Source organism: Cupressus sempervirens, chromosome 4 (genome assembly GCF_028749045.1).
Source record: "Cupressus sempervirens isolate cs-2001-9-10 chromosome 4, ASM2874904v1, whole genome shotgun sequence".
Classification (NCBI taxonomy): Eukaryota; Viridiplantae; Streptophyta; class Pinopsida; order Cupressales; family Cupressaceae; genus Cupressus; species Cupressus sempervirens.
Genome location: NC_143121.1, coordinates 624215889 through 624360067, shown reverse-complemented (window position 1 = coordinate 624360067; position 144179 = coordinate 624215889). Strand labels below are relative to the sequence as shown.

At 34.8% G+C, this 144179-nt stretch overlaps 1 protein-coding gene and 1 long non-coding RNA gene across 5 annotated transcripts; both read right to left on the bottom strand.

Moving 5' to 3' along the window:
* Positions 1–47153: 47153 nt before the first annotated feature.
* Positions 47154–95317, bottom strand: LOC149562774 (uncharacterized). 4 transcript variants are annotated; one of them, XM_089826189.1, is made up of 7 exons: positions 94140–94677; positions 93905–94007; positions 82391–82470; positions 80303–82258; positions 49277–49653; positions 48709–48769; positions 47185–48521 (listed from the first exon to the last, which is right to left on the bottom strand). In XM_089826189.1, exons 4-7 carry the CDS (start codon positions 82007–82009, stop codon positions 47649–47651), a joined length of 3018 nt encoding a protein of 1005 aa, XP_089682315.1. In that variant the 5' UTR covers positions 82010–82258; positions 82391–82470; positions 93905–94007; positions 94140–94677; the 3' UTR covers positions 47185–47648. The 4 variants fall into 4 exon arrangements, with proteins under 4 accessions (XP_089682313.1, XP_089682315.1, XP_089682314.1 ...); XM_089826187.1 differs by lacking the exons at positions 93905–94007; positions 94140–94677 and adding an exon at positions 94885–95317 and having other exon boundaries at positions 47154–48521; XM_089826188.1 differs by lacking the exon at positions 94140–94677 and having other exon boundaries at positions 93905–94042.
* Positions 93969–94870, bottom strand: LOC149562775 (uncharacterized). The gene is made up of 2 exons (XR_016363982.1): positions 94749–94870; positions 93969–94405 (listed from the first exon to the last, which is right to left on the bottom strand). It is a non-coding gene; the product is annotated as an uncharacterized LOC149562775 (long non-coding RNA).
* Positions 95318–144179: the final 48862 nt, after the last annotated feature.

Genomic DNA, 144179 nt, shown 5'->3' with positions numbered 1-144179 from the left:
TCCTACCAAACCTGTTTAGTAGCCGAGTACTAACAAGTTGACCTTACAAGTCAGTACACCAAGCTCAAGTTCTACTAGGGTAGCTAGGACCATTCATTATGGCATTCTTGAGCTTGATGAAGAAATACAAATACCCTATTATGATTCAAGCACTTTAACTGAAGAAAAGATGAATGAAATGCAGAGTGCATTAGATATGAGAAGGAGGCTGACGTAGGTAGGATGGGGAATAACTAGGGCCAAAGGCTCACCCAGCCATCCAAACCATCCTGCAAGAGTTAAGACAATAGAAACAAACACAAAGAATAGAAACCAAAGGAGGAAGAAGAGTGAAACACTTTTATTTATTCATCAAGATATCTTCATACATGTCCAACTGTAAGGCCTTCTTGGTTACGACCAATTACAATACATTCAGCTACAAAGATCCAACAACAAATTCACACTTTCAGTTTTGCTCTCTGATCTTCTTTTCAAAAGCTTCTCTCCAAACTTCTCCAAAACTTGCCTAAATCTAAGCTTAAATACTGTATTTATACTTGCCAAAATGGCTTACAGATCATTCTAGAATCATTACATAAGAGGAAGGCCGACCCAACAATGGTCTGGACTCATCCCAAGGAAAGATCTTAACATAAATGTCACAAATGAAATAAATCCCACAAGTTGGCTTGCAGGAAGAATAAAACATATAGACAACTCGACACACACTGAATAACTCAGTGCACACTGGAAAATTGGTACTCGATAAGAACTAGAAACTAGAACTTGGTAAGAATTGGAAACTAGACCTCGATAAGAACTGGAAACTAGAACTCGATAAGAACTGGAAACTGGAACTCGCTAAGAACTAGAAATTGGAACTCTATAAGAACTAGAAACTGGAACTCGGTAAGAACTAGAAACTGGTACTCGGTAAGAACTGGAAACTGGAACTCAGTAAGAACTGGAAATTGGAACTCGATAAGAACTAGAAATTGGAACTCGGTAAGAACTGAAAATTGGAACTCGGTAAGAACTAGAAACTGTTACTCGGTAAGAACTGGAAATTGGAACTTGGTAAGAACTGGAAATTGGAACTCGATAAGAACTAGAAACTAGAACTCGATAAGAACTAAAAATTGGAACTCAGTAAGAACTAGAAACTGGAACTCGGTAATAACTAGCAGAAAGAATAAAAGTGAGCAGGATAACAAGGCAACCCAGGATGCTCCTACATCAGACAACCAGGGTTGAAAGAAATGATTCCCTTGAATCATTGAGATATCCCAACCTGAGCTGAATCCAACTCAAATTGAGAAATCCATGAAGCATCTTCAATAGGTTCGTTCTTCCACTTCACCAAATATTCATAGTAATATTTTCCTCTTGTACTCTTACCAACTCTCTTATCCAATATCTGTTTGACTTCCTCAATCTGTTTCTTAGGATAATCATCTGGTATAATGACTTCATCCTCTAGCTCATGATACTTATACAAATCAGCAATATTAAATATAGGAGATATATCCATGTCATCAGGTAACTCAACTTCATAAGCATTACCACTGTCAAACTTCTTCAGGATCTACAAGGTCCAAATTTCTTCATCTTCAGCTTGCTATATGTTCCAACTGGGAATCTTCTTTTCTTTAGATGAACCATCACCTCATCACCAACTTGAAAATCATGGTGTCTTCTAGACTGATCATCATTCTCCTTATACTTCTAATTGCTTTGTTCCAACCTCAAATTCACTTCCTTATGCAAAGACTCCATAAAATCAGCAAATTCTTCTCCTGTAGTGCTTTTCTTTTCTTCACCAGCAATATCTCTCAAATATGATATACCTCTAGGATGCATTTTGGTAACAAACACAAAAGGTGTCTTCCCTATACTCCTATTCACATAATTGTTATATGAAAATTCAGCTTGTGCCAATACCATCTCCGAATTACTTGGCTTATTCCTAACTAAACATCTCAGCAAATTACCCAAGCTTCTATTCACAACCTTTGTCTGTCCATCTGTTTGTGGATAGAATGTAGAACTAAACTTCAATTCAATACCCATCTTCTTACACAAAGTCTTCCAAAAATAACCAACAAACTTATTGTCTCTGTCTAAAATAATGTTTCTTGGTAATCCATGCAATCTCACAATCTCTTTAAAGAAAAGTTTAATAACATGCTTAGCATCTGATGTCTTCTTACATGGTATAAAATGAGCCATCTTAGAAAATCTATCCACTACAACAAATATGGAATCATACCCTTTCACTATTTTAGGCAATCCAAGAACAAAATCCATACTAATGTCAGTCCAAGGTTTCTCAGGAACATTAATAGGTGTATATAAACCATTATTTTGACTCACTCCCTTTGCAACTTGAAAAAATCCACAACTCTTTACAAATTTTTGAACATCCTTATACATTTGTGGCCAATAATACTTCTCTTTCAGCAAACTCAATGTCTTATCAATTCCAAAATGTCTAGCTAATCCTCCACTATGCTTTTCCTTAATCAAATTGAACCTCATAGGACTTCTAGGAATACACAATTGGATACCTTTGAACAACATACCTTCTTGAATGAAATACTCATCACACTTACTTATGTGATCTGTCAGATTTGGTGCTCTGCACTCTCTCCACACCTCAAAAAAATTCGGATCAGCATCATATAACTCTTTCATCTCATCAAAACCAAGAACTTCAACCTTCATTTTAGTCAACAAAGAACATCTTCTACTCAATGCATCAGCAACTTTGTTAGTAACTCCACTCTTATGCTTGATCACAAATGTAAAACTCTGCAAATATTCAACCCACTTCATATGTCTTTGATTCAATTTATGTTGAATTCTCAAGTATTGTAAATCTTTATGATCAGTATAGAACACAAACTCCTTAGGCATCAAATAATGTCTCCATTTCTTCAATGCTTGAACAATGGCATAAAATTCTTGATCATACACAGAATACTTCCTTTTAGCATCATTCAACTTTTCACTAAAGAAAGCAACAGGCTTACCTTCTTGACTTAATACAGCTCCTATTGCATTACCACTTGCATCACATTCAACTTAAAATACTTTGTTGAAATCAGGTAAAGCCAATACAGGTAATTCAACAACCTTTTGTTTCAAAGTCTCAAAATTCTTATCAACTCCATGTGTCCACTTGAATTCCTTTTTATCTCCCCTCATTGTTTTAGTCATAGCATTACAAACAACACTGAAATTCTTTATAAACTTTCTGTAAAAACTAGCCAAACCATGAAATGATCTTACCTCACTCACATTTTGGGGTGTAGGCCATTCTAAAATTGCTTTAACCTTCTCAGGATCCATCCTCAATCCATTAGCTCAAATCACAAATCTCAAATACACAATCTCCTCTTGCATAAAAGAATGCTTTTTCATATTAATCAGCAACTTTTCCTCTTTCAACCTCTGCAATACTTATCTAATATGCTCAAGATGTTCTTCCTTAGTCTTGTTGAATATTAGAATATCATCCAAATAAACAATCACAAATTTACCCAATAATCTTTTCAGAACTTCATTCATCAACCTCAGGAAAGTACTAGGTGCATTAGTCAAACCAAAAGGCATAACCAACCATTCATACAAACCATCTTTTGTCTTGAAAGCAGTCTTCCATTCATCACCTTCTCTAATTCTGATCTGATGATATCCACTCTTCAAATCAATCTTGGTAAAATAATTTGCTCCACTCAAACAATCTATTATGTCATCCATCCTCGGCATAGGAAACCTATATTTAAGTGTTATTTTGTTAATGGCTCTAGAATTAGTACAGATTCTCCATTCTCCATTCTTTTTAGGTTCTAATATAGTAGGTACAGCACATGGACTCAAGCTTTCTCTGATCAAACCTTTCTACAACAACTCATGCACTTGTCTGTTAAGTTCTTCATTCTCTACAGGTGTCAATCTATATGGTGCTTTGTTTGGAAAACTAGCTCCAAGGATCAGATCCATACAATGACTTATACTTCTTACTAGAGGTAAACCATTAGGAATATCATCAACAGTAATTTCTTTATACTCATTCAGTAACTCTGCAATTTCTTCTGGCACTCAGTCAATACTACCATCTGTCAATCGGTCACCACTGACTAGCATTCAGTTAACACTATTTTCTTGCATAGGCAGGAGGGGGAATAACTAGGGCCAAAGGCTCACCCAGCTATCCAAACCATCCTGCAAGAGTTAACACAACGGAAACGAACACAAAGAACAACAACCAAAGGAGGAAGAAGAGTGAAACACTTTTATTGATTCATCAAGATATCTTCATACATGCCCAGCTATAAGACCTTGTAAGTTACGGCCAATTACAATACATTCAGTTACAAAGATCCAACAGAAAATTCACACTTTCAGTTTTGATCTCTAATCTTCTTTTCAAAAGCTTCTCTCCAAACTTCTCCAAAAATTGCCTAAATCTAAGCCTAAATACTCTATTTATACTTGCCAAAATGGCTTATAAATCATTCTAGAATCATTACATAAGAGGAAGGCTAACCCAACAACGGTCTGGACTCATCCCAAGGAAAGATCTTAACATAAATGTCACAGATGAAATAAATCTCACGAGTCAGCTTGCAGGAAGAATAAAAAATATAGACAACTCGACACACACTGGATAACTCGGTGCACACTGGAAAATTGGTACTCGATAAGAACTAGAAACTGAAACTCGGTAAGAACTGGAAATTGGAACTCGATAAGAACTAGAAACTGGAACTCGATAAGAACCGATAAGAACTAGAAATTAGAACTCAGTAAGAACTGGAAACTAGAACTCTGTAAGAACTCAAAATTGGAACTCAGTAAGAACTGGAAACTAGAACTTCGTAATAACTGGCAAAAAGAATAAAAGTGAGTAGGATAAAAAGGCAACCCAGGATGCTCCTGCATCAGAGGCAAGAGGCATTGAGGAAAGACTACAAATATAAGCAGGCAATGAATGAGATCAAAGATATATTCATGGAAGCCTACAACCTCCAAATTCAAGCAGGCCAATCCTTGAGCAACTATCTAATACAGTTGATCAAGTGAATAATGAAGCCCATGATACAAATGTAAAACTCATGGAATGGTCAGAAAAGAAGTTTGTAGGCAAGGTCAACCAAAAGATAGCCAATAACATAATTTTAGGACAGGTTGACCTAGGTAAGAAATTGGATAGTGTAAAGATTGTGTTAGGGGACATCTTTTCCCTTTATAGCAAATTGTGTGATTTTTCTAAGTTCACACAAGAAATAAATCTAAAAATTTTGAACCTTGAGAGAAAATTAAAGCTCTCCAACATGCAACTACCCTCAAATCCTGCACACAATGAGAAGCATTTTTCTCAAATGCTTCACACTCAAAGGGAATTAGCTGCATTATCAGTAGAAGAGGCCACTATTAAAGAAAAGTTGATGCAAATACAAGCCTCTATCACTCCCCATTTGGAGATATTACATAAGGAGCAAATGTATGCAGAAACAGTCCTGAAGAAGGATCCAAATATTTCTACACATGAAGGACTTGTTGATCTAGCAGCAAAGCTTGCAATCCAACACAAGTCATTAGATATTGCATGGAATAGCTAGGATGCAGCTCTCAAAATACTCCTTGAGGTAAATAAAACATTTTTGGCCAAGCATGGCATTACCATTTAGGACCCTTTGACATAAGTGTCAAAAAGGGGGAGATAATATTCTAAGGGAGAGATATATTAAAGTAGGGGAAGATATATTAAAGAAGGAGAAATGCATATAGTAAAATAAGGAGATAATAGGATCAAAAGACAAGAACAGGTCAGAAACAGGTCAAAGAATAAATGGCACAAGACATCAAAATTTATAATAGGGGAGTCGTAAGGTATATTATTCACAATATCTTTTTTGAAATTTTGCAAGAAAAGAATGTACATATAATGGTTGGATCATGAATAATCAGTTTAGTGTTTTTGACACTCATGTCAAAGGGGGAGATTGTTGATCAAATAAATAAGATTGACAAATGAGTGTCAACACACTTAACCATTTTCACTATACATGCCGAGTTAAATGTAAATCCTTTAACAAGGTGACATTCTAAGTTGAATGTTCTTAAGCCCTCTAACAAGGCACACTGCTAACAAGGTGTAGAAATCCTTTAACAAGGTCACATTTAACAGTGTGTTGTAGTCTTTAATAGGGAAAACCATCAGAAGTGGTTGAAATCAATTGCTGTAGTAATTTTGTGGGTATCATCCCCACCCCAATTTTACCTTCTTATTCTTGGAGAGTTTCTAGGTCACCAAAATCTCAAGTGTTATGTGGTGATGCATGTTTATTTCTTATGATTGTTTAATGTTTATATGCATGCATGTTAATTTTAGTTATATTTTATTAAGGGTATAAAAGTGGTTAATGGCCAATACTTCTGATTCACCCCCCACCCCACCCCTCTTAGAATCACTATTCCCATTAAGACATTCCAACACATTGATGTATCCCCATATCCAACATTTTCATGGTGCACAAAGGAAAATTAAATAGTTTCGTGATTCAAAAAATTGTTTTCTACTTGGTTGTATTCTTTTAGCTATAGATTACTCTGAGAACTATACATTTTCACCTCAAATAGAGCTTCAAGGTCAATATTATCATTCTGAACAAGTTGTAATATTTGTGCAAGTGACCTATAGACATGCATAATTTGATGTGGATGAGATAGAAATTTTGGACCAAAATGAGCACATTATCATCAAGGAGGTTCATTTCTAAGATTTCATGTAGGAGCTATGTGGCCCATTATTTTGCAATGTTTTTTGAAGATCTTAGAAATCGTGGAATAAATGTTTCAGAACATTGGATTTGGGTTGTGCAGGTTAGTGTACACATACATATATGTATATGTATATGTATATGTATATGTATATATATGTATATATACACATATATATACATATAGATATATGTATATCTATATGTGTATATATGTGTATATTACATATACATATACATACATACATATATATAATTTTTTTTCTTTTTTTCTTTTTTAAACTTAAATATGTATGTGTATACGTATTTAAATTATTTCAATTTTATAAATAAATGTTTTTAAGATGATTTTGTGTTCACAAGACAATTTAAATCTACAAAAGCATTTAACTAGTTAGTCACGCAACATGCTAGAAACAATGTTAGGATTTTGTGGAACTTCTTTGAAAGTGGACATGCAAAAGGGGAGCATGATAGAGCATGAGCATGTATAAAGCATGCACTTCAACAACATGAACTTGCAGGTACATATGCATTTAGTCTATTTAATACTTGTACATATATCTTCTCTCTAGATCTAGGACATTTTCAAGTTAAATTTAAAATTATGACCTAGAACTTTCATATATATATATATATATATCTGTGTGTGTGTGTGTGTGTGTGTGTGTGTTACACATATAGGTAATAGGATAGAGAGTGTGAATAAAATTGTTGAATGGTGCAAAGTTAATTTTTCTAGTCAAGACACTAAACACAATAAGCGTTATTTTTGGGAAGTGAAAGGTAATTATATATATATAATGTATTAGACAAATTCAATTTTTTAATTATATTTAAATTTAATTGTGACAATTATTTTTCATATTTGTAACAAATATAGATCAATCTAATCCTTACAATTTTCAAATGATTCATGGTATTAGAAGTTTACATCAAGTGATGACTACAAGACACCACAAATGTCCAGTGATTAAAGTAAGAGAGACATCATGTTTTTGTGATGACTGCATTAAGGACAATCCGATGTGTGAATGTGAGAATATTGTAAATGGATGTGTTTCACATTGGAATTTGATGTCGATAGTCAGACATCCTCCTTTAGAAGATGCTGGTATTGACATTGACATTCACAATCTTGTATATTTAGTCAATTATGAGCATATTTTTTATTTAGTTACTTTAGGTCTATGCATATATATGTATATATGTATATGTTCATTAAAAGATCAATTTGTATAATTAATTTTGAACAGTGAAAAAAATGTAAGTTTTTATTTTTATGTACATGTACATGATATATTTTTCTTGTTCAAGCCTTAGTAGATAATGCAAAAAATGTAGACTATCATCTTCTAAGATGTACAGAAGAAAAACACAAGTTGCTAGAAGAAAATGTAGATGTTGATGGAAAATCATATCCAATTGGTTCAGTTGTCATTGAAGACATATATTATCAACAAATAAAGGCAACTGAAAGCGGTATCGAATTTGTTGAATACATGCATGGAAATAAAATTTTACATTATAGTAACCATGTTATAGTGACAAAGTTTCAATTTGAGGCAATACGAAGAAGAGGACAATGAGACATATATCTACCACATCGACTAGATGACATCTCCTACAACTGTGTAGCAATTGTGGTAATGCCAGCATAAAAATGAGTCCTAAATGTATCATCAAGAGCACTCAAACCTACAACAATCATCTTTGGACCTCTTGGCATAACCAAAAGGTTCAGACCCACTATTGCCCTCTTATTAGTGAGCGCAAGGGTGTCTATAGGTCTAAAGCTCTATGATAATCTACCTAGGGCCTTCCTAACATGACCTAGAGAATATGTATAATCTACATCATACTGTAAATAAAATTTTGCAAACAATTGTTTGCATAAATAGAGAGGAATCTCATCCTTTTTTGGCTATCTATGAAGTGTAACTAGCCAACGAGGATACATCAATGGTGCAACAAGATGATATGTGCACTTTGTAGTTGAGTAACCTCTAACTCGAGGCCTGTCTATATAAAATAGAAACATGGTCTTCACCATAGCAGTAGAGACCCTTGTATCAATCCGTCTATACTTCATAGTGTCAGCAACACTGGGAGAAAGAGAAGAATAAAAAGTCTCAATACTTATAATGCCATATGGGTTGTATGACTGAACTATCTGAATCATACAATACAACTCATCTCTCATAGAAATAACCTTATCCCTATTAGGGAAGGTGGTAGAATTCAAAAGTGTAGAATCTAGGACCTCGATAGCCTAGCAATAGTATCTCTAAATAATTGTTGTCTCTCCTCAGATGATGATGTCTCTCTACATCCTCTACCAAACTCAGCACTATCACCACCTCCCTGAACACTAACCTCCCCAGAGGATGTAGGTGCACCCCCAATATCAGATGTCATAGTGTATGATGTACAAAGATGTGTATATGTCTATAAATTGAGAGCCTGAGATACAAGTATATGGTAAAGATCTAGGTCTACACATATATGAACATTTTGTGTAAATAAATATAATCTTGATTTTTTAAAAATTTAAAACATATATGTACAATGTCACATTTCATGCACCATTTAATTGTATCTGAGTTTAAAAACTCAAAAATATTGATCATTTTAAACATGTATATATCGACAATGTATATAGCTCATCTATTTGAACAAAAAATATGCACGTATGTGTGATTAAAAAACTCAATTTCAGTTAATGTGAAACTAAGTGTACATATATTTAAGTTATTTACTAAATTTGAATGTAACTAATTTAACCATAGGTTTGAACAAGTTTTCTATAAAATTTTGGTTAACTAAGTTTAATATATATTAACTATGTTAAATATGTAAATTTGAATTTAATCTATGTTAACTAAGTTTAATATATGACAATAATTAACTAATATTAAATCTAACTATAGTTATCTATATTTAACATTTAACTATAGTTATCTACATAAATAACATTTAACTTTTAACTAATAAACTAAAAATCTAACTAATAAAATACTTTTTTTTTTTTAAAACTAAGTAATACTAACAGATACTAACTAAAAAAAGCTTTACAAAACAAAAAAGAAATCACCTACCTCTTACAGCTGAAACACCCTAACTTGCTCCAAGAAACCCTAAAACCACTACAATAAAAATGAGCTACTAGAAGTGATTGTGGCATATATATATTATATTGTATGGTTTCAGTCGAAAGCATTATGGTTAAATGGGTTTCAGTAGTAACCCTAGTGGTGACATCAACACCACCTGATACCATGTATGTACAGTCGTAAGTGTTACTGTCAAAACCATTTTGGTCATTATAACCCCTTAGGATATTCTAAAGGGTGACACATGCTTGTGCTTTTACCCACTAAAATTTATTTGAAGAGTGGATATCATCAAATTAAAATCAAAGAAGAAGAAGAATGGAAGACTAATGAGGGTTTTTCTAAGTGGTTGGTTATGCCTTTTGGTTTAACACATATTACTTTTATGAGATTGATGGCGAGTGAAGTTTTGAAGAAATTCTTGGGTAAATTTGTGATTCTATATCTAAATGACATACTAATCTACAATAAGACTAAAGAAGAACACCTAATGCATATCAAACAAGTGTTGTAGAGGATAAGGAGGAAAAGTTGTTAATAAATTTAAAGAATGTTCTTTTATAAAGGAGGAGATTGTATACCTTGGTTTTGTGATTCAATTGAAGATGGATCTTGAGAAGGGAAAACCTATTCTCGAGTGGCCTACACCTGAGAGTGTTGGAGAAGTTAGATCATTTCATGGATTGACAAGTTTCTATAAAAAGTTTATTAGAAATTTTAGTTCAATATGTAATGCTATGACATAGACAATAAGAGGTGATAAAAAGGAATTCATATGGAAACATGGAGAAAATAAAAGCTTTAAAATATTGAAAAAAAAGGTAGAAGAATTGTATGTGCTTGCTTTACCTTATTTTACTAAAGTTTTTTAAGTTGACTTTGATGCTAGTGGGAATCCAATTGGAGCTATTTTGAGTCATGAAGGTAATCCTATGGATTTCTATAGTGAAAAATTGAATTATGTTTAGATAAAATATTCATTATATGATCAAGAGTTATATGCAATCATTCAAGCCTTGAAGAAATGGAGATTCTACTTGATGCCTAAGTAAATTATCTTGTATAATGATCATAAAGTTTTACACTATTTGGAAGTTGGAATAAGTTGAATTAGAGATATGTGAAGTAGGTTGTGTATATGTAGAGCTCTTCTTTTGTGTTCAAACATAGAAGTGGATAGCTAACTAAGGTAGTAGATGCTTTGAGTAGAAGAAGAAGTTTTGACAGAGATGAGAGTAAAAGTGCTTGGGTTTGATGATTTGAAGAACTTGTATGAAATTTATCATGATTTTGCATAAATTTGGAAAGATTGTAAGAATCACATAACAGATGAGCAAGATAAGTGGGTTGACTATTTCATTCAAAAAGATATCGTGTTTGAAATAATTCAATTGTGTCTACCTAGAGGATCTATGAGAGAAATATTTTTTAAGGAGAAACATTGTGGAGGACTTGGAGGACATTTTGGGATTGCTAAGATAGTAAAGTTAATTTTCCTAAATGATTCTTTTGACCATAGATGTCTAAGGATGTTCTGAAGATGGTGAAGAGTTGAAAATTTTATCAAGTTGCTAAAGCAACTAGTTAGAATGTGAGAATGTATACACCATTTCCTATTCCTTTTAAACCCTAGGAAAATATTAGTATGGAGTTTGTTTTTGGATTACCTAGAACTCAGAGAGGTAATGATTCTATCTTTGTAGTAGTTGACAAATTTTCTAAGATAACACATTTCATACCTTGTAAGAAGGATTTAGATGCAGTACACAACAACAACAAAAATCAGAGAAATTGTGAGATTAAATGGATTTCCTAAGACTACTATAGTTTCAAAAAGAGGTACTAAGTTTATTGGTTACTTTTGAAGAACACTTTGGAAGAATTTGAATACTGAGCTTTAGTTCTACATTTCATCCGTAAATAGATGGACAAATTGAAGTTGTAAACAAAATTTTGGGTAACTTGTTGAGATACTTGATTGGAGACAACCCTACTAATTGGGACTTGATTTTGGCACATGTCAAGTTTGCATCTAAAATTTTAGTGCATAGAAGTACTAAGAAGACTCCTTTTGAGGTTGTAAATGGAATGCATCCTATAGGTACTATAGAATTAAGGAACTTAGATACTAAGTTGAAATATAGCACTAAAGATGAGGAATTTGTGGAATTTGTGAAGGATTTTCATGAAGAGGTGAGGAATAATCTAAGTAACAGTAATCATGAATATAAAGAAAGAGATATAAGAGACGAAGATATAAAAAAATTCATTTTAGAGATGAAGTGGTGATACATTTGAAGAAGAATAGATTTCTCATTGGGACATATAGCAAGATGAAGATGAAGAAATTAGGGCATTGTAAAATTTTGAGAAAGTGTGATAGTGGAACTACTTTTGAAGTTGAATTTCCCAAAGACATAGACATTTCACCTAATTTCAATATTTCAGACACTTATGAATACTTTAAATCTTATGAAGAAGTATCTTGTAATCCTGATTATTCTGAGAAGAAGACAACATGGATTGGATACCAAAGTCAATAAGAGTACCAAAGGAAAAAATTACAAATAATGTATAGTTCAACATAAGAATAAACTAGTTGAATATAGTTTTTGGATATCTCAAGCTGAGTTGGATCTTTATGGTTCTTCTCAAAACATTAGGGGTTTCTAGTGTAGAAACCAGTCTTTATTTACCCCAGGTGCTTGATGTCAAAGTATCTTGGGTTCTTGGGCAATCTTGAATCAACCAAAAAATGTTTCCAATTTGTTGGTCTTGTCTATTTTTTGAGGAATGACCATTGTTATTCATGGTATTTATTTCTACGTACCTAATTTCATAATGAGGACCTATTGTGGATCACCCTCCTATGTTCACAGAACTTGATTTGATCTTGTTGAGGAGTTATCCTCTCTTTTCTCATAGCATGTTCATTTCTTGGCATGTTGACTAACATGTGGTTATTTTCTTCTGAGAGGTTTTTTTGATATCAAGGCTTTTTGCGGCCTTGGGGATTTCTTCTTGGATTGTGTGTGGACCTATCTTGGATCTTGTAGGTGTTAATTTTCTTAATTGTGTGGTCATTGATTTCCCCTTTTGAACATGACTTATATTTTGCAATAATTGTACATGCCAAGTTGACTTTTGGTCCTAATGGCTATATATTTAATATCTAGGATTAGAATAAGTAGTGATCAAGTAAGCAGAAGATAGATAGTGAGAATTTGGCTCTATAAGCTTGAGACTTTAAACGTGCTGGTGTAATTTGAATGTATATGTGATGCAGGAGCATCCAAAGGTATAAGGGAAATCTTGTGTCACCCAAAAAAATGTACTTAGAATTAGTTTATGTTTCATGTGTTTTCATTTCTCGATACCCATTTGGGTCAAATAAAGGTTCCAACTCTCACAGTTCCACTATTAGTGTTCTAGGATAGAGTATTTGAACACCTTGGGATACGTGTAAATGTTGAAAAAATAGGAGTATGTAATTGAGCCATTATTTTGATGAACTAGGAGGTGTAAATTGGCCAGATGAATGTAATTGTAATTTAGAGCATTCCAGAAAAAGAATCAGGTCAAAAGGCCCCATAGTTTGAAAGTTATCGCAGTTTTTTGAGTTTTGGAGACCTCCTAAGAATACTTCAAAGTCAGGTTAGGGGCATTAAATGACCTCAAAAAGGGCTTAAAAATGGGGAACAAGTGAAGCCTATCCATAGGGCTATAGAGTGCTTCGAGAGCTTTACGAAAATGTAAACGGTTCGTCAATCAAAGTTACAGTTCAAAAGTTATGCCTCCCAAAAGTTCGGTTACCGTTTTTAGATTCTTCTAGATTTGCATCAACTTCTAACGCGGCTTCTGGAGCCTTCTACTTGGTCAGTGGATGCCTACTAGCACTTTCTAGAATGTATTCCTAGTCCTTAACCCTTCAGGGTGTATTTAAGGACATTTTTGGCATTGTAAAAGGCAGTTCAGAGTGGAAATTGAGAGGAGGTACCAAAGGGAGAAATTATCTCTAGTTTTGTGCTATTGTAAGCCCTTAGGGCATGTTATGAAGTCTATTTTCTCTGTACTGAATGTACTAGCTTATTTTCACAGTTAATACAATTTCCCTTTTCCCGTTGTGTCCATTCTGTGCTTGGGTTGTGTCTCCATCAAGTGGTATCAGAGCAGGTTTTCTTGAGTGTGTAGACAGAGCGCCGATTGTGAGGTAGTTTGCACTAGGACTGTGTGGTTGTGGGTTTGAGTTAAGAAGATGCCTCCACGAAGAGAGCATGGTGGAAGGGCCAGAGTTGTTAATCCTGAGGAGGTTAGAGCCCTCCAAAGGTAGGTACAAGCATTGCAGGAGGAGCTCCGTAGAGGAACAAATGTTGTCGCAGGTGACGACAGTGAGGATGACAATGAAGAAGAAGAAATTGGACCAGAAGGGGAATTTGACTGAGAAGTTCTGAATTAGGCAGAGGAAAGGCTTTTTAGGGCCATTACTAAATTTGGGAAAAGACCTACAATTGATGTGGGTGTATTTTTAGGAAATCTGAAACCATACGAGTTGATCGACTGGATCAATGAACTGGAAGAATACTTTGAGTATGAGGATATCAGGGACCCAGATAGGGTTAAGTTTGCAAAGGCCAAACTGAAAGGCCATGCCAAAATTTGGTGGCAAGAGGTTCAATTGGAAAGAAACAGAAGAGGAAAGGAGAAGATCACAAGGTGGGATCGCATGGTGGACAAATTGAAGAAGCAGTTCATTCCTGTGGACTACGAGCTTGATTTGTTGAAGAAGATGCATGGGCTAAAGCAAGCAGGAAGATCAGTCCAAGAATATACAGAGGATTTTTATCAAATTTTGATTAGATCAGGGCATGCAAAAGAAAATAAGGAGAAGGTTGCTCGTTATATCAATGGGTTGCGACCTAGCATCTAGGAGGAATTAAGTCTGGTAAGAATGACTAGCGTTGAAGAGGCATACCAATTTGCCCTACGAGTTGAAGAGAAGTTGAATAAGAGGTTTGAAGGGAGACAAAGAGGGCATGGTCAAGTAGGAAGGGGAAGCGGTAGGTCATCTGGAGGTCGAAATGAAACCCAAAAGAAAAATGAAGATGTGGGTACTAGCCAGAACCAGAGGAATGAGGGTTTCAACTGCTCCCATGATCAAGACTTTGGAAATCAGAGAGAAAGAGGTAGAGGAAGTGGACAATGAAGAGGAGGCTTCCATGGTACTTGTTTCCATTACAATGAAGAAGGTCATCATGCCTTTGAATGCCCTCAACGACAAGGAAGGATAGATAGGAGAGCTGAGGGCCAAGCTAGGGTTGCTCATGTGGATGAGGATGCACAATCATCGCATTCAAAGGATGCAAAAAGAGGAGAGACCTTGGTGAATGAAAGAGTCCTACTAAGTGGTGAGATTGAACTAGGACAAAGGAGGAGTTTGTTCCATACTAGATGCAAGTGTGAGGATAAATGTTGTGACGTGATCATTGATGGTGGTAGTACTGATAACTTGGTATCAGAAGAGATGGTCTCTAAGTTGAAGCTCAAGAGGGAGAGACATCCCCAGCCCTATCGAATTGCTTGGGTAAAAGATGATCATAAGGTCCTAGTAAGTGAACAATGTCTCATGAAATTCAAAATTGGGAGTTACCATGATGAAGTTCTCTGTGATGTTATTCCAATGGATGTTTTCCATCTATTGTTGGGTAGACCATGGCAGTTTGATAGACATGCAGTACATGATGATCATGCAAACACATACTCTCTAACAAAGGATGGAGTTTGCCACAAATTGAAGCCCATGAAAAGGGAAGGTGAAAAGGTATGTAGCAGTGCTAAGATTTGTCTTGTTGATGGAAGAAAGTTTTTAGATGGAATGAAACATCAGGGTATGTGCTATTCTTTGATTCCTAGGAAAGAAAAAGAAGGTAGTAGTGAAATACCACTTGAAGTCTTAGATTTACTAGGTGACTTTGGAGATATTATCTCTAATAATGTTCCAGAAGGATTGCCACCAGTAAGGCAAGTCAGTCATCAGATAGATCTAATTCCAGGAGCTAGTTTTCCTAACAAGGTTGCTCACAGGATGACTCCTACTGAAACAGAGGAGCTAAATAGATAGGTTCAGGAGCTATTAAGGAAGGGTTTGATTCGGGAGAGCCTGAGTCCATGTGCAGTACCTGCAGTATTGGCACTAAAGAAGGATGGAGAGTGGAGGATGTGTACAGACTCTCGAGCTATAAATAGGATAACCATCAAATATCAATTTCCTTTGCCAAGAATGGATGATCTTATGGGCTGCTTGAGTGGAGCTTACTACATCACAAAGATAGATCTCAAGAGTGGTTATCACCAGATACAGATTCAAGAAGGAGATGAGTGGAAAATAGCCTTCAAAACCAAGGAGGGTCTTTATGAGTGGTTAGTCATGCCCTTTGGATTGACAAATGCCCCAAGCACCTTCATGCGGCTTATGAATGAGGTACTTAAGAAGTTCTTGGGAAAATTTGTTATTGTCTATTTGGATGATATTTTAATTTTCAGCAAGACTTTGGAAGAACATTTATTGCATAGTCGTAGTGTCCTTGAAAGGTTAAAGGAAGAAAAACTGTTAATTAATTTGAAGAAGTGTATCTTTGCAAAAAGGGAGTTAGTCTATTTGGGGTTTGTTATATCACCTGAAGGTCTCAAAATGGATCCAAAGAAGGTAAAAGCCATCTTGGAATAGCCTACTCCAAGGTCTGCTACTGAGGTAAGATCATTTCATGGTCTGGTTAGTTTTTACAAGAAGTTTATTAAGAATTTTAGTGGCATATGTGCACCCCTAACTGACACAATAAGAGGGGATAGAAAAGACTTCAAATGGATTACAGCAGCTGTGAGAAGTTTTGAATTGCTGAAGAAGAAGGTGACAGAACAACCTGTGTTGGCACTTCCAAATTTTAGAAAGGTGTTCCAGGTGGATTGTGATGCTAGTGGCAGTGCTATTAGGGCTGTATTGAGCCAAGAAGGTAAGCCTATTGCATATTTTAGTGAAAAATTGAATGATGCAAAGAAGAAGTATTATGTTTATGATCAAGAGTTCTATGCAATAGTTCAAGCCTTAAAGAAATGGAGGCATTATTTATTGCCAAAGGAATTTGTTGTGTATACGGATCACCAGGCATTACAATACCTAAATAGCCAAGGTAAATTGAATCAAAGGCATATGAAGTGGGTAGAGTTCTTGTAGAGTTATACATTTCTGTTGAAGCATAGAAGTGGAAAATCTAACAGGGTTGCAAATGCACTAAGTAGGAGATAGTTGTTGCTTACAATAATGCAGGTTGAAGTAGTTGGGTTTGATGAACTCAAGAATTTGTACCCTGAAGATCCTGATTTTGCTAAAGCATGGAAAGCTTGTAAAGAGCCTGTTGCTATAGATAGAACTAGGTGGTTAGACTATCTGATTCAGAATGGTATGTTATTCAAGGGCAGCCAATTGTGAATTCCAAGGAGTTCCATGAGGGAAAATTTGATTAAAGAGAAACACAGTGGAGGGATGGCAAGATATTTTGGTCGAGATAAGACCATTGCCATTCTTAGAGAACATTATTTTTGGCCTCAGATTTCAGAAGATGTGAAGAAGTTTGTACAGAGTTGCCAGGTTTGTCAAGTTGCCAAGGGATTTAGCCACAATACTGGACTATATCAGCCATTGCCTGTTCCATCAAAGCCATGGGAGGACATAAGTATGGATTTTGTTCTTGGATTGTCGAGGACACCAAGGGGTATTTGTGGTGGTTGATAGGTTCTCGAAAATGGCACATTTCATTCCATGCCACAAAACTCATGATGTTGTCCATATTGCAGACTTGTTTTTCAGAGAAGTGGTAAGACTACATGGTCTTCCAAAAAGTATAGTTTCTGACAAAGACACTAAATTTTTGGGGTATTTCTAGAGAACATTGTGGAAAAAGTTGAGAATAGACTTGAAATTTAGTTCCACACATCACCCACAGACTGACGGCCAAACAGAAGTCTGGGCAATTTGCTGAGATGTTTAGTTGGGGATAAGCCCAAGGGGTGGATTTGATTCTACCACAAGCCGAGTTCGCTTACAATAACTCTATAAATAGGAGTACTGGTAGATTGCCATTCCACATTGTATATGGAAGTAGCCCAAGGACTGCGCCAGAATTGAGGAAGATAGAGCAAGCGGAAAGAACAAGTGTTGAAGCTGAAGAATTTGCTAAACATATCAAGCGTATACATGAGGAAGTTCAAGCACACATTACCAAGATGAATCAAGAGTATAAAGCTAGGGCTGATCAAAGGAGAAGACATAAGGAATTCCAAGTAGGGGATCTAGTCATGGTACACTTACAAAAAGAAATATTTCCAGTCGGTACTTACAACAAGCTGAAAATGAAGAAATTTGGCCCTTGCAAAATTCTGAAGAAACATGACTCAGGAAATGCATATGAGGTGGAGTTGCCAGATGGCATTCACATTTCTCCTATTTTCAACATTGCAGACTTAACAAAGTATCATGATGATGGTGCAGATGAGGAACTGATTTTAGAGCCATGTCCAATTCCTACTTCTAAGAAGGAGGAGATCGAAGACATTCTAGATCATCGTGTGGGTAGGAGCACTAGAAATAGGCAGTATGAAGAGTATTTGGTCAAGTGGAAAGGATGGCCGATAGAGGACTCAACCTGGATTTCAGCAGCTGAGGTTTCCCATTTGGGATTTCCTCTACCATTCATAAAGTGACAGGGTCACTTTTCAATCTACCCTGGGTGTCTGATGTAGGAGCATCCAAAGGTATAAGGGCAATCCTGTGTCACCCAAAAAAATGTACTTATACTTAGTTTCTGTTTCATGTGTTTTCATTTCTGGATACCCATTTGGGTCAAATAAAGGTTCCAACTCTCACAGTTCCACTATCAGTGTTCTAGGATAGAGTATTTGAACACCTTGGGATACGTGTAAATGCCAAAAATAGGAGTATTTAATTGAGCCATCATTTTGGTGAACTAGGAGGTGTAAACTGGCCAAATGAATGTAGTTTCAATTTAGAGCATTCCAAAAAAAGAATTAGGTCAAAAGGCCCCACGGTTTGAAAGTTATCATAGTTTTTCGAGTTTTTGAGACCTCCTAAGAATGCTTCAAAGTCAGGTTAGGGGCATTAAATGACCTTGAAAAGGGTCAAAAAAATGGGGGACAAGCAAAGCCTTTCCATAGGGCTATAGAGCACTTCGAGAGCTTTTCAAAAATGTAAACGGTTCCTCAATCAGAGCTACAGTTCAAAAGTTATGCCTCCCAAAAGTTCGGTTACCATTTTTAGATTCTTCTAGATTTGCACCAACTTCTAACACAGCTTCTGGAGCCTTCTACTTGGTCAGTGGATGCCTACTAGAACTTTCTAGAATGTATTCCTAGTCCTTAACCCTCTGGGGTATATTTAAGGACATTTCTAGCATTGTAAAAGGCAGTTTGGAGTGGATATTGAGAGGAGGTACCAAAGGGAGAAATCATCTCCAGTTTTGTGCTATTGTAAGCCCTTAGGGCATGTTTTGAAATCTATTTTCTCTGTACTAAATGCACTAGCTTATTTTCATAGTTAATACAATTTCCCTTTTCCTGTTGTGTCCATTCTGTGCTTGGGTTGTGTCTCCATCAATATGGCTACAACAACGTAGACCCAATGGCTGACACATGTATAGAAGATTGTCTCAATAAATATGCATTACATTCAATATAAATTTGTGTCTCTTTCATATTTTGGTTGGCTTCTGCATGTAACTCTAGTAAGGGTAGTTGGTGAGTGTTCCTTGAATATTTCCTTTAGTCTCACACCCTCCCTCCTTGTATCATATCAATTGTATCCACCGACATTGACATGTATTCAAACTAGGTTGGGTGAATATATATTTCAACCCTTGATGGTGTGATCTCAACTCAAAAGTTGTTCCCATCAAGTAATCTCATTATTTTTGCAAGGCATGCACTATAGTGACTAACTCTAGATTTTTGGGTGCATATTTCACCTCATAGTTTTTGAGATTCTGATATTCATATGTAATTACATGTTCATCATGCTTAAATACCTCCCCTAATCCTTGTCTAGATACATTAGTTACTACAAGATATTGTCTTCCTTGATCTAGCACCTTCAAGATTAGGGTTGAGGTCAATTTATCCTTAAGGAATTCAAAGGCTTGCTAGAACTTATTGTTCCATTAAAACCTCTTCCCCTTACATTGTAAGTAAGTAATAGGATAGTTGATACATGAAAAGATAAGAATAAACTTCTTGTAATACCCTACTAATCCCATAAAAATTCTAACCTCTTGAATGCTCTAGTGCACATGTCATTCTTCTCTAGCCTTAATTTTTTATGAATCCATTACTACTATGTTCTCAGAAATCATGTCCTAAGTATTGAATCTCCTTTTGAAACAAAGCACACTTACACAATTTCCCAAATGAATCGTTTTCTTGAAGTCCTTGAAGGAAACAATAGGGATTTTATTGATGCTCTTCCTCAACTTTAGGATAGATTAATATATCATAGAGAAACACAAGGACAAAATTATATAAATAATCATAGAAGACATTATTCATTAAATCATGAAAGTGGTATGATCATTGGTTAATCCAAATGGAAGAACTATGAACTCGTAATGACCATAATGAGTATAAAATATTGTCTAATGGGTATTTTCATCCTTTAACTTTAGTTGGTGATACCCTAACCAAAAATTAATTTTGGAGAAGACTATTGCCCCACACATTTAATCAAAGAGATCATCTATGTGGGATAAAGAGTATCTATTCCAAATATTTATTTTATTTGGTGTCCTATAATAGATTCAAAGCCTAATAGGTTCATCCTTTTTCTTTACAAAAATTGTTGATTCCCCCTAATGTGAAACACTTTGTCCAATCAAGACTTTATCCTAAAGTTCTTGTAATTGAGCCTTTAATTCAACTAGCTCTACATTAGTCAATCTATAAGGTCTTTGGAGATAGGCTCAACTATGGGTACTAGGTCTATAGAAAAACTGAACACTCATTTAGGAGGAATATGTGACAACTCCTCAAGAAATACATATTTGAAATCCTTTAAGTAGTTGTTCTTATCTTCAAATGATTCATTTGTTTCCTAATTTTATTGGTTTTTTAATAACAAATAGTCATCATGATATATAACTTATGCCAGTTCTTTACTTTCCTCCATGTTGAGTACAAAAATATGACACCCCTTCTTTTTGTTGTGCATAAGTTGTGGTGGAGGATGTTACCACTATTAGAATGGGGTTTTCATTGCACCAAAAGATTGATCTATCAATATTTGATACAACCACTCAAATTATAGTACACAGGAGGCGGTTAAGCCCTTGTCACAAATCCCAAGAGGAGCCCTAAAAAATTTCTAACAATCTCCCCATCATCGTTACTTGAGGGTCTTAGGATTCAAACCTATGACCAATATCTAATACCACTTGTTAGAATGGGGTTGTCAGTGCACCAAAAGATTGATCTTTCAATGCCTGATACAACCACTCAACTTATAGTACATAGGAGGTAGTTAAGCCCTTGTCATGAATTCTGAGGGGAGCACTGAACAAATTTCTAACAACCACAAGTTGGCATCTTGCATAATTCCTTGAGTACACACAACATTATCTAGTTTATCTGGACATTCAACTTGGTGAACATTGATAAATGTATCTTTTATTATTTTTTAAATCAACTCATAGACATCTTTTTGTATGATAAATATATATAATTAATGATACCGATATATAATTTTATTTAGATTAGTGATGCTTTAGTTGCTTTTGGACTTATGCATTAATGTTAACATTCGGGTAACATAATGCATGTTTTTCTTGACATTTATAGATGGAATTTTGCAAATCTGTGTCATTATTATCTATAATTTGTGTCTTATCACTTATAAGTGATAACATATTTGAGAGTGATGAATTTTTCATGTTGAGATTTATGGAACTTTGAAAGTTTAGTTAACTGATGCATAGTAGTCAAAATCGGAGTAGCATTTTCAACCAAATGGAGGTTAACCGCATACTTTTTGGATTATCAGTTAATCATCAAGACACATTGATGTGTGTTTTAACAAATGTCACCATATCCCATCCACCTATCTCAGACTTCTTAGTTGTAATATCAAAACTTTTAGTTATGTTTCTTTTAAAGTTTTTTGATCTCTGGACTTTGATTTGAAGATTGAATAATAAAAAGTTGTTGGTTAATTTGTGTTTATGTTCGATGGAATTCACATTTGGAAATGCTTTACAATAATTTACTTGATCATAAAGAGGTAGTTTTGATGGAAATTGTTCTTGAAATTTATGGTTCGCAAACAAATGTTAAAGGAATAATTCTCATATTTATAAATGGTAACTAGATTAAAGTAGGAGTTATCATTATTCGAACTATTCTCAAAGTAACTTTAGTTACCATTTCTAGTCTTAAGAACTAGATCGAAAATCATGAAGATAAGTTATTTAGTTTAGTGATATCAAAAGTGACAGATTAGATTTATTATTTTTAGTCTATGTAAGATAGATTACTTCTTTTAGAACCAAAACTAACTTAGGTTTCCTTCAATCTTGTAGTGTTACCTAGGTAGTTGATTTATGAACAAATTAGACTTAGAATCTTCTTATCTTAAATTATTGAAACCAAAGAGAAAAGTGTTTACAGTTCATTCTAGATTCAAATTTTGAAATCATTGATTCCCTTAAATTAGGTTGTTCTAGGTAGAGAACGAGAAGGACAAGATAGTTTCAGATAGCTCCAAAAAATACTAGATTTTAAGTTAACCACTATTTTACAATGCAAAATCCCCAAAAATGGCGATTCTCATCAAGGATCCTTATATAACATCGCCTTGTACACACCCCGGTAAAAATTTTCTATGAATTAAATGATGCAATTAGACAAAGCAATGACATTAAACATCATTTTTGGCACCATTTTCATGGACACAAGTAGTTAAAGAAGCTTAGTTCCAAAAAAATTAAGTGTTTATAAGGATCTTGTGTTTTAACATTGATGAGATGAAACAAATAACCTAGAGATTAATTTGGACGATACTTTCCCATTGCACATCAAAAATTGCACGAACAATATCAAGAAGATGATAATCTTGATAATCAGATTGAAGTACAAATTTATTTGTTGAGTGTTGAGACTCATGTGGACTCGATAACTTTAGCGAATATGTAATAGTTGAAAATGAAAATGAAAACTTGAACACCTATAATAAAAATTGAACTCTTATGTTCTTAAAACCTATTGAATTATGAAAGTTACTTTTATATATATTGTATGAAATGTGTGGTTCACTATTATGGGTTTTGGGATTGACTTAGCTTTGAATCAAATCAAGATGTTTTTGATAAGATAAACAAGATTTGAAGGGACCCTGAAACCCTTTACAATTCAAGAATTTTCAATGAATCCCAAACCAAACAAAACTATAGTCCTAAGGAAGAACGGGTGATGAAATAGTAGTGACTAGAGTGGCATCGCAAATAACACAGTACTCATCAACTACACTACCAAGTTTTGAAGGGTGCATGAAACCCTATATGAGTCAACAATGGTGAAACATGTCACCAAATAAAAGGTGACCAAAATGGCAAAACATAAAACAAGACAAAAATAGCCACAAAAATAGGTTTTTTCTAGGCTCGTGAAATCCCATAATGAAACACACTACCAAGAACAAAAGGCCAAAAGAGCCAGGGGACAACTGGCCAAAAGCTAGGAGAGTCAGAATTTCCCTTTTGAACCCTTCTTGTAAGACCTCAGTGCCATATCAAAAGAGGGAGTGGATGGCTTTACCTTTTTTCCTTTTACTATAGTCCATCCATCCTCCACCAAACCAACAACCTTCTACCACTAAAAATTAGCACCATCACAGCTAGAACCTGAAACCCCGAAAGTGAGGGAAAAGGTCGTAGAAGAGGATGTGACAGCAGAGACCTGAGACGAAACAGTGGCACCCAAAAAAGGTACCACAGGAGGAACTACCTTGGAAATACCAAAAGATAGATCAACAACCACAACAGAAGGAGCCAAAAGTGGATCTATCAACAAGAAGTCAGGAGTGGGCAGACTAACAGAGACAAGAGCAGAGTCCAAACCAGAAACTGGGAAATCCAGAGACAGACCTATTGTCACCACTGAAGGAGCTAGAGGAGGGGACATAATAACTGAGATAGAAGTAGAATCCACCCCAGAAATAGGGACAGTAGTAGGAAAACTAGGAATAGGTACAGAATCCAGAGATGGACCTGCAATCACCACGGAAGGGGTCAATGGAAGAACCTTCTTTAAGATGTCAAGAGAAGAGAGATTCTAAGAAGAGACATTCTCAGCAACCTTCTCATATGTGTAGTGGTCATCTAAGACCCCCTTCCACCAAGAAGGGGACATTTTTGGTCTAGATTTACTAGAAGAGCACCTGGCAGCCAAGTGACCTGTCAAGTGGAAATTCCTATAGCGGAAGGGGATACCCTCATAGTCTAGAAGAATATTCTAAGAGCCAAGAGGAGAATCCACCGAAATAATATCAAGGAGTCCCTTAGAAATGTCAATCTCAACAAGCATGCGAGAAAATGTTGTCCGATACAAGTTGGAAGTAGTCGAATTAGATTTCATGAAGTCTCCAAGAACATTCCCCACCTCCTCCAAGAAAGGTTCCGGCCAAAGATGAAGGGGAAGATTTGGCAGCCTTACCCACAGAGGGATCTTATTAAATTAAGATGTTTACTAGAGGCTTGGGGGTTTTGTTCTGAGATGTTGTGATGGTTATAATCTTTTACCTGACCATGGTGATGTGTCATGTGTGTTCTATGATGAGTTTGATCAAATGTTTTGTTGTGCTTTCCAATTTCTTATGTTGAACTAAGGTGAATGATATGACTTTTCTAGTATAATTGTAGTGCCTGCCCCTAGTTCGCATTTCTGTTATCATTGTCAAATTCTTTTAGGCTGATTTTATGCTTTGATTAGTTTTAGAGATACTAGATTTGTAATATTATGATATTATTTCATGATTTTGATTACAAATGTATCAGTTATTATTGCTTAGTTGATTTCATTCATGTGTTGTTAATGATATTTTGATGATCCTAGTTAGTAAATGTGGTTTCTTTCATAAAAATGTTAACATGATGTCTTTAATGATGATTATGTTGTATTGATAGAGATGCATTATTATATGTATGCATTTGATGTTAGACTCGTGATTTTTACGATACTTACCCCATACTTGCATGTGTATGGTGTGCGTGTTTATTTTATCTTTCTGTCTGACGTGTTTGATGTGGTTAAGGGAGGGAGTCATAGTCACCTGCTAGTCAAGATCTACACGATGAACCACTCCCCGCCATTGTCTGTTTAGTTTAGATATATTATATACATGTACATGCTCGTCTTTTATGCAGGATGCAGGTACCGGGCATCGACTTCCCTGAATTGCCAGGATGAGCGTGCCCTATTACATATACTCAAATGGTGAGAATGGGAAGATAATGATTAGGTCCAATGCTAGCCATAGCCTATAATACTTTTCCTACAAGGAGGACTCGTAACAGACTGTCTATCCTTTTTAAACCCGTGAGTATTTTGTGTGTATGTTGTTTTGTGAGTCTTTGATGAATTTCTATTAATTAAGTCTAATTAAAAGATTAAATTAATGATTTAATTTAATGGAAATTATTATGACATTTTAATATTTAATTTTATTTAATTAATTGAGAAATTAATTAAATATAAAGAATTGAATTGGAAGATAAAAGCTATAAGATTAAATTTAGAACGTGATAATATTTATTTAATTTAATAATAATATATTTAGAGTTTATTTTTAAATAAATGCTAAATATTATTGTTATTTAAGTTAATAAATATTTATCAAATTAAACGTTCAAAAATAAATTAAGAAGTTAAAAGATATTAATTTATGAAAAAGATCTAAGTTTGCATGATGCCTACATGAGACTATAATATAGGAAATTAATCAAGAGATAAAATATGTGAATTTAATAAAGATATTTTAAATGCACATGAGATTTAAAAAGTTAATAAATAAAATAAAGCAAAGTCTAGTAAAAAAAATTAAATAAAGTAATTTAATAATTCACTTAAAGTGCATGAAAGGAATAATAAAATAATATTTTAATTAAAAAGTGAATTAATTGTGTGTTAAAGAATTAATTTAATTAAAATAATTGTAATTTAAAAGTGGGGGTGACATAAACCCTAAAAGGTAATTAGATTCTATATTAGAGGGTTTTGGGTCATTATTGCACACACAGATTTCAGGGCACACACAAGTTTGAAGAGAAAATCAAAGGGTTTGGAAAAGAAGGAAAGTTTTTCGTAGCTTGAAGAGTTTCGCTTGTAGTAGGAATCTTTATCTAGCTACCATTGTTTAGCATCAGATCCACGTAGGATCTTGTGGTTTAATTGTATAGTAGTTTTGCTCTTCAAACTTCTGTCTGCTCCGTGTCTTTTACATGTGTTGTTTTTCTGGTATGCAATATTGTTCTTGATTGAGAAATATCTGTACATGGCTTAGATGGATACTTCATTGGGTTTATTTTAGAGAATTGCATTTGAATAAGAAATTAATTAAATACGAGAATCTATTGGATATTGAAATCAAGCTTGAGATTTAAAAGATAAACGTCCTCTTTCAATAAATTTTAAGAACGAAAATTAATTTGGGGAAAAGTTTGAAATGAAAAGAAAATTTGAATTAGAAAATTGTATGGTCAAACTTAGTTTTCCTATCAGACTAATAATGTAAAGGTTTTATATATATATATATATATATATATATATATTTTAAATAATTATATTGTAAAATTTGTTTGAAATGGATATCATAAAATTTTAATGAAATAGAAATTTATCAAATTATAAAATAGTTGTTAAATTTTCAAATATAATAATTTGAAAAAAATATATATCGTTGGTCATTGGCGATTTAAATATTATAAAAAAATATTTATATAAAAAATATGGGGAGGGGCAGGTTTTACCCACCCCCAACCCCCGTGTCCACCTTCATACGGCAGTCAGCCATTGTCGCAGCAGTGACTGCTACAATAGCAGTAGTACTATGTACTATTGCTACGGCAGTAGCCTGCTACGCAGGGCTGCCGCAGATTTGTTTTAAGGCTACGGCCAGCTTTGGAAAAGCCAGCAGGCTTTAAACGCTTTTTAATATATATGCATTTTTTTAAAATTGTAATTTAATTGTAATTAAATTTAAATTGTGCTAAATCTTTTTTTAAGTTATTAAATTTAAATTATATAAAACTTTAATTATTAAATTTTAAAATTATATTATCATTAATAACTAAATTAATTATTAATAATTGAAAGATGTTTTAATAAAATTAATAATTGACTTAATTAAATTGGATCTAATTAAGAATTATTAATATCGAGAGCTATTTAACGAATGTGTAAAATTATTTATTATTGTTAATGATCATGATCTGATTAAAATTAGTTAAGTGTTACTTTATAACTTGAAGATATAAATGGGCACACTCAGACTATTCTTTTAGGAAAATTGACTTTTATCATGAGCATAACTTTATATATTTGAGTTGAATAGTCGAATAGGTTATTAGGTGGGATAAACTGAGAATCCTATACACTTAAATGTTCATTGAAATGCAAATTGAAGACATTATTGTTGACTCTATTATGTCTTTTCAAATCAAACCCAACTATGAATTGTATTGTTTGTTTGTAATATCTATGCTTTCGAATTTTGGAGTCGAGTAGGTGTTGACCAGTCTAGGACGTACACCAGAGGTTTTGTGGGATTTTTGTTATACCATTTATGTGGCTGAATGTTATGATGTTTTTTGTGATTCATATTGGAGATTAGCTTTTATGTGTTCTTGGATGGGAGAACCATTTTATTATCAAGTTGCCTGTTCAGGAACCGAGTTTGATCTTTATGAGTGTTGTGGTATGGGACACAACTATGGATTTATGTGCTTAGAAGAGGTTGTCTAGGTACATGACTTTGGGAGTGCCTTGCATAAGGGTCTGGGACCCAAAGTGGTCAGTACCAGGGTAACCTAATGCAAGTTATGTAATAAGTGATAATCTAGTAAGTAAAATTTATGGGGGGAAACACACTAAAAAGATAAGTTAGAGATATTTGACCCACCCATGCCTTGAGTCCTTATATAGGCTAAGGATGGGAATGGGATGAGTGCCTCGTCTTCTTGAGAGGGCTTTCTGGTTTTCACATGTGTGATGTTGAGGGTCCAAGGTAACTCAACGCTTAAGGGTCCAGGGTCTATTAAGAGATCAGTCCAGGGTGACTCAAGCAGCCATGTGATGACACTCCCTAGTATGTAGCCTAAGTCTTCTCTGTAGATTTTTGTGTGTACCTCTGGTGGTGTACTTATTGTTGGATGTGGTGTATTTATTGTTGGATGTGTTTATTGTGGTTATTACTTTCATTGAGGATGATTGGTGATTCATGGATGATGTACTTTTGACATGTGGTTATTGACTTGAGGAGGATATCTTTCGTTGACTTTATCTTATGATCTTGGTATTTGGTTTATACTTGGTTCGTGTATGATGTTTGGTTATGTGGAGTTGGTATTGGATTGAGTGTTCTTACTTTTGGATTATCTTATCTTCTTTAGTAGCATGTGTTACCTTTGAGATGGTTTTGGCTAGTAGGTATTCCATGCCTAGGAATGTTTTATGTTTGATAGTCGTATGTGGATCGTTCATTATCTTCCCTGCATGGTGGGAGTGGAGGCCTGACTAGGTAACCACGCGGTCAGGAGGTAGTGTCTTCTTAACCATTTGGGTTCCCTTTCACATTGCTAGTTGTTGGATGTTCGTTGCAGAAGATGTACCTTTATCATTCTTATTTCTTATCTTAGAGACTTCTTTTCAGATGATGTATATATGTTATCATGTATTCTGATTTATTCTATCTATTTTCACATACCCTACGACATGTGTAGTGGATGTTATTTAGTGGATGTACTTTCATTGTATTGTTTATACTTATGCATTTGCTTATGCGATTATGTATCTGTTATTCCTTTATGATCTTGAGACATTGTACTTGAAACTTAAACTAATTAATTTAAAATTATTAAATGTGACTCAACGTAAAGGAACCCTTGAGGAATTGAAACTATATCTGTAATTGCAAATGTGTATTTGTTGTGTATGTTCATATTGCTTCCACATTAATGTTATCTTGATGTTGTTTAAACTTAAAAAAATAGTTCAGTAAACTTTGTAACATATTAGGTTTATTTCTCTTGGGTTCCTAAGCGGGGCGTTACTATAACCTTCAAGTCTTCAATCAGTTATCTTTGGATTGCTTTCAGTTGCTTGTTTAGGACTAGGGTGATTATTGTGATTTTCTCTTGGTGATGTCATGTGATGTCATGCTTTGGTATATGTGTACTTGATTTTGGATCAGTCATGTTAGGATGATTATATTGGTGAAATATGTGAGTTTGATAGGTGATATTGCAGTACTTTTCAGTTGCTTTTTTAAGAACTGATGTATGGTTTATGGTCATATGAGACCTTTTTCTTTTCTAAGCTTAGGGTAGGTTATATGTATGTCATGTTGGGAAGTGGATTTCAATGGAGGTCGGAGCCCTAAGTGGTTTCCTAGGTAACCCATTGTAGGTTGTTTTAATAAGTAATAACATTTCATTAAATGGGTTTAAAATGAATTAATAAGATGTTGGTGCCACATAAAGTCACTAGGGGGTCAAAGTCTTGAGAGACTACTAGGTTAACCTTAGAGTTGACTTGTTAGTAAACCTTGTCTTTATGAAAGGATACTAATGCCGCATAATGACACTAGGGGGTCAAAGTCTAGCGAGGCTACCAGGGTAACCTTAGAGTTGGCTCATGTGATGACACTTGCCCAATTGCCCACTTGCATAGTAGATTTCCTACGTGTCTGTGTTGCCTCTTGGATTAGTTGATACTTGTGTCTTGGTACCATTTGAGATAGTTTGATTTCAAGTGTTCCCTTGACCTAGATGTTGGTTATGACTTGTGTTGTTGATATCTGTATGAGGCTTGAGTTTATCTCCTTAGCGCAGTGGGAGTGAGCCATTTAGATTTCACAAGGTCAGGTGGTAGTGCATTTTTCTTATACCATTGAGATCCGACCATTGGATGTCCTTGCTAGATGTACCTATGCAATTTTATCTTTCTTTATGTTCTTGTGTACTGTGATGGATGGTTATACTCTAGTGATTTGTATTTGATTTCATAGGTCTTACAAGATGATGCAATCTATTTTATGGAGTATATTCTTTTAGCCTTTCATACCCTATGAAATGTACAGTGGATGATTGTGCATTTTTATTATTGCCAAGTGGCATCCTATAATTGTATATTATTTAAACGGATTTGTACTTCTAGTTATTCTTTGATGTGGATTTTTTATATATTTGATTTAGTATTAATTAAACTTAAATGTGATTCAATGTCATGGGACCCTTAAGAGATGTAATATGTTTATGTGTTGCTTATGTATCTGTGTATGTTATTGCTTACGCTATATTATTTATGTTGTTGTTAAGTTATTTTCTTTCAAAAAAAAAAATGTTTGGAAAACTGATGCAAGAGCATCCTGGGTGTAAGAGCAATCTTGCATCACCCAAAAATATTTTTATTATAGTCTTTTCTATTTTAACAAGGACTAGTAGATAGGGTGGTTACTATTTATAGGAACTTGCTATTTTTAGTAAGTTTGTTATATGAGCTCAGAATGTTCTCATTTTCTATAGGAAGGCTCATTTTAGAGTTTTAAGCCTACCATAAAAATTTCATTGCTCAAGCATAAGTATCAGAGAAGTTATTGTGGATTTTTAGTGGAAAAATTTACAGAAAAATCTTCAAGCTCATTGTTGGAGGCCTTAGAGTGCTTGGTTGAGCTCCAAAAACTTGAAATAAGGGTGCTGGCATGGTTTCGAGCTTGTAGATCAAGAGTTAGCATTTTTGAAAAGTAGTTATAATAGCCAATCAAAGCAACGGTTCATGAGTTATGGCCTTTCAAATTTGGGCTACCCAAAATGCCTAAAATAATTGTCAAAGATGTATTTGGTTGACTCTATATGTATTGTTAGGGTCTATTGACCCTAGGTATTAAGTTTCATTTTCTAGAACCTTCTCGGGCAACATAAAATTGCCTATTTAAGAAAGGCCTGAACATTGTCTAAAAAAAGTTCTGGGTGATAGTTCGCAGCTTGTCTTGCAAACTATCGTAATGAAGGTGCCTATGTGGATTAGCATATTGTACTTGTGAATTCTATAATTCCACATTTGCGGCACAAATAAGAAGTCCATATTTTGTTCTCACATTTGATATTGTTTCTTTGTTTCTATTATGGTTATGGTATTAAAGGGAGCACCCTTCATCAAGTGGTATCAGAGCTACAGTTCTTGAGTGTGTGGATAGATCATCAATTGTGAGGTAGTTTCCACCAGGACCATGGTTTGGGTTGAGTGTGTAGACAGATCACCAATTGTGAGGTAGTTTGCACTAAGGTTTTAGTGGAAGTGCAAAAATGCCTCCACAAAGAGAGCATGATGGAAGAACTGTAGGTGTTACACTTGAGGGTTTTAGAGCCCTCCAAAGAAAAATGTAATTATTGGAAGAAAAAATGTGCAGAGGAATAAATCTTTCCATAAGAGATGAAATCGAGGATGAAGATGAAGTAGAAGAAAATGCCGAAGTAGAGGTAATTCTAAACCCAGAGGAAGAAAGGCTTTTTAGGGCCATCTCCAAGATTGGAAAAAGACCTAAGTTTGAAGTTCCCACATTTTTGGGAAATCTTAACCTAGAGGAGCTAATCAATTGGATCAATGAACTAGAGGAGTACTTTGAGTACAAGGATATTGATGATACTGATAGGGTCAAGTTTGCAAAGGCAAAACTGAAGGGACATGTGAAGATCTAGAAGCAGGAGGTTCAGTTGGAGCGAAATAGAAAGGGAAAGGACAAAATCACCAAATGGGATCAGATGATAGCTAAATTGAAGTGACAATTCATTCCTGTAGATTATGAGCTTGATCTGTTGAAGAAAATGCAAGGGTTGAAGCAAGCAGGAAAATCTGTTCAAGAGTATACTGAAGAATTCTATCGAGTTCTCATTAGAACAGGCCATGAAGAAGCTAATAAGGAGAAAGTGGTTTGTTATCTTACTGGGTTAAGGCCAAGCATTCAAGATGAGTTGAGTCTATTTTGAATGAACAATATTGAGAAGGCATACCATTTTGTCCTAAAATTTGAGGAGAAATTGAGTAAGAAGTTTGACAATAAGAACAGTGGAAGAGGTTGCAATGAAAGATCTAGCGAATGATCTTATGGTGGTTGTAATGATGACTAGAAGAACAAAGATGAGGCTAGAAGTAGCAGTTAGATCCAGAGGGGAAACAATTCCAATGGTTTCAATGATCAAAACAATAGAGATCAAAGAGGAGAAGAGGTAAAGGACAAGGATCCAGAAGAGGAGGCTTCCATAGGAAATGTTTTCACTGTGGAGAAGAAGGGCATAGAGCATTTGAATGTACCTAATGTCAAGGAAGGATAGAGCAAAGAACAAAAGGTCAAGCCAAAGTTGCACATATTGATAAAGATGTGAGATCATCACATTCTGAAGATGTTGAAAGAGGAGAAGTCCTAGTTAATAGAAGAGTCCTATTGAGTGGTGAGAATGAACCTGATCAAAGAAGAAGCTTGTGTCACACAAGGTGCAGATGTGAAGATAAGTGTTGTGATGTGATCATTGATGGTGGAAGTATTGACAATCTAGTGTCAAAAATGATGGTCACCGAATTGAAGTTGAAGAGACAGAAACACCCACATCCATACCATATTTCTTGGATGCAAGATAACCCCAAGGTCATGTTCAATGAGAAGTGCTCCTTAAAGTTCAAGATTGGAAGCTACCAGGATGAGGTACTATGTGATATCATACCCATGGACATATGTCATATGTTGTTGAGTAGGTCGTGGCAATTTGACAAGCATGTTGTACATGATGGGCAAGAAAATACCTACACTCTGACCAAGGATGGAGTGAAATATAAGTTGAAACCATTAAAGGATAAAGAAGAAAAGGTATGTAGTGTTGCTAGAATATGTTTTGTTGATGGAAAAATCTTTCTCAAAGGTATGAAGAGCAAGAATGTGTGTTTTTCTATAATTCCAAAAGATAGTAAAGAAGAAATAGAGGAGGTACCTGCAGAAGTTGTAGATATGTTGGGAGAGTTTTTTGATATTGTATCAGATAATGTACCAGCAGAAAGTAAAGAGTTGAACAAACAAGTTCATGAGTTGTTACAGAAGGGGTTGATTCGAGAGAGTTTGAGTCCATGTGTTGTACCAACAGTATTAGCACCAAAGAAGAATTGAGAATGGAGGATGTGCATAGATTCTTGTGCTATCAACAAGATCACAATCAAGTATAGATTTCCATTGCCAAGGATGGATGATATTATGGACTGTTTGAGTGGAGCTAAGTATTTCACAAAGATAGATCTAAAGAGTGGATACCATTATATTTGTATCAGAGAAGGTGATGAGTGGAAGACTACTTTCAAGACAAAAGGACTGTACGAGTGGTTAGTCATGCCTTTTGGGCTAACCAATGCACCAAGCACTTTCATGCGGCTCATGAATGAGGTACTAAAAGAGTTTCTAGGTAAGTTTTTCATTGTTTACCTAGATGATATCTTGGTCTTTAGTAAGACATTAGAGGAGAATTTAAGCCATATTTACACAGTGTTTGATAAGCTGAGGGAAGAAAAGTTGCTAATAAACCTGAAGAAGTGCAATTTTGTAAGGGAGTTGGTGTACCTAGGATTTGTAGTTTCACTAGAAGGATGAAAATGGACACAGATAAAGTGAAGACTATCCTTGAATGGCCTACTCCAAGGAGTGCAATAGATGTAAGATCTTTTCATGGACTGGCTAGTTTTTACAGAAAGTTGATAAGAGGTTTTAGCATTATTTGTGGACCCTTGACTGAAACAATGAGAGGGGATAAGAAGGAATTTAAGTGGACTGTAGGAGCAGATAAGAGTTTTAATTTGTTGAAACAAAAAGTTACTGAGCAACCTATTTTAGCACTTCCTAATTTTAACAAGGTGTTTCAAGTAGACTGTGATGCTAGTGGTACTCCAATAGGAGTTGTTTTGAGCCAAGAAGGTAGACCTATTGCTTATTTCAGTGAGAAATTGAATGATACAAAAAAAAAAAAAAATTGTTTATGATCAAAAAATTTATGCTATAGTTCAAGCATTGAAGAAGTGGAAACACTATATTCTTCCTAAGGAGTTTGTTTTGTATATTGATCATCAAGCTTTGCAATATTTGAATAGTCAAGGAAAATTAAACCAAAGGCATTTGAAGTGGGTTGATTTTTTGCAGAGTTATACATTTGTTTTAAAACACAGCAGTGAGAAGTCTAACAAAGTTGCAGATGCTCTTAGTAGAAGGCAAATTTTGCTGACATAAATCCAGATAGAGGTGGTTGGGCTCAAGGAACTCAATACTTTGTATCCAGATGATCCTAATTTTGGTTAAGCGTGGAAGACTTGTACAAAACCTGTTACACTTGACATGACAAAGTGGTTGGATTTCATGATTCAAGATAGTATGGTATTCAAAGGAAGCCAGTTGTGCATTCCTAGAAGTTCAATGAGAGAGAATCTCATCAAGGAGAAGCATAATGGAGGGTTGGCTGGACATTTTGGCAAAGATAAGACTATTGTTTTAGTTGTTGAGAATTATTACTGGCCACAGTTGCAAGAAGATGTGAAGAAGTTTGTGTAGAGTTGCAGAGTATGTCAGATGGCAGGAGTGAAGCAGAATACTAGGTTGTATTAGCCATTACCTATACCAAAGAAGTCGTGGGAGGATGTCAGTATGGATTTTATTCTTGGATTACTGAGGACACAATGTGAGCATGACTCTATTTTTGTGGTGGTTGACAGGTTTTCAAAGATGGCACATTTCATTCCTTGCAAGAAGACTAGTCATGTTGTTCATGTAGCAGAGTTGATTTTCAAAGAAGTGCGACTACATGGTCATCCAAAGAGTATAGTTTTAGATCGAGATACCAAATTTGTTAGGTATTTCTGGTGTACATTGTGAAAGAAATTGAAGACAAAGTTAAAGGAAGGATGCTCCCCTTAATGCCATAACAATAACAGAAATAGACAAACAACATCAAATGCGAGAACAAAATATGGACTTCTTATTTGTGCCACAAATGCAAAATTACAGAATTCACAAGTACAATATGCTAACCCAAATGGGCGCCTTCATTACAGTAATCTGCAAGACAAGCTATGAACTATCACCTAGAGCTTTTTTTAGACAATGTTCAGGCCTTTCTTAAATAGGCAATTTTATGCCACTCAAGAAGGTTCTAACTAGTGAAACTTAATACCTAGGGCTAACAGACCCTAACAATACATATAGAGTCAGTCAAATACATCTTTGACAATTATTTTAGACATTTCGAGTAGCCTAACTTTGAAAGGCCATAACTCACAAACTGTTGCTCAAATTAGCTATTATAACTACTTTTTGAAAATACCAGCTCTTGATCTACAGGTTCGAAATTGCACTAGCGCCCTTCCGTCGAGTTTTTGGAGCTCATTCAGGCACTTTAAGGCCTCCAATGGTGAGCCTAAAGATTTTTTTGCAATTTTTTCCACTAAAAATCGGTAATAACTTCTCTGATACTTATGCTTGAGCAATGAGATTTTTATGGTAGGCTTACAACTCTAAAATGAACCTTCCTATAAAAAATGAGAACATTCCGAGCTCATATGAAAAACTTATTAAAAATAGCAAGTTTTCATAAATAGTAACCACCCTATCTACTAGTCCTTATTAAAATATAAAAGACTAGAATAAAAATATTTTTGGGTGATGCAAGATTGCTCTTACACCCAGGATGCTCCTACATCAGACACCCGAGGTCATTTGAGAAGCAAAATTTTAGGTTAATTTATTTTGGGTTCCCTGGTGGGGCATCACAACATGGATTGGGATGAGATTCAGGAATCCATTGATTATCTTTTTGCTGCCAACATTCAACGTAGCTAACAGATTTGATGGACAAAGGCTTACAAAATGAAGGAATGACATTATTGCTACCAATGGATAGCATTACAACAGGGTTTACACTGCATATAATTTTAGAGGACTATGTTTGTGCATATATATATATATATGGAAGAAGAGAATAGAAATCACGGTGATCCATGATGAGGACATTATGTAACTCAGGAAGGAGAGAAATGATGAACATTGATAAATGCATCTTTTATTAATTTTTAAATCATCCCATAGACATCTTTTTGTATGATAAAAATGTATAATTGATAATACTAATATATAATTTTATTTAGATTAGTGATAATTTAGTTGATTTTGCACTTATGCATTAATGTTGACATTCGAGTAATATAATGCATGTGTTTCTTGATATATTACAGGTGGAATTTTGAAAATATGTGTCATTATTATCCATATTTTGTGTCTTATCATTTATGAGTGATAACTTATTTGAGAGTGATGACTTTTGCATATTATACTTGATAGAATTCTGAAAGTTTAGTTAATTGATGCATAATTGTCAAAATCGAAGTAGTCTTTTCAACCAAATGGAGGTTAACCACAAACTTTCTAGATTATCAGTTAATCATCAAGATTCTTTGATATGTGTTTTAACAACTGTCAATATATCTCATCCACCTGTCTCATACTTCTCAATTGTAATATCAAAACTTTTAGTTTTGTTTCTTTTTAAGTTGTTTGATCCTAATTGCTTGGATCTATAGATTTTGAATTCGAAATAAGGGATACTCTTTATAGATATCCTATCACTACTCTTGTTTGGGGGGCTAACTATTGTAGTTATTTTGGTAGAATAAATTAGCTAGGTAGCTCAAGTTTTAGAAAATCAGTTTAATCTTTCTTTTCTATTGTTAGAATCAAAACTTTTTTTTCTCTAGAATTTGATTTGAAGATTGGATAATACAAAGTAGTTGTTTGATTCATGTTTTTGTTTGATGGAATTCACATTTGGAAATGTTTTACAACAATTTACTAGATCATAAAGAGGTAGTTTCGATGGCAATTGTTCTAAACAATTATTGTTTGCAAACAAATGATGTAGGAATAATTTTCGTATTTGTAAATGGTAAATGGATTAAAGTAGGATCTATCATTGTTTGAACTATTTTCAGAGTAAGGTCAGTTATTATTTCTTGTGTTAAGAACTAAATCACAAGTCATGAAGATGAGCTATTTAGTTCAGTGATATCAAAAGTGAAAGATTAGATTTACTGTTTTTAGGCCATGGAAGTTAGATTACTTATTTTAAGAGAAAAAGTAACATAGGAATCTTTCAAGCTTGTAGTGTTACTTAGGTAGTTGATTTATGAGAAAATTAAACTTAGAATTTTTTTTCAATTATCTTATATTCTTGAAACTAAAGGGGAAAGTGTTCACAATCCATTTTAGATTCAAAATTTGATATCATTGATTCCCTTAGATTAGGTAGTTCTAGGTAGAGAAAGAAAAGGCTAGGATAGTTCCAAATAGCTCTGAAAAATACTAGATTCTAAGCTAGCCATTGTTTTACAGTACAAAACCCTCCAAAACAATGAGTCTCATCAAGGATCCTTATAGAAGATCGCCTTGTACACACCCTAGTTGACATTTGATATGAATTAAATGATGAAATTTGACAAAGAAATGACATTACACATCACAATTGTCTTGGAAAAATATCCACTCTAGCCCTATGTTGCTACAACTATTGCATGCCCAAGATTATGTCATTATGAAAGGGTGCAACATACAAGTTTACTTCCAACACAAATTTTGGGAGTTCTACTCTAGTGTCAAACAAGCACTTCTCTGTCCAAGCTCTAGACTGGTTTGCATTTTCAATGGTCCAAGAATTCTTCATAAACTCGGTTCTTTTTAGAAGCCAGCCCAGGATTATAGGGGTTGTGATTTTTTTGTAGCCCATGTATCTATCAAATGGATACAGGAGTTATGTAAAGCATACTTGTCACTTCCACATGGGTAATCTGAAAATTGGTGTTTGTTGTCTACTACAAAATGAATCCTTTTGTTGAAAAGTTGTATGCTTATTTGCAAAAGTATTTCTATGTACTTGTCCACCCTAGTTCTTGGTGGTACATTGATTGACATAATGCCCCCCATCGCAAGTAAAGCACCCCCCTAGCGGGCCTTTCTTTTTACTAGTCTTTTTTGGTGAATCAATACTCTTTCTTGTTCCTACCTAATCCTTATTGTCATTTCAATTGTCATGTTTGTCCCCTTTATACTTTTTAATCTCTTTTTTGGTAGGTCTCCTCCCTATCTATTTTTTATTTGAAGGGTTGGGAAGTTTGGGCCCACTTCCCTTTTCCACAAATTTTCTCTCTAATAGAATCATTCTTCTTCAATTTAAGCTCTTGTCGTACTTATTTCTCATAAGCTTCAACAATAATAGTCTGGGATAATATGTCCACCAGTCCCCATGTTCTGTTATTTAGACCCATGATACATTTTCATAGTCGAGAAGTCCCATTGTCTTGCAGTTTTGGAATATGTTTCAGTAACTTATTGAAAGTTTTAGTGTATTCATGTAAGTTGACATATCCCCTTGCTTAAGGTCTTGGAATTCTGATAGTGTTTTTATCATAAAAGAGTTGGAGCAACCACCTTTTCCTAAATAACTCAACAAACCTTAACCATGTCATGTTGGTCCACTTTAGTTTCATTTCTTCCTTCTTGATCTCCCACCAATAGGTTGCCTCCACAGTTAATTGATAGGACCCCTACACAACTTTATGAATATCAATGTAATCTCGAATCTCAATATTTTTCTTCATATTAGTGAACCAAGATTCCACAATGTCACCGGTCATAAACCTTTCATATTGGGGAGACTTAACTTTTTCATGTCCTTTGATATAATTGTTAGATTAATAATTTTTCTTTGTTTCTACTTAAATCTTTTTGATTTAATTAGTTAAGTTATTACTCTTTAGTGCTTAAGCTTTCTCTTAGGTGCATTAATAATTAATTCTTATATTAATTATTAATGTGCAACCTAGCTTTCTTAGGCTTTAGGGTTTCATTCACTTTCAAGGTTGAACTCTTGTATTTTTCATTTTTAATAATCTTGTAATACTTTTTGCTCTCACAATGTTGAGATTTTCCAAGCTCTGCTTTTTCCTTCTCTAGTTTCTCTTCAGCATGGGTTATTTGTATGTAGGTGTTCTTGGCGATCTGTGAAGTTGATTTTCACAATTTCTACATGATATCAGAGCGTCCCTACTGCTTCCTAGTTTGGAGATTTTGAAGTCACGATTCGAAGATAGAAACCCCAACTTTTTTGAAGTTTTTCTTCAATCAGGAGGAGGCACATTTTGGGCAAAAATGGATGCTACCATCATGCTCAGAAGGCCTGGTATAGTCGAAATTCATATAAAATTTGTGATTTTTGGTCACTGTAGCCTTTAGAAAAAAAAAATGGCCTCTTGAAGGACCATACGAACGCAAAAATAAAAAAAAATATAGAAAAAAATCAAAATTCTTGTTTTTACGGCTACTCAGCCCGACGACCACCTAAGCATCACTCCGTAGCCACCATAGCGCCGCCTATGATCGGCCTGCGCTTTGCCCCAGCTGGTGCACCACCAATGGGGCGACCCACGCCCTGTCGCCACCAGCGAACTGCCCTCCAGCCACCTTTGCCGATGCAGCATCACTCGACGATCGCCACTGCCAGTGCAGCTCCACCCGGTGATCGCCGCCAACGACCGCCCGATCAGCTGATGCAACATTTTGGCATAGGTGATGTCATTTCTCAATAGGTGACGTCAACATTATGATGGCTAACGTCAACTTCCCGTTTGCTAACATCACTTTTCAGTGGATAGATTTTTCAGACTGTTGATGTCACTTTCTGGTTAGCTTACATCATTTTCAGACTACTGACATCACTTTCCAGTCATCTTACATTATTTTTTGGCCTTGTGACATCATTTTTCGATAGCCAATTTTTTTCCCAGTGACGGGCATTTGACGGCCACACGGTCGTCAATTTTTTCTCGTGACTGTATTTTTCTAGAGAGCTTAATTTTGAAGTAGTTCATTTTTTGGCAATAACTTGGGCATACAAAGGTCTTTTTTGGATCTGAAAGAAGCATCAGAAAGCTTGTTCTGAGCCGGATATAATGATGTAGGTTTCATTTTATTACGGGGTAGTTTGAACTCCTATTTTTTGCATTAAAGTTGAAGCTTTTATTTCCTCCTCAGTTGGCGTCCAAGTTTTCTTCTCAAATTTTGTGTTTTTTTTAGTTGGTTCTTTGGTTTATGAGGGATAAATTTATACATTATGGGGGGTGCATTTTCATTTCTATCATTTAATTCAAAAACAACCCTTTTACTTTTGTCTTCTTCTCTCAATGGTGGACTCTTATGTCGCCTGCCTTACACCTCACAACTACCATACTTGGAAAGGACAGATGACCAGATTGCTTATGGAAAAGGGGTTATGGTCATGCCCTAATGCAACCCAGCCAATTCTATAGAGGCCTTATGAGGTTCTTATGCAGTGCAATAAGATGGATGAGGCAATGGACCTCATTGCAATGAATATTTCAGATGGGTTACTATTTCACCTGGATGGTTTGACTGCACCCAAGCTTATGTGGGACAAGTTTTCCACCTTGTTTGGCACAATGAATCAGTTCAGGGTCCTACAAATAGATGCAGAGTTCACCTCCTTAGTTCTTGAATCATTCACCAACATTGAGGATTTCTTGATGAAATTCAAGTCTCTTCGATCTATTTTATAGGTTGCTAGAAAGACAAAGTCAGATGATGAGTGTATCTTTCTTATACTCTCAAAGCTTTGAGGTCATTATCAGATTTTCACTTCTACCTTCTACTCCACTATGGATACTCTAGGTGCACGACATGCTATGCCCTCTTTTGAGACATTATGTGATAGGTTAACTCGTGAACAGTCCAAGCTCACTCAAATGGATTCACTTACAGGTTCGCAGTCATAGGCATTGCTTGCCAAGTCACTTCAAGATACACAAAAGCCAAAGCGAAAGCAAATATCAGATTCCTCTTCTCAACACTTTTTTGGTCCTTCATCTCCTTCTAAGAAGGAGAAAAAGAAGATTGAGACTCCTACCTATTCCTATTGTCTAAAGGGACCTCATGATGAGTCACATTATTTTCAGAAGAGATTTGATGGCTATGAGCAACAAATTGTAGATTTGCAAGCTCTTCAAAAGAAGAACATTGTTTCCTCTCCATCCTCTTCTACCTCACAGGGATCTGCTTTTCAGTCATCTTCGACGTCTACACTGGATTTTGGACAAGGTCATGCATTACGAGCATCCATTGCATTCCCTTCCCGAATTCCTTGGATACTGGATTCAGGTGCTTTTCACCATATGGTATCTTCTCAAGTGGTCTTCTCCACTATTGAGGCTTCTCTCATTCCTCATATTCTCATGGAGAATAACACTGCCCTAACAATCTATGGGAAAGGTTCAATTGGCATTCAAGGTGGCACATTCAATGATGTATTGTATGTTCCATCTCTATCTGCAAACCTTCTCTCAATTTATCAAATTACACACAGTGGATCAGGGAAGACAGTTGAGTTCATTACAGATTCAATCTTCATTTAGGATAGTGGAACAAGAGGCCTTCTTGGTATAGAGACAATAGATCATACCACCCGTCTCTACACCTCGCACTTTGGTCCACCATCTCCACTGTCGAAGCACAACTCTTCTCTTTCGCAAGAGCATCATGTGGTGCAATTAAGACACTTGAACCTTTGTATTGTTCCTGAGATCCCTATTTGACTACCACACCACATCCAGTTGAGGTCTTTTCTCTTCAACAAGATTCTTCATCTGCTTTGTCTAACCCTCCAACTCCATTCATTGAGCCTCTAGGTGCATTTGTTGAGGATCTACAAAGGACATTCATCTCCTCTTTCATGATAATGTCAGCACACCTACATTGGGGATTCCCTTTCAGGATCCTCATGTTTTCTCCTTTGAGAATCAATTAGGCCTTCTAGTCATTCAGGTGTTTCCATGTTCTATGCCCTTGTTTCTTTCACATTGGAGTTCCATTGGTTCACTCATTTCTACAAGGGCTCCATCATTCTAGGGGGGCATTGGTGTCTCTTCTCTCTCCCATGGAGGGGGAGGCTGGTTGTACTTATGGTATTGAGAGAGAGAGTCTATTGAGCAATTTCTTTCTTCTTCTTTTTCATCTCTTTTGGAGAGGAGTTTTTCCCACTAGGTTTTCTCCTTTGTCTCTGGTTTACAGAGATTTCCTTGTATTGGGTACCTAATCAGGCCTTATTGTCGGGACCCATTTCCTACTTTCATAGCTATGCTAGGCTAGCTTTTCCCCTCTGCTTAGCTTAAGAGGAGGTGTTAGAGTAATATTTTCCTTTCTTACTACTAAAATCTTCTTGATTTAATTAGTTAAGTTATTAATCTTTAGTGCTTAAGCTTTCTCTTAAGTGCATTAATAATTAATTCTTATATTAATTATTAATGTTCAACCTAGCTTTCTTAGGCTTTAGGGTTTTGTTCACCTTTAAGGTTGAACTCTTGTATTTTTCTTTTTTAATAATCTTGGAATACTTTTTGCTCTCACACCGTTGAGATTTTTCAAGCTCTACTTTTTCCTTCTCTGGTTTCTCTTCAGCACAGGTTATTTGCATGCAAGTGTTCTTGGCGATCTGTGAAGTTGGTTTTCACAACTTCTACAATAATGTCTATTCCAGGGTTGCATTTTGAATCGTGAGCCTCATTGTGGTGTTGCTTATCTTTGAACGAGTTTGGTTGATAAAATCAATTAATTGTAGTTCTAGGTTTGGATTCTTACCCTTCTTGCCTGAATTCCTCTACATTCTTTATTTTCTCTTCTAGGTTATTGAGTGTATTTTGAGTTTTTCTCATCATTAATAATAAGTGGTCCAACTTCCATTAGTTAAAATAGATTCATCCTCCAATGTGTAATAAAATTTGTGCAATAATGGTTAATGGTGATAAAGTGATAAGAGCACAAAAAGGTGGATCACCCACCTAAGGTGAAAAAGTCCATCCACTATAAGTTGATATAATAAAATAATAAGATGATAAGTCGACATATAGTGGAAATGTACCAACTACTCCTATGCAATTCCCTAAGTAAGACTAAGTAAAACATAATTAAGACCTGGGTGAGAAATAATTAAGGTAAAATGCCTAAATTATACCAAATAAACTAAAACTATATTTTTTGTTAGATAAAGTGCAGTGAGTGGCCAATGCAAGGTTTCTAAATAGTGTGCAAATAATGTGTATCAACCAACAAATCAACCACTCTACAAGTTTTTGTATGTCCAACCAACAAACCAATCGCTCTACAATTTGTGATGTTCATTTTCTTTAATGAATCCTATGGGGATGTCAACAAAAAATTAGAAACTCACAATCCATGGATTTGAGTAACATCACCTCTTTAGGGGAACCTATAATTACCTCAACTTAGGGTCAATTTTTAGTATTTAACTATCCATCACCACTGATGGAGATTCTTGTCTTGGTCCACAAAGCTTTAATGGGTTTCATGTAATCTTCCACAAGTTTCACCTCTTTTATCAATAACATTATTTTCTCAATAGTCAATACTTGTGCCCTTGTGTATAGTTTTAGTATTTTTTTATTTAATATCATGAGTAAACAATATTGAATTCCAAACTATTTGCATAGATGTGTCTTTCATGTATTGATTGACGATGTCTTAATATTCATTTTGGAATGGTTTCTCTAATGATCCATTTATTCTTGTATGTTTACCAATTTTCTTTTGATAGGTGGAAAAGAACAGTTGATATTGTGGTTATCTGTCACAACTTCTAAAATATACAAGGCACCTTAAATGCTCAAATCCTCTCCTTGCCATGGGATGTTGTGTTTTATGAATATTTTATAATTACGCTTACTCCTTTGTAACATGTTTCAACATTTAGATTTTAGCATAATTACATTTCCTTTTCTAGGGAAGCTTTGATGTGTATTCCATGATATGAAATAAATTATTTTCACTCGAATTTACGAGTTTGTATCTTTTACATGTCACTCATTCTAAACCGAACAATATCCTCCATCACTTAAAACATATTGTGTTGCCCTAACATCTATCTACAATTTGATAAATTTGGATATGTTTTGAAACATGGTCAGCCCACAAAATGAGAATCAATTGTTGTTGTAGTCACTATGTCTTTTTTTTTTTGAAAAGTAACACATTTCAAATTATAGATATGTTCTTAACTCTTTTAATATTTTCTATAAAGAAGGGAAAGAACAAGAGAGTTTGCAAGAGAAAATCTAACCCAAAAATCTTCCTTCTTAATCCCCTTGAGACTGGATCATCTCTTATATAAATATAGGAATAGAATGCAACAGCTCCGTGGTTAGAACAACGGGAAAGTTGGAGGTCAATTGATCATTTCAAATAAATGAATAGATGAATAAATAAATGTTGAGTTGATTCCCTTGACTCTATCCCTTCCGCCCCTACACTCTATTTTCAATTGGTCAATGGGAAGGCTCGAGTGGCAGTGAGAAGTTCTTATTCCCAGTAAACCTAGTCTTGATGCGGAAGACACCCAAAATCTGAGGGGATCTGGCAACCAAACCTATACTATATTGATTGGTGCTCATCATTCACTATGGAACCTTTTATTTATTACTCTTCAACTCAATTTGTGCAATAACAAGAAAAAACAACTCAACAAGTGTTTGTGGCTTATGTTATTTTCATTCAAAATGATGTGAAATGAACACTTGTCTCAAAGGGTCAAGAGGTTAGTCAACATGCAAATGTGCACATGTGCACACGCACGCGCACGCGCGCGCACACACACACACACACACACACACACACACACACACACACTATATATATATATATATATATAGTGTGTGTGTGTGTGTGTGTGTGTGTGCGCGCGCGCGCGCACATGCGTGTGCTTGCGTGCGTGCGTGTGCATGCGCGCGCGCGCGCGTGCGTGTGTGTGTGTGAAATATTTTTTCTTAAGCAAATGGTTAACTTAGTCAAGATGTCAAATCCTATTTGTTTATTTACATAATATTAACCATTCCATATTATCTCTTTATGCAATATTTACTTTTTAAGGCTTATTGTTTTTCTTAACAAGTGTCATCCCAAAAAATAGGTCGAAAACACCAAATGATAAATTGAGTAATGATGAGTTCAAAAGGAACTATTATCATTTAAATGGCTAGATATTATTTGTTAAGATGGTGCATAATACAAATTCAAAAACAACCAACACAAAAAGACAATTCAATTATGCCAACATCATGTCCTCAACAAGGTCATATACCTACCCAACAAGCATTTAAGGAAATAAGATCACTAAAACCCAATATTTTCCCCTCAGACCTTATTACTACTTCTCGTGACACTGGCCTCTTTAATGATGTCCTACCCTTTCACAAAGAGAATTTACCTTGCAAACTCAAACAAAGAAAATGATTAGTAATCAAATACTAAAATTATAACATATCATATTTAATGCTAGGTGAATTAAAGCTCATTCTATATTGTGTTGCCTATATCCACAAGGGAACCGAACCAAGAATAAGTTATACCTAGTTCCAAATTTTTTTTAGAAAATTGTTAACCTAGTCAAGATGTCAAATCCTATTTGTTTATTTACATTGTTTTAACTATTCCATATTATCTCTTTATGCAATATTTACTTTTTTAAGCTTATTATTTGTCTTGCAATTGCAAGTGTCATTCCTATACAAATGTTAAAAACACCAAATGATAAGGTAAGTAACGATGAGTTCAAAAGGAACATTTAAGATAAAGCTAGATATTGTTAGTTAAGATGACACATGATATAGATTGAAAACAACCCAACACAAAATGACAATTCAATTATACCAACATCATGTCCTCGATGAGGTCATATGCCTACCCAACAAGCGTGTACGGAAATAATACCACCAAAAACCAATATTTTTCCCTCTCTAAACCTAATTACTACTTTACATGACACTAAAAACTTTTATGATGTCCTCACCTTATACAAAGGGAAATTACCTTGCAAACTCAAAAACTGATAGTATACCATACATTAATCTTAAGTTTCACCATAACCAACCTCAAAATTTAGTGTAAATACTCGTGAGGGTGTTACAATAGAATCAAAACCACTAACTTTGTCAATATCATTACTCCAATAAAACCAATGTAGAGGAGAGGGACTAATGGATGACATGGATACAAATACATATTATAGTAGACGGACAAAATAGATCTAATGGTGGTACACTAAAATGCTTATCTTCAAAAAAGAATTCTGTATTTCAAAAACTAACAAATTATGTGATGCCACATCCAAAACATCATTAATCATTACTTAGTCCACACTTGTTAATCATATCAGCTTTCCTATATATTTAAAAAACTTATTTATAGGATAAACTAATAGAAAAAACTTATGAAAATGCTTAACAATGATGGTGTCAATACAACTTTAAAAATTAGAAGATTTTGATATTTAACTATAAAAAGCTGTATCATCGGATAAAAGAACTAGATTCAAGCCTTCGCAGTCTGAACCTCTAATTAAAAAAATATAATAAGTTTTGTACAGCTAAAAGTTTTGCCACCAGTTTGTACTAGAAACATTTGGATTTTGCAGCAAAAAGTTTCCAGAACAAAATCAACACAATCAAGTGTCATATGTTTTCATGGCTAAATTACAGTTGCATATCAAAAGCCTTACTAGCACAGCCACCTCTTTTCTTAAGCAATTAATTTATAAAACCAACAATGCCTTACCCGGCCCAGGAATTAGACTGCCTGTGTCACAGTATATCAAATATGAAACCACAGCACCAAACAACTTGATATTGGGAAAATCGATTGTTTTCTCATAAGATGAACTCTTCCAATCCTGGTGGTGCATTGTCCAACCTGAAAATGCATCCCATCTTTTGCATTATTAAGATTTTAAATTCTTAAAATTGCCCATTTAGCAGACACTAAAAGCAGGAATAGAAATATTTGATAGGAATATGCGCATGGCAGTTGTAAGCATAAAAATTCATGTTACTCACAATTGTGTAAGCTATGAACACCTTATTAAATTACAGTGTATCTGAATGTTCTCGAAGAATCTTCAACGGCAGACTCACAGAAAAACAAATTTCCTTCCTAATGCAGTGACAGTTCTTCAGGCTGAAAAATATCATATAATTTCTCAAGAACCATCCTTACGTATTACATACCTAATTGAGCTTACAATACCACAAACCGGTATTTCCACATACATACATATATATTTATATATTTTACAATTGGCTTAACATTGCTTCCCTCCAAGTGGGAGAAAGAAAAGAGCCTCGCAATAAATATAAGGCAAAGTAACGCAAATTATGCAGTTTCATATCTAAGACTCCCACTTCAGTCTGAACCTTCTAGGACATGACTAGAAGGAACGAAGGAACACATATGCCATGCAAGACAGGAAAAATGCATTAAGCACATAGTATACAGCGTCTTCATTAATATAAACTGGAGAGTCTACATTGGATGAGAGCCATAATGCTTTCTGTTTTGTAGGCTAATGCTATCATACCCATCTGCAGCATGTGCAACTCCAGTCTCCGTGATGTTACAATTGCCATCAGAGGCCCTGCCAATTCCATTTGCCCGCCCTTGAATAGAAATACAATTCTGTTGATTTCTTGAGAATGGTACACCATCAGATTGTTGAAGTCCCAAAGTAAGTGACACACCACCACTTCCAGAAAACCTGCTGATGAATGAATCTTGTTCATACCCATTAATACAACCGAATTGGTACGCCCCTGAGCTTCCATTAACATCTGCAAGAACCATGTGATTCTGAACAACATTGTAGTCATCATTGTTATGTCTCCCCTCATTGTACTTGTTATCACAAGTATCTGCAGGACAGCTTTCGTCCAATTTAAAGTTCAACATTGTATAAATATTGGGGGCAAATTGGTATGCATTATCTTCAATTCCAGTCCTAGCCTTCTTAAGCTGCCCCTGTGATGCACCTTCATCCTGAACTTCACGAATCACTTCTTCATCTGATGCCTCTTCCATGCCTAATGTCCGGTTTTTGTTATAATTTGAATCAGAGGAGTGCTCAGACTTAAAGCTGCCACTCGTCATATTTTGTTCTTCGCATATTACATCCTGTATGTTGCTACCAAGGTGTGATACTGCATGTTTCTGCTCATGACTGTAGTGGCTGTTGCTAGGCCCTTCATCCGACTTAAGCTCTTCCTTATTTTCAACATTTTCCTTGCTATATTTTTCAGTTGATGTATGTCCTAACTCAGCTTCCTTATTTTCTTCCATATACATTTCTTCTACCATGGGCTTCCAAAGGCGTACACGTGCATTTATGAACCAATTAGATACCTAGATGAGAACAAATTTGTCAGAAATCAATTGGAAGCTATTAGTCAAACTTACAACTTGAACCAGTAGAGTAAGTTAGACTGGTTCAGATTCAAAATTTATCATCATTATCAAATGTCTCGACATTTTCACAATAAAAAATACGGTTACAATTAAAGAAGCAAAAGTCTTCAATTTGTACAAATACCTGACTTCTAGTCAGCCCTGCCTGCCTTGCTAGCATGATCTTATCAGAATCTTTGGGATAGCTTTAGTGCAATAGAATAAGGAACCCACAGAAAATATTGGTTAGTCAATATCAGCTTGAAGTCATACAAAACCTGTCAAATACACCTACTGGCATAGTACTTTTCACATTATTTATTTTTGAGTCATTTTATTACTAAGCATGTTATAAATCATTGCTGTTCCTGGATTAAATTGGGTGCAATTTTTTATATCAACATTTCAGATCATACCCCATGATACACCATCAGAAATTTTTGAGTCCTTTAGCTCTCTTCCTTCTTGATGATAGATCAAAGTGTGATTCAAAACATTGATACAAAAAGCTTGCACACAATTCAATTCAGAGACAATGATTCATAGTACAGATTGTGGAAATCTGATATCATTAACTAAGCATGCTAATACACGAAATCAGTTTTAAGTCCCTAGAGCTAGCTTCAGCCTTCAGATAAGAGAAAAATGCAGATATAAACAGAAAATAGAATATGAAAAGATATACAGTTCGATCATTGTAGAGGAGAACTCACGGATGAAGAAAATGCTCAAACAACCAAGCTCGTAAGACAGAAACTGATCGCTCTGGCAAACCTCTCTGTGGTCTCCATGCATGTTGTTGCATCATACCCAGATGTTGAAGAGCTCGCTGCTGCCGCAGCTGTTGATCCATGAACCGCAAACGAGAAGTTTCACCTTTACAACTTTCTGGTAACTCTTCCTCACCCAAACTTTTGCCCACAACACGAATTTGACCTGTAATTGCATCTCTCAAGCATCTGAACTGTCTGGATATTGTTTGAAGTGCAAGGGAAGTGTACGTCTTGGCAGTCCCAACCTCAGTAACAGCTTCAAATGATGAAACCACAATTTGCATTTGATGGGAGTATTGTCTGTATTTTCTATCCACCTGAACCAAAATGCAATGAAACATAAGAAAAGATCTTTCAAAGCTAATAATATTTCTAAGACGTAAAATAAATCGAAGTAGGTTTATCATCTAATACAGTATCCATTGCATTCGTGATCAAAATATTGTAATAATAAATTTATTGTGTAATAAAATTTGTTTTATTTTGTAGTGTTATGGCACACCCCTAGATTTTGCCTTTCCCTACTTTGACCAATTTATCCGATTCATCACTCTTCAAAGTTTATGTTTCCACAAACCCTACACCCATTGCAATTCACAGTTACTGATGAAAACTAACTCTCATGGAAATCAATTTTTTATACATCACACAACCAGTGTCCAGTCACTCTGAATTTGTGGGACTGGTCACTTATCTAAAACAATCAAATACTATATAAGGGTTTTGTGGACTGAATGGGACTTTTGCATAAGCTTTGATAATCACAAAAATTTAATCAAAAGGGTTTCCCACAATGCTTGTATTCTCAAAAGAAAACCCAGCACTTCATTGACATTCTCTTCTCCAATGCTACAATGATGAAGTCGTAGTTGGTGGTACTAGTTAAGGAATTGCCAACTACATCAAAAAAAAAAAATTTAAAATCATGCAGCAGAAATAAATGAACTACACAATGTACAAAGAAATAATGTATCTTGTTCATTAACAATAATTACATCAAACCACCTGGCATTCAATCAAGTCTTTAAGAGCAATCAAATATATCATAGGTATTCCAGATTAGCAACAGACTTGAGTTGAGCTCCTTTAACTCACTCATCAAATCTAGACCTCTTATGCAACATGAAAGTTGCCACTAGTCAATTGTCCTCCAACTACTCAAGCAATGCACATTGCATTAAAGACTACCGCAACATAAAACTTTTGAGATTTCATCTCAATCTCCAGATACTTAATCTAGGATATGCCTCCCACCTCGATGCCAATCTTTTCTACTCAATCCCACTCCTAAAGTGAGTCTAAACCCTTTGTTTACATAGGTACTTTCCAAGGTTACATCATATATCCTAATCACAATGCAAATAGGATGACCTAGTCCTATTATCTTCAATTGAATCTTTTTCATCACAGCAAATAAGGTCTACGCTAGATGAGGAAGGAAGTTAGGTCGTCTTGATCCTATCTTTTAGAAGCCCACATCAAGCACTTTCAAGCAAAGGTAGTTCTTCGCCAATTGTCTCTAAGCTCATCAAGATATCTTCAATTGAGCAAGGAACCCCTTTAAACAATATATGACAACCCAAATAACAACAATAGTGGTTCACCTTGCCTTCTTTTCCATGGGGATCTACTATTGATCACCAGGCTCTTGTAGAACACAATAGAATTTCCATAGTTACGAGGTGATGACACACATATTGATGAACATATGGTAGCCTTCGCCACAACATACAATCTCAAGTACTGGTACATGAAGATGTCACAGTGCAACTTTTGTTGGGACACTTGTAGAAGGTACAATAGAATAGTTCCATCATCTTGCTAAAAATAGAGAAAAAGAAGCCAAAGAAAGAGTTCACTGCACTGTTTAACTACCATGTTGACAAAACAAGCACTACTTCTGAAGCACTTCCCAAAGATCATCTTGAGTTGTTTCATTAATCCAGTCCCTTCAAAGATTGGATTCATGATCAAATCTTAGTAAGATTAATAAACTAGAGGAAGCTTCGATGCAAGAGGTTAAGTTCATGAATGACATGATTGCTGCTGAGAAGATTTGAAAAGACTAACGAATTTTTTAAAATTTCAAAGTTCCATTATCGTCATTTGCAAAGGGTAGTGAGAAACATGACAAACATGAAGAGAACTTCAACAAAATGTTCCTGCTCCATAATACCAAGGAGAACTTCAACAAAAAATTTAGGCTACCTCCACCTAAAAGGTCCACTTTGGATCCACCTCTTGATAACCACTTAAATAATTTTTGCTCTTTTCAAGAGACAAGATCACAATGCTAAAAATTGTCTTGAGATGCAACCCATGTTGCAGCTTTTAGCCTTTCCTTGATCAAATGGTCAAAGATTATCAGACAACCTTCAAAATCTTTGAGATGAGCTGGATGACAACTCTATGACAAGATATTTTTAAAATGACCCCATTTGTACTAAAGTAACAAGTAATCAACATAAACAAGTTTTCACTGAATATGCTTGTTCATGGGGTCAAGAGCTAAGGAAGCATGAGGAGAAGAAAAGAGGAAATGCAAAATGAAAATCTATGGAAGGATCCACCAACTGGGTCACTTTTGAGGAGCCCACATTGCCTTTACATTAACAGATCAAAAAGATGAGTTGGCAATTACATCTCTCAAATTATATGAAGAGGAATTATTAATCAGAAAACAGCCATCTTTAATGTTAGACATAACAAAAACCACACAGGTATACCACATGTTCTTTGATGAGATCAGGTTTTGCCAAAAACCAGAGCAAAATACAGATACAACTTTTTCTACAGATCAAGACAACTGTGTCATGGATAAAGATGCATTTAATGAATTCTTCTGTTCATCTGAAGGATTGTTAAAATAATCTGCACATGAAAAGACCCAAGAAATGTTCACAGTCAATGAGAAATTTCTTCTTCTTAAGGATAGTTTTTCTTCTAATTGCACCTTAAAACAACAGTATATATAAAGCATTTTTGACCCAGTTGCCACAATTTCTTGCAACACCTTGAGAGTGGATCATCAAAAGAAGACAATAATTTAACTCTCAGAGTTTGGCTCATTCTCATCCTCAATAGCTCCTAGGAATATCAATGAAGAGGTAAAAGTTGAACGCTCAATAATTGTCAACTAGTATAAGGAAAGGATACTACAGAAGATGAAGAAGAGAATATGGAGGAGGAAGATATGCTATCTAATCTGATTCATGTCAAAAGACAACAGATCACAACAAAGATGCTCAATTAAACTGTTTTCTAACTTTGCTTGATGAATTATGTGACGACCCGTCTGAAAGGGAATTTAATGAATGAATATTACTACTAAATATGAAATAAATAAATAAATAATAATACAACATAATTATAATATAAATAAATAATTATATCAAAAGATAAATAATTTTAAGGAAAGGTTACTACAGAAGATGCAGAAGAGGATATCTAGCAGGAAGAAGTGCCATCTCATCTGACTCATGTCACAAGACAACAGATCACAATAAAGACGATAAATTAACTATTTTCTACCTTTGCTCGATGGATTATGTGATGTCCCCTGTCTGAAAGGGAGTTCAATGAGTGAATAATAATACTTTAAATATAAAAACAAATAAAAATAATAATATTAAAATAAGTAAATAAATATAAATTGCATATTACCCAACCATTTGAGTAGGCTGTCATATAACTCTATCCCATTACAAGTCAGACTATAAGAATATCCATAAAGCGTCCATTCTTAGTGTCACATATATGTTTCCCATAATTTATAAGAGATATATGGCTCTCCTCATTGGAGCTTTTGTTATGTTCTTACATATATAGACAATGCTTTTACTGGAAAGATACGACAAAACATATATAGAAACATGTCAACAAGGCGGATTAACATTGTCATGTATGTTGCAAAATGTGCTAGTGTGAAAGAATGAGAATGATCGGATGATATTATGATATGATTGCAGATAGTTATGAAATATTATCAGCATCCATAAGAAATTGAACAATGTGTTAGAAGAATTTGTCATTGATGTCAAATAACATAAGTAAAAATGCTTAAACAAATTTGCACACATAATGAAAAACCCTAGTTGAAAATTGAAGCTTGGATCATAGATAGAAGCTTAGATCATAATGATTTCAGACGTACAAAATTTGCAGACATAATGCTTGGATAGAAGCTTGTGGTTTAAGCTTTTCCTTCTCTCTAATTCTTCTTTAGGGCAAGCATATACTCAGGGGGGTTATTTCACTGCTATATGTGTCATTGATGTCAAAGGGGGAGAAAAATGATATTCATGTTGATGCAGATGCAGATTATTTTAGTCTTGTTTGTGGCAGTTTATTGGCAGATCTTAGATTTTTTTGTGCTGGAGTTTTGCCATCAATGACAAAGGGGGAGATTGTTAGAAGGATTTATCACTGATGACAAATAATAGATGTACATATGCTTACAAACTTTTGCAGACATAATGAGAAATCCACGTTTAAAATCATTTTTTCTGTGCATTAATTGAACTCAATTGTTCACTTGATTTGTATATGCAACGTACAGTGATTTTCTGTTGAAGAGACTGATTTGTTGTTGAAGATGTCTGACTTTATCAGATTTAAGAGAGATCACAAGTTCAAATCCTACTGGGGAATACAGTATGTACACCTCGTTTGTAGCATAGTTAAGTGCCTCTTGCAAAGAGTATGGGGTACTCCCATATTGCTGTCACCATATGTAGACCCAAAAACACATGGCTGGTATTGAGGAGTTTAAAAGGACCTTTCCTTTCCTTTCCAACAGAAACATCTGTACTTTACAAATCCAGATCAGAATTCCAATATTGCATACATTGGGTTGATTTCCTTATATCAGTTTTGGTTTGGTCAGATCTGGTTATTATTCAGTTTTACTACAACTGGTTGCTGCCAGCTATATACAGTTGAAAACTGCAACCTCTTCCTTATTATTATTTATTACAATAATAGATAAAATCGTCTATTATTAGTTGATGGTTATCTCTTGTAAATATCTTAAGCTTTAGTTTGCTTTTGTTTTTCGCCTTCTCTAGAATAGAAGATGGGACTATAAATTTGCAGTATGTTCCTACCACAGATTAGACTGCAGACATTCTCACCAAGCCTCTTGGTCCTGATAAGTTTGTCAAATTCAGAAGACAGCTTGGTGTGTTAGATAGATTAACCATTAAAGGAGGGTATTACAATAATAGATAAAGTCGTCTATTATTAGTTAATGGTTACCTCTTGTAAATATCTTAAGCTTTAGTTTGCTTTTGTTTTTTGCTTTCTCTAGAATAGAATGTTTCTATTCTTTACGATCGTTTCCTAAGGAAACATCATCTCATTTTTTTTGGATATATTGACCTTTTGGTCTCTGTTAATATCAAGCAAGTATTTACCAATTATCTCATAATATTATTTGCCTATAAAGATGTATATATCTCAGCAATTAAATTGATTCTTCTTGTCAATGCATCCTTTGTAACTGCAAAGAACAATTTGTATGTAACCGTGGGTAGTTGAAACTTGAAACTACCTACAAAACAGTTTGCCTTCAACCTACAAAACTGATGGGAGGTAAGTCCTCTTTAAAGGATGCAAAGGTTTGATGAAGGCAGTGCTGTGAGGGTGTGTAGATCGTTAACAAGTTTTATCAAGTTGAGGGAATGCAGATGTGAAGAGAGTTACGAACTTATCATGTATATAGTTCATTGTTATTGCAAAATCTGAAAAGTAACATTGAGTGATGGGAAAGTCAATGTAAAATCTAAAAGCTAAAGAAGTCAGAGTGTTTATTCTACTGATTTTCGATAGTCAGCAGTTTTGAGAAAAGTATTTTATTGAATCTGCAAGTGTCACAAACCAAAATAGATGTATATGCAAAATATATTTGCTCAATTAACTATTGTGAATACCAACTTAAACATACTGTTTAGTGCTACAAATAGTAATTAATGAATTAAGAGTCATCAAAAAATATTAGTAATCAATATAATTAATCGATATTGTTAATCAATATTAACATTAAACAATATTAATATTAATATAATCACTAATCTATATAAAATTATTATAATCAATATCCTAATCCATATCTATCAATGTATAATCAATGAAATTAATAATAATATTAACAATTTCATATTGATATTCTTACCCATATAATCGACAATCATATATCATAGTCGATGTTTTAATAAATAGCAATGATTCATTATCGTCAACTTGGTGTTACAACCACTAACATGGCCCATACAAGTATGGGCCAACAACACATTATGAGTATCCTGGGGGTGTGATAGAGATTACTGACGGGAGTATATAATGGGAATCAAACAATATAAAGCAAGATAATACCTTGCATCCATGGGAACATAAAAAAGAGGCAATGCCAATAAAAAATACTACCACCGAAGGATATTATTAGAACTGAGATAAGCATATTGGTGTTAAATTGCTTAACAACCTTCTTAGGTGTTGAATAGATACTTGGAAACTTTGACCAGAGGCCTAATCAACATATAGAAGAGAATATGCAACACTAAGCAATAGACAACACTCTGTACACATTGGCCTGTGGGCAGATATGAATGCATAGATGTTGTCGTTTATGGCAACACAACATGTAAGATCACATAGACTTCAGTAAAGTTTTGGTTTTTGTTGAATGAGAAAATTGCCCAATGATGATACAGGAATACTATCTACAAAAATATAGTTTTAGTCAATGAGCTTCACCGAATTAATATTAATGGCCACAATTTTGCATTATGATAGAATGGAGTCTATGGATGATGAAATTATCTTTGGTAGTGTTAAGATATCAATTGGCATATGTTTTGGATTGAAAACATGAAGTCAGTGACATATCACAGAGTACAAAGTATAAGGCAAACTTCAGGCATTTTTGGCCTATGGAATTGAATTGCCTTGCGAATTCAATTGCTTGGTAATGTAGGGACAACATCCTAGATGTTAACCCTTGTTTAGCAAGTTTTGGTAGAATAATTTGGAAAATTGTTTACATGTTTTATCTTCAAGGCCGACTAGACAAAATAATCAGAAGGGTAATAAGGACATTTTGGTAATGCAAAGTATGTCATTCTATGGTTATGATATGCAAACTTATTATATGAAGGTATATTGATGTTTTGATGGTTAGATGAGATCAAATGTTGCATGGGCATGATAAGATAACAAGCTATACAAAGACTAATCAGATATTGAAGATATCAAATTCTGCACAGTCAATTTTGGTATAATATTTATATGTATAGTTTTTATATCATTGTATGAGCAGTGAGCTCCATTTTAATACAACTCTTAATAGGGTTGAGACATCTAACAAGGTCTAGTACTCTAAAAAGGACACGTACTAAATGTATGTAATAGACTCCTAATACGTTCAACAATCCTAAAAGAATATTTTTAGGTTAGTGCATTTCTTGTGGGTACTATCCCCACTGGGGTTTTCCCATGGCCAAGGTTTCCCTAGTTAACAAATCAAGGTGTCATGAGTTTCACTGTAATGTCCCTTTTTGGGGACATTAGAAAATTACAAGTCCCAGTTACAAGACAATTAAAAGTGACTTTGGAGTACAATTAAAACTATTTAAAAAGTCTCTTTTAACTAAAGGGGAAAAGGTGACAAAGGAGATAAGACAAAAGATGAAATAGGAATCTGAAGAGTCACAGTTGAGCTTTAAAAGAGGGAGTCTTGTTCTTTCACAGCCATGCTTGGTTTAAGATTCAAATTTCAGTTTCTCTCGAGGGAGTTAGTTGGAAAGCATCGGCTTTCATCCAGTTTGAGGATGTAAACCCTCGTGCCGGTAGATAGTGGATGCAAACTCATTGTCCGTGGAGACATCACACCAGGTGTCTCACATGCGCTTACAGGTTTGTTTTCTTAGCATTCCAATTTGATTGTAAAATTGTGTTTAAGATTGGATTTTTGAATGTTGGTTATTGTATTGCTGATGTATAATGCAATAACATATTCTAAGATATTTTATGAGAATCTACTGGTTTATATTGTTGATTTATAATGTCTTCATATGTTTATATTCTGAAAATTATTTTGAGATAAAATCGGGCCACCATCCATTTGGGATATTTCAATGGTATCAGAGCCTCGATCTTGCCATCTTGTGAAGGTTATTCAAAAAATTTATTCTGATGAAAGTATTGGTAAAATATCCTTTCGAGATTGTGTTCTTGGAATACTGCTTTGCAATAAGGTTGGTGATTGCAATATTTGTGGAGCTTCAGTATAAAATCAGGAAACTATTTTTCAATATCGTGTGAGCAGATATAGATGCAAGACTAAGGTTGGACGACAAACGAACAAAATCAAAGCTTCTGGTTGTTGTCAGTAAAAACTATGTTGTACCCAACGAGATTAGAGTTAGTATCCGAAAGGTTGCGTGACGATTGAATCACCCCTTCAGGAAGTATATGTACATCATCCGAAGGAGCGGGAAACACTCAAAACTGAGAAGGCAACAGTTGTATCTTAGTTGGGGGGTGGAAAGAAAGAGTCAAATACAAAGGAAGAGGAGCTCCAAAGGATAGCCGACATGATGAAGAGAGCACTAGAACTCTAGATGCAAGCCAAACTAAATTTGGACGCTTGGACGCAGCAAATACATGAGTTGCAAGCACAGTCGAACTAGCTCCAAGCACAGAGGACCTCTACCACACCAATTGTACCAGGGATGCAACCCTCTACTTCTTAGTTTATTTTGAGTCTTGATGTACTTAGCAATTTAAGTTGTCTTTATTTTGTCATCCAGAGACAACTTTTCTTTTGGGGGGGATGATGTTATCGGTAAAAACTATATTGTAGCCGACAGGATTAGAGTTAGCCTCTGAAAGGTTGCGTGACGAATGAGTCACCCCTTCGGGAAGTATATGTACATTGTCTGAATGGATTTACAAATCATCATTGTAATTGGAATTGCATATCTACTTATATGAATAAAGTACTATCTTGTTATGTGTCATGTTCTAGTCTCTTAATGCAATGACTATTCGTTTACCATGTCCGGTAACACTAGTGATCAAAAGTTGAAAGTAAACTAGCTTACTACAACAAGAATATTTGTGTGGCCTCCAAACAGGATCTACATTATCTAAGTTTAACCAGTTTTGATATAGTTTGCTTGCAAAATTTCATCACAGAAGACGTTAGGAACAATTTGCAATTTGGAAAAAGAAAAAAGAAAAAAAGAAAAAAAACATCCTATTTTCCATAGCACTTTGTGCATCCACCTCCTTAGTTAGCCGAAGTTCACATTATAGTTCGATGAAATGTAGCGAGCAACATCAAGGTTGAAGAACATGTATTAATAGTGGGGGAGATATAGTTGGAAATAATAATGCTTACTGCCATCTATATATAAGTTGGGCCTATCGATAGTTTTTGGCATAAATCGGGCACATGAAGATAGAGAGGGCTTGCTCTCCTCTTTAGGTTTTATCGAGTAGAGTCCTGCAAGTTGTCGTTTGAGGTGCATGTCCTTGACTATCAAAGGGGAGTCCGAACGGCAATATTGAACAAACCAAGACTACTTGTAGTCCAATACATGACATTGTTAGTTGTGTGGGCCGTATCTTTACATCACTGAGCTTTGAATTCATAGTCTATGAAGGTGTGATGACTGGGGAGAAGCGCTTATGGGTGTAATAGCGATCATAGCAAGATCTCATTCAGTTCAAGTTCGTCATTTCAGAAACATCTCCAGGTTGGTAATCTGCAAAGTAACCAAGAGTGATTTTGCACAGGAAGCATCACCATTATTGTGAGATGCCCAGGGTGAAAGATATGAAGCACTTTCCATTGCCAGTGTTGTTGTTAGATTTGGTGAGACAATTCATGGTTAAGACATTACAAATTCACCAATCTAGCTCAAGCCTGATTTGAACAAAGAGAGATGAGGAAAGAAATCAATGAGTTGTTGGAGCATTACAAACAATGCCAATTGATAACCATGTGAAACAATTTTTGTGGACTTAAGCAGAATTGATCGTCAGTAGTGGAAAGAAAATTGTTACATTCCCAATTTAATTTGCTCAAATGCGTTATTCAAAACATTTGAAAATTGCAAATAATCATTTCCATAATGCCGTGAATCCAAACTGTTTGCAAAGAGATCATTTTATTCAGCCAAAAACTATATAGGTGAAACTGTTGATTCTAAACGCCAGTGGAAGTCACAAATTTGTGGAATTGATAAATATAATTGTTTAAGAGCTTGGGGGCATCATGGCAAATAATGTTGTTGTGCAGGTAAAGGAAAACATTAATGTACATGACCCAGCAGAGAAGGAACTATGTGTATGTAATGGCTCCTATATGCATGGACACCACAACCCGAACTGATTAACACGTTATTGGAGAAGTTTGTGAAGACGTTGTCTTCATTGGAATCCGATGGGCTAGTCTTCTTGTTGTAGTTGCTTATGTGGAAGCTCATCATTAGTATTCAGGGAGCTGCAGATATATATTCTCTAAACATAGAGCTCATAGCCATTCTAGACATGCATTGAACCACACAATGCAAGAAATTTTCTTTCTATTTGAGTATCATAGTATTGAGATTCATTAAACTTGTGTTGAGTGACTGTAATATTGACAGGGTTATGAGTAACTTATTAAGGGTAGTGTCAGCAGAGTTAGTTGGAGTTTCTCATTGATGCCAATACCTCCCAACCTATGATCATGATGGATGTCACAGAGTGTGTCTGAACCTACAGAAGCAACAATTGGTACTACCTAAAGCTCTTGGAGTCACCCAATCAGAGTCAATTCGAGCATTAAATGGTTGACTGTTAATATTGCTCTTTGGCTAATTGTTGGAGCATCTTTGTAGCATTGTGCATGGTGTACCACATCAGATGTATCAGGACATTATAACGTGGAAACAATTGAAGAGGTGCACTAAGAGTGTGAGCTATTGCTTGGAATTGTGGTTATGGTCAGAAATGTTAAGGTGCTCTATTGGGCGCAACAAAGCAATTGCTGCTTGATAGTTGGTTATGCAACAGGTCAGGTTTAAGATTGAATATTGTAGCCAAAAGGGTCAGATTAAGAAGCTCGTTTCAACAAAATCATTTGTCTTGCTTAGAAAAAATTGTGCAATTGTGTAGTATATTGCAATTCAATTAAAGACAGGATAGATATTTTAAATTTTGAGACGCAATTGCTTCCGGGCAAAGAGTCCAAGCCTACAAGCTAGCAGGAATAAATCTGAAAACCACAATTACCCCTTCATAACAAAGTGTTTGACAAAATGCATCGAAGGGGAAAAACAGTAAAAAGTCTAGTCAGCCTTGAGCAGCGGTGTTAAAGGTCTCTCCACATTGGCTTTCTACATTTTGAAAGAACATTTATCTTGATAATTTAGGGAAAAGACTAGGGATACCTAGCTGCAAGATATTAGGAAAGATATTATGAAGCTACAGCAGCAGTTATCTCAGAATTTTGAGCCTAATATAAGAGTTGAAATACTCGGCATATATGAAGAATATAACAAATCCCCACCTAAGGTTCGGAAAGACTTACCTTTTATTGATTATGTGAGCTTCCATCCAAAGCTTCAAAACAAGACTGATATGGCAAAGAAGTACTATGAATTGGCCCAAGATCTTGCGAAGAATAGGTGCAAAAATTTGAATGAAGAGTCTTCACCAGTCCAAATCCAGGTTACAGGTGGTTTGGAGAAAGAACAACCAACTACAAGTTACTTACAACCTTCACATGATCATGGGATAGATGTTATTAGTGGCACACATTTGTTGACAGGCAGTTTGGATGTACAAGAACCTTACAAGGGTGCTTGCATTAATAGCTCCTGTGTAGAATTTGACATGTCAGCTAATGACAACGACTCCCCATCTTTTGTGAGTGTGGATGCTGATTATGATTCACAATTAATAGTCTATACAAAAGGTATGGATTCCTTGTGTGATGAGTTTTCTTTTGAACATAATCCTGTCCCTAGTTCCTATAAGCAGCTGGGTATGAAGGATGACATTGATAATGCGGACATGTATGAAACACTTGCTTCCACTTCATATCCATTTGACTTATCTCATACTCTTGTTAGATCACCTTATTTGGAGGGTCAAACGAAAATGACTGAAAGGAAAATTGTCACGGCCCTCTCACATTTTGATAACATATAGAAAAACAATTTTGGAAGGGACAACTAGCAAGAAGACAAAAGGGATTGAAAGAGGAGTTCTCACATTTGCATGTGATTAAGGAATGAAAACAATGAAATCAAACTATCTACATCTTCTTTCAAATCGTGATCATCTTCTCAAACTCACAGAGATCTATTCCGAGGCACTAAGGAAGGAGGAGGAAGAAGTAGACACCCTTTCTTATGAGCTCACAAATACTAAGGACATCCTAGAGGCTTCCTTGGTGGCATTTCATGAGGCAAAAAATCAGATTGTTGAGATTAATCAAGAATTAAATTTGGCACCTTCTACCTTGGCTCAACATTCAGATGTGGCAATTGAGGAGATTGACAATGATGATTGTGAGTGGATTGACCAGCATGAAGACAACCATGAGAATTCTGATTTTTATGACAGCAGTTATGTATCTACACCATGGCATGTGGATAGAGACGAAACAAGTGAAAACGACTCAAAGATTTCACTTGATGGAGATGTTGATTTGAGTATTTGTATTTATGGTGAAGCCGATAATCCCAGATTACCCATTCTGTATGTTGATAGCATCTACCGATTATGTAGAGACATATCACCTAGTCTTCATGAGATGGCAGCTATATATTTGCTAGCTGGTGATTTTATCTTGATGCACACTCCAGTTGTCAGTGAGTTTTATGTTTTCCCTTCTACTATTTTTCCTGATGTGGTTCAGCCTCTAGAGGATAGCAAGTTACGGGTTGATTTGTGGAGATACCTCACCCTACGACACACACCTTATGAGGCGGTTACCCTTCCAACACATAGGCACAGTGACAGCCATGTCGTCTTCTACATTATCGATCTAATTTATGATAGCAATCTGTGGTGGACTTATGAGTCTAACTTCATGCATACTCACAATTTTGGTTGGGTGATCTATTTGTTTAGTTGGTCAATCTAGGATGATAGGTTGATGGACATCCATTACACTTTCTAGGATTGTGTTGATAGGATGGTTTGGAATCTAGGTGTTGACCGTATGTATACGGGGCATTTTGAGGATTTTGTTGTAGTTCTACACAGTTTGAGACCGGATGCAATTAGGATCAAAGTTACATAGCCTACAAATGCTACAATACTTCACAGATTAACATGGGATCCAGGCATTTGGTTGATGGATGGATTGCATTTTAACACCTTGCTTCGCAATGCGACAGGATTGTTTTCAAATTGGGCTACAAAGCTACCCATAATTTCATATGGGAAGAGGGAGGCTTGTAATGTTCCTTTTTAGGGGACATTAGAAAATTACAAGTCCCAGTTACAAGACAATTAAAAGTGACTTTGGAGTACACAATCAAATCTACTTAAAAATTTGCTTTTAACTAAAGAAGGGGAAAGGTGACAAAGGAGATAAGACGAAAGATGAAATAGAAATTTGAAGAGTCACAGTTGAGCTTTAAAAGAGGGGGTCTCGTTCTTTCGCAACTATGATTGGTTTATGATTCAGATTTCAGTTTCTCTTGAGAGAGTTATTTGGAAAGCTTCAGCTTTCATCCAGCTTGAGGACATAAACCCTTGTGCCAGTAGACAATGGACGCAAACCCATTGTCCGTGGAGACATCACACCAGGTGTCTCGCATGTGCTTACACGTTCTTTTTTTAGCATTCCAATCTGACTATAAAATTGTGTTTAAGATTGGGATTTTGAATGTTGGTTATTGTATTGTTGATGTATAATGCAATAACATATTCTAAGGTATTTTATGAGAATCTACTAGTTTATATTGTTGGTTTATAATGCATCTTCATATGTTTATATTCTGAAAATTATTTTGAGATAAAATCGGGCCAATATCCATTTGGGATATTTCATTCACTGTGATGTGTACTTTACTTTTCACTTTATTTAGTCGTGCATGCATATGGTTAATTGACAAAATATATAATTGAATTAAAAGTGCTAGAATATTGATTCAGCCCTGCCCATTTAAAACATATCTCCTATAGTGGTCGACCAACCTCCAAGTCATACAGCTCGACCATTGAATTATCAAAAGACTCAAGTATTATAACACTGTCAGGCAGCGAAAAGGTAACTAGAAAAGGCAAGGAATATTATGCTATATTATATATGATAAATATATAGAATATAGGAGGGGATCACCTTGTGGTGTTGGGGTGACTTGGTTACACCACTGTCACTGGTGCAAACAAGGTTCAAATCCCCGCTTGGCCCAAAACAATATTAATGTTGGTTGAACCCACCTTAATTGTCATGCGTGTTGGTGGATAGGTGCACACACATGGCATACTTATGATGGAGATCACAGTGTTGAGGTTGCTCACCAATGGAGATGGAGAGAACAATAAATCAACTCTCAAGATTGTTGTTGGGCTAGGAGTGCTCGCGAACCTTGTGTGGGACCCATGTCAGGTGTGTTGGTTTTGCCCCTCGGGCTTGGCGCCCCTACTGGGCTTTTATGCTCTCAGGTCTTGGTTGATGCATTTGAGGATGAGGTCCCCCAAATTTGTGGACTCACTGGTTCGTAGCTGCAATCAAGAGTGAAATATTACCAATCAAAAAATATATATATAGAATACAGGACAACATGAAAGAGAACATTACAGAGGAAACTATTGACTAATTAATAAATATGTATTCAACATCTGGCAATAAGTCTGACTGACTGACCGCATGGGAAAAGATCAATAAAGGAAGAACATACAAATATAAGATAAATGGATACTCTAATAAAATGGAATAGGAATCATTATTTATACAAAAAAGAATACAAATTAAAGTGTGCTTATAAAAAGAGAATTGACATTATATTATTGTTGGAAATGTAAGAGGAGTAACTGAGAGGGGAGGGGTGAATCAGTTACCACAAAAACAAATCATTGTCCCTTGGATGTTAATACAATCTTCCACTTATCATACAATATTGAATAGCTCAATTAACACTAGAAAATAACTGATGCTTGGTTAACAAAGCAATCTTAAGATGCATTAATCTATTTTATCCTTTAGTGACTTAGTTGCAAAAATATAAAGCATAATCAAATAACATGAACACAGATGATGCCAAGATTTAATGTGGAAACCCAATTTGGGAAAAACCACCTTGCAACTAGTCACAATAATTTTCACTCTTTTGAAGTGAGCCCTGTTAAGAGTCAATACAATCTTCCACTTATCATACAATATTGAATAGCTCAATTAACACTAGAATATAACTGATGCTTGGTTAACAAAGCAATCTTAAGATGCATTAATCTATTTTATCCTTTAGTGACTTAGTTGCAAAAATATAAAGCATAATCAAATAACATGAACACAGATGATGCCAAGATTTAATGTGGAAACCCAATTTGGGAAAAACCACCTTGCAACTAGTCACAATAATTTTCACTCTTTTGAAGTGAGCCCTGTTAGGAGTCAACATTGTTAAAGGTTACAAAACATACTGTTAAGTATGCCCTTGTTAGAGGATTTAGTTCACCCTGTTAGGAGTGGCCTTATTAGAGGTCTTCAAACACTTCAATCTAGAAATGTCACCTTGTTAGAGGATTTACAAAATGACTGTTAAGTCAACTCTGTTAAAAGATTTCTTTACTGCTACAATGGTTAGAAAGCAACAGCAATATGACCTTATTTAAGAAGCAACTTTCTTTATTGATTCAGATCTTTTCTCTGGCTTGACCTCTAGATCCTTTTTGATTAGATGTTTCTTTGCAGTTTAACTTTCACACTTTCCTACTTTGCCCTGCCTTCACTCACATATTCATCTCTTTCATATCCACATCTTGTCCTCACAACTTGACCTTTCTTATATATCATAAGCTAGGAAAAGTCGGCTTGAAATCCCTTTCAAAACATTAACAAACATCCAAATAGTTGGTCTCAATTAATAAAACATCTTCTAGTTTCAATCTGTTGTCACTCGGTCAACACTGGAACTAAACACTTGGTTGACACTGACTTCTTCATTGCCTGACCACTCAGTCAATACTGAATTCTTTCAATGCCTGACCACTCAGTCAATACTGCAAGAAGGAATCTTTTCATTAACCAACTGCTCGGTTAATACTGGAAAGTCTTCATTACCCGACTGCTCGGTCAATACTAAGATATACAAGGTTAATACTGCAAACTCTATATTGCTCGGTAAATCCTGACATTTGTGCAAACATCAATGACAATATACATCTGAATAGTTGATTCCAACAATTATTCGGCTGGCAAGTATCATAAGTCAGCAAATTGATATCACTTATCTATGAACTAATGCTGAATTGCAGAATATTATGTCTGCATTCTATTAGGATTAGAGATCCTTATTGATTCTAATATATTTAAGTGAATATATGTTATACATATATTTTTATAATACTAGAATTATATATAAGTTACGTTTTTGACTACATACGTATATAGAAAGATCATAAATGAGTAAACATATATATATATATATATATATATATATATATATCAATTAATAATAATGAAAATGAGAACAGATATATAGAACCTATTACTATTTGGCAAAGAGCGGTAGATTGTGATGTTTCCAAGGAGGGGCTTATATAAATCCAAGCAAATGAATCGTATCCCAAGAGAGGGTAGGGGTCTGCATACCATAAGCCTTCGTGATATGGACTTGGACCTATAAACTTTGAGGGAGTCCATTGTTGGTTTCTAAGCAACTTGGATAGCACCAACTCCTCCTGGTATTAAACTGAATAGTAATAAGATTGGATATGGGAGCAAATCCTCATAAGATAGGTGAATTCCACAATGGCTAAGGATATGTATTTCCAATGCCTTGAGGGAAAATCCCGAGAAGGGTTTGAACATACAGCCCTAATGCCTTGAGGAAGCCTTCTTGTAGATTGGTGTCAAGCGCCCTACGACATGTAAATCCACATCCTTTGTAGAGTTGAGTTCCACACAAAAGTAAGGAATGAGTCTTAAATATGTTAACTCTCGAATGTATTATAAACTATTCATTGTTTCTTGAATGGAATTGACTTAAATGGTTGGTAATGTTTGCTAAACATTGAACATGGACAAGATCCAAGTAGGGGACATTACAGCAAGTTAGTCTTTATGTAATGTCCCCGAATTATGAGTATCCAAAGTTTTTCTAGATTAAAATTTTCTATCAAAACAAGTAGGGCTTTGAGACACCTTTTACTTGATTAAGGCCTTGCAACACAGATAGGAATTATTTATAATCATAATTCAGAGTTAGAATTTTTTAACTAGAAATAAACATATATAAGAAATGTTGATGCAGGAGCATCCAGAGGTATAAGGGCAATCCTGTGTCACCCAAAAAAATGTACTTAGACTTAGTTTCTATTTTATGTCTTTGCATTTTTGGATACCCATTTGGCTCAAATAAAGGTTCCAACTCTCATAGTTCAACTATCAGTGCATTTAAAAATCCCGAAAAAATAGGAGCATGCAATTTGACCATCATTTTGGTGACCTAGAAGGTGTGACTTGGCCAGATGAATGTAATCGAGATTTAGAGCATTCCAGAAAAAGAATCAGGTCAAAAGGCCCCACGGTTTGAAAGTTATTGCAGTTTTTCGAGTTTTGGAGACCCCCTAAGAATGCTTCAAAGTCAGGTTTGGGGCATTAAATGACCTCGAAAAGGGTCGAAAAATGGGGGACGAGCGAAGCTTGTCCATAGGGCTATAGAGCACTTCGAGAGCTTTCCGAAAATGTAAACGGTTCGTCAATCGGAGTTACGGTTCAAAAGTTATGCCTCCCGGAAGTTCGGCTACCGTTTCTGGATTCTTCTAAAATTGCACCGACTTCTAACGCAGCTTCCGGAACCTTCTATTTTGTCGGTGGATGTCTACTAGCACTTTCTAGAATGTACTCCTAGTCCTTAACCCTCCGGGGTCTATTTAAGGAGATTTTTGGCATTGTAAAAGGCAGTTCGGATTGGAGCTTGAGAGGAGGTGCTAAAAGGAGAAATATTCTCCAGATTTATGCTATTGTAAGCCCGCAGGGCATGTTTTGAAGTTTATTTTCTCTGCACTGTTTGTACTGGCATATTTTCTCAATTAATATAATTCCCCTTTCTATTGTGTCTATTCTGGTTGTTGGGTTGTGTCCCCATCAAGTGGTATCAGAGCGGGTTTTCCTGAGTGTGTAGACAAAGCGCCGACTGTGAGGCAGTTTGCACCAGGACTGTGTGGTTGTGGGTTCGAGCTAGAAGATGCCTCCACGAAGAGAGCGTGGCGGAAGAGCCAGAGCTATTGATCCTGAGGAGGTTAGAGCCCTCCAAAGACAGGTACAAGCATTGCAAGAGGAGCTTCGTAGAGGAGCAAATATTGCCGCAGATGATAATAGTGAGGATGACAATGAAGAGGAAGTAATGGAAGTTGACGGGGAAGTTCTGAATCCTGTAGAGGAAAGGCTTTTTAGGGTCATTCCTAGGTTTGGGAAAAGATCTACAATTGAAGTGGGTATATTTTCGGGAAATTTGAAACCAGATGAGTTGATCGATTGGATCAATGAACTAGACGAATACTTTGAATATGAGGATATAAGGGACCCAGATAGGGTTAAGTTTGCAAAGGCCAAACTAAAAGGCCATGCCAAAATCTGGTGGCAAGAGATTCAACTGGAAAGACTTAGAAGAGGAAAGGAGAAGATCACAAGATGGGATCGCATGGTGGACAAATTGAAGAAGCAGTTCATTCCTGTGGACTACGAGCTTGATCTGTTTAAGAAGATGCATGGGTTAAAGCAAGTAGGAAGATCAGTCCAAGAATATACAGAGGAGTTTTACCGACTCCTGATTAGAGCGGGGCATGCAGAAGCAAATAAGGAGAAGGTTGCTTGTTATATCAGTGGGTTACGACCTAGCATCCAGGAAGAACTAAGTCTGGTAAGAATGACCAACGTTGAAGAAGCATACCAGTTTGCCCTACGAGTTGAAGAGAAGCTGAGTAAAAGGTTTGAAGGAAGACAAAGAGGGCGCGGTCAAGGAGGAAGGGGAAGCGGTAGATCATCTGGAGGCCGCAATGAAACTCAAAAGAAAAATGAAGATGAGGGTACTAGCAGGAACCAGAGGAATGAGGGTTTCAACCGCTCCCGTGATCAAGACTTTGGAAATCAAAGAGGAAGAGGTAGAGGACGTGGGCAAGGAAGAGGAGGCTTCCGTGGTACCTGTTTCCATTGCAATGAAGAAGGTCATCGTGCCTTTGAATGCCCTCAACGAGAAGGAAGGACAGATAGGAGAGCTGAGGGCCAAGCTAGGGTTGCTCATGTGGATGAGGATGCACAATCATCGCATTCAGAGGATGCAGAAAGAGGAGAGACCTTGGTAAATGAAAGAGTCCTACTAAGTGGTGAAAATGAACCAGGACAACGGAGGAGCTTGTTCCGTACCAGATGCAAGTGTGAGGATAAATGTTGTGATGTGATCATTGATGGTGGTAGCACTGATAACTTGGTATCCGAAGAGATGGTCTCTAAGCTGAAGCTCAAGAGGGAGAAACATCCCCAGCCCTATCGGATTTCTTGGGTAAAAGATGATCATAAGGTCCTGGTAAGTGAACAATGTTTAGTAAAATTCAAAATTGGGAGTTACCATGATGAAGTTCTTTGTGATGTTATTTCGATGGATGTTTGCCATCTATTGTTGGGTAGACCATGGCAGTTTGATAGACATGCAATACATGATGGACATGCAAACACATACTCTCTGACAAAGGATGGAGTTCGCCACAAATTGAAGCCCATGAAAAAGGAAGGTGAAAAGGTATGTAGCAGTGCTAGGATTTGTCTTGTTGATGGAAGGAAGTTTTTAGATGGCATGAAACATCAGCGCATGTGCTATGCTTTGATTCCTAGAAAAGATAAAGAAGGTAGTAGTGAAATACCATTTGAAGTTTCAGATTTATTAGGAGAATTTGGAGATATTATCTCTGATAATGTTCCAGATGGATTGCCACCAGTAAGGCAAATCAGTCATCAAATAAATCTGATTCCAGGAGCTAGTTTGCCTAACAAGGCTGCTCACAGGATGACTCCTACTGAAACAGAGGAGCTAAATAGACAGGTTCAGGAGCTGTTGAGGAAGGGCTTGATTCGAGAGAGCCTGAGTCCATGTGCAGTACCTGCAGTACTTGCACCAAAGAAGGATGGAGAGTGGAGGATGTGTACAGATTCTCGAGCTATAAATAGGATAACCATCAAGTACCGGTTTCCTTTACCAAGGATGGATGATCTTATGGACTGCTTGAGTGGAGCTCAGTACTTCACAAAGATAGATCTGAAGAGTGGCTATCATCAGATACGGATTCGAGAAGGAGATGAGTGGAAAACAGCCTTCAAGACCAAGGAGGGTCTTTATGAGTGGTTAGTCATGCCCTTTGGATTGACGAACGCCCCAAGCACCTTCATGCGGCTCATGAATGAGGTACTTAAGAAGTTCTTGGGAAAATTTGTTATTGTCTATTTGGATGATATTTTAATTTTCAGCAAGACTTTGGAAGAACATTTACTGCATATTCGTAGTGTCTTTGAAAGGCTAAGGGAAGAGAAATTGTTAATTAATCTAAAGAAGTGTGTCTTTGCAAAAAGGGAGTTAGTCTATTTGGGATTTGTTATATCACCTAAAGGTCTCAAAATGGATCCAGAGAAGGTAAGAGCCATCTTGGAATGGCCTACCCCAAGGTCTGCTACTGAGGTAAGATCATTTCATGGTCTGGTTAGTTTTTACAGAAAGTTTATTAAGAATTTCAGTGGCATATGTGCACCTCTAACTGATACAATAAGAGGGGATAGAAAAGAGTTCAAATGGACTACAGCAGCTGCGAGAAGTTTTGAATTGCTGAAGAAGAAGGTGACTGAACAGCCTGTGTTGGCACTTCCAGATTTTAGAAAAGTATTCCAGGTGGATTGTGATGCTAGTGGTAGCGCTATTGGGGCTGTATTAAGCCAAGAAGGTAAGCCTATTGCATATTTTAGTGAAAAATTGAATGATGCAAAGAAGAAGTATTCTGTTTATGATCAAGAGTTCTATGCGATAGTTCAGGCCTTAAAGAAATGGAGGCATTATTTATTGCCAAAGGAATTTGTTTTGTATACTGATCATCAGGCATTACAGTACCTAAATAGCCAAGGTAAATTGAATCAGAGGCATATGAAGTGGGTAGAATTCTTGCAGAGTTATACATTTGTGTTAAAGCATAGAAGTGGAAAATCTAACAGGGTTGCAGATGCATTAAGTAGGAGACAGTTGTTGCTTACAACAATGCAGGTTGAAGTAGTTGGGTTTGATGAACTCAAGAATTTGTACCCCGAGGATCCTGATTTTGCTGAAGCATGGAAAGCTTGTAAAGAACCTGTTGCTGTAGATAGAACCAAGTGGTTAGACTATTTGATTCAGGATGGCATGTTGTTCAAAGGTAGTCAATTGTGCATTCCAAGGAGTTCCATGAGGGAAAACCTGATTAAGGAGAAACACAGTGGAGGGATGGCAGGACATTTTGGTCGGGATAAGACCATTGCCATTCTTAGAGAACATTATTTTTGGCCTCAAATTACACAGGATGTGAAGAAGTTTGTACAGAGTTGCCAGGTTTGTCAAGTGGCCAAGGGGTTTAGTCAAAATACTGGCCTATATCAGCCATTGCTTGTTCCATCAAGGCCATGGGAGGACATAAGTATGGATTTTGTTCTTGGATTGCCAAGGACCCAAAGGGGTAATGACTCAGTATTCGTGGTGGTTGATAGGTTCTCCAAAATGGTACATTTCATTCCATGCCACAAAACTCATGATGCTGTCCATATTGCAGACTTGTTTTTCAAAGAGGTGGTAAGACTACATGGTCTTCCAAGAAGTATAGTTTCTGACCGAGATACTAAATTTGTGGGGTATTTCTGGAGGACATTGTGGAAGAAGTTGAGAACAGACTTGAAATTCAGTTCCATGCATCACCCACAGACTGATGGCCAAACTGAAGTGGTAAATAGAAGTTTGGGCAATTTGCTGGGATGTTTAGTTGGGGATAAGCCCAAGGGATGGGATTTGATTCTACCACAGGCAGAGTTTGCTTATAATAACTCTGTAAATAGGAGTACTGGAAAATCACCATTTCAAATTGTATATGGGAATAGCCCAAGGACTGCACCAGAATTGAGGAAGATAGAACAAGGGGAGAGAACAAGTGGTGAAGCTGAGGAATTTGCTGAACACATCAAGCGTCTACATGAGGAGGTTCAAGCACACATTATCAAGATGAATCAAGAGTATAAAGCTAGGGCTGATGCAAGGAGAAGACATAAGGAATTCCGAGTAGGGGATCTTGTCATGGTGCACTTACGAAAAGAAAGATTTCCAGTTGGTACTTACAACAAGCTGAAAATGAAGAAATTTGGTCCCTGCAAAATTTTGAAGAAACATAACTCAAGAAATGCATATGAGGCTGAGCTGCCAGATGGTATTCACATTTCTCCCATTTTCAACATTGCAGATTTGACAGAGTATCATGATGATGGTACTGATGAGGAGCTGGTTTTAGAGCCATGTCCAATTCCTGCTTCTAAGAAGGAGGAGATAGAAGACATTCTAGATCATCGTGTGGGTAGGAGTACCAGAAACAGGCAGTATGAAGAGTATTTGGTCAAATGGAAAGGACGACCGATCGAAGACTCAACTTCGATTTCAGCAGCTGAGGTTTCCCATTTGGGATTTCCTCTACCATCCATAAAGTGACAGGGTCACTTTTCAATCTACCCTGGGTGTCTGATGCAGGAGCATCCAGAGGTATAAGGGCAATCCTGTGTCACCCAAAAAAATGTACTTAGACTTAGTTTCTATTTTATGTCTTTGCATTTTTGGATACCCATTTGGCTCAAATAAAGGTTCCAACTCTCATAGTTCAACTATCAGTGCATTTAAAAATCCCGAAAAAATAGGAGCATGCAATTTGACCATCATTTTGGTGACCTAGAAGGTGTGACTTGGCCAGATGAATGTAATCGAGATTTAGAGCATTCCAGAAAAAGAATCAGGTCAAAAGGCCCCACGGTTTGAAAGTTATTGCAGTTTTTCGAGTTTTGGAGACCCCCTAAGAATGCTTCAAAGTCAGGTTTGGGGCATTAAATGACCTCGAAAAGGGTCGAAAAATGGGGGACGAGCGAAGCTTGTCCATAGGGCTATAGAGCGCTTCGAGAGCTTTCTGAAAATGTAAACGGTTCGTCAATCGGAGTTACGGTTCAAAAGTTATGCCTCCCGGAAGTTCGGCTACCGTTTCTGGATTCTTCTAGAATTGCACCGACTTCTAACGCAGCTTCCGGAACCTTCTATTTTGTCGGTGGATGTCTACTAGCACTTTCTAGAATGTACTCCTAGTCCTTAACCCTCCGGGGTCTATTTAAGGAGATTTCTGGCATTGTAAAAGGCAGTTCGGATTGGAGCTTGAGAGGAGGTACTAAAAGGAGAAATATTCTCCAGATTTATGCTATTGTAAGCCCGCAGGGCATGTTTTGAAGTTTATTTTCTCTGCACTGTTTGTACTGGCATATTTTCTCAGTTAATATAATTCCCCTTTCTATTGTGTCTATTCTGGTTGTTGGGTTGTGTCCCCATCAAATGTACATCAAATCAATAAATTGCTAATGTTAAGGTGACACAACGATTGAAGTGATAAGGTAGAATGACTCGATGAGGTGCCATAGAGATCAACTATCCTAAGCCTAAGAGAGGATATGTCATCACTCTTCATGTGGCCCATGCCATGCATACAAGGTGATGTACCTAGTGTGTTGTCCTATCACCATATTCCTCCATCTTGCCACTCCTATCTTGCTTCCAATTCTTATGCATTTGTTTTCCATGATAGAGTTCATGAGGAGTATTCACAAAGGGGTGCCCAAAAAGTCCATCCTTCCTAAGCCCAAAGGCAGTACCCTTTGACACCATGGACTCCCCAGTCATATACCATGAGGCGGCGTGCTTAGAATGTGATCCCATCACCATTCCCTACCTGGATAACCTTAAGAATCAATCAATACACAAAGTGTTGAACATCATGCATGTATTTTGTATATGCGATAATCAGTTATCAACAGAATATCCTAATCAGTACTAAGCAGATACAGATAATATCTATTTGACTATGCTAAGCAGTCATCAAAATGATGCATCATCAGTCAGTCTTGTGCGGGTATAAATGGTACTTATGTGGTCATGTATAAGGAACTCATACCAAAGACCACAGTAAATGTTTGAATCTGCTGCCTTATACAGATAATCAGTTATCAACAGAATATCCTAATCAGTAATGAGCAGATATAGATAATATCTATTTGACTATGCTAAGAAGTCATAAAAATGATGCATCAGTGCAGGTATAAATAGTACTTATCTGGCCATGAATAACAAACTCATACAAAAGACCACAATAAATGTTTGAATCTGCTGTCTTATAATCAGTAATGCCAAATCTGCTTACTTTCCCTGTATTTTGATATTCTTCTTGCTTATTTCCGTTTGATATTCTTCTTCCTTCTGATCAACATAGTGGTCCTAGATCTGGTCTGTTACAGGTCTGATCCAAAATTGCATTTGCTCACAATGATCTTCCTTTGGTTTGTATGTAATTGTTCTCTTTGTATCGGTTGATGCAGATACTTACAATCTGTCTTCTTTACTTGACTTTCTTGTCTCCTTTTCTATACCCTTCTTCAATGAAGTTCTTCTCTTGTATATCTCCTTGGAGTGTAGGGAATCACACCCTTTCATTTGCTAATGCCCTTATATGCAAGGGTCACACCCTTCAGTTATGAAAAGATACATTTGTTTGACAACAACTGCTGCCCCTTTTGCTCCTTATTTAATCTTCAGTTATCTCTCACTTCTCAAATCTGTCTTTTCTACTTTTCAAATCTTCACATATTTCATTCAAGATCTGCAGATCCTCTTCTAGATCTACATATCAGTTTTTTTCTTTCCTTCTCAATTCTTATTTCATGTCCCTCCTTATACATCTGCTCTAAATCTGCTCTAGATCTCCTATACTTCCTTTGCTCCTTTCCGTTTGATCCTTCTTCCCTTTAATATATTCTATGAGGAAGAATCACACCTCTTCTCCATGTCTGTCCTTCAGGATCCCACTTCTACTTCCCTCCATTTTCCAATTTACAAATCTGCAAATGCAAATCTAATATAAACTCTTGCTCCCCTCAAATGCACTCTACAACTTCTTAATATATCTTCCCAGGAGTCGTGTCTCTTCCACTTTTTTAATTGCTTCTTAACTAATCTTAATTATCATTCTTTATTTCTAATCCGGGATAATTTCTAAGTTTTTCCTCCAATTCCAACCAAATTATTCCATATTTCATTTGCCAATTTTGCTCCATCCAAGTCAACTTTCAAATAAAAATTTCTCCCTTGTATATCATATGTTGAGGGAGTCACAACTCTTCACTACATGACCCTTGATCTTTCATTACACTAAACTAGATTATAATAATATTTTTACATTTTAATTTTCTTATTATTTATGATTGAATCCCATTTCAGAATGGGGGCATTACACTTTATGCACTGAGGAATTTTGTAAAAAGAAAGTTGTAAATTCAAATAAAATTGTAAATCCTCTACGTTGGTGACTCAAAGATGCTGAGTCGATGCTCAGTCTGAAAAAGTTGGTGCTCTCTAGGAAGGAATTTTTCAATTTTGTGATTCCTAAGGGTCGGTGCCCCTAAATTGTTGTAAACAATTTTATCCCTGAGGTTTAGGACAGTACATCCTAGCAGTATTTCTCACTGTGGTTTTTCCCATCCTGGGTTTTTCACATACATCAGGTGTTGAAGCTTCTTTGTGTGATTTGCTCTCCTTTCATTGCAGTTGTTATGCTTATCATTATCAAATTTTTAAATTGATTCAGAATTAGAAATTTATATCTTCTGCTGATTCACCCCCACCCACCCCTCTCAGTGGAATAATTGTGTTCTACACATTGCTCTCAATCATACGAAGAAACAGGCAGTTTAAAATAGACAAAAACAATAATTGTAAGGTGATTGAATTCTTTTATAACTCCAAACATACAAACAAACTTCCTTATAACAAGATCACATACACTTAAAATTATCACCCACATTCTTATGGCCATACACCTAATTAAGTAATGAGGAAATTCGCTATATCCATTTTCTTACTTCATTGAATTAAAATTATATCCATTTTCTTACTTTATTGAATTAAAATTATGTAACCCCAAGGTTTTGGAATGGGGAGACAGGGAAATGGGTTTCCAAGAAAAATTATTTATCCCAGAATAGGGGACGGCAGTGGGTACAACTATAAAAAAAAAGGGAAAACATAGAATAAATAGGGAAATTTTAAATATTCACATAAAAACATGGATAAAGCATGCTTATATACATTATAGAATCTTAACAAATAATGTTTGTGTTAAATAATTTAGATTGAGAGTTCACGTGAGAGTGGAAGTCAAACACATTATCAAAATTCAAGCATTAATTTTATGGGCAGCCAAGGGACGGGTTTCCAGAAGTTTCCGAGTGTTTGGAACATCCTTGTTTCCAAGAAGGGTCAAATTATGTTGGAAAAGCATCCACGGGTAACACTGCATTAAAATAACCATTCACGTTCCTTCAGTATCATTCATGGATTCATATTCATCATGAAAGGATTAAAACATATTCTCTTTGCTTGCCTTGTATGCCTTGACTTAAGGAGGAGCAGTCACAATATGAGGCCAACAGTATCACATGATAGTTCCAACAATTAATAAGTTGCATCTTTTAGAAGAAACCTAGAAGTTGTGTTGTTTTAGTGCAAAGGGTATTTCCCTTGTCCATATCCTAAGTCAAGGAGGCAAGTGTACAATACTGGGTTCTATCTACCACCAAAAGTTACCTCAGAATCAGCTTTGGGTGCAGTATGAATCCCAGTACAGTTTGGATTTGCCCTTGGGTTCATCCTCGGTGTGGCTAGGGCAGACGTGTTCCCTCTGGGTCCTACTGGCCTATGGCTTTGGCCCAGCCGGGCTCACAAGGAACCATGTGCTCAACCCACATCCAAGACAAACACAAGTGTACCCACAGTAGTGGAAGCCCGGAAACAAGCATGACTAACTTAGAAACAGATTTTTAAAGCAATGAAATGCCCCTAAAATCCCTAATTTTGACTGTAAATTCATCTATTTGCTCAAATTAGCTCATTCCATTCATCTAAAGCATCACAAAACTTGCATTTTTCACCTTTTTTTACTGGAGTTTATTTTGAAGGTTGCTGCATTGTTCTTTTGAAGATGAAGGCTTCGAGGGAATGAGACATGCACCAAATTCTTAGGAATTGTTGGATAAGTAAGATTTAGCCATTAAGGCAAGCGAATCTTCATTTTCCCAGGTTTTCAATGATTTTTTCAATATTTTTTTTAAGTTAAGAAGTTTTGAATTTTTTTAAAACTTTGTAAACATATTAAGGGGTTATAATGTCAAATTATTTTCGATAGCTTTTTGAGTTTTCCACTTTAGGTTCATTATTCATGCATAACAGCTAGAAGTGGAAGTTCTAGTTGAGTTGCCCAAGGCCAAAATAAAGAGAGCCCTTTTAAAATTGATGCAGGTTCACCACTTTGGCATTAAAAAACAATGATTAAGAAAATGTCTAAAAGTGGGAGTTCTCTTTGGTGGTGTAACCATTGCAACATAGATTATACAAGCTCATACTATCAAGTGAAAGTTCATCCTTGGACATGGAATGAGAGCTTTTCAGGGACCATATAAGAAAGGGCTGCCAAAAGGTCCAATCCTGCAATATATTGAAGTGCAAGAGGAAGCTGATATGAGAAGCAACAAATCAAAGACTGCTCATCCTCTTACCAAGACAAACTCAAAGAGGCTTTCTAGTGGCTTAGGAAAGTCAGCTGGCCCACATCCTTCTTACCAATGTTACCACCTCCTAAACTAGAGAACGTTACAAAAAAAGAGGCCCATTTGATAGGGCCTTCAGAAATGAGATCAGAGAGGTTGCAGATCAGAGCATTACGTGTTGCATTTGTGGCAGTGAACTTCCTTTCAACATTATTAGATCATTTTGTTGGCAGGAGATGGTCAATACCATTAGCAATACACCTTGTGATTAGATTAGTCCCAGGTATGAAAAGGTGTAAACCACCTTATTGGAGATGGAGAAATCTTCAGCAACATCATTAAGATACATGACCAAAACCAGGTATTTCCATAAAATCTGATGGATGGGTAGATTGAAAAAATAGGCCATCGGTAAATGTTATAGCAATGTCTCATAAAGGGGTGATGTTCTTGAAGGCGTGGATTATGAGAGTTAGTGAAAGTGCAAGTGTCATTGTCAATATCCTCAAAGAATCCATTGAGATAGTGAGGCCTACAAATGTTGTCCAAGTCATAATGGACAATGCTAAAAATTGTAGGGCAGCTAGGTCTATATCTGAAGGCCACATATTATCACATTTTTTAAACACCATGTGCAGTCGACTTAATTTAATCATGCAAAAGATTGTCAAAAAAACTGAAAGGATTAAACAAATTAACGTGGAGGTCAAAGAGATTCAAATGTTTGCAACTATCATCATATGTCACAAGCCATATTCAAGACCTTCTCCATGTTTGAGTTGTTGAAGGTAACTCAAATTTATTTTTAAATTTTTTAGCTTTTTTTTTTAAAACTATAATTGATATATGATGTGTATTTTTTTATGCCATGTTAGGTTGTTGAAACACAATTTGTATCTCGCACAATCATCTTAAGATGACTTGCGAACGTGTGAGAGGCCTTGAGTGCTATTGTCTCATATTATGTCTGGTACCTGCAAGGCTTTGTTTTTATTGGGCCTCATAAAACAATAAATTTTATTGGCAGCATATTTAAATTTTGTTTGTGCTGCCTGTTTAAGTGTTAGCCCAATCACATCAAACTATTTCTATGAAAATAAATTACGCTTTGTTTAAAAGATGAGTTGGAAGCCACAGAAAAACATGTTCATAGAGCCACAACACATCCAGGAGGCATCCACAGGGCTTACTGCCTGTTTAAGTGTTAGCCCGATCACGTCAAACTATATCTATGAAAATAATTATGGTTAGTTTAAAAGATGAGTTGGAAGCCACAGCAAAACACGTTCATAGCCACGACACATCTGGGAGGCATCCACAGGGTTTCCGTGCCCACTTCCACCTCCCCCAGCATCCGCTTCCACCTTCGCTGCTTTTCTAGGCGCATTGGTATCGTAGGTTATTTTCCATAATCACGCAACATGTAGTTAATTTTCATAATTGGAACTCACATGTAGTTAATTTTCATAATTGGAACTCACAGAATTCGTCCATGCATTCCAATCATTGTTTCCTCATCCACATCAACCCCAACCAAGGCTACAACATAACATCAACATGCCCAAACTTCATGAAAACATTTAGAATTTTTAACCACTTCTTTGTCATTTCTAGATAGGTGTATTATTGTTGAATCTGAGCACGCACTTTCATGTGGTACAATTTATTTCCTGATTATGCATTGAGATTCAAGTTACACTAATAGGATTTTCTCCAACAGCCTATCATTGGGTTCAACAAAAATCTTATGATGTCCTGCCATCAAGAGTTTATAATCATAACATTTTTTTCCCAATTAGAGAATGCCTGATTATATTTTGACTTTTTTTGGGGCACTCGCAGAAGCCATCTTTTTCTAATGATCATATAATAAGTTTTATCATTCCAATTGGAGTTGTTGCCTAAATGTAGAAGAATGTTCATTTTTGTTTCAAAACTAATGCAATATCTAGATGCAATTTGATAACAGATACCCATTGTGATACATCCATCTTGTTTATTATAGAGATGCATCATTTCTTCTTTAGAATTTATAAATCTGTTTCACCGTGTGAAGGTTACTAGCTATAATTCCTACGGAAGCATTTCAACCAATATACTAATTGGGTTGCCATCTACTACTTTTTGTAAGGTTTGTTTTGATTTTGGGTAGTTGTACATTTTATGTTATCAACATCCAACAAGATAATTGTAGCCAATAGGAAAAATACAAGGACACACTTAAATATTACATAACTACCTATACCAAGGTAATAACTTTAACACAACTTCTAATATGGTGGACCCTAAATGAAGGAATAAAATAGTCCACTCATTAAATGCAGTGTATTATGAATCTAAAAATAACAAAAGATAGTAATTACAAATCGTTTCACAAAAAAAACCCTTATCATTGACATGCTAATGAATAATTTAAAGCTCTTAGATATTCTCCAAATTTATGATTTGTCAGCAAGGTTGGTAATTTTGCCAAGGTACAATTGATAAAAATGTATATTAAGATTATCATAAATACATTTTCACATTTGACACTCAATTTTTAATAATAATTTAATTTTTGGATTTATTTTAATAGCAAATACCACTTAGTGATGTTTTCTCAGTATATAGAAAAAAACATTAAATATCAGGAGGATTTCAAACCCACCATATGCAGTAACTTTCATCTATGCTGTGCAACAAACTTGAGATGTCAAAATGGTTATTCAAAAAATGATTTTGCATAATGTCTTCTATCTTCATTGAAGTACATGCAAAATGTAGTGCAACCCATGGCCAATTTTCAAGGGCATTTTGCTTTTCTTCCAGAAAGTCACAGACTAACATGCACATTTGTGTTCTACAGACAATCATATTTAAACATGAAAGGATATCATCAAGCCATAAAAAGTGCGCACCTCGTCCAGCATGGCAACAAGTTTTGCCTTCTTTATTTGAAGCTCTTGTCTTTCTGCTGGTGTAAGCTCAGTGTTATGAGCGTAATTGGCTTCTTCAGATGACACTCTATGTCTATTTCTGGTGTCAACTACTCCATCCTTTGCACCTTCTTCTGAGGAAGCATTTTCTTTATCTTTCCTGCTACCACATGCAGAATATGATTTATGATGCTTAGCATAGTCATATTTCCCAAACTTGCCAAGACTTACAACTTCATCAAGTAATTCCTGTGCTGCTTTAAGATATTTGCAGCCCCTAAGAACATTTGGGAACTCAGCTACCATATGTAAACTGGAATGCATTCGTTTGTCAGAGCGAGGACTATGAAGAGAATTTGAAAACCCAGTTCCCATCATCCCATTTCGATTGGCACTATCAATTCCATACATGTTGTCTTCTGAAGCTGCTTGAGTAATGCCTGGGCAGTTTATATCCAGCTCAGTGTGATGATTTTGAAAAGAAGGTACCTGGACAGTTGAGGGATGCTGAGGAGAAAGCCTGAGAGAAAGCTCCTGTCTCTGGCCAGTGACAGTTGATGACTGGTCTAACTGCAAATGCAGTCCTCTGGTAAGTATCTCTGTTTGTTGCTCTTCAATTGATGACATGGGTGGATGCCTCATCCCTAGTTGAGAAATCTCAGTAACTGATGGATTAGCAAGCTTAGCAGAACTGTTCAATTGTCCACAGAGGGACTGATTGCTGGATCCTGCATCTGTTGTCTGTTGGAAAGTCATTTCATTTCCTCTACCATGCCAGGAATTGTAATTATGGGCTCCAAGTGCTGACGTGAGTAAACTTGAAGAGACGCTATGTTCTGCTGCAGAATTTTCTACAGCCCCCAAAGAAGAGTGCTGGGAACGGGAAACAGAGGGGGCATTCATTTCAATGAAATGTTGCTGTGGTTGCCCATTCCCAACAAAATTATGAGTAGTTAATACATTTCCTGGCATATGATTAAGGAGTGCCATGTTCCCAGAAGCAACTGAATCAGTATAACCTGCAACCCCTGGGTTCATTAGATAGAGGGTCTGCATGGTGTCTGTTTGGATACTTGACTCTGAAAAATATGTACCCATGCTTTCCTCTCTGCTATTAGATCCAAATGTATTTGACTGTCTGCTTGGAGCAGCCAACAAGTCTGCAGCTGGAACACTAGTAGTAATACTTACAGATAAAGGTAAGTTCACCAAACCATTATTATTCATGATCCCTAACTGAGGACCTCCAGAATCCCAGCTTCCTAATCTTGATGAATTCACACAGCTGTTGAAACTAAAAGGTACGAGAGAATCTCCAGACTTAGTGTTTCCAGCTAAAGGAGGAGTTTCATGCACCAATTCTGCATGAAACTTGCTAGCTGCTAAAGGCTGTGAATCAGGAGAACCAAAGAAGTTGTAGGGATCAGAAACTATCATGTAATTACTGTGACCAGGGAATACATTTTCAATACTATTTTGACTAGTACTTTCTCGACATTCTTTCAAGTACCCTGCTGAACATTTAGGGTAGAAAGAAGTTGGTTCCTGTAAACACTCATCCTTTGTTTGACACCCAGTAGACAAGGAAGACTCTGTCACTGGGATTTCAACTTTGTACTCCTGATTCTGCTGTACCACATGAGTTTGTTGTTGCAACTTATCCAAACCCAAAGTTGATTGCCAAGACATCTTTATATGTACAACAGCCCATTGTTCTGATTTTAATGTTATCACTAAGTTTTCTCCGTCTTTGTGTCTGATGAAGACCTCGTTCTAATACTGAAATTCTACCTGATATCTTATAAATAATTCAGACTAGAGGTGGATAAAATATACTGTTCTCATCATGTCAGTAACCAGATAAATGCATTCCAGCAATGTGTTCCAATTTTAGAATCCCTGGAACGGGGAAATTGGCATGGGCCAATGAACCTTCTCCTGAATGATGATAATAAGGTAAAGAGATCTTCAGATCAATCACAAATTTATTCACAGACTACCGTGTGCAATTGAAAACACCATTCCCGTTAATGGAATTATTATTTGCATAAAGAAGGTTACATACTACACCTGTATGATTAGATGGAAAAATGCTCAAGGCTAATTCCCTGGATGGTCGGTATGGCACACAGCTCAGCTTAACACTGGAACTGAAAAAAGAATACCACATACATGGAGCATTGCAGTCAATCAGTCAATCTAAATGATTTGTTCCACAGTTTATTACTTGCTTCTACATGAAAAGTGGAAAAGTAAATAAAGGTGGGACTTTAATTTATACTTGTTACCCTGATAGACATAAGCTATAAACATTACAGTGCAGCTTAAATTGATATGTACAGACAAGAGAGGTCACAAGTTATGGTTCTAGAAACAAATCAAGGACACATTCAACACATTAAGCATATAAAACTCTATTATGATCAAAGGCCTGAACATCCTCCCTAGAGACGGTACAAAATAAAATTTATTACACTTGAAAATGATGGATGCCTTTCATGCCTTAACTAATAGTGCTGACAAGGAAATTACAGTTACTACTCAGGCTGCCACTAAATAGCACCTTATCTATTAATTTAACATTATTATCTGCTTAAAATAAAAATGACACAAAAGGTTTCTAAACTCAAATTCTAGAAGAATATTTAGGCTAAGCATTAAAAAGTAAATCTATAATATTATAGTGAGTCAATCGTTGCTTTGAAAAGAAGCAAATGCAGTCTGTGATCCAGGAACAGCCTCATGCACCACTTTCATTGGCACTTACATAAGCACACTTAGCATTCAATGCACATTTGACAGCATCCATGCATCCATGTGCAACACCTTATGCATAATACCCATGCAATGGCATAACTCTGTGCATGTGAATAGCATGGCCCTGCATATGGTTGTGCATGCTTGGGCCTTGGGCCAAGTCAGACCATACATGTGCAACATATGGAGCATAGATTAAAATAGTGCCCAAACTTATTGAGATATAGGTAACTTTATCACGGATTACATATTGCAGATAAGTTTCAAACTTATCGCCGGAAAAACATGAATTTATCCCCAAAATATCGGTGACTTTTAACCAAAATATTGGCTGCACTCCAATAATGACTGACGGCCCAAAAAGCAATCATTTCACATTTGCTTGTTTGAAAATTAATGTTTGGGAGAGGAAAAGGGGTTTGAAGGAGAAAAAATGTGGTTTTTAGTGATTTAGAGTGATTTGTTGTGGATTTGAAGGGATTTGAAGAGATTTCTCAAGCAAATTGAATTTAAGCAATTTTTAAGTTCCCGATTATGTGCCGATTTATCTCCAATACTTTCCCAATATTTGTTTTAGCCCTTGGCAATAAGTTGCCAATAACGATATTTTGAACTATGATATGGAGCATTGACATCGACATGTTATGCCATCATATGCATGCCACACCTAGTGACCTTTGTGCCACAGGGCGTGACAATAAAACTAACACCATACATATCCAACAAAATGGCGGAAGATAGTCCACATGAACAAGCAATACAATCAGTACCATACGGATTAGACTATTGGCATCATCCTATCCACATGCACCAATGCCCATATACATAGGATATTTCTCAACATCTACTGGAGCCTAGCTGATGATTGCATATTCCAATAAATGTAATTAATTTCTCTTTCTGTTTTCCCCTATGTATTCCATTATCTTATTAAATTAGTAGCTAATCTGCAGGGTCATCCACAAATTTGCCTGGTGATTGTATTAGTTTGAGATTGGCATTGTATGGTGAGTTAAACAAGGTTACAAACCAAAATTTATGCTTCCATAGACAATTTTCTATCTACATTACAGCTTCTACTATGATTTCCTCCTCGCAGTTTGCCATGCTTAAATCACTTTTTCCAATTCAAGTTGCTACACAACAGCTGACCATAAAAAAGCACACAGGTGTAACATTCAAAAGGATCCAATGCTCCTTCATGGGTACTACAAATTTTGGTAATGTTATCATAAATTACCTACCAGGCAGTTAGTGCAGGTCTAATAAAAATAATGCCCAGACTCCAGAGTAAATCCCACAGAATACCTTATGTTTATTATTGCTACCCAAAATCTGCAAGTGGCATTTTGGTCATGTATGCATAAATTTAGATAGGACAATGAGAGCCAAAAAATGTGACATGCCCCAAACAAACATAACATAACTTTCTAGTGCGTACAAGTAACAATTTGAATCATGCTGAAAGACAATAATGTCACATGTTATTCAAAATAAAGAATTCCATTTTTAAAAAATTAAATAAAAAACATTTTCCAAATTCCAATTTATTATAGGCATATCAAAAAAAATTGCAACGAACAAAACTATACGTCTCCATAAGTACTATCCATCAAGCTAAGATAAAGCAAGAACTATTACTAAGATATTTCTGAATTTCATCCTCATAATATATCATTCCATCATATCATTGACAATGAACTAATATCTGTAATATCTACCCACCAGTACAGATGGTGTTCATTAATTTTCTTATGTAGATCTTCACAAACAAGGAAGAAAATGGAAGTTCCTTTCAAGGTAAGATCTGCAATCCAAGTACATTTTTTGGGACCCAGCAAACAAGTGGATGCAAAAAGGGGCTGGATAAAAGTTCCTTGAAAATCCCAGGAAATGTAGGACAGAAAAGAGGATAGTTTAATAAAATAATATAAAACAATTATATAGAAATTGATGAGTTACAGTTTTATAATTCAGACCACTTCAACGATAGATCAATTAAAAATTAAAATTAAAAGCACACAAACAGGTCATGAAATGTATCTCAAATCCTGGACAATGTTTTTGTTTAGGTTTAGTTAGTGGAATTATTTTGTAGGTATATAGTTTTTAATTTGTTTTCTATTGCAAGAGGCCTGTACAGGAGGTCAACCAAAAGTGATCAGCAGTTGCATTGGATATTCCTGGTATAATTCTATACAACAGAGCTTTGACGATAATAAGTGCTCAATTTTTTTTATTAGTACTACAAAAAATTAAAATTACAACTACAATTTCAAGTACATTAACTGTAGACAATTGTATGTATTAGCATACAAACAGATACAACATGCATCTTGATTCTTAGGTATAGTATTATTTTAAGAACATCAGTATAACGTTTAGTTAGTTTTTATTAAGCATGTATGTTTTTAAATTCTCACTCCTCAAGTAAGACCCATGAGTAAGGACACCAAAATATAATTAACAATCACACTGGATATACTCGTATGGTTCTTCCCTGCAGATCTTTGACAAGAATAAATACCAAAGTTGTTCTACTACTGGTGATACATTAAGAATTATGTTACCTAAACCATGCTCCAAAAGAACTCAAATCAAAGCTATAGAAATAGAAAATTCAATGAACATTTACAGGAATTTATATCGGTGAATATGCACTCTAAACACCGAATTCAAACAGAGATAATCCAATGGGGTAAAAACTTGAGAACCCAAATTTATCTTTGTTGGGCAAGGACTATTACAGCAATGTCCAAAAGTATTTTCTCGCTCTTGAACCAGATTCTTGTCACTCTCTCTTGGACATGGCAGTTTCCTAATAACCTTTTACACAGACTAGTCACAAAATGTAACTTGGTTCTTGAGTTCAGTTTGTGTGACCCTCAGGGTAATAATTTTCGATCATTGTGAGCTCCAAGCAGGCCCCGTGCAGGGGAATGTGCAGAATTGATCTCTAAATGAACTGGATATTCCTGGTATAATTCTTAATTATATATCTTTGCCAAGAATATTTGTTGACATCATTTTATGGTATACCATTGCTGATATATTAAGAAGTATATTCACTGGGCAATAATCCATAATCCTTGTCGTCTATTATTCAGGCTATTGTGAAGGAAAATTGGACAAATGTAGCAAGAAATCAGCATTAATTGAATACACAGACTATTAGCACCAAATTTACCCTAGAGAAAACTTAATGTGGGAAAAACTCTATAGTTAAAAAGTTGCATTTATTAAGCGAAACATTCTTACAGCATTTTCAACGGACTAGTTACTTCCTCTTGGAGTGTGTGAATTTCGCACTTCACCCTCCATTGCACATAGCAACCCCTCCTCCTCATTTCCCTACTACATTCTGCTCCTATAATCTGGAAGCGTGGAAAGCATTTTCTATGTACTCCTGAACTGGTTGAACGGTGGAGGACTTACACTCTTTGATGAGAGGTCACAAATTCAAATCTTGCAGGGAGTAGGGTATGTATGCTTGTCTGTGGCACAGCACCCCCTGCATGCAGTACAAGGTCTCATATACCATAAGCCATCTGTTGACCCAAACAGATCACTGGGTATCATGGACTATAAAAGGTTCCAATTCTATTTCCAGTTAAGCTTGTCTAAATGAATGGATCTTGGATGTTTTTCAAGCTTCCCTTTCCTTGCACATATATTACAAGTATTTAGTTGAGGTTAAATCGCCCAAGTTTAAAAATTCTGACTGTACCAGATGTTTACTGCTGAACGCATATTGGAAATTGAATGCTTCTCTTGTGCAAATTTGATGCCTGAGGTGGCAGAACTGTTATGGGTAGCTTTTTTCAATAGCGACCAATGGGATTGTATTATGACACCAAAGAGACCTCTCATGTCCATTTCATATACTTCTCACAATTCCAAACAAAGTTCAGCACCTGAGGTGCTGAATATGCCATGCTTGATCTTTTCAGTCCTGTCAGTATACAAACCTTGACATCATCTGGATTTTAATCATGCATAGTTCATAGGATCTTCAAATGTCTAGTTACTTGTTTCAACAAAACCTTTCAATCCTGTTCTCACCAACTTGGTGAAAGCCAAGATGTCATGGCTTTGGATGTTCCTAAACTTATTAAGTATTCATTGTTGGAGAAATGATGTTTGACTTACAATCTATTTGCCTGGTCTATTCCAAATCAAGATGACCCTTGAAGGCCACCCAGGTTTCCCCAACATCACCGTGAGGGAGGAGAATGGGCAATGTAGTGGTCAGGTTCCATATTGTATCGTCCGGCGGGGATGACTTGTAGTCAATTGCAATGTTGAACACTTATCTATCACATATCAGGATGGATTGCATGTGTTAACTTGCAAGTTACTACCAGAGGAGAATATCTCACAAGCATTGGTAACAAAGGATTAACTTTCCCAATGGGGTGCTTTACAAGTGCCAACTGCTCCAAGGACAGCTTACAAGTGTCTACAAAATAGTTATATACCTCATCATCATGGAACAACTTTACCGTGTTTTCCAGATAGGAAAGACATTACAGGCATCAACCCAGATATCAACAACTAAAGAATGTATAGAACAGTTAGTAGACAAAAAATCCATCCTCACAGCACTATATTCAACAACATTAACTATTGCTTAATGTAAATAGAGAAGTAAATTATCAACTCAACCAATGGACCTTCTTTATGTCTGTTGTCCAAAAACAGGGGCAATCATACATTGGGAGTTGTAGTTGATTGTTTTGTCACTGTTCTGCAACATCCACTAATTACTTAGAATCTTCAAATGAGACACTTGTTTAGTGGTTCTTCTTTGAATTCTTGAAACAATTGAGTTGTCCTCCTTATACAAATCAGTTTTGATATTGAAAATTCTTCACGTTACACATCATGCATCTATACAAACATCAGTAATGCTAGTGTGTGGAAGAGAATGACAAATAGGCATTTATTCTGCTGCTAATTGTTCCCACATTCTGGGGGTCATCAATCCACAGGTAGACTTATCAATGTACCCTATGGCATCACATATACAACACACAAAACTCAAAAAGTCCTCTCAACCCTGAGGCACATCTTAATGATGCTGTACATGTATCATGGAATATCCCTTGGTGCATGCATAGCATGTTGTGACATTATGTACACTTCTCATGTAGAGAGTCAATATAATTCAAAATAGTTTGCATACATTATTGTGGAATATTCTGTTCTTCAGTAGTTTACAACTCAGCTCTACAAAATTATTCATACAGAAGTATTTACCTACTGTTTTTCCAATTGCAAATATCTAAGTTCAAATTATGTAGTGTGTTGTATCATGGATACTCCCATGATTCAGATAAGTGGGATCAAAGCAGTGCCATACATTGTGCATGACTATTCTATGTTTGACATGGGGAAGGCAGGCAAAACGGGAAGATGCCAAAAAAGAAAAAACATGTGCAAATCCAATTTCAATTCCCTAAGACAAGCATTAGTCACTCCCTAAAACAACCTGTGCCTAAAGGACAACAGTCAATAATTGTAAAATGGGGTTTTTACAAAGGAAGAAGCTTTTAATCTCATTAATTTAAATATAAAAGAGTTACAAATGAAGAGCGTTCAATTTAGCATATTATCTGAGGGATTACATTGAACAGAGGAAAGATACGAGCAAGCTATTAAGCAGCTTCAACAAGAATTAGCTGACAGTGAAGTAGCCCATGAAGAAATTCAATGAGTTGGCCATTATTAAAAACAAACCTGAATAGAATAAAAAGAATAATAGATAAAATTAGCTCTTTTAGCAGTACAAGCAAACATGGTAAACTCTATTAATTTTGAGAGATATGCCCACTAATCAGATTTGTTTAAAAAAACATTTAAAAATTTAAAAGATTAGTTAAGATGGGCTACAGTTGTTAAGGCTTAAGAACAGACCAACACATCAAAAGTCCTTGAGAATGGACTGAGATCCAAGAATATTAGTATGGGATGCATTGATGCAATTAGAGAAATTGGAGAACTTTCCCACATGACATCGACCAATATTATACATTAAACATAATCAATATTACTCAAAGCCATCATTTTAAAAATAATTGAGCACTTGTGTGACCAAGTACGTGCCAGATTAAAACAGAAGCAAACACCTCACCCATTTGTTTGTAGGCAATATCTGGAGATGTTTGAAATAAAAGAACTCTACCATACAAGTACTAGGTGGTCCACAGGACAAACTCGTGTACACAATCTGCACTCAGAAAAAACACAATCTTTTCTTTACTTTGGTACTTTTAAGTCCTTGAACATTCCCTTCTCCCTCACACAGCAATCATCTTCTTTTTGAGCTCTTCTTGTAGCAATTTTAGTGTTTGTGGAAACAAAATTTTGAAGATTTTTATGTCTTTCAGGTATCTGTTTGTATGATGTTTCAGCTTTGTTTTACATTTTTAAGTTTTTCCTAGGGTTTAGAAATGTTTTATCATTCATATGCATTTGTGTTTTACAAGTGCATTCAAACTATCTAGGCTAGTTTACAGCAATTGCATTTTTAATCAATAATTAATTCAATGCTAGGTTTTGCAGGCTACAGCAATCACATGTCTTTTTTGTCTTTCTAAGTTTTGCACTTTAAGTCCAATAACTACATGAAGTGGAAGCAATTGGGATGTCAGTCGATGCAAACTATTTATAATATTATAATCATATCCATCTTTACAAAGATGTGCCCAAATAAACTTTCAAATCCCGTACACCACACGCTATAAATTTGTAGTCATGCAATTTGGTCTCATAAACGCTCCTTAAACAATGGCTTATAGGACCTATTCCAAAACTCTACTAAGAAAAATTGAATTAGTTTTCTTAAATGACAAGTTAATTTACAACTTTAACTTGGGATAATCATATAAGATTATAAACCGAGTGCAGGGTATTGCAAATACTCAAGCAACCAACTATAATGCAAGAAGTTCAATCATGCTTTTTGTGAAGAAGAATTCAAGATCATGGGTTACATGACCTCTGATGGAGTTAGGCGATTCTCAAAAGAAAAAAGCAGCAGTCAGATGGTCTGTATCAAACATTCTGAAGAGTCTCAGCTTGATAAGATATTTCATATTCCCATAAAATTGTCTACACCTATGCCTTCATCCTAAAACCTCTAAACAACTTTGTTCAAGAAGAAAACAATTTGCATGGTTCAATACCAAAAAATTCAAGTGCCTCGAAGAAGCTCTTATTTCCACTCCAAGCATAGCTATCCTAGATTTCAACATGGCATTCACTATGGTGTATGACAATTCAAGTGTGTGCATTAAAGCAATATTCATGCAAGTAATCCCCTCACATTTTAAAGAAAAAAAGTTGAACTGAAAGAATTTGGTCATACCAGCAAACAAAAATAAAGATGTTGACTGTCTTTCATGTACTCAATCAATGGCAACATTTAACAAGTTAGTATTTCAAGGTCAAAACAAATTATGAAAGCATAGGATAATTTTTGGAATACAATTCATCTTGAGAGGTGCAAGATAAGCACACTATCATGATGTTAGGCTATACCATCATGATCAACTTCAAAAAAGAAGAGGAGAATGTGGAAAAAAGTGGTCTTTCCATTACTTAGAAAATGATAATGCTCTCTGTTGAAAAATCTCCACCATGCAACTTGACAAGATTGAAGCAACACATTTAGAATGGTAATGGAAGTCAAGGGTTCAACAGAACAACTGGTCCAACAACTACGTCGTGGCAAGAATGCAAAGGATTGTTTGCTTACAAATGAGGGACCGTATGGAAACAATATCACTTGTACCCATGTAAAATCTTAAAATTGAAACATTTGATTCTCTAAGAATGCATGCACCCTCTATAAGACACCACTAAGAGTTCCTCAAAAGACTTGGCAAGATTTATTTTTGGGAGGACTGAAGAGAGTTATCCAAAATTTTAGGCAAAACATTTTATCTGCCAATGTAACAAGAGCAGGACAACAAAATCACCACTACTATTGCAATCAATGGTTATTCCTGGCCAACGATGGGAGGACGTAGCCATTAACTTCATCACAAGCCTTCCAAAATCCAAGTGGATGGACATTATTCAAGTAGTCGTTGATAAGTTCACTAAATATTAACATTTTTTGAGGTATATATCATCCATGCTTATTATTACACTGGCAACAACATTTATGGAGCCTGTCCTAAAGCATGATTTTAGACTGCCAGCACTCTTCATTGACAAATTTTGGCCAAAGTTGTTCAAAAAGTTTAGATTAACTTGTCCCATAGTGCTTCATACCATCCTCAATCGGATGAGGTGATGACGACTATTAACAGGTGTTACATCTGTTGTTTTCTTTTGATAAGTAAGTTCAGAGGTTCAAATGGATTTCTTAGGTCAAACCTTAAATAATGTAACACTATTTTCCATACATCAACTGAGATAGCAACATTCAAAGAACAGTATGGGTATACCAGTTACCGACACTTCAAATCTGAAGGGTGAGTCAAAGGTTCAAGTGATAGAAAGCTAATCCGTAGCACTCTCTTAGCATCCACCAGAACTCAACAAGAATTGTCTGCAAGGTTTGTCAGAAGTTTAAACAATAGAATACTACATGCAATACCAGTTTAACATCCTCCAAATCCTTGACAAGAATTTGGCTATGGCTTCAAATAGAATGAAACACCAAGCACATAAACATAGGAGCAAGAGACACTTTGAAGTCAGAGGGAAGAGACACTTTGAAGTCAAAGGGTGGATCTTCAACCAAAGGTGACAACCATACAAACAACTGTCTTGCGAAGCATAACAGCAGAAAACTCTAACCCAGCTTCTATGGCCTTCACATGGTACCTCCCAAGATGAACAATGTCACATATAAGTCGGGTATCCCCTTATTCACGGATCAACTCACTCCTCAATACATCATTCCTAAAGAAGGTTCTCTGTGATCAGTTTCAAGCACAGATGGAGCTTCTAGTGATTGATAAGGAAGGCGAATTCATTCTTGAACCAGAAGCAATGTCAGATCAGAGAATCATGGAGGAACACAACAATCATGAAAAATCTCATCAGACAGATGAGCCTGCCAACTAAAGTTGCTACTTAAAAAAACAAGAAATCCATGCAGAAGCACCCCCACAAAACTCGTATTAAGGGCAAAACTTTTGTGAAGGATAAGGACAAAAAGTGTCTCTGTCCATACATGTATCACTGTGTGTGGTCAAATAATGGAGTGGCACACATAAACTTTCACCATGCTTCTTAGGTTTTTTTTCCTATTTATTAGGTTGTCATAATTTAGGCTTTTGAGATGACCTTACCTAATTGTGACTACATAGATAAGGAATAGGAATTTGTTTGGAAAGTAAATTATGTTAATCATATCTTTGGTTTATTGTACCTGCAGGTTGCCACCTTAAAATGCCTAACTCTCTGCTTTCGGTATTTTGTCAATTCAGCAAATCAGCTGTCATATCTGATATGTTTTACTAATAGTAATATATAGGATTGCTACGTTAGTGTGGAACATTATTGTTGTCCCATAATTTCTCTGCCATTTCACTTACATAATATGGAATTACCATTACATTCCATGTGAGACAATTTCTGGATGTCTTCCAAGTTTCCAACAATGAGTGAGATTTAAATCCATCAACCAACTCCTGGAAAGGACTGCACATACCTACAAATAGGATAAGCTGTCATTTATGAAATGGCCACTTACATGCATCTACCACAAAGGGGCAACTTGCAAGCATGAACTGCAAAGGACCAAAACTCAAATGTTCTTGCAAGTCTATGTATGGTTGCTAACCACAAACATGGACCACTTACAAACATCTAGAAATGTTTTAAGCCTTCATTCTCATGAGATGACTCACAAGTTTATGTCAGAAAGAAGACAACGTACAGCCATCAACCCTAGCATGTCCATGCCAAAAATGAACAGCAGCATTTAGCCACAGCAGATGTTCATTGTTATAGCAGTTAACTAACAATACATTCCAGTCAAGAGCATCCACTACTTGCCAGTGTAAATATAGCATTTAACAGCAGTAGAAATGAGTTATAATAGCCACCAAAATAATAAAGATACCTTGCAATTGTAAAGAACAGCAACCAACTACAATTTCAGGCAGCCGAGCTGAATTTCTTCCTACCATCTGAACTTGCTCGGTCTAAGGATGAGCCGGCAACTAAAAACTTCTTTACTATTCAAGGTTTTTGCAATCAACTGCGTTTGAATTTCCGTCTGACATTTCAGATCCTACTCCTCGATCCATCTTTGGGGTAAAAAGGAAAAAGTCAATGCTTGATCAAGAAAATAAAGTAGGAACAAGGTATAGTTTTCAATAGATTCTACTGAGAAAAAGCTTGGTCATGGTCTTATTTTAGTCAACATCCAAGCAAAAGAAGAGAAAGTCACATCTGGACATGCTGTGACCTCTCTACCTATTGGAGTGAAAAGCTGATGACTTTCATTAATGGAAATAGACCCCACGTCAACAGTGAAATTTTCAAAACACCGCGTACACCATGACATGAGAGGAAAGAAGCAGCACTAGGAGACACCTTCTGTCAGTCTGATTCAGTTCACCTATAAGCGACTTCTAGGCATAATCCAAGATCATCAAATTTAGGGCTATGACAAATCCATGAACTTGAAGAGCATCACGTATGTGATCTTCATGTCATCTAGACAGAAGGCAACTCTATATTTGCTTTGGAAAATCCATTGCACTGGAATATGGTATTTCATCAAATAGAAATCGCTGAAAACAGAACCGAACACGAGTTGCTTGAATTGGAATGTTGCTTTGAAATGGAATTCGAGAATACCTATTACATCTGAATGATAGCGTTAAAATGGGGATCAGACCAGGTTGCGAAATGTTTCAGCACCTTAACTCTAAAAAGCATTCGATGCATTTGAGTAGCTTTCCTGAAATGAAGCTGTATGTTAGTCAATTATGACATCAGCAGACAACAGAGCGATGTATAGTCGTGCATCCATGAGAAAAACAAGTATGCAAACTTATCACAAAGTTACAAAAACCAAATCTCCATGTGCTACCCTTGAAGCTCTGCACAAGCCTCCCCGAGAAAATGAAGCTTCATCTCACAGTCTTGCGGTTACGATGTCAACAGAAGAAAATTCCCACGATCCCATTTCACGCACGTCAAGAAACAGACTAGTTCATTGCACGACCATATCCTGTACAAACCTCAATACCATTTGGGCAGGTTCTAAAAACACATCTTGCACGCAAGAAGATGGTTTTATCAGGAATCGCAAAGCATTCAACAATCCCCATTTTGCTTCCATCCCACGCTGAGCACCTGTCACCATCTTTCATTAGGTACAAGAACTCATTCTGACAATTCTATTCTATCCGCGGAAAGGTTGACATCACAGCGCACACAAAAGAGAACTCCAGCACAGATTAAAGCCATATGGGTATATCGGGTTCACAACTATGCAATTTACCCTTTCAGTATAAATACAGCTCATGACTCAATTCCAAGTTCAATCGACTGCCTCTGCCTTGGTCCCATTCAGGTCAGGGCTAGGCAGAGGCAGAGAAGGGGGCAGTCTAAAGAGCGCAGAAAGAAAAACCCATCAAGGGCCAACACGAGACAAAATCATAAATGAGAGAGAAGAAAGGGTTGGACTGTACGATACCTCGTTAATCTCACTGCATCAGACATCCACAGCATGAAAGCGATATGCAAAACAGTATCTATATGTTTGTCAAAGAAACTGAACCTTTCAAATAACAGCCATTTATGAAAATAAAAGTCAATCAATCCTTACTCACTTGAATTCTGCACTCATTGTACAAAACAATAAACTGCTTTCCCAAGGCTCTGTCAATCTCTATCTCCAAATATGACTACTCATGCGCCATTATCAATTAGAAGTTTCTTCATTCGGTCATTTTCTCAGAGAACCTCTGAAGAAGCACATATCACAGCAGTCACACTCACTTGAACTCCTCATCATTACTGGACAAATTAATGCTTGGGAAAGCTTGTGTCAGGAAAAAATTTGCAGGCAAAGGGAAGAGGACAACAAAAAGTGTTTTAATAACAACCACATGATTTTTAAAAGCATACCCAACATACGACCGAGGGGCTGGACTTCGCAGGCATTTTGTAGGCCCCTGGTCCCACGCTCACTTCCGGACGAGGTCCCCATCTCTCATTTATGCTTCATTCCCACTCGTCCTTGTCCTTTCAATTCTCTTCTTCCATATGTTCCTCTGTTAGGCTCCTAAATGTATTATATTAGGATTAGAGGATAATAACAGAGCTTTTCCTTTGTATAAATTATGTTTAAGCAACAGTAATCCACAGCTTTGGGAGGTACTGTACATTAGACATTTCTAATCAGTATTCTAGGTTATATTTTATGTTCTATCATTTTTTGTTTTTACTTTCTGATGACAGATCAAAAAGGTTTGATTTCAAATATTAATTATAAAATGTCAATACAATCAAATTCAAAAGCTTTCAAACAAAATATGTCAGAATCTTAATTTTAATTATTTTTAACATTACCCATTCAAATAAGACAATCATGAATTAATTTTTAGCCTATTTTACAGTACTGTTCATCAGTTTCTTCCTTCCCAACTGAAACTGATCCTTCAAAGAATCTGAACCGAACAAAACTTAATCTCCTCCATATTCTTCTATATGATTGTAACCCATTTTACCTCCACCATTAAACAAAAGCAACTTGTCAATTTTGGGGGGAACTTTGTTGCCTTTTCTACAGGGATTAATAATCCACAAAATCCATTGAGAAGAAACAGCCATTAAAGAATGCTTTTCTATATTTTCTATTCATCGGTGCTGTTACCGAGAGCTTCCAAGAACCAATCAGGACAATCCAACAAGCAAAATCTTTGCTCCCTTTAATCCCCTCGAGACATGAATCGGGGCAGCACGAGCAATTAACTAAAGAATTTCCCTCTACTTCACATGCACACAGTGATTTATTTAGGAAATATCAAAGATTATTTTATTGATCAGAAATCAGAATTCAACACATGGCGCTACAGTAGAAGAAGAGGATTGTAGTTATGGATGGTGAGCTTGTTTGTCTTATTGGGTGAGTCAATGAGTAGGGTTGCAGAATAATTTAACCAGTAATGATAACAATTAAAAAAGGAGGTTTCTCTGTTACAGCGGGACTCAAATCCCATTGTCTTGTTTTGGATGTTAGCAATTGTGCTTCCCTGTTTTGGGGGCACAACACGACGCACGCTCGCCATGATAATGATGAAACAGAATCTTATTACACCAACATTGTGTCCCACGCACAGAGCAGAGTGCCAAATTCAAATCTTTTTTGGACTCGGTACACATTTTAGCTTTGGAGCAACTCTTGCCACACCTGCTCCTCTTTTCGCAAGTAGGTTTTAGGGTTTTAAAAAACTTTCATTTTATGGACTATTTGGTGTAGTGGACATATTAAAATCTTTCATTTTATAATAATGGAGGTTAGGCTTTGTTTCAAGATTTAATTTCAATATTTTTAAGTGGGAGGATTGTTTTGAATCATATTTTATTTTTTTAAGTGGGAGGATTGTTTTGAATCCTATTTAATTTTTTTAAGTGGGAGGATTGTTTTGAATCATATATATATATATATATATATATATATATATATATATATATATATATATTTGTTAGGTGTGTTATATATCAATTGCAAGAAGACGAAGATGTTGGTATTTAATTTAAAGTAATAATAATTGTTTTGTGGAGAAATAAAATTATTTTATATAGAGTTAGATTTATAATGGAAGTCTAATTTATTTGTTAAGAAATGATAAATGTGAAGTAAATGGATATTTAAAATTAAATAAGAAGGGGTAGGGTATAAATTTTTGGAAAGATGATAAAGATGATGAAGAATATTTGGTGATGCAATATAGAGGAATTTCATTGATGCATAGAAAGTAATGTCTTTTAGGTGTTTGTTGTCTAGGAATTTTATGCAAGCTAATTTTTTTTCCCTAGGATTGGTCATGTTGACGCTCAGTATAACATGTCTCATTTTACTATATCCTAGTGAAAAGAGTTATGCATTTGAAATTTTCTACATTTTCTCAAAAGCTTTGAAATAGTTTCCCTGTGTGTCAAATCATGTCTAAAATCCATAAAACTCTAAATTTTGGAGTTTCTTTTGATATTGTCCTTGGAGCCTTTGTATATGTTCCAGTTTTGTGATTTTGGGTGTATTTATGCTTGTATAAATTTCCCATCTATCTCAAAACCTCATTTTAAACCCTTATGAATTTTGGTTTAGTGTTTAGTCTGTTGGCCTTTTGGAGTTCTAGGGTTTCTTTTGTGTTCTTGGCATCTTCTCATTTCTCAACTCCTTGGAAGCTTTCTCTTTGTTTTTTTGTTTTGGAGTACCAAAGTTCTTTGTCCTTTTTATAACCCTACAAAACCTATCTTCACAATTATGTTATCCCCAAAAGTTTAATACCTTTCGTTTTCCTATTAATCTCAATCCTACTAACATTAGTGGTCAAGTTGATATCATGATAATGTAAGAAATCCCAATGATATCATGTTGATGTTGTTCATTTGGATCAAAAGTTCACTCTTTCATCTCTTCATTCATTTGGATCCTTGATCTATAATTACTTTACATCCAAAACTTTGATCCATTTCACCCTAAAAAAATCTATCTTGAATCAATCTTCTTGTTTTTCTCTATTTGAGTACCTCATTCCATCCATCCTTCAAGGTTTGAAATATCACATTATTCCTTGTTGAAACTCACGCAATTGTTTGTTGGCCTTTTAGAGATTTAGAGTTTTGAGTTCTTTTGATCTTATCAGATTTGTCATCTAGTTCATGTCTCCTATGAAATTATGTTGCCTTGACATTCTCTTCAATATTTTCCAAAATCTCCCTAAGTGCTCCAAAATTTATTGGGTTCCTATCTTCCAAATCTCAACTTTCCAAAATATTTTCCTCTATAAATAAAAATATAACAATAAATCTGGATTAGTTGATTTAATAAATATAATTGTTTATTAAATCAACTATATGGTTGTGCAGTTGAACAACTCCCTCAACCATTGCAACCATATGAAGATTATAAATGGAATATTCCTTAGAAGTCTGGATTTAGGCGAGGAGGAGATGAGCATTGGAGAGTCCTCTATGATCATCGAGATGAAGAAAGGGGAATCGAAAAGGCATACCTATCAGGGCTTAATATGTAGGCACTCAATAGGAAGTTGGCTATAGTTTTATCTCTTTGTCAAGCCTAATCAAGTAGGACTTCATCCTTGTAGATTAAACATGCATTTTCTTAATGGTGTTCTACATTGTCTCAATAGTTTAGTAATGTTTGCATTGCCTACATGAATTTATGTTGTGTGTGCAAGGATAGGTAGAAAAACAAACCAATATTAAAAACAAAGAATAGTTATACTAATCAAATAAACATAACTATAGTCCAAATGCTATAAATTAGAAATTAAATTATTTACAACTTTGAGAATAACAAGGCAAAATAGATAAATGAAATCAATCAATGACATAAATTAATAGTAATTAGCTTTACTTTTAAAGGAAAAAGGGCATTTAAGAAGTAATAGTAATTATATCTTCTTTCAAAAGAAGAATAAAAACAAATGTGAAAAGTAATTAATTCATTCAATTAACATAAATGAAAGTAATTTGATTTTAAAACAAAAGTTAATATATTCAAACATTAAGATAAGTTTAGTTTAAAAAGCTAAATTAAATGTATATTAAAGGGTAGGTATTTTACGAATTAAAGTAAATCTTCTTTTAAAAGCTAAGTTTGGATGAAATTTTGTTTTAATATTAAAAAAATTGTAACATACTTTTTCTTAAAAATTAGTTTTATATATAATAAATTAATAAAATTTAATGGGGCAAGGGGGTTTGACCCTACCCTCCCCATTTGTGGGATGTCGTGGTAGACCTGTTGTTGGATGACAGTAGGGACTATTGCATGGGCAGTCCACTATTGTCGTAGAATGAAAGGGCACACCCGATGGGGTGTGAGGGTGTCATGGGCCCCACCACCCAGACAAGTAATAAAAAAAATTGTGTATTGCAAGCAAAAATAATTGTGTTTTTGAAGGGTATATTTTGATTTGCTTTAAAAGGTGAAAGGGCTTTAATACAACCAATTCAAAGATGGTAATTTTTGTGTGTGTGTGTGTGTGTGTGTGTGTGTGTGTGTGTGTGTGTGTGTGTGTGTGTGTGTGTGTGTGTGTGTGTGTGTGAGAGAGAGAGAGAGAGAGAGAGAGAGAGAGAGAGAGAGAGAGAGAGAGAGAGAGAGAGAGAGAGAGAGAGAGTAATAAATAATGACTAAATAATATTAACAATTTTGTAACCAAGGTCACGAAATAATTAATTCAACTAGATAACGAACTATAGGTCAAATAATAATGTTGTTGGGTTGTTATTATAATTTGGCATTAATTAATAGGACAATTAGGTTAGATCTATTGGGATATCATTAAAATTGTGATGTTTGACCGGTAGCTTCTCATTAATGTTGAAAACAATGATTTATTTAGGATGATAAACCAACATGATGAAAATGGTTTTTTTTCTCGTGATTATTTTGTGTTCAATTTTATAAATGTGGAATCCTAAAGTCTTCCTATTTTGTTTTCTTGTGTACCCTAGAGGTTCCTATGGTCGCCAAAGGCTCCTAGTTTCCATGTGTTTAGTCTTTAAATGTTTTATTATGTTTTCTTTTATTTTTTTCATTTATACTGATGGTCAAGTAAAGGCTAATTGTGTGGATTCTTAATATGCTACCTACATTTTTCTAAATCTTGAAGTATTTTAATTTTCTTTGTTTGGATTAACACATTAATCAAGATAAGAGAGATTTGAGCCACTTTTGTCTTGTGGGAGAAATGGGACTACATGTCCGTGTAGAAAGCCCAAGAGTGATAGGATGTCATTTGTTTAGGAGGTTAACCCAAAATCAAGGGAAGTGTGATGGCGCTCGCCTAGTTGCCTTCTAATCCCTCACTCTTGTTTGGTTTCCTTTGGAAGTTTGTGTGGATGTTCCCTCGTGTGTTTAATGATTTGGTAAAGGTGAACCCTATTCCTTAGATTTCCTTAGAACCTATGTGGATCATTTGTGGTTCACGTGGTTGGGTGGTAAACTATTTTGAGGTATTGTTCATGTTTTAAGTCAAGCTTGGATGAAGAGGAAGATCTCATTTTGTTACTTAAAATTGATGTAAAAGTAATGTAAATTTGAGAGCGAAAAATGTACAATCTTGCATATATAAATTCAAACAAAAGTGATGTAAATTTGGGAGGATAGTTTAAAAGAAGTAAAAATGGGAATTCATATTATGAACATATATATGTTGTCTATTTCATTTCCTCTTCTATGTTGAGAAATTTTGATTGAAATTTTTTTTTTGTTCATCTTATGTTTTGATTAAGTAAAAACAAGTTTTAAAGGACCCAAAACCTTTTACAAAGTAACCAAAAGAGTAGAGAAAAAAGCATAAAGCTACCATCTAAACCTAAAAACATAGTTCACTAAAAAAAAAGCCTCCAGAAAGAGTATAGGAAAATAGGAAAACAGGAGGCCAACCAGAAACAGAGCTGAAAAGACAGCACCCGAACAACTACATAGTCTTCAGCATGTCAATAGCCTGGTCTACCAAGATGTACATATTCTCCATAGTGGTCTTCACCTCTTCCATCTTTTTCTTCTCATCATTCTTCTTAGAGTGAGCTCGAGTGCGTTTACTTAAAAATGTTTCTTTCTTGATATAAATATAGTTAGGAGTACTTATTTAAAAATGGAAAAATTACTTCTTGTGATTTCATTGATTTGAATTAGGAAAACTCATCTTGAAAATAGAAAGATGTCCATATTCAAAGTATATTGAATGATTTTCTTGTTAGTTTGTGGTGACTAATCAGGAAAGTACTATACATACTTCATAAATTCTTTGGGGCTCGAGGCATCGCCCCGAAAAAAAAAAAATTTGGGCCCTATTTTACCAAGATTTTGGGCCGACATGTAATTATTAATTATAACCCTAAAACAATAAAAATACTTTTATAAAAAGGCTTAGGGTTAGGGATTATTTCAGTGTTGTGATGCCAAAATTAGTTCTTGCAGTAATATTGAGTTGTAAGGGATTACGGATTGTAATCAAGTTGTAATCACTTGATCGTAATAATATCAGACTTGTTGTTTGGTGGATGTAGCCTAGGGATTGGGTGAACCACATTAAATCTTGGTGTCTTGTGTTCTTTTCTATGTGATCTATTATTTTCTGATATTGTTTATATTTGCATGCAATTGTTATTTCTATCTATGGTTTAATCTTAATATCTCTATATAATTCTTAATTTGAAGAATTGAAGTAGAATGTAAATATTTTCCTTTCAAATTTGATAAGTAGTTAATTAGATAGTTCACACCAATTTAAGTGGTTAGATGAATTAATCTAGTGTTGTAGTATAAGAAACAATGTTAGGGAACCTATTAGACTTTTGAAAATCAGAGTCATGATAGCTATATAAACTAAATATTTTTAAAAAAACTAAACTTAGAAACTTTGTGCCTTTTCCTTCTAGGCTCCCTACCGAGGCATGACATTCGGTATCAAAGCCCTTGTTTTCTACATTGGGAGCTCTAGAGCCTGTCTTTCTTTAGAGAAAACTTAAAACTTAGAAGAACATTACATTTGGAGAAGACAAAATTAGAAAAATTATCATAACCTTGCTATCCTTTTAATCTCCCAAGATGCCTCCTAACACATGAAGAGGAGCTACGGGAGGAGCCCACAACTCTCCTCCAACATCCCATCAGGAAATCTCTCAGGGAGATCATAAAGAATAATTTCACAGGGAAGAGAATGATGAAGTAAAAGGAGCCCAACTTAGGCAATTCATGCAATAAATCTTGCATAGGTTTGATGTTATTGAGAATAGAGTCAATTTGAAAGAACCCAACCAATCCCATCATAATTATAGGGAAAAAGAAAGAAGCCCTAGAAGAAGAGTAGAAAATGGGAACTATGAACCAACAACGATTTCTCAAATCAAGGACTTATTTAAGGTCAAGAAACCCTAATTTTGTGTAAATGAAGGGGGATCAACATCTAAGACTTGATTATTTGACCTTGAAAGGTGATTTGACATGCAACTTGTTGATAGTAATGTTAAAGCCAAGTGTGCAATAATGAACCTAAGAAAATTTAAATCAACTTGGTAGAGGCGAGAATAAGAAAGACTGCATATAAACCTGGATAATGTCACATGGGAAATTTTCTTGGAAAATTTCAAGGATCACTATTTTCAGATTAATGGAGGTAGGGAAGAGTCAAAGAATTCCACCATCTTAAACAAATGAATATGTTAGTCAAGGAATATGAATGGAAGTTATTTGAGCTCAAACCTTTTTCAGGTTATCAAGAAGATGGACCCATGTTGGTATTGTTGATCTCTAAGCTTAAGTTGCCTATTAATGTCTAACACTTAGTCATTTCCAAGGTAGCATCAGACAATCATCACTATGACCGAGCCATCTAGAGAAGGTTGAGATATGAAAGGACTTGTTTATTTATCAACACATGTTGAGCAAGTCAGAGGTTGCTAAGCACCCCAATTGAGATAGAGCAAGCATAGAAGCCAAGTAATTTAGTTGAGACCAAGTAAGTAGAAAGTCAGTTATTGTCAAGTGAACAAAATACGTGGAGGTAGAGTGATATCATAAATGTTAGTTATGACCAAGCATCAGAACATTCAAGTGCCAAGTAAACCAGTATTGACATATGTGTTTGTAATTGCACAAACACTTATGTAATTCATTCTAGCCGACCTTGTATGCACCCTAAAATGGTCGCCTAGACTATGGGCCCCCATTCTTCAATCTATCAAATGATGAAATCAATTTATCAATTTCCTGAATCAATGTCTTACAATATTTTCAATTCAAATCAATTTTCTTGATCAAATCGTGATTAATTCAATTATTTCAATATTTCCTAAGGTTTGATTATTTCATCAATAATCTTATTTAATTAAAAAAAAATATTTATTTAACTAAATAATTTTATCTTATTTAATTACAATCTCTCTTTTAATTAAATAATTTTATCTTAAGCCAATAGTGGCATGTTGTGATGGTTAAGTTGTTGCATTGTTATCCTTGCCATCAAGGTTCAAATCTCATGGGGATGAGGTCCCCTATTTGTGGCCTCACTGGTTCATAGCTCCAGGTCAAAGCGTTTACCCCTCTTTAAAAAAATAATTTTATCTTATTTAATTAAAATCTCTCTTTTAATTAAATAATTTTATCTTATTTAATTCAAATATCTCTTTTAATTAAATAATCTTATCTTATTTAAATTAAAATAAAATCCCTCTTTTAATTAATTAAATAAATCCCCACTTAAAGCTCTCTTTTTTATGAAAAAAGGAAATAAATCAAATAAAAATAAATAAAGAGTCCTTTTTTGCACATATTTCTAAGTGGTGGCCTTTTCCCTCCTACTTGCCTTTTTAGGGATTTATCCCACATTGCTCTCGAGGATGCATTCCTCTCCACACTTTCCTTTATAAGGAGCCCTATCCTTCTCATTTTCATAGATCAAGATTTTATTGTTATGCTACAGGTTTAGAGAGTGATTTTGGAGGAGAGCTTGGACATTGCAACCTCTCTTTTCTTGTCTTCTTCTCTCTTACATCCATGGCAATCCATTTAGATTACTCTTGCACTTGCATGTTAGATTAGATTTATATTTCCTTTCATAGAATAATCTTGCATTTGCATTTCCTTTCATAGATTAGTTTGCTTTCATGCGTTCTTATCATACAGAATAGCTTCCATTTTCATTTGCATGCATATTTGATGATCATGGAGACTAGCACTCTTGGTTTTCCTCTTTGAATCTCTCATTTTATGGTGTATTTGCATGGGCACAAACTAGGTCTAAACTAAGGACCTCCATTATAAACCCTTGCACTCCATGTATAGAGATTTACAAGTCATCATTTGAGACCTCATTCTTGAGCAATCTTGGATATTATGATTCATAGAAGTTTGTCAACATTTTAGCATACAGACCTCTACATGCTATTTAAGGACCGAAGAGATAATTAAGGAGAAAATTATGTGTTGGTTAGTTGGTATGAATCCTAGGTAAGAATAATAACCAATTAGAAAATTAGAATGGTAAGCCATAAAAGGATAAAATGTGGATTGTTGATCCTAATCTAGAACCTTCGAGGATTATCCATTTAAGAAGGGTTCCTGCCCTAGGATTAGAGAGAGTGTGAATCATATATAGAAGTGCATATGTGAAGAGAAGCGAAGTAAAGAAGCAAACAAGCTAAGTACAGAGCGAAGGAGTTCAAAAAGTGCAACCAGAACAATGAAGGACATAATAGATATATCAAATAAGGAGATCATATTTTTTGAGAGAGGAGATCTGTAATTAGCTTTTAGAGAAAATTTAAGGGTCAGGTACTAAATCAATTCAAATAGATTGAATCAGGGAAAATCTCTTAACACAGTGGTTCTAACAGACCTATTTCAAATATCCTAATAGAGTCCTTACTTAATTTTAAGTGTAAAATCCTTTCACAGGGTAAGACCTAACAATCTTAAATGCTTTTAACAGAGCAAACCCCTCATAGGGTAGATCATTTGATATGATCAAAATTGTAATTCTAATGGGCTAACTTTTTGGTTACAACTGAATATTTGTGAGTTTCATGCCCACCCTAGTTTTACCTTCATATTGAAGTGTTTCTGGGTAACCAAAATCATTGTGTTATGTGTTGATTATTTTCATGGATGTTATGCTTAGATAGATTTCATTTCAGCATTACATATTTATGTTTATATGGTATAAGATTTGAGAAATGAGATGGATTAGCTGCGAATTGTTTTATCAGTGAAAAGTATTATAGATCCCAATTCACCCCCAACCCCTCTTAGTATCTTGTTTCCCATTTAGATTTCCAATAGGTACAACACTTCATTAGGGGATTGAACAACCATAAATCAAGAGGGGTAGCAGTTCTTGAACCTAAGACTCTTCATGATGCACTTGCCAAAGATTTCCTAGTTGAAAGGAATGTAAATATGGGGATGGGAGGAAATATAGGAAATCAAGAAAATTGTATAAGAATAACAATAGGAATAATTAGAATCGAGTAGTGTCAGGATCAAAAAACTATCATCCATATTTCAAGGGTGATCAAAACTCACAAATTCAATAACAAAAATAACCAAGGTGACAGAAAATCTCAATATCACAACAATCACACCAGCCAAAAGTACAAAAACCCTAGAATTCATAAAATTTCAATAAAGGAATTTTTCAATAATTTAGCACTCCACCTATAGGGAATTTTGGAAAGTATACAAGGTGCTTTTCATGTGGTCAACAAGGACACATAGTAGTAAATTGTCCCCAATGTGCAAATCAAACATATACTTAGAAGGAGATAGTGTCGGAAACCACTATTGGTGATGTTTACCATACACACTATTTTTTTGTTGCAATAGTGCACTAACAAGTTGATCACTAAGGAACATTTGTTGAAACCTCAAGTTTTTTATAAGGGCAAAATTATCTCTAGTTTGGTTGACTCAAGAGTTGCTAGCTCCTTCAATTCACCTTTAGTAGTTGAACAATGTGAGCTTGAGGCAAAGGTGCAAGAAGTTAAGTGGAAAGTGGAACTGGCCTCTGGGGCTAAGATGTGCACAAATTTAGTTGTGCTAGGGTGCAAAGTGGGTCTCAGAACTTTGTATCATAGTGGACCTTTAGATTATCCCTCTTGGTTTGTATAGGGTAATCCTAGGGATGGATTGGTTAGATGTCCACAAACAAAGTATAGATTATAGAAAGATAATTCATTAGAACTATGAATTTCAAGAAAGATGATAAGTTATGGGAATTCAAAATCATATATCTCTTTGCATAATTTGAATAATGCAACTCAAAAGGAGTATGCATAAGGGATGTCAACTCTTCATAGTCTTAGTAAACAACATTTGAGACAAGTTCTTCAATGCTTTCGAGAGAACCAAATATGTATGAGTTCAAGAAATGCGAGTTATTCCAAATTGAGGTGAAATATAGGGGAAGGTATTTCAGTGGATCCTATAAAGATTTAGGGTATAGTAGAATGGTTGCCTCCTACAAATATATCCAAAGTGAGAAGTTTCATGGGATTAGTTGGATGTTACAAGGGATTTAGTGTGGGATTCTCTAAAATTTCTTATCCTATCACCTCCTTGCAAGGGAAAGGGAAGAAATTCATATGGTAAAAAAAATTCAAGAAACTTTTCAATGCCTTAAGAAAAAAATTGACTAGTGCTCATATCATGGTCATACCTGATCCCTTTGGGAATTTTGTAGTTTGCATAGATGCTTATTTAGAAGGAATGGGGGTAATCTTGATGTAGTAAGTTAGATTTATCACTTATGAGTCTATTAAACTCAAGGACCATGAGCTTAAGTACCCCATTCATTACTTAAAACTAGCAACAATGGTTCATGCTCTAGTTTGATGGAGACATTTCATTCTAGGACATAAATTTGATCTACATACAAATCATAAAAGCCTTCAATACATCTTCACTTATCCCAATCTCAATACTAGCCAATGTAGATGGAAGGATTTTTTGTGTGAGCATGGATTTAAAGTGAAACAAACTCAAGGAAAAGAAAATGTAGTGGCAGATGCACTCAATTGAAGAAGGCGTGAATTATTCTCTCTTATCCTCAACATTGATATTAAGAGTCAAACATTGCAATCCTTACCTGTGAATACATGACATCAAGAAGTTACAGAAGAAATGACATTGGGGAGGAAATTAGAGCGAAGGTACTCAGGGTATTCTCTAAAATTTGATAGTATGATGAGGTAGCATAGACATATATATGCACCAGGAGACCTTTGAAAAATGATTCTCTTAGAGGCCCATTGATCCTCTTCTTTAGCTCATCTAGGGGTTTAAAATATGTATCCAAATTTGCAATAGATCTATTTTTGGGCAGGCATGAAAGTGGATATAACAGAATTTGTGGCAAGGTGCTTGGAATGTCAAAGAGTTGAGGTAGAACACCGGTATCCCATAGGCCTCCTCTAGCCTCACCTCATTCTTGAATGCAAGTGGGATGTAATTTCTATGGACCCTAATGGGGTGTGAGGGTGTCATGGGCCCCACCACCCATACAAGCAATAGTTTTTTTTGTTTATTACAAGCAAAAATAATTGTATTTTTTAAGGGTATATTTTGATTTGTTTTAAAAGGTGAAAGGGATTTAATACAACCAATTTAAAGATGGTAATTTTTATAAGAGAAGAATATATATTAAAAAAATTAAATAAAATAATGACTGAATAATGTTAACAATTTTGTAACCAAAGGGTAACGAAATTAATTAATTCAACTAGATAATGAACTATAGGTCAAATAATAATGTTGTTGGGTTATTATTATAACTTGACATTAGTTAATAGGATAGTTAGGTTAGATCTATTAGGATACCATCAAAATTGTGATGTTTGACTGGTAGCTTCTCATTAATGTTGAAACCAATGATTTATTTAGGATGATAAACCAACATGGTGAAAATGTTTTTTTCTCATGATTATTTTAAGTGTTCAATTTTATAAATGTCGAATCCTAAAGTCTTCCTATTTCGTTTTCTTGTGTACCCTAGAGATCCCTATGGTTGCCAAAGGCTCCTAGTTTCCATGTGTTTAGTCTTTAAATGTTTTATTATGTTTTCTTAGTTAAAACTAGCAACAATGGCTCATGCTCCAGTTTGATGGAGACATCTCATTCCAGGACATAAATTTGATCTGCATACAAATCATAAAAGCCTTCAATGCATCTTCACTTGTCCCAATCTCAATGCTAGACAACACAAGTGGAAGGATTTTTTGTGTGAGCATGAATTTAAAGTGAAATAAATTTAAGGGAAAGAAAATGTAGTGGCAGATGCACTCAATCGAAGAAGGCATGAAGTATCCTCTCTTACCCTCATCATTGATCTTAAGAGTCAAATATTGTAATCTTTACCTACTAATACATGACATCAATAAGTTATAGAATAAATGACACTAGAGAGGAAATTAGGGGGAAGGTACTCATGGCATTCTCTAAAATTTGATAATTTGATGAGGTAGTACAAACATATATATGCACCAGGAGACCTTTGAAAATTGATTCTCTCAGAGGCCCATTGATCCTCTTCTTTATATCATATGGGGGTTTAAAAGATGTATTCAGATTTGTAATAGATCTATTTTTGGGTAGGCATGAAAGTGGATATAACAAAATTTATGGCAAGGTGCTTGGAATGTCAAAGAGTCGAGGTAGAGCACCAATATCCAATAGGCCTCCTCTAGCCTCACCTCATTCTTGAATGCAAGTGGGATGTAATTTCTATGGACTTTACAATGGTACTACCCTTGACACCATGAAGACATGACACTATCATGGTCACCATTGATCAGTTGACTAAAGTAACCAACTTCTCCCCTATGCAGTCTTTGTAGACAACTAACTCGTTGGCAAGGGTTTTCATGAAGGATGTAGTTAGACTTCATGATAGTCCTAGAAAGATCATTTATAACATAGTTCTAGTCTTCACATCAGAGTTATGGACTTCCCTTCAATATGCTTTAGAAGCTTAATTGAATTTTAGTTCAATATATCATTGTAACGCCCCGCCAAGGGATCCAAAAGAATTAACCTAAAGTTTCACTAAGTTTGCTAAACATTTTTTTTTTTTTAAGTAAGAAAGTATGACATACACATCAAACAAATAGTAGCGGAAGCAATAACATGTAATCATCGACAAACATACATTGCAAGTTACATTTCTTAAAGATCCCAAGACGTTGAGTCACGTTTAAATTTAATTAATTCTAAGTCCATCAACTAACACATACATATAAAAGAATAATCAGAAACTCCAATGTCCATAATATACATTTGTTCTGAATGCTCCTTGGCAAATTAATTCGGAATGCTCATTCATCCACTGTACATGTCACAGGGTATGAAAGGCTTAAAAGAATATACATATGTAAAGATCAAGATACAACATCCTCAAATCCATGATACAAAGTACAGTAAAATATATGAAAATTATTCACCATACATGATACATCCATACATCCATAATGATAAAGCATCTATCATAAAATCTAACCATCCATCATACTAATCCAAGAACATAGTGTAGGTAAATGCCAATCACGAAAACTCCAGCCACGGTGACCACGGAACGGATCTCAATGGTAAGAGTAAAAGCACTACCACCCGACCGCGTAGAACCTAAATGGTCCACTCCCACCGCGCTGAGGAGATAGTCTCAAGTCCCAAAATAGGATAACAAAACCTATAATCATAAATACTCTCTAAGTCCAGGAAATCCTATAAGTATGCTAACTCAAGGGTTCCTAAAAAGATCGACATCTAAATCCCAGAGGTACCACAAGACACGTAGGAAACCTAATATGCAAGCGGGAAAGTGTCATCGCAAAAGTCATGTAGAAGTTACCCAAGCAATCCCTTAGGAATCTCGGGTCCCTACTGATCCTGCGGCCACTAATATCCTCTCGTACTGACGAGGCATACTATGGAATGCAAGGTCGTAACCAAGCGTCCTCTCTACCCCATCCTAGTCTGTACTAGCACTCATGGCATGGGAGAGAACATACAATTATCTTGTTAGGTTCATTTTCTCTCATTTAGTGTAAATGTTTTCACTTATTAAAAACGACTTACAATGGGTTTCTCAAGGCAGCCTCTTAGGGCTCCGACCCCCATTGCAAGCCACTTCCCGACTCTACACATAGATAACCTACCCTAGCTCATGAACTCATAAATCAAAGAATCATAATAAAACCATCTCAGTCCTATGCGAGCAACTGAAAATATCATAAAAAGATAATCCACAAAATATATCAGTTCTTCATGAGCAACAGATAACATCAAATAGTAATCAAGTAATCACGACAGTTCTCTATCAGCAACTGAAGGCATCAATGATAAGTCACAAAATCCAATGGTTCTCTAATGAGCAACTAGAAAGTAATACAAGTATAACTGATCGAGACTCAGAAATGGTTATCAAATATAACTGATCGAGACTCAAAAATGGTTAAGTTAGGTATTCTCAAATACATACATCTCAGCTTCACACAAGGAACTGGAAAGCAATCACAAACAGTAAACACAATCATGTCATAGAGCACTTCATCACATTACCATGGTCAGGTTTAAGAAAGATCGAGACCAAATCATCAAGACATCACATTCACAAACCCCGAGCCTCTGGTAACAACCTGAACTGGTCAACGCTAAACCAACCCCAAAACATTCAAAGTATAAAGACAACATCAAAGTCTCAGAGATTGGATCTGAAAGTATATTATTTAAGTTAAGGTAAGGTTTGTGATTTAGTTTAATGTCGAATTCAAGTAACAAAGTTTTCACAACTACCCTTTTTCGAATAACCCAGTTCTATAATAATTTACATTAAATCAATATCCAAATTTATAATTTAGTCAAATAACATTCATTATTAATTAACTTAATTAAACTAATTTTAATTAAATTAATCAATATTTATTAGATCTAATTATTTATTTTAATCCCACTACTAAATGTTAATTTATTAATATTTAAACAAAATTAAAATCTACAACTATTTTTATACAATTAATATTTATTTATTAAATATTTAAAAAGTTTAATATATTATAAAAATTAAATATATTATAATTTTTATTATTTAAAATTTTTAATTAAATAAAATTCATTTTTTTAATAATTAAAAAAAAATTATATAAAAAAAAAAAATCAAAAAAATGAAATCTTCAAAACGTTTATAGCCCGTCGGCTTTGGCCGCAGGCCTGCGGTCGCAGGGCCTACGGCGGTAGGTACTCTGTACCTGCCGTCGCAGTACCTACGATGTACCTGCCGTCGCAGTACCTACGACGCAGGTACTGTCGGCCTGCGCCGACAGTGGGGGCGGGTACGGGGTAATTCCCTCCCCCCCACTAACATTAATATATATACTTTTTTTTTTTTTTTTAAATATTTTTTTTTATATATATGATTTTTATTTAATTCTAATAACAATAAAATAAATTTTATTTTAACAAAAATAATTTTGTTAAATTCTTTTTTTTTTATTTATTATTTTTTTTTTATAAAGCAATTTCTTCAAAAGGGTAAATATGAAAAATATAATATATATATATATATATATATATATATATATATATATATATATATATATATATATATATATATATATATATATATATATATATATATATATATATATATATATATATATATATATATATATATATATATTTTATTTATTTATCTAGAACTTTTCAATTTCATTAAAACAAAACCCTTATCAAATTAGATCTCAATTTCTAAATCAAGAAAACAATGGTTCTAATTAATTCATCCAGTCTCCATGAATACAGAAATTATTGACGAATAATTAATAACTTCACAATATTGAAAGCTTAAAACTTTTATCACAAAGAATTCAGATCTACAAACCCCAGACACGAAGAAGGCAGGAAGGGATAATTTGCATATCTAATGGATAAAAAACCACAAGATCCTACCTGATCCTGATGCTATTATGCAATCTCCAGGAACTGTATGCGAAATCGCTCCTCTCAATACCTTCCCCTTCAAGACTTTCTTCGTATCAGCCTTCTGAAATTTGCTTCCAAAAATTGTCTTCCTCCTAATTCCCGTCCAAATTCCTCCCTCTCAAAAATGAACCCCCAAAGTTGTGATAAGCAAATTCTCCTCAATTCGGGGCACTAATTGTGCGTTTACCCGAGAAGACTCTTTGCACAACTCAGTTAACTTAAATTAACTTTTATTATCTTTTCTAATTCTTTTGCATTCAACTTTCATGCACATTAAGTTGAATGATTAAATAACTTTATTTAAAATTTCACTTGACTTCAATTCTTAATTAATTTATTACTTTAAATCTTATGTGCACTTTTAAGAAATTAAAATAACATTATTAATTTTTATAATATAATCTTTTAATTTAATTCTTATATTTAACTCATGTTTAGATCATGCGATCTAGAATTCTTAATAAAATTAATATCTTTCAACTTTTTAATTTATTTTAGAACTTAATTGATAACATATTTAATTAATTTAAATAACAATAATATTTAGCATTTATTTAAAAATGAACTCCAAATATATTATTATTAAATTAAATAAATATTATCCTGTTCTAAATATATCTTGAACTTTAATTTCCAACTTTAATTCTTTTATTTAATTAATTAATTAATTAATTAAATATAAAGATATCATAATAATTCCTTATTAAATTAAATCATTAATTAGTCTTTTTTTTTTTTTTTTTTTTTTAAAAAAATTAGACTTAATTAATAGAAAATACACCAAGGACTCAAAAAGCAACATACGAAAACCCATCATAGAAAAATACATACCAAATCAAACAGAAGGGTTATAATCACCAAATTACATCATTTGATGCATTCGGAGGGTACTTAACTCAGATACTTGTCCTAATTATCAATTAGGACAATTGGCTAAAGGGTTTAGAATTTGGACTTAAGAGTTTATCTCCCCTCTCTTACCATTGAGACAGTGCGATAGGGTACGCTCATCCTGACAATTCAGGGAAGTCGATACCCGGTACCTGCAACTTGCATAAAATCCACGCATGTACAAACACAATATTCTAAGCTAAACAGGCAATGGCAGGAAGTGGTGCATCGTGTAGATCCCGACTAGCAGGTGACTACGACTCCCTTCCTTAACCATATCAGAAACACCATACATAAATAAAACAACACGCACACCATACACATGCAGTATGGGGTAAGTATCCATAAGAAACACATGGAATAATGAACCATTTAACTAATTATCATCGATAACTGAAACCATTGAATAATCATCATACATGCACGAAATATAGAGTACCAAGTAATCTCATCATATAATAAACTAAGTGTAAACATCCTCTGATAATCTCTAAAATAATGATACTACTCATCAAACATAAATTGGCCTAAAAGAGTTTGGCAAACATATCATAAATGTAGCTCGAAAAATGTAAACTAGGGGCAGGCACTACAATCATTTGGAGACCAATGGCAGACATAGAGGGTAAAATAAGTTCAAGAGGATACGCTCAAGATATATGTCATGGATCAACAAACTTAGTAGGAAGACTACTTGTATTTGGTTGAATTTGAATAGAATAATGGACATCACAACTCTATCAATATGACACCATCTTAGTCATTATATGGCCATCCACATCATACTCCCCTCTATTGGGATCATATAGATGATATGATAATTCTAGGACCATAAATGCTACAAGATATGTAGATGTAGGTATATAGAATCAGGGAAGACTTGGTCACTTCATAGGACCAAAAAAAGAAGTATGTAGATGCCCATATAATCAAAAGATAGTTCTCAGTTGGGACTAAGGTTTTCTTGAGGGTTCATCTATGAAAGATCCCAATCCAATATGGAAAGGGTTTTAATCCAATACCCTAATTTGTTGGACTATTTGAGATCATAGAGAGGACTAGACTATTTTCCTATCAACTTTCCCTATCATCTAGCCTCACCCATAGCCATAATGTATTTCATGTTTTTGTACTTGCATAATACATTCCCAATTTATCTAATATTTTGGACTTGCATTCTTTACATGTCATGGGGCAGGCAGTTAACTTTGGAGCCTGTGTGTATACTTCAGCAAAGGACTTGACACCTTAGGGGTCTACCATAGAGCAAGTTAGGCTCCAATAGGAACCAATGATGAGTCATCATCCACCTAGGAGGACGCTAGTAGATTTACTACTTTTTATCCATACTTGTTTATAGGCTTTCAAGAGAAAGCCAAATTCTAGGAGAGGAGGATGTGATGCCTACCTTAGTAAAACTATTATATGATTTAATATTTACATTTGGATATTTAGATTTATCATTAGTATCATGTTATAGATCATATCTTATGCTATGATTTCAAGGTGTGGTTTACATTGATATTATAGATATGATTTACTTCGTTTATGATTGTGATTTTGGTTGATCATACTAACTCATCATACTTATTGACTCTATTTGGCACGCATGTCAAAAGAGTGGAGTTAGTCATATTCACTCATGCGAGATTTCAACATGATGTCACATTCTTCCTTCCCTTTTTATATTACTATCTAAACACATGTATATGTTGCTAGTTGGTGATGCAGGTGTGTACAGGTACTAGACATCAACTCCACCTATCTATATAGGTCTAAGCTTGTCTTAAAATCCTCAAATAAGTTGTTGCTTTGGAGACGATATCATGATCCATAAAGGCAACCTTGAACCTGGAACCCTTCTAGGGAGTTGGATACCCAATTTTGGGATTTTGTGTTTTGATAATGATTGATTAAGGCCATGTTAGGGTGGGGGTTTATGTGTCTTATGATTTGTGCCCTAAGTGAATATTAGATTTAGAAAATTAATACACGATTCTTAATTTGTGTTTTAAATGTATATTTGTAGGAGCATATATGGGTGCATACATATATGTCAGAATAATATACCAATCAATATGATTGTTATAAATTAAATTTTTTGTGTGAATGACAATTAAATTAACAATGTGAATGTATTAGTATATGTGCATGTGTGTTCAGAAACATTAATATAGATTAAAAGATGATATATAAAGGAAAATGTATAAATGTTTGATAAATAAATAAATACTATCCTACCTTTAAGGGACTCAAACCTAGGACCTCTTTGGAACTAGGTTAGTGGCCTATCATTGTGATACTTGAGTTCTCCTTGGGAATAAGATCAAGAAAGTTTAGATTTTTTATTTGGGCTAATTAAAAGAAGAAGTTCAATAAGTTTAGCAAGAGTTTCAAACTCGTGACTTAGGAGATGCTAGAGAAGTTCTTAGCCATTAGGTTGTTTGAAGTCCTTCAACCTTAAGCTTTGAAGAATTGATAATAAGAAGTAAAAACCTAATTAATTAAATAAATTAAATCAAAATATAATAATAAATATAGATAGTTAATTAATAAACAATTATATTTATTAAATCAACTATATGGTTGCACAGTTGAATAATTCTCTCAACCATCGCAACCATATGAAGATTATAAACAGAGTCTTCCTTGAAAGTCAAGATTTAGGTAGTCAGGAGACGAGAATGGGAGAATCCTTTATGGTCATCTAGATGAAGGAAGGGGAATAAATAAGGCATGCATGTCAGGGCTTGGTCTATAGCCACTCAAGAGGAATTTGGTTGCAATTTTGTTTCTCCTTCAAGCTCAATCAAGCAAGACTTCATCCTTATAGCTTAGACATGTGTTGCTTTAACAATGTTCTGCATTTTCTCAATAGTCACTAGTACATTTGGCCTCTATTTTCGATGAAAGTTTTCAACAAGAGGCCAAATTGGCTTGTGAACTACTTTTTTTGTTTTGTTAATGCTCCCGTGTTTGTCAAAATAGCCATGAACATGGGATGTCAAAATAGCCACGAACATGGGATTATATTTGGAAAAAAGAAAGAAAGTTGAAACACATTTTTCATTGTATGCAAGAGGAGGTAGGTTTGCATACAGAGGCGGGTTTGCATACAAAGGCAGTAAGTTTTTTTTGAGGTAATGCATTGCAATGCATGAAAAAGTTGAGAGACCCATTTTATATATACTTAGAATCACACATTCTTTAAAATCCATACACAGAAACCCCATAGCCGACTAATTTAGGTGATTTATTTTTTGAAATATGCTTATTTTATACACATTGAATTGCGCAAAACCCTCTAATTTTTTTATAGGGCCATATGTGTATTGTTTGGTAGGGGATCCGTTGAAGACAGACCCAAACACATATTGAGAAAGAATGGGTTACCCTCACCAAAGAAGAATCCCCTCAAAATTGTTCTTCTCAAATGTGACAAGGGTAACTTGAGAGCATTCCTTTGAAAATTGACTAGCAAACCCTTAATCTAGGGTAACCTGAGAGCATTCCAATGCAATATTTTGCATGATTTCAATTGAACATGGAGAGGTGTAGATAAAAAATTTCTAAGTAATTTTTAGGAACCCATGCAAGGAAAGAATGTGTGTTTGATTACTAGAATGTGACTAGTAAATTGTCATAGGATAAGGTTTTTGAGTGTGTGAAGTTGCAACAAGGCTTTGTTCATTAGATGGGTGGTTAAAATATGTATATAATATTGTGAAAATAGTATAATAAGAGTATATTAAGGTGTGAAAGTTTTGTATTAAGTCTAAAAACAAGATTTTTGGATTAGATACAAGAAATTGTAGATTTGGAGTTGTTGGGTGATGCGACGCGCTCCCCTGCCCACAGGTGGTTAATTATGTAGTGTTCCATGTTCACTAACAGTCATGGCTTTTGGTGCAATGACAAATGGCCCCTACAATTGGTATCAGAGCCTGGTTTTGGCTTGGTCATGGGTTCAAATCTCCCCGGTGCCTTCTCGACCCGCGTAAGCACCTGGTATGCGCGTCGAGGGGGAGATTGTTGGGTGATGCGACGCACTCCCCTACCCACAGGTGGTTAATTATGTGGTGTTCCATGTTCACTAATAGTCATGGCTTTTGGTGCAACGACAAATGGGCCCTACAGGAGTAGATTGTCATGACACAATTGCAAGGTATAAAACTTGTTTTTATTTCATTTGATTAAAGATATTATTGTTTAGTGTGGAGCCTGATCAATCCCCAAGTAGGGGATTGTTAGATTGTGGTGATTGATTAGAAAAGCACTCTAAAAATTTGTTTGGGCCCTATTTTATCAGGATTTTGGGCTGACATGTAATTATTAATTATAACCCTAAAGTGGTGAAAATAAATGTATAAAAGGGCTTAGGGTTAGGGATTGTTTCAATATTGTGATGCAAAAATTGGTTCTTGCGATAGTATTGAGTTGTAAGGGATTACAAATTGTAATTAGGTTGTAATCACTGGATTGTAATAATATCAGACTTTCTATTTGGTGGACATTGCCCAAGGATTGGGTGAACCATGTTAAATCTTGGTGTCTTGTGTTCCTTTCTATGTGATCTATTATTTTTTGATACTGTTTATATTTGCATGTAATTGTTATTTATGTTTGTAGTTTAATCCCAACAAATGGTATCAAAGCAAGGTTTTTCTATCAGTTATCCTATGTAGGAAAGTCTCACGGTTGAGTGGGAGTCTTATGGTTGAGTGGAAGCAATGGTAGACAAGGGTAAGCTAAGGGTTGATAGGTTTAATGGGTAGAACTTTTAGTTATGGAAGATGCAAACGGAACTATCTTTATTAGAAGGATTTATGGAAGCCGTTGGAAGGAAAAACTAAGAATCAGGGATCTATGTCAAATGCCAACTTGGATCTTTTGAATAGAAAGGCACTTGGAAGCATTTGATTATGCCTGGCATCATCAGTGGCATTTAATATTACAAAAGCAAAGATAATAGAAGAGTTGATGCAAACCCTAGCAAAATTGTATGAAAAGCCCTCCACTTCAAACAAGGTATTTCTCATGAAGCATTTATTCAATATGAAAATGACAAAAGGTGGATCCATTGCAGATCATTTAAATGAGTTTAATACTATTACCAGTTAGTTATCTTTTGTGGGTATCAATTTTGATGAAAAAATTTGGGTTCTTGGTTCTATGTTCTTTGCTTGAAAGTTGGAATAGCTTGGTAATGGCTGTGAGTAATTCTGTTCCTAGATCTAGTACCCTAAAATATGATGATGTGATCGGTGTTATTTTGAGTTAGAAAACTTGTAGGAAATCCTTAGGTGGATCTACATCAAGAAGTGTTTTGAATGCATAAAGTAGAGGCAAAAGGACTGAGAGAGGAAGTAATTTTGAAAATTGTGGAAAATGAAGAGGAAAGTCAAAGGGAAGGAGGTTTGAATCAAGAGGACCGAACAACTGCTAGTACTATGGGAAACCAAAGCATAAAAAGAAAGATTGTTGGACTCGAAAGAAAAATGAAGGAGATAAACCAGATGGAGACAAAGAGAGAAATGTGATAAGTAACAAATCTGAAGAGGATGCTTTGCTTGTATCTTTAGAAAGTGTTGATGATTCATGAGTTTTAGATTCTAGTGCTTCATTTCATGCTACACCTCATAGAGGTTATTTCATTGATTATGTCCAAGGGGATTTTGGACTTGTTTATTTGGGGGATAATGAACCTTGTCAGATTGTTGGAAAGGGAAAAGTTAAGATTAAGTTGCAGAATGGGAATCATTGGATACTACATAAGGTAAGACATGTTCCAAGGCTGAGTGGGAATTTAATTTTAGCAGGGCAACTCGGTGATGAGGGTAGTTGAGTTACTTTTAATGATAAAAACTGAAAGGTTTCAAAAGGTTCCCTTGTAGTAGAAAAAGGTGTGAAAGTAGGCACCTTATATCTTTGTACAGGTGATATTGTTCCTTCTACTTTAATTGTTTAAGAGAAAAATGAATTTTCAGGAACAATTGCTACAGTTGAGCAAGGAGAACAAATAGCTACTGTAAATTCTGATACAGCGCCATGGCACAATAGACTTGGGCACATGAGTGAGAAAGGTATGAAAGAACTTCATTGAAAGAAATTTTTATCAGGTATGAAATGTGTTAATATGGACTTCTGTGAAAGTTATGTGTATGGAAAACAAAAGAGAGTGATTTTTGTGAAGATTGGGAAGGAAAATAAAAAGGAGAAATTAGAGCTTATGCACACCAATGTATGGGGACTAGCTCAGGTATCTTCCCTTGGTGGCTTTCATTATTATGTTACATTCATTGATGATGAAACTAGAAAAGTGTGAGTTTATTTCATTAGACAGAAATTTGATGTATTCCAAACTTTTAAGAAATGGAAATGCTTGGTTAAAAATGAGACTAGTAAGAAATTAAAATGTCTCAAATCTGATAATGGTGGTGAGTATTGTAGTCATGAATTTGAAGATTATTGCTCCACTAATGGTATTCATAGATAGAAATTTTTTCTAAGGACTCCATAGGAAAATGGAGTGGTTGAACGCATGAAGAGGACTATAACGGAGCATGCAAGGAGCATGAGGTTGCATGTTGGGTTGCCCTTACGCATGTGGGCAGAGGCTATCAATACAACTGTATATTTGATTAATAGAGGTCCCTCTACTCCTTTAGGTTGTCGTATTCTAGAAGAAGCATGGACTAGTAAGAAGGTGAGTTATTCTTTTCTCAAAACCTTTGGTTGTGAAGCATTTTCTCACATAGATTCTAAAAATAGAACCAAGCTGGAAGCTAAGTTAAAGAAATGTGTATTTTTTGGATATGGCATTAATGAATTTAGTTATAGGCTTTGGGATTTTGAGATGTCGTATTCAATGAGAAAGTGATGTACAAAGATCCGTTGCAGCAACATGAGAAGAAAGAAGATGATTATGTAGTGCTAGATGATACTCCAAAAGATGATGTTCTAGCCATTCCTCATGATGTGCAACAACCGCAACAACAAATACCACACACACTAGTGAATGTTAGATAGTCAACAAGGCAAATTAGACCTCTAGAAAGATTTTTTCCCTCTTTGTATTCTATTTTACTAACAGATGCTGGTGAACCTGAATATTATGATGAAGCTATGCATGTGGATACTAAGATTCAATGGGAGTCTACAATGAAAAAAGAAATGGACTCTTTTCTGAAAAATAAAACATGGAATTTATGCAAGTTGCCTGTAGGTAAAAGGGCTTTACAGAATAAGTGGGTTTACAGGTTATAATAAGAGGATGGAGGTAAGAAAATATTTGAAGCTAGGTTAGTTGTAAAAGGATTTGTACAGAAAAAGGGCATTGATTTTGATGAGATATTTTCTCCTGTTGTTAAAATGACTTCTATCCATACTATTTTAAGTATTGTGGCTACTGCAGATTTTCATTTGGAACAACTTGACGTTAAAACAACCTTCCTTCATGGTGATTTGGATGAAGAGATATATATGGCTCAGCCATAGGGATTTGAGGTCAAAGGTAAGGAGAACATAGTGTGCAAATTGAAGAAAAGTTTATATGGCTTGAAGCAGGCACCTCAGCAATGGTATCTGAGATTTGACAGTTTTATGCATGAGCATGGATATAGTAGGTGTCATTCAAATCATTGTGTTTACTTTAAGAGGTTGGATGATGATAGCTACATTATTTTATGTTTATATGTTGATGATATGCTTGTAGTTGGGTCTAACATCGATCACATTAAGGGGTTGAAATGCCAGTTAACACATGCATTTGCTATGAAGGATTTGGGAGCCACAAAAAAATCCTTGGTATGAAGATTTGTAGAGATAGGAAGAACAAGAAATTGACACTATCTTAGGCTACTTATGTTGAGAAGGTGTTCAATGTTTCTCTATGGAAAATGTTAAAGCTATCAGCACACCTTAACCTGATCATTTGAAGTTGAATATGGAGATGTGTCCCAAGACACTAGAAGAGGAGGAGAAGATGTCAAAGGTACCCTATGCTTCAGTTGTAGGAAGCTTGATGTATGCTATGGTATGTATAAGGCTAGATATTGCACATGCAGTGGGAGTCATTAGCAGGTATATGAGTCATCAGAGAATTGAGCATTAGAATGCAGTCAAATGGATTCTGAGTTATTTGAGAGGAACATCCAGTAATTGTTTACACTTTGGGGGCTCTACCACTGATTCACAAGTCTATGTTGACTCAGATTTGGTAGGGGATATTGATACCAGGTGAAGTACTCTAGGTTATGTCTTTATTGTCAGTGGGGCAGTTGTGAGCTAGGTTTCTAGGTTACAAAAGGTTAATGCTTTATCCGCTACAAAGGCAGAGTATGTTTTTGTTATAGAGGTAGTGAAGGAGATGATATGGCTTTAGTTCTTCTTGGAAGAATTGGGACACCCTCAAAAGGATAATTATTTGTTTATAGATAGTCAGAGTGTCATTCATCTTGCAAAGAATTCTACTCTGCATTCAAAGAAAAAACACATACAGTTGCAGTACCATTTCATTTAGTCAGTTTTGGATGATAGACAATTAAAGCTAGACAAGATACATATAGATGAAAATCCAAAATATATGCTTACAAAAGTAGTAACCAAGGAGAAGTTGAAGTCCTCTTCAGCTTCTGTTGGTCTTTTAGACTGAACATAAATACAAGAACAACAGAGTCTAGGGTGGTTTGATCCAGTGGGAGCCTCATGGAATAGCAACATAGCTACAAGATCAATCTCTAAGTGGGAGATTTTTGTTTAGTGTGGAGCCTGATCAGTCCCCAAGTGAGAGATTGTTAGATTATGGTGATTGATCAGAAAAGTATTGTACATACTTCATTTTTTTTTGCTTTTTGGGCCCAGGCCGTATTTTATCGAGATTCTGGGCTAGCATATAATTATTAATTATAACCCTGAAGTGGTAAAAATATTTGTATAAAAGGGCTTAGGGTTAGGGATTGTTTCAGCATGTTGTGATGCAAAAATTGGTTCTTGTGGTGGTATTGAGCTGTAAGGGATTATAGATTGTAATCAGGTTGTAATTGTTGATCGTAATAATATTAGACTTGCTATTTGGTGGATGTAGCCCAGGGATTGCGTGAACCATGTTAAATCTTGGTGTCTTGTGTTCTTTTGAGTGCAATCTATTATTTTCTGATATTGTTTATATTTGCATGTAATTGTTATTTATATATGTGGTTTAATCCTAACAGGTATTTAGTGTGTCAAGATGGTTAGAATTTTGGAAAATCAATATAGATGTTTAAAAGTGTCTTTAGTGGTAGGAGTAAGTAAGATACTATATGTTAAGGTTACTAGACGGTTGCATTAACCTATATGCTAATAGGAAAGTGCAAACTTGTCAAATTTGGGTTATGGGCAATGTAAATGCTGATCACATCATGATTCCTTGTAAAATATTCCAAAGGTGTATCTTTTCATCAGAATGAACTTGTGGAAGGGCTTAGTATCCTCATTACGTCATGAAAACCTTGATTAGATTTGTCATGTTTTGTTGTGAAGGATGATTGGCCTAAAATAGGATAGTGTTGTGGTAAGTCATAAAAATACAATCATGATGAATGCAAAGAATTAAATAGGGAGAGAGATAATTAACTATGAAAGAGTTTTCAAATGATACATTAATGATGTTTTATGTGTATACAGGTGAAGATTGAGAACTAATCTTGTGATATGGAATATGTATGAACACAAAATTCTTTAACCAAGTGAGAATAATGTTCTCATGGAAGTTGTTGGTTGGTGGATACAATGTTAAGGTTTGGTAATCCTATGGTGTTGATTGCAAGAGTTATGGACGATACCTCAAGAAGATAATGTTTAAAATTGCTTATGTAAAATTATTATCCATATTTTTATCAAGGGTTGCAATTTATGTCAAAGTTTTTCAATTGATATTGGGATTATTCTTTTTTTTCTCATTTTGATAATGGATCATTAAATGTGTTTGATTGAAAAAAAAAAACATTTAAAAGTAAAAAAAATCATATTCTAGTTTATAGATTGTGAAAAACTAATATGAAGAATCATTTAAAAATAAATGATTAGTCCTCTTTCTTTGGATGTATTTTCCATCCATGTTCAAAATCTCGTGCTTTTTGAGCAACATCTTGATCTTCAACTGAATCCGACATTGGTTCAAACTACTTGGCATCAAGAGTTATACCAATGCACCCTCTTTGTTTCTCCTACGTGCAAGAAACATCATTTCACTTCTAAGATTCTCTAAAAAGTTTATAGTTAGATTTGAGTCCTAACTGATCCATGAAAAGCTCACAAAGGAAGTAACTTCCACCATTGAGTTAGCCTTCCTCCATAGGACCTCTTTTTATTGAAAATAGAAATTTGAAAAAGTAGGTTGAGACCTTGAAATGTTGCCTGTACATATTGATAGCAACAGAATGGGATAAAAGTATGTTGTGAGCAACTATGTAAGGTTTCATTGAAGAGTTCCCTTGTTTACAAAGAAAGTGAGAAAGTATTGAACATCTTCTTGGAGTTCAACCTTAGGTGAACACACCCACCACCTTTAAGAGGAAATAGTTCTTCCAAGGAACCATTCTCAACAATAATTGGGGATACAATCTCTATCGATGAGTTCATCTTTTAACTTGATGAGCCAAATATTTCAAACATATTCTCAATCCTATATATCAAGACAAAACTCACAAAGTTCTTTAAAAACAAACCTGTTTGAGAAATGGTGTCATCCTTGCTATCAAGAAGTAACATCATTAGATTGTCTTGAAGATTTAGTATAGGGTTGCATCAAATTGAGATCATTAGCAAAAACAAGAGAGTAAAAATTATAGTTGCAGAAATAGGACCACAAACTAAAATTTGAATTCCACGCTGCTATTTTTCTTCCATTTACTTTAGAAGGACTTGTCTAGAATTCTCCTTTGCCAATACTAACTGAATATAAAAGGAAAACCAATATCATTGCTTTACACTTTACATTCATGATTCATTTTAGCACACCTTAAAATAGCATACCTTTAATTGACATGTATTTCCTCTCGTTCAATATCAAACAAAGTGCTATTAGAACCTTGCTAGATAGTCCTGATAATTCATTATTGCACCATGTTTCCCCCAAATTACAAACCATAATAACCAAGGAAGGTTGAAAGGATAGAATAAGGTTTTCTTATCTGTGAGAAATTTATTAGTCTTAGGATTTGACAAGTTAAAGCTTGTCAATGGGCAAAATGTTGAATATTCGAAAGCCATTAGAGTGGATTATACAAGGCATATCAGTCGCACACAATTTGACAACAAACTAGTAGCTTTAACTTAGAATGGAAATATTGATTAAATCAAGAAATTTTGAAATAAATTTACCAAAAATAAAGGTTGATTGAAGTACTTTTTATTTCTCACAAATGGCTTCTGAAGGCAAATATACTGACTTGAGAATTGCATAAACGAAGAAATAGTAAAAGATTTAGTCCAAATGATAGCATGCTATTTAGATATATAATTCACTTCCACCACTCAATGTTTTTATAGAGTCTTGCTTATGTATGGATGGTAGAATCAAATCATTTAAGTCAATTGCTTGTGAAACACATAAACTAAAAAACAAGTGAAAATAAATTACATATGCTTAATCCACCATAAATTCAAACTTAGTTGAGATGAGTTTAGGCAAGACACCTGATACTCGGATACTTCCTGGCATTGGATTGTTTCCCTCTTAATTACCTCTACTTTTGTTTAAGTTACAATGCAATTAGAAACTAATTTGATATCTCTCTACGTATAATTTATCCCGCAAAAGGGTATCCAAACAAAATGAATGAATTTCTTTCTCTTTCAACCTATTAGTGATATAACCCAAGTTGTGGATAGAGAGTGTTATGCACAAAAATAAATAGATCACAACTGCCCATTTATGTACAAGGAATGGTCATAGGTGAAGGAAAAAAAAATGAAACAATTATGAATCCTATTGTCTAATAGATCTAAGAAGCTACTCTTTAGAATTGTCTGTAGATTTTTAGTAAACAAGTCATGTAGGTGGAAAGGGGATGCCTTTTTCTTTAATGCTGGTAATTGCAATTTTTTGTTTGGTAGAAAAATTGATTTCTCTTCGAGACTTCTATAACACTATTCCAATTGAGATTATTCCTACACCATCTTGGCAGCTGCAACCGAAAGACTAAAGAGATTATTCTTCAACATTTTGCAAAAGTAAGATTCCTTCACTTTGCACTTCCCTTGTCAATATAATTAATTATAAACCCACATGCCTAAAAATCCAAATGAAATTCAATCAACATTTCATGTGCCATACACTTGCACAAAATTAGTGCACCTACATGCTCAGTAAAAGCTCTACAACTACAAGGCTGAGACTTTGAGCTTTAGGCTGCACTTAATAAAGACCAGACTATTTTTCAAAATTTAGGGCTCCTTGGAAGAACTATTTCCTCTTAAAGGTGGTGGGTTTGTTCATCTATTTGTTTCATGTATTTTTGATTGATATTGATCCCTATCATAATCAATGATTATATAATTACTGGTGATGTAAAGATATTTCTAATTGGTCTTTTAAAATAACTGAGGAGAAATAATGCAAGGTTAGATAATATATGATTAGTTTATAATGTGAATATTAATGAGTGTTAAATATTAATAGATTTATCTATTGTTTTCAATCCAATTATAACCCTACCAAAAGGCGTCTTGATTAGTAATGTTGGATGTTCTTTTAATACACTTCATATAGAATCTGTAGGTTGTAAACAAATCATCCTTCTTCCACCAATGAGTCATTCTATTCAAGAAATACCATGTCTTGGAAAATGCTATTGTCCTTGCAAAAGTTGTAAGGGCTTAAGGTCTCGAAGATATCTAATCAAAACAATCGAGGAACATTGTAGGCAGCATGGTCACATTGAAGGGGGAAATGAATTTCATCCATTGGCATGTATTTTAATAATATATAAAATATATAAGACATGATTTGATGGTGACATCATGGTCATGGTTAATATAAGGTCATCATTTTGATATAGGCCAACCATCTTGGGTTTCATGTTATGGACCATGACAATTCGGAGAATGTGGATTTCAAAATGAGGGAACATGGAGGTGTAAATATAGAAGTAGAAGGTAATGATCCAATTAAAGAAGATCATGATGATGAAGAAGGTCATGATGATCAAGATGATGATGATGATGATGATATTAATGCAGACCTTGATGTACTTATACTTGAGAAGGCACAACAGCCCTTAGATGAAGGCTCCCAAACAACTCTTCTTGCCACTGTATTATTGTTGGTGAACTTGAAAATTATGAATGGTTTATCCAACATAGCAATGACATGTAAGTTAAGGTATGTTATCTTTTTTCATTTTTTAAGTCGTAATTCCGTTACAATTAACATTGGGTGAATTGTGTAGCAATTAATATTCTTTATATTAACAAAATATATTTTTTTTCGTAGGTTGATAGGTGAGTGTTTGTTACCACCATCAAACATTCTACCTTTCTCGTACTGAGAATTAATTTCCATTATGAAAGATATTGGAATGGAGTATCAAACAATACATGCATGTCCGAATGATCATATTATATATCATAAACAACATGAATTTGCAACACAATGCCCTGTTTGTCATATTAGAAGATATCAATCAAATCGAATAACAAAAAAGGTACCTCACAAGGTTCTTTAGGTTATTCCCATTATTCCACGTCTGCAAAAATTATTCAAGTGCAATAGCTTGGCACATTTTATGGATTACCATGCACACACCAGAAGTTGAGATGACATTATGTGAATGCTTGCGGATGGTTTATTATTTAAGGAAAAAGAGGAAAAATGGCCACACTTAAAGGAAGAACCTTGTAATCTCAAGCTTTCATTGGTAGTAGATGGTGTCAATTTATTTGGAGAGATGAGATCTACTTACTCAATGTGGCTTGTTTTTGTTATCAACAATAACATTCCTTCTTGGATGACCATAAATAGGGAGCACATAATGTTGGCACTGATTATTCTAGGTTTTTAAAAAAAATTTAATAGTCATCGAAATTACTTTATTATAAATAATCCATCAAAATAGTCATAATAATTATGTAATGTTTTTGTTCATTCAATTAGGTAAACCAAATTAAAGATACCAATGTATATATTGAGCCCCTTTTCAATGAGTTGATGGTATTATGGAATGGTATCACTATGTATGACGTCTCTAGACCAATAGGATAGAGACAATTTCAATTCCATGCAATGCTTGTATGGATAATACATGATACCCCTAGGCTAACACAATTTTGTGGTATGTTCTCTTTCTAACACCTCTTTTTTGGTATGTTATAGTGCTAACACAAAGTTAACGTATTTAACCCAATTATACACAATCTTGTAGGTCTTCAGAAAAAGAAAAAATTTGCATGTCCAATTTGTGGTCCAAAGATGAAATCTCGTCATTCAAAAAGTTTAGGAAAGCAAGTGTTCGATGAGAATAAACACTTTCTCTAAAGAAATCATAAGTACTAAATTACTGAAAAACATCTTTTCAATGGGAAAGATGAGATTACATCAAAGCCATGGAGAATGACACCTTGCCTATGGAAGTTGGAATACAATAAAATAAATTGTAGAGATAATGTCATTCCATCTTATGGTTTTTTGTTTGAAATTCATATTTTGATTTTGTTTACTGATGATGTAATTGATGCTCCTGAAGGTTGTCAAGGCATTAATGATTAACTTCTAAAAGGAGTAAAAAGTTATCCTATGCAATTTAGTAGGTTGTCGTACTATGAGAAACTCCCAATTGTGCATTTGTTTGATCCTATGCACATTGGAAAAATGTAACAAAGACATTATGGAAAATCTTGGTTGGAAGGTGTGACAAAGACAAAATTGTCAAAATTTGTAGCGACATTGAAGAATCCAACCATATAATGAAAAATTTCATTTGATCAAATAACAGTTGCAACCAGATGATAAAAGTGCCCTTAGTTGTTATTTTCGGAGCAGTAGAGCAATGCTATAAATGAAGTCATAAAAAAATGATTTCTCACAGCATTTGCTGCGAACATAAACAATCTCATATAAAAGAAAAGTGAATTTGGGCTAGGGATGAAAACACATAATTGGCATACATTTATTAAGGTAATTCATGTCATTTTTTATTCACTATATATTTGTATATTGCACATAGTTTTCATTGCATTCTTTTATAAAATATTGATAATCTCATTTTACAAATATAGTAGTACGTTCTACCTCTATCTCTCCCACATCACTTTGAGAATAGTCTCAAACAAGTTATATATGATCTTAGAAAATACATGAGGTGGTTGTCATCAAAAGAAATCAATAAAGAAGATATAAAATATTGGAAGAGAAAAATTTCTCATCTTATGTGTGAAATACAGAAGTGTCTACCTCCAACTTTTTTCAATGCACAAGAACACTACCTCATACATCAAGTTGAGGAGATTAAACTGTGTGGACCTGCACCAACTAGGTCAATGTGGATGGTTGAGAGGCACTTGAAAATTTTGAAAGGCTTGGTTGGATAGAAAGCACATTCTGAGGGTTCTATGGTGGAGGGATATGTGGTAAACTAGACCATAGTGTACATTAGTAAATATCTTCCTAAGTTTGCAACAAAGATCCATGTAGATCGTATTTGGGATCCAAACTCTATTGACAAATTCAAAGGGGAGTACTTGATGGGAAAAGGTAGATTGAGGAAAGTGAAATGTAAATATAAGATATTATTGTAGTTAATTAATTCTTATAAATCTTCAATATACGTTATTTATAATTGGTGTTTTTTTTAATACAGCTGGTCGAGAGTGGGATGCAATACATTTGTATATTACAAACAATCTTTGATTGGATGAGGTATGCATTGAACGATGTCAACAAAATGGTTGCTCATTAACATGGGAAGGTGTTGATTCATTGGTTATAGAAGCTCATCATAATGGAGATTCCAATGTTACGTCGATGGTAGTTGATCTAGTAAAGAGTTTAAGAGGTGGACAGGTACGTACAAATTTATTAATGATCATCACTCATATGTTTCATATCAACTCACGATGCAAATAATTGTCACCTACTTCAAAAATTGTAGGTCAAGCACCACAAAGCTATGTACTATCATGGGCACAAATTTCATATAAAAAAGTTGGATGGAAAACTTGTGATTCTGGGATAACTGTTGTTTTTGAGGTCACTAATATATCATCTAGAAATGATATATAGCCTCAACAATCTCAAAATTGATACTATGACATCTTGGATGATATAATTGTGTGCGACTTTAACTCCTTCAAAGTAGTTCTATTCATCATCAAATGGTATAGGCTACGACTGAATCAAAATCATCTAGATAGAACTGTTATGCAACATGATAATGGATTTATAATGATTAATACAAAGTTGTTTGAGCCAGTTGGTGATGAGTCCTATGTTCTTCCAAGCCAATGTGAGGAAGTGTTTTACTCAAAGGTTCCACATAAATAGGGTTGGTCATTTGTTGTTAGACATGAAGGAAGAGGAAGGCTGATAAAGTATAATGTTATGGAAGAAGAAGATGTTGAAGATGATGAAGATCAAGATGATGGTGATGATGATGACAATATTGGTGATGATGATGATGATGATGATGATGATGATAATGATGATGATGATAATGGTGATGATGATGATGATGGTGTCGATGATGACTGTAATGCCCCACCAAGGGATCCAAAGAAATAACCTAGAATTTCATTAAGTTTAGAAACAATTTTTTTTTTTTTTATAATAGTAAACATCACATATAATTTATGCACAATAACGGAAGCAATAGCATTATCCATCTGAAAGTAAACATAACATAAATAACAGATTACATTCTTTAAGATCCCTTAACGTTGAATCACATACATGAATCCATCTAGTACAACATCCTCATGAAATGATAATGATAAGTCCAATGTTTATACATTACATTTCAAATACTCAATCATCCACTGTACATGTCACAGGGTATGACAAGCTCAAAAATATACATACATAGAATAAGGTACATCATCCTATTCTAATCCATGATACATCAAAGTAGAGATAATCACATGATACACATGATACATCATCATAGAAAACATATACATCCATCATATAGATCAACATAATAAACTAAGTGTGGTTCATCCCAACCGTCAATAGCATCATTAGACCATCGTGGATCCTAGCCATCCCTCCGTGCGTAACATTCCAAATCACCGAAGAGATCATCGATATTACATAGTAGGAATGCCACTCCTAATAAATACAACATCATATGTGGAAAGTAATCTAACATGCAAATATAAGCATAAGATAACATCATCTAACATATGCTAATCATCAATGAAAAAGGATACATATCCACCATCATGAAGGATGCATCAGCCACGATATCTCAATAAATCTCAAAATGATAAGAGTGGAAAATACACACCACTTGACCGTGTGGTACCTAAGTGGTCCACTCCCAACGTGCTGAGGAGATAATCTCAAGTCCCAAACAGGCTATCAAAATCACATAGCACATATCTCTATAAGTCCAAGAATCCTAAAAGTATACTAACTCAAAGGTTCTAAACACAAAATCTGACATCTAATCCCAGAGGCACACAATGACATGTAGGAACCTACTATGCAAGCGGGAAAGTGTCATCGCAATTATCATGTACAAGTTACCCTGGCAGTTAGCTAAACTCCACGGGTCCATACTGATTTCATGTAGCCACTAGTATCCTCTCATACTGACGAGGCATACTACAGAATGCAAGGTCGCAACCATGTGTCTCACTACTCCCATCCTAGCCTATACAAGCACTCAAGGCATGGGCGAGAACAAAACACTTATCTTTTTAGGTTTGTTTAGTTAGTATTAGGTGTGAATGTTATCACTTATTAATCCAACTTACAATGAGTTACCCTGGCAGCCTCTTAGGGCCCCAGCCCCCATTGCAAGCCACTTCCCATCACTACATGTAGATATCCTACCCTAATGCTCATGGACTCATAAATCTAAAAATCACAAAAGATAATCCATAAAATCATCAAATATGCATAAAAGCATCAAATCTCCATGAGCTAACATCTATAGAAAATCATGAACACAACAGCTCTCTATTGGCAACTGAAGTATCACTGATAACCAAATATCCAATGGTTCTCAATAACCAAAAAATATATATATATCTCAATCATACTGATTGAAGACTCCAAAAATGGTTGAGTCAAACATGTCACAACATGACATCATAAAAAATAAATCCACATTACAGTCCCATCATGGCGACTAGAAAATAAACCAAGGATAATTGATCGATGACCAAAAATAATGGTTAAGTCAAGTGTCTCATACATAAGAATCTCAACTATAACAATCAGTAATTACAAACAATACATAGAGCATTCCATCACATAACCATGGTTGGGTTTATAAAGATCGAGATTAAAACATCATCATGTCACCACAATCACATAACCCCCAAGCCTTTGGTAGACGTCCTATACTGGTCAACACTAGTCAACCCAAAACCCAAAATAATAGCATAAAGAATACACAATGTAGACACATGTTTTGGTTTTACAACTTGAATGTAGAGATCTCAGTTTAAGTTTCCAAGTCTGAAGAATGAATGGAGGAACACATATATTGTTTTGAATAAAATTTTTCCTTATTAGAACTAAAAAAAAATCCATTTTCCAATTAATAACATTTGTTTGATACATCCCCCACCCAACTATCAATTCCTTATTTAATAATTTAAAACATTTAAATTATTAAATAGTTGAAAATTATTAAAGAGTCACCTTTATGAAAATAAACCATCAATATAAGCCATTGATCAAATAATAACTTAAATTTATATATATATATATATATGTATATATATATATATATATATATATATACATATATATATATATATATATATATATATACATATATATATATATATATATATATATACATATATATATATATATATATATATATATATATATATATATATACATACATACATATGTAAATACATTTTCATTAAATCAAATTCACAATTTCGATTGACACCATATGAGAATCGATTGTATATAAACGTTATTATTTTTTGCATATCATTAACATCAATTAAAACCCCCCCCAACTCATGCTGCGGTACGTAGTACCTGCGGTCGCAGGCACTACGCCGACAGCGGGTACATAGTACCCCTGTCGCCACAGACCTACGACGGCAAGTCTCTGCCTTTCGCCGGCGGGGGGAACAAAACGTGCCCACGACATATAATATATAATATACTTTGTTCCATGAGATATGAATCGCAATGCGAATTAATAAATTTTCCACTGCAATTTTATTAATCTCTCAATTCGGTGCATTATATATAAATATACATAGGTATATATATTCAAATTTTATAATAGATCCATAATAAATGTATACATATGCACGCACACACACACACACACACACACACACACACACACACACACATATATATATATATATGTATGTATGTATATGTATGTATATGTATGCAGATCTGAATATATAACCATGTATGTTTTTTCTATTTTTCCACAAAGATTATATCTACAATTAAGAATAAGATATTTGCATATAAAGTTCTCCAATTAAATTAATCTACCCACATTGAGAATGCATATAAATATGAAACTTCTCAGAAGACATATGGAAGACACGAAGAAGACAGGGAATGCATGATGCAAAAATATCATAAGTAAAATCACAAGAATCTACCCGGATTCTGATGCTAAATCGCTCTTCCTCAAAAAATCCACAGAGCAAGCTCCTCCCCTCTTCAGAATTCTCGAGTCCTCCAATGCTCCAATTGCCCTCCCAATGCTATGTCTAAGCTTCTATGGATGCCTGAATATAAAGAGCTTTCAGGAAACATCTAGAATGCTTCTAGAAATAGCTAGAAGGTGTCACCAACTAAGCATGGGTCTTTTCCAACCTTCAAGATGAGCCTTAGGGTTGTAGACACCATGTGCTTACTTGATGCACTAACCCCCGTGTTGTTGACACTTGAGAAATAGAGAAGTGCGTTAATTCCCATGCAAGCTTATAACTCCAATTCACTTTTTATATAATTTTTATTTAAATATTTATAACTTTCATTTTAACTTTTATAACTTTTTATTATTATTATTTATTTATTACTTTATTATTATTTTATCATTATTAATTTTAATTTCTAATTTTCTTTTATTTAATTCATTTTCCTCAATAATTCACATTTAATTAATTACAACCAAAATATCAAATAACATGATATTTTATATTAATTTTTCTCAAATAATTAATTTATTAATTAAATCTATTTATTAAGACTTAATTAATAGAAAATTCACCATAGACTTCCAAGATAAAATATGAAAATCCATCATAGAGCAAATCACTCAAAATCAATCTAAAGGGTTAAAAATCACGAATCATGTCATCCGACACATTCGGCGGGTAAAATATCCAGATACTTGTCCTACCTCACTAGGAAAATTGGCTTAAAGGTTTGGGATTTGGACTTGAGAATTTATCTCCCTTCTCTTATCATTGGGATAGTATAATAGGGTACACTCATCCTGGCAATTCGGGGAAGTCGATACCTGGTACCTGCAACCTGCAGAAAAAACCATGCATGTACATACAATATATATAATGCTAAGCTAAACAGACAATGGCAGGAAGTGGTGCATCGTGTAGATCCCAACTAAGTAGGTGACTATGACTCCCTTCCTTAACCACATCAGAAACGCTATACAATAAGAAAACACGCACACCATACACATGCAAGTATGGGGTAAGTATCCATAATAAAACACATAAGATAATAAACCATCCATCTAATCATCAATAATAACTGAAAACAGTATAATGATCATCATATATGCATGAAATGTAAAATCTAAATGATCTCATCATATAACCACTGAATCCATAACATAATGTCTGATAGTGTCAAAACAATACCACTAATCCATCAACATAAAACTAGTCCATCATAGTCTGATAATAACAACAACAATGTCCAGAAAAGATGTGAACGAGGGTAGGCACTACAATGACAATGATGATTGTGATGATGATGATGATGATAGTGGTGATGATGATGATGATGATGATGATGGCAATGATGATGAGATAGATGAAGAAGATGATCAATGACATGATTGCAATGTACAAGGTATGTGATCAATGACTCCTACTGAGCTTTGATCACTAAGTACAACATGCACCAATTTTTTTTTCAAAACCATATGTGCAGATATAAACATTAAGTAGAACATGTCCAAATTTTTTAAGATATACATGACTCTTAATAAGCTCTGATTGTTAAGTACAACATGCACCAATTTTTTCTTTCAAAACCATATGTGCAAATATAAACATTAAGTATAACATGTCCAAATTTTTTAAGATATACATGACTCCTAGTAAGCTCTGATCATTTTCACATGTAGGTGTCCTGAAATAAATTGAGTGAAATGTTCATGTTGTCTTCTAAGTTATTTGTAGTTAACTTAAGATAAATGATTAACATATGCAGGAAATTTAACCCTTTTGGTGAGGATCGTGCACAATGACATGGATCAACAAGTATAAGTCAATAAATAGACATAATTTTCTTATATTCTTATTTTTTAAATAGACAAAGAAGAACCATATAGACATGTAATTATATAATCACTTTCAACTTAGTACATTTTATATCTCTCACGTATAGACAAAGAAGAACTATACGCATGGGTCACAACTTGATTATTATATGTATATTATTTAATTATTATCAAAATTCTCTAGTAGTTGAGGCGAGGATGTGACAATATCTCATTTTATGGATTACAAGGACCACCAAATAGGTACTTGTCAGATCTATCTACATTGAATGAGGGAAATGAGGGAATGGTAGATGAAACTTCTACATGTACTATGGCAAAAATGGGGAGATCAACTAGAGGTCAAAAGATTAGAAAAAAATTCAATAAACGAATGCAATTTTTCCTTGCTAAAGGGGGGTCATGTTCTTATAATGATGAAAGCAAAGGTGACATCAAGGTGCCCTTTTAGTACACACATATTGAGAAAGAATGGGTACCTAATGAGCTACCTCCATTTAACATTGATTTTTGTGTTAATGAGAGGATATATTGCATAGCTCCATCCCCATTACATGGTTTGGGCCTACTTTCCATGGATGGGATTAAGGTATGTTACAAAAAAGTTGTTGAATTAATGAAGTATGTCAGTCTTTGTTACAATTACAATGATTGGATGCAGATTGTTCAATATAAAAAAGTATGCGTAAGTATGCACTATCCGCAAATTATATACAATGGAAAGAAAATTATCAAAGTAAAAGATTTGATATGTACATTGATGGGAGACCAAAACCAACAGGTAATATTGTGGGTTTTATAAATAGTACGCGACCTTTCTCAACTAATAAGCAACCTAATTGCATTTTTGAGGTGCGTGAGAGGAATCAAGTTTTTGTATGTGCGATAAAATCAATAAGTGCAAGGGAAGAATTGCTAATAGATTACCATTTAAATTGCATAGATACAAACAAAGTTACTATCATGAGGCTGGTAAGTACTACATACCATTTTATTAATAAGTTTTTAAACTAAGATCAGTGGGTTGAAGTTTTTATATTTAATCTTTGTCATAGGGCAATATGGATTAAACATGAGATAAAGGTCACAGGGATGCTCCTCCTACCCATTCTTCAGCCACGGTAAGCCTTATTGAAATTTTACAAATTAGATAGTTGAAGAATGTTATATTATTATCAAGGTTGCATGGGGACAGGGGTACTTTGGGTACTTTGGGTACTAGTATCGATACTGGTATGTCTATTTTTCATAATAGGGGATACTTGGTTATCAAAATTAATTTTTAATTATACTTTTATATTCATAGAAAATCTAAAATTATGAGTCATGAGAAGTTTTTTTAAAACAAGAACAGTGATAAAGTTTGCTAATGTAATGTATTGTTTTCAATTTTAGATTGTTGTATGTTTGTAATTATAATATATGATAACTATTTAGATGCATAACAAAGAAGGAAAATTTTAAATATGGACAAGAAGATCATAATTGGTAGAGAACCAGTTTAAACTTGAAATGTTGAAGCCCAATAGGATGAGAAATCACTGGTGTTTGAATCACCCATAAATGCTTTCAGACTTTTATTATATAAATAATAATTTCATCCCCCTAGTTAATAATTTGTTGTAATAACAACCCTTTCCTATAACTCTCTTGTCAAATGAACACCATAGTAATGCAAATAGGACTTTCTTGCCATACAACATAGAATTGCAAAACTAAATTATTATGCGAACAAATCATTTCATTCTTTTAGCCTTTCATAGTGTGAGAAAATAGAACATGTCATTTTAGTCAATTATCCATCTGATTGATAGAGGACAACTGATAGCCTCAAAATGTTAACTGCTTTGTAGAAAATCTGAAATTAAGAGTCATAAAAAGTTTTTTTAAAACAAGAACAGTGATAAAGTTTGCTAATGTAATGTATTATTTTCAATTTCAGATTATTGTAGGATTGTAATAATAATATATGATAACTATTTAGACGCATAACAAAGAAGGCAGACTTTAAGCATGAACAAGAAGATCATAAATCATATGACAATGACATATTGAAAATGGTAAAATTCTGACTTGAATAGTGATAAAGTTTATTGTTAATCAATATTGTATCAAATTTTTAAATTTATTAGGTATTGAATTAAGCTCGATAAACAACAAGCTGATACACAAACAAAAAACCAAAAAAAAATCAAAAATCTTAATCAACATCCTTAGCTATGATTTTGGAGTTTTTATGAAAGTTTTATTAATATTTCTGTCACAATTTGATGTTCAAGATCGGGGAAGAGCACCTCCAAGAACAAAGGCAACTACTATGAGGATATAAAAAATGTCCCTAATTTATCATACAAGATGAAAACAAACTAAAAAATATCAATACAGAAATAATGAGCATTTTTTTATGATCGTTAAAGTTTTTATATTTAATTTTTGTCACAAGACAATATGGATCCCCCATAGGATAGAGGCCATGAGGATGCTCCAGCTCCCATCCATTCCTCAGCGACGGTAAGCCTTATTGAAATTGTACAAATTAGATAGTTGTTCAAAATTTTACATTATTATGTTATTTTATTTAGGGTTTTGGAGTTTTATGAAAGTCTTATTGATATTTTTGTCACAATTTGATGTTAGGATAGGGGAAAAGTTCCTGCAACAACAGAGGCACCTACCCCTCTAATGATGATATCATAAAGGTACCAAATTTAACATATATGATGAGGAAAAAATTGAAAAAAATCTATTTAGAAATTATGAGCATTTTCAAAGATTCAAATCCAATGGAGGAGGTGCTGAAGAGTCAATAGGAATTGATGGCCACAACACCTTGTTTTGAAGTAAGCAATAATGAATCTTTAATTATAATAAAAGTTCAATAAAGATTAATTTTATGTTGTGAAATAAAATATGTATGTGTTCTTGTTACAAGATTTTTTGCAAACTCAAGTGCCTAGTCCAGGACATCGCAGTGAGGCCAATACTAGCAGAGCTTTGACTACCTCAGGTAAAATAATCCTTAAGTTGACAAGTTATAAGGAATTTTTTCTTTCATCGAACATTCAAAAACTTCTTAACTCTTAGTTTTATTATATCATAATGTCTTTGCTAACAATGTTTTGTTCACTAGGTCATCAAGTGTAGGAGACTCCTAGGAGGTCGACAGAGGTCCATCAGAGATTGCTGACTGCAATGTCAACAATAAGAGTCGTGCAAACATCAACACCTTTATGGTTTATGCCTAGTAAATCCTTGTTTTTCTATATTTGGTTTTGTGTTAATTATGATTTGATAATTTGTACTTTAACCATGGGTGCATCTAGTAGTACATTCATTGCCGAGGTTTACGACACCAGATACAAATCATAGTACATGTATTGGTGATAATTCACCATCATTTCCTAGATCTACCCATGTTTCTAGCATGAGAGCTATGTAGATGTCATTGTTGATTGACAACAATGAATTGATGCCTTTGAAACGTCCTAAGCTTCTTGGTACTTTTAAATTAATATTTTTTATATTGTAATATGCATTTACCTATTCATAACAAGTTTTGGATTGACAATTCCATGACATTTTTTGCAGGAAATAATTGCTTTTATAAGATGCTTTATGACCATGCATTGAAGATATTCGGGCCCACCATACTTATAAGGTACACAACTTTTCTTTTAGTATATTCAAGGTACACAACTTTAATTAATTTTTCTATCTAACAATTTTGTGTTTTTTCTTAAAAGGTGGAACTTGCAAGATAAAAAATTAAAACACTAGTTCATTGCAGATTTAGAGCATGAGTTCGGTAAAAATTTGAAGGAGAAGAAAATTTTGGAAAAAGTTAAAAAACATCTAAACACTATGAGGGACTCCTATAGAAGGAGTCTCGTCCTCAATCCAAAGTACGAGTGGACTCCCTTTATTTCATTAAGGGATTGGAATGACTTCATTTTGGATGCAAAAGAAAAAATGGATGTTAAAAGAGGAGTTACACCTACAAATGAGAGAAGAAGGTATGCAATAGTAGTAACTACTAATACAATGCAATGATGCATTGATTAGGCATCTTTATATCTATATCATCTAACATATTTCAAAATTTTCATAGGTTGCAAGATACGTCAAAGGCAACAAAGGCCATGCTGGAAAATATCGGGCAACACAAACTTGGTTCTGGTGGATATTCAAAAATTAAAGCACAAATTGTAAGTAGGAGTAAATAAATTCCTGAAAAAATTTATTTATAAAATGGAAATAGTTTTTTTAATCAAAAAATGCAGGGCTCTGAATTTAATTTAGAGGCCACGAGAGAACACCAAAAAATTGCCTTAAAGGAAGGCTATTAAGTCGTGGCTGAACGCCTACGCCAAGCTTCCACTGGCTCAACCCAAGAGCACCTTGCATCATGTGAATAGGTAACTATGCAAAAAATAAATTAGAAATTGAATATTTGAGCAACAATCTATTTGATAATAATCTATGCATGACAATGCAATGCAGCCTCCTAATTGGAACATCGATCCTTATTATATGCCACATGATGAAGCCCTTGATGTGCATTTTTGTGTTGATGGAGGTGTTCATTTGCTATTTAAAAATAATTATGTAATTATTAATATAATTTAACATCTTAAATTGAACTTGGTGTAACCTTTTTTGCATATATTTTAGAGGATACAAAATGTCATGTTGAACAAGTGTTGATCACCATGTAGATCATTTGGCACATTTAGGTAAAGAAAATCTATGTTTTGTTCATTTAAATAATTTTTTTGATTTATAGTTCTTTTAATTAATTAAATACATGTGATTCACTACTATAAATGGTTTGAATTTAACTCATGATGTAGTTGTTTTTGTAGCAGACTCCCCTTTGCCGTAGCGGCCACCTATTCCTAAACAGATGAGGAGGAGACATGCGTTGGAATTAGAATCAATAAATGAGGGGAATGACAAGGACATTGATATTCCTCTTCAAGATACTAAAAAAAAAAGAACATGAAGAAGCCCAAAAGAAAATGATGTTAATGAATTTTATGTGTTAATGAAATATTCATGAATGTTGTGTGTTAATGAATGTTATTAGATGTTAATGAATTTTATGTGTTAATGAATGTTATTGTGTGATTATAATGATTGAATTTTATATTTCAAAAATGGTTGAATAAATGAATGTAATTAGATGTTAATGAATTATATGTGGTAATGAATGTTATCATGTGATTATAATGATTGAATGTTATATTTCAAAAATGGTTGAATGAATGAATGAATGTTATTAGATGTTAATGAATTTTATGTGTTAATGAATGTTACCATGTGATTATAATGATTGAATGTTATATTTCAAAAATGGTTGAATAAATGAATGAATGAATGTTATTAGATGTTAATGAATGTTATCGTGTGATTATAATAATTGAATGTTATATTTCAAAAATGGTTGAATGAATGAATGTTATTAGATTTTAATGGGGAATTTAGAGTGATGTTAGTGGGGGGGGGGGGGGGAGGGGGGGAAGGGAAGTGGGGGGTGGGGGGATGAGGGGCCAAATGAGCTTCCACCTTCATGTGGTTGGCCTTGTTAAGTAGAGAATATTAAACTATTCTCGAAACCAAGTGAAGCTCAAACTAAACTAAACAAAAATCAAATTTCTAAGGCTAGCTATATATAATCATCTATGCCTTATTAGGCAAAGGATGTTGATTATCTTCTACGCATGCACTTCACAGCTTATAATTAATTACTAAAATCTTTTCTTCTAGTTCATTACCATTCTGATCAAATTTAGATACATACATGGCATGAAAAGAAAATGGACTGTTGCATTGTTTGATTTACATTTCTAGATATAAGATTAATGGTTTCTTTCTCACACAATTCTTGCTCTTTTCTTTTTATCAAGAAGCAATTGGCTTTTCTTCTTGGAAGAACTAGCATCCCATCAAGTTGCAGTTTGGTGGTAACTACCTTCAAGATTCCTCTTATATTTGTGAAGTATTTAGTTAAACTCTTTCGAAGAAATCCTACTTGATTTTTCCCAATTCTGATTGTACTTCATTTTGTTGGTTCAATAACCAGATTTTCTTCACTAGGATGGAAGAAACTTTGCAGGGTTGCACAGGAAAGTATAGGAGGATAGGCACATGCTTCATTAAGTTGTGGGACTACACTAGCAACAAACATTATTTTGGTACCCCAAGGTCCTATGGCATAAGGTTTGAAGTTCCACCATTACGCTTATATTCTTCTTCTTCTAAATATTTGTTTATAGAGTGTAATGATAAAGGTTAAAAGTTGTAAATCATTAGAGTTATATGCTAGTTTTATATGCATACTACATCAATTTTGTGCTATTTGGTCAGTGCAAGAGTTTTCAATCTTATGCATGCAATTTGCAAGTGTCAGATATTGTTTTGACATAGTTGGAAGAGGCTACTAATGTTGCAAGAATAATGAAGGAGCTTGGATATGGTTGTACAATCGATGTTGCACATTGCAAAGATGTTTTGTCATTGTTTTGCCCACTTACAGAGCAAATTATTTCCAAGATAATTATTACTATTGTTTGCACTCACACAAGCCTTGTTGATGCTCATGGCATGCATGGAACATTTTATTCTTTGCTTTTTAGTAGTTCCACAACTGACTGTTAATGGTTAACCTCCTGGAATATATACATTCTTTTAGATTCTATTAAGGAATTAGTGAGTCTTCTACGATTTACTTAACTTATTGCAAAGCTATTTATTGTATTTGTGTCATGCTTTAAGGAGCTTTGGATGAAGTTGATATTGGTTGTTACTTTAGGCCCCAGGCATTAGTTGGGTTAAAGTAATGGAGGCTTTAGATCAAGAAGGGTTTTATATACTAGATCAATAGTCATTCTCAATGCTGATGTCAACCTATGCAAAAAATTTCCAAGTAAACATGGCAAAGTTCTATATCACTAGATCCTATTTGCATGCTTATATATTTTGTGCATTTCTATAATGCTCCCTAGTTAGGGAAAAAAAGGGTTTTCTAACCATAAATGATGAATTGAATATATTTTTTTTTGGATTTTAATTGCCTACATGATCCACTTCATGTTTAGACATTTTGTGGAAGTGTATGGAAGAATGATGAAGGTTAGCTATCGTTTTTGAGATTAGTTGTATCTACATCAGCTAAAATTCTAACATTTGCAAATTCAAGAAGGCTACAAGTGATGACTTAGCTTACAAGTTCATCTTTTTTTTGATTGATATTCTAATGGTGGAGCAATGTTAAGAGTGGAGTCATCTCTTCAATCAATTTCTCCATGACTTGCACGAAGCATTACCCATTGGAGTACACCATACTTAGAATTGGATGCAGTGGTTTACATGGTTTAATGTTCATCTTTTATTCCAAACAAACATATTTGTGTTTTTTTTGGGATTTGAACATAGCTCTCCACTATGAAAGCTTCAATGATTTAACATTTTATCCTATCACATTTGACATAACGTTCTTAGCTGTTATGCTATTTTTTGATTTTTGATTAATTAAAAAAATCCCACTTTTGATAGGCACCCTTGTAAGGTCCACATGGAAATAAACTTCCATTTGGTAATATGAATCAGGCATGGTTGTCTATTGATTTGGTAGAGGTACTATGCCATTTGGTAGAGATGGGGCATGGGGCTCTTATGCGCTTGATGTTTGAGTATCCTATCAATCACTGTCCAAAGACTTTGCTCATTGTTATTGCCCAAGTCAAAGTTAGTTACCTGTGGCACTTTTGTTTCATTTATTTTCTATGTTTGTGACACTTAATTTATGTTGACTAATCAGAATGCAACACCACTTGTGTAGACCAACTTCAACATGCTTCAGCGTGATATATTTTCTACTCTTTTTTCCTTATGCCTTGGGGGAAATCTTAGTAGCATCATTGTACTTAACTAACTTTGGCATATTAATCCTCAAATTGTCCTCTAGAGTATGATGGACATCCATTCAAAAGATCATAGTAATATCTCAAATATTGTAGATGCATGCCAAGAGATAAAGGTAAGACAATGAATTCATTGCAACACAATTATGTGTGCATATTTTTATTGTTGTTTATGTAGGAATGAAGCTATATTGTTTGCCCACATTTTAACACAGACTATTTATGCATATCATGTCTCACTAATGTGCCATAAAGAAAGAACCAAGTGTTGCAATTGCTGGTAATTTTGCGTAAAAGTTAGTATTAGAAACATTAGCCATGTTGTTGCTCAAGGGTTGTGTATTGGGGATAGTTGGGGAACCCCATGTTTTCCTTACCTTCCAATAAATTTCAAAGAAACAACTGGAGAGGACCCCTATAATTTACATTTTATTATCTCAGAGTTTCTTTTGGTTTAATATTTAGGTTGTTGTCATCATTATTAAACACATAACTTGCAAATTTCAAACATTGTCTCTTGTGTTGGACATGACACCCTCTTCTTTTGCAATTGAACTTGTGGATTTTGCATCTAGAAGAGAGTATTTGAATTTGGAAACATGGCTAAATGACAATTCAAGCACTCATAGGGATACCTTATTTCAAGTAAAGGTTTTGAATGATGCTCGTCCCTTTCAAATTGGTTACAATGAGCAATGCTATATGCTTTTTTAGTGACATGGATTATATTTGTTTAAAATAAATTTTTATTTAAAGGTGGTTTACCTTTCTAGTGAAAAAAAGGTGACCCAACAATTTTTTTTGTCATTAATGCATACTATTTCAGATCATTAATGCATACTATTTCATGACATTGACTACTTGTATGTCTTTTAAGGGCTCTTCACCTTTTTAGTGAAAATAATGACTGAACAAATGTTTTGGTCACTAGTGCATACTTTTTCTTGTCATAGACTATAGACATGTCTAAAGTTTTTGAGAGAGAGAACATTATTTGAAGCATCAAATGATGCACTGGGAAATTTAGCCCAATGTTCTAGACCTATAGTCAATCTTTCTTTGGATACCACTACAAGCTTCTTTAAGGTTGGTCATATTTTTCTTGCCCTGATATATTTAGAATGAATGAACATATCTTGCTTTGCTATAGGACTGTGATTTTTTTTTAGGTGCTTTAGTCTAATGTTGGCCAATTGGAGTTCTGAGATCTTGTGGAAGAAATAAAAAGGTTATTTTCTACAATGGTCCATGTGAACCCTCGATTATAAAGTGTTGGTGCTATAGAGCAGTCACCATTTGAAGTATTTGCTGTTGATATTGATGAAGAGTCAAATTCTTATTTTTAGAAGATCTATGTTGGGCAGTTGACTATTGAGGATTTAGTGCAAATGCTTGCATGCTTCAAGGAGTCTTCTGAGAAAAGGTATATTACGTGCTAGCCAATGAGCTAGTACAATTGATTGTTGTAGCTAAATAAGATGTCATTTGATGGATTTAAAGTCTACGTTATTTTCATTTTGTTCTTTTAAATTGTCATTGATTCAAAAAAGCATGCAAATTATCTTAAATTGTTTTCCTTTCAGATCATCTAATATCATGCTAAGCATATCTGTACATTTTCACTAGTATCAACCTACTTAGTCATATGTGGGCATTAATGCATTTCATTCTTTGTTTGCTCTACCTAGGGGGCGAGACCTGTTATATTGATCACCAAAAAATAGATACATATATTATGAAGAAGATCCTCCAATACTAAACTAAAAATACATCCTCAATGATAATGGTATCCAATATCCTCACCAATTGAGGCCAACCTAGCTACAACATCCTCCGAAAAAGGCTTGTCATTAACTTGACTGAATGACAAAAAAAAAATTCATATCATTATCTTGAACAACGCA

Excerpts from the sequence above, each read along its gene's own strand:
- LOC149562774 (XM_089826187.1), bottom strand. The coding sequence starts at position 82,009 with ATGTCTTGGCAATCAACTTTGGGTTTGGATAAGTTGCAACAACAAACT. Across the intron at positions 49,654-80,302 it reads TTGTTGCCATGCTGGACGAG|GTGGATAGAAAATACAGACA; the intron begins GTGCGCACTTTT and ends ATTTTGGTTCAG. Across the intron at positions 48,522-48,708 it reads CAGGGCTGACTAGAAGTCAG|GTATCTAATTGGTTCATAAA; the intron begins GTATTTGTACAA and ends GTTCTCATCTAG.